The sequence below is a fragment of the Trichechus manatus genome, unplaced genomic scaffold (genome assembly GCF_000243295.1).
Source record: "Trichechus manatus latirostris isolate Lorelei unplaced genomic scaffold, TriManLat1.0 scaffold00041, whole genome shotgun sequence".
NCBI classification, from domain to species: Eukaryota; Metazoa; Chordata; class Mammalia; order Sirenia; family Trichechidae; genus Trichechus; species Trichechus manatus.
The window spans coordinates 7,398,347-7,542,525 of record NW_004443977.1 but is presented as its reverse complement, the minus strand read 5'-3'; the positions used below and the strand labels follow the sequence as shown (position 1 = coordinate 7,542,525).

Genomic DNA, 144,179 nt, shown 5'->3' with positions numbered 1-144,179 from the left:
ATAATTTCTCATTTAATTGTCTGCATCTCTCACTAGACTGTAAGCCCCAAGAGGGCAGGGACTTTGTTTGAATCTCTGTAGTATTCCTAGCACACGACTACAGTGCCTGTCACATAGTCATCAGTCAATAAAAATGTGTTGAAAGAACAAGCTCTCCCTACCTCTTCCTGGGCCAGATGTGTCCCCATGCTCAGGCCAGTGAAATAAAAGCTCCTGGGTGGTGATGGGGTGAGTTGAGTGGTACCCAGCCCTCCTTCTGATTCCCCTGGGGCTAGCCTTTGCTAATTCACTCACATTCCTTGGCAGGCTGTACATGATTCTTTATGGAAGTTTCCTGGGCAGATGATTCCCAATTTTTGATTTGTCAGAAACTGTCCAGAAGACTAAGGCCACAGAAAATTATCAACCTGTGTGTGAAATCAGAGCTTTTAGAGACCCCTACCCCCACCCTAGGGCGTACCCTTGTTTGATCCAATCCAGAGTTTTTCTAGGCAAGGTCAGCCTAGTCTGACCAAGCAATAGAGAGGGAAAAGCAGGATAATTTATGCCATATGCATCAGAAAACTTCAACACTGCACCAGGGACGGATTACCCAGTAAGCAAGGTAGGCATGGGCTTAATTGGGCCTACCTACTAATCTGTAAGCACAATTTCACCTTGTTTCGTCAAAGATATGGTGAAACCAGATGAAACTGTGCACTACAGATTTGTGAGTAAATACAATTAAGACCGTGAGTACCTTGCTTACTGTAAACTGGTGCATACCGTGCTTACTGATTAATCTGCCCCTTCACTGCACACAAAATGGTTAATCCAGAGTGAAACCACAAGCATTTGTTCAAAACTAATTCAACACTTTTCTCAAAGCACCTCAGATTGTTGCAAAACCTCTCTGTGCTATTAAAAAACAAAACAAAACACAAAACAGCAGTTTGGAGTTGAGAACAAAGAGTCCCAGAATAGGTTTATTTCCACACCACAGTCATTGCAAAACAATCCTTTTGAAATGCTTTTTAGTTCACAAACCTATTTATCTTGTCTCATTGGATTCTTGCAATAATGCAAGAGTTCCATGCAGTCTTTTGTACCAAGTCCAAATCCCCTGTCCACTTTTGAATTCATCCTTAATCTCAGTCTCTCCTCCCATCTGTCTCACATTCAACTCACCCATAACCCCCCCAAAAAAAACCCAAACCATTGCCGTTGCGTCAATTCTGACTCATAGTGACCCTGTTAGTCCCTTATTATGCAGGCTCCACCCCTAGGATGCAGATCCTAGGAATACTCAAACTCACACAGTCTTCAGGGCTTTTCCCATGACTTTCTCAGTTGTAATAGATCTCGGTCTTTTCTCTCTAGTTTCTTTTATAAAGCTTCCCTTTGTCTTTGGTGTTGTGCAGTTTCAGGTTGTCTAAAAGAGGATTTGGTTTTATTTATCTAGTTTGGGGTTCATTGTGATTCTTGAATCTAAACTGCTTACCTTTTATCAGTACTCAGCCATTTTCTCCTCAAACATTACCTCATCTCAATCTCTCTATTTTCTGTTCTGGAACTCCTATTGTGTTGTTAGGTGCCATCGAGTCAGTTCCAACTCATAGTGACCCTATGTACAACAGAACCAGACACTTCCCAGTTCTGTGCCATCCTCATCATTGTTGTTATGCTCGAGCCCATTGTTACAGCCACTGTGTCAATCCATCTCATTGAGGGTCTTCCTCTTTTTTCGCTGTCCCTCTACTTTACCAAGCATGATAGCCTTCTCCAAGGACTGATCCCTCCTGATAATGCGTCCAAAGTACATGAGATGTAGTATTGCCATCCTTGCTTCTAAGGAGCATTCTGGCTGTACTTCTTCCAAGTCAGATTTATTTGTTCTTTTGGCAGTCCACGGTATATTCAATACTCTTCACCAACACCACAGTTCATATATGTCAGTTCTTCTTCGGTCTTCCTTATTCATCGTCCAGCTTTCGCATGCACATGAGGCGGCTGAAAACACCACGGCTTGGGTCAGGTGCACCTTAGTCTTCAAGGTGACATCTTTGCTTTTCAACACTTTAAAGAGGTCTTTGCAGCAGATTTGTCCAATGTAATGTGTCGTTTGATTTCTTCACTGCTGCTTCCATGGGTATTGATTGGGGATCCAAGTAAAATGAACTCCTTGACAATGTCAATCTTTTCTCCGTTTATCATGATGTTGCTTGTCGGTCCAGTTGTAAGAATTTTTGTTTTCTTTATGTTGAGGTGGAATCCGTATTGAAGGCTGTGCTCTTTGATCTTCATCAGTAAGTGCTTCAAGTCCTCTTCACTTTCAGCAAGCAAAGTTTTGTCATCTGCGTAACGCAGGTTGTTAATGAGTCTTCCTCCAATCCGAGGCCCCGTTTTTCTTCGTGTAAGAACTCCTATTAGACATATCATATTTTTACACACATATCGTGCACCTTCTTCATTTATTTGCCAACCGTGCCCTCCCCCAGCAAGGTATTTTCATATGCATGCTATGCTAATTTTTTTACAGAAACATGTAAAAAAAAATTGGCACAGCAGCGCCTATGAAGATACCTCACGGGGAGGACACTGTTAGCAGGCAAATGTAGAAGACGTGCTTAAATTTGTGTAAAAATACTTATGTTAGACTTTTCCCTTTTATCCTTCATATCTTCTAACATCTATTTCATAGTTTCAATCTCTGGGCTTTATCTGGACAATTTCTTCAGATTTATCTCCAAATTCACTGAATCTCTCTTCAATTATGCCTAATCTACTATTTAGTCTGTTTGTTTAGTTTCAAATTTTAATGACTTTCTTATTTCTAAGAAAAAAGCACTGTTTGTTTTATCTTTTCAAATCTGACTGATTTCATTTATTGTTCAGATATTTCTTATGTTTTTGAAGCCATAATTTTTGTCATTAATCACTTTAACATACTTAGTTTATGGTCTCTTATGGTAGTTCTGTAATCTAAAGTTCTTGAAGGTCTAGTCCTGTAGTTAAGTGTTCGGACTCTTGCTCATTTCTTTCCCCTTGTGTATTGTGTGATTTCAGATTTGAGCTCATTGTCTGCAGGGCTTTATCTGGAGAAACCAGTGTAACCAATGTATTTGCTTCTAATACAGTGCAATTGGTCTAGACCATACTTTATTTTATTTCTTAGCATAGGAGTTTCTAGATTGTGCAGGAACTATTTATTCAAATCCCAAACCCATTAAAGACTCATGCCAATGCTTTTGAATTCTTGGGGAAGACATTTTCTCTCCAGACCCAGAGTTCAGTTCAAGATAAAGAGGCTGTCTTTTCATTTCTCTATTCAAGAAGAGTGACTTTTTCTGGCTTACAGTTTTTTTAGGATGTTGTCCTTCAAAGGTCCTGGCTTTATGTGGAAGTCTCAGTACCAACATTCCACCTCCCAGATGCTCAAGGTCTTGTTTCCTGTTCTTGCACAGTATTAAAATCCAAACCCCTGGGTTAACAAGGCCAGCTCTAGCACTAACACCACTCCCACATCCCAAGGTAGCTGCAAGGGACAGCCCACATGCTTACTTTTCTAGTTTTAGTTTCCTCTTAGTTTTTGGCTCCTGGGGAATTTTTGTGCATTTAGCTTTGTTAAAAACAGGTAGCATGTCTTGATTATTTATAAGTGCCAGGCACCATACTAAGTGCTTTACACATGTTCATTTGTTTAACCCCTGTAACAACCCTTGATTATTATCTGTCCCATTTTCATATAAGGAAATTGAGTCACAGAGTGAAGCTCAGATTTGAAATTAGGCAAACTGGCTCCAGAGCTTGTGCTCTTAACCAATACTACATACTGCTTTTTTATTTAGAATATTTGGGTTTTTTGTAATGGGCAACTTTTGAGTTATTTAGACCCCCATATTGCAGTTTCACACCATTTCTCCCCAAACATCTGAATCAGGAATAACTGCATGAATATATGTCCTGTCTGTCAAATAGATACACAGCCTATTATTAGCTTGTTCCATAGAGAAAAAGTTAAAGCCTGGCCCCTCAGGGGAGAAGCAAAATCCAGGCTCTATCACGGACACACTTCCTCTGTTAGCTCAACTGAATGACTTACAGTTGGGGGATGTTATAGATTGAATTGCATCCCCCAAAAAGATATGTTGAAATCCTAACCCCTGTGCATGTGAATGTGACCCTGCTTGGAAATAGGGGTTTTCTTTTTGTTATGTTAATGAGATCATAACAGAGTAGGGTGGGTCCTAAACTTAATCCCTTCTGCGTGGTATCTTTTAAAAGGGAGAAACAGATATGGACAATCACACACACACACACACACACACACACACACACACACACACGGAAGACACTATGTGAGGATCTAGCTACAAACCAAGGAATGCCAAGGAACTCCAAGGAACTGTCAGGGCTACAGAAACTAAAAGAGACAAGGATCTTCTCCTAGAGCCAACAGGGACAATGAGCCTACCCTGCCAACAACCTAAATTCGAACTTCTAGACTCCAGAACGGTGAGACAATAAATTTCTGCGCTCTAAAGCTGTTCGCTTGTGGTATTTTTATTACAATAGCACTAGGAAAATAAGACAGGGAAATTTTAGCACACCAGAGTTGTCAGAGACTTTAGAGCCAGACTTTCTCAAAGTGTGGTCCATGGGACATCTGCGTCAGAATATACCAAATCAGAATTCCTGGGTCAGGCCCAGGAATCTATGTGTGTTAATAAGCTTGTGCCAGGTTCTAATTCTAATGTGCAATAAAGTTTGAAAAACAGTACTCAGTGGTTAAGGGCATGTGTTTTGGAGCCTGACCTGGGTCCAACTTCCTCAAGGTAATCATGGACAGGCACATCAAAGCCTCCTTACTTTCTTTTTCTGATCTGGTACCAGGGGCTTAGTGCACAGATGAAGAAGCAATTCCACAGAAGGTGGCCTTCCTCTGAGGTCCACCTACTACCGTATAGTATAATTTGTTGTCTTGAATGTTTGTCTATATCTCCATGGAGTCTGTGGTTTCCTTGAAGGTAGAAAATATTCCTCATTCACTTTGTATCCCCAGTGCATATCACAGTGCCTGACATAGCAATTTAGCTCGCTTGCTTAGGGTTGCTCTTCCGTGAAGAGGAGAAATATCTCACTGAAGTCTTTCAGTTTGTTTCTGTGACAAACACATTTTATTCCAGCTTTTTCTGTGTGCCAGGCACTTTCTGGGTTCTTCTGAGGGTCACTGAGATAAGTAGGACTTGAACCACACCCTGAACATTTAGAAGGGAGGATAGACATTCACATAAACTTAACACAACACTCCCCAGGCCATCCTTCAGGGTACAGTTTCAGGCCTGCCAGGCCCGCCAACGCCTCACCTTCTCCTGCTTGAACAACTTCAAACCCGTGATATTGCTCTGCAGATGCCACATCCTGAATTACGTGACATGGGGCACCAAAGATCAGCTGTTCAGTTGGCTGCACACTTCAGTGGCATAAAATCCCAAGCCTCCCCACAAAGATTTCCCAGATGAGAACGTAGAAACAGCAACAGTGCTCCAAGTTCCCTCACAGGGTCTCGTCCTGCTTTGTCTCTCGCCAATCTCTTTCTCTCCCCTTTTTCCATCTCTGACTCACTTGACTGTTATGTCTAAGTTTCACTAATCTGGAAGCCTCTGGTTAGGCAGTTATAGGGCTGTTGCAGGACAGTGATCGAGAATTCTCGGCAGGTAACAATCATGGCACTGCCCTACACCTCTCTCCTACCCTACAGGGTTTCCCAGGGGACAAATGAAGCTGGTGAGTCCCAGGACACCAGGACACCAAACACCAAAGAGGCCTGCTTAGAAGTTTCCTCTTCTCTGTCCAGTTTGTGTTTGTTTGTTTAAAATGTATTTAAAACAAAAGGCCGTGTGCTAGCTCATGTGTAAGCTGAAAACTCCAGGCATGGAGTTGAGGCACGCTTCAGGGACATTGATTATTTCTCCAGTCCCTGATTTCTCTCTCCTCATCTCTCACCTCTGCTTATGTTGGTTGGCTCCATCTCAGACCGATTCACCCCTTGTGGTGTCAAGATGGCAGGAGGAATCCAAGCTCCCACTCGTCCCATCCCTTGTTCCAATTCCAATGGAAGTGCCAGGACTGACTCTCATTGGGTCTGATTGCTCTGGAGTCGGTCGTATGACCACCCCTGAACCTGTTACTGTTGCCAGTACAATGGGATTCACCTATTGGCTAGACATCAGTTTCCTACTACTCCCTCTTGAGGGTGGACTCAGCTCTACCAGAACCATATGGTCTGGAAAGAAAATCAGGGCCTTAAACAGGAAATTGAGTGGATGCTGGTGACCCAAAATAGAAACCAGTATCTTATTTTTTAATACATTTTTTATTGTGCTTTAAGTGAAAGTTTACAGAGCAAATTAGTTTTCCATTTGATAGTTTGTACATAAACTATTCCATGACATTGGTTTCATTCTCTACAATGTGTCAGCACTCTCCCCATTTCCATCCTTAGTTCCCCGTTTCCTTTTGTCCTGATTTTCTACCCCTTTCTGCCTGCTTATTTTTGCTTTTGGGCAAATGTCGCCCTTTTGATCTCGTATAATTGATTGTTCTAAGGAGCTCGTTCCTCTCAGGTGTTATTGTTTATTTTATGGAACTGCCTATGGTTTGGCTGAAATGTGGTCTCCTGGAATGGCTTCAGTTCCAGTTCAGAAGGGTGTCTTAGGGCCATAGTCTCAGGGGTTCCTCCAGTTTCTGTCAGACCAGTAACTCTGGTCTTTTTTGTGAATTTAATTTTTTGTTCTACAATTCTTCTCCTGCTCTGTCTGGGACCCTATGTCGTGATCCCAGTCAGAGTGGTCAGTAGTGGTAGCCGGGCACCATCTGTTCTTCTGGTCTCGTGGTCCTGTAGGCTGTGGTTCATGTGGTCCATTAGTCCTCTGGACTATTTGCTCACTTGAGCCTTTGGTTTTCTTCTCTCTCCTTTGCTCTGGATGGTTAAGAGGCTAATAGATGTATCTTAGACGGCCACTTGCAAGCTTTTAAGACCCCCAGACGCTACTCATCAAAGTAGGATGCAGTACTTTATGAACTATGTCGTGCCAATTGACACAGATGACCCCCGAGTTTATGGTCCATTGCCTTCAAGCCTAGGAACTTTGTCCTGCGAGGTGTTTGGTTATGTCTAAGAGGTTGCCCTGACTGTGGCCCTTGTGTGCTCTGTTGTCTATATTAATATATAAGCAGCACCTACAGTTATGTATGTAGAAATATCTACCACCAAAGAGTGGCATCTGGGGTCTTAAAAGCTTGCAAGTGGCCATCTAAGATGCATCAATTGGTCCCAACCACCTGGAGTAAAGGAGAATGAAGAACACCAACGACACAAGGAAAGTAGTAGCCCAAGAGACAGAAAGGACCACATAAACCAGAGACTTCATCAGCCTGAGACCAGAAGAACTAGATGATGCCTGGCTACCACCAATGACTGCCCTGACAGGGAACACAACAGAGAGTCCCAGATGGAGCAGGAGAAAGGTGGGATGCAGAACTCAAATTCTAGTAAGAAGACCAGACTTAATGGTCTGATTGAGACTGGAGGAACCCTGGAAAGCACCGCCCCTGGATTCTCTATCAGCCCAGAGCTAAAAAAGTTTCTGAGGCCAACTCTTCAGACAGGGATTGGACTAGACTGTGGGACATAAAGTGATACTCGTGAGGAGTGTGCCTCTTCGCTCAAGTAGATACAAGAGATTAAATGCGAAGCCTCTATCCAGAGGTGAGATAGGAAGGCAGAGAGGGTTAGGAGCTGGTTGAATGGACCTGGGTAGAAAGCAAGAATGTGCTGTCACTGTATGGGGAGAGCGATTAGGGTCACATAACAATGTATTATGTATTTTTGTATGGGAGACTAACTTGAAATGTAAACTTCATTTAAATTACAACAATAAAAAAATTAAAAAAAAAAAAAAAAAAGAAATATCTACCACCAAACCTATATCTGCAGGTTAGTGTGGTCTCTTACTAGCAATGAATATCTTGACCACTATAAACATTTTACATACATTATTTTATTTAGTACCTACCTTATGAGGTTGGTAGTACTATCAACATTTAATGAGAAGAAAACCCAAATTCTACCCCAAATAACAGAGGAAGGGTGAGAGCCCAGGTCTCATTTCAGAGCCATTCGCATTCCATTTTGCCTATAAATCACCCCATCCTATGAAACACTCAGACTTGAAAATCGAGAGTCTTCTTCAACCTCTCTTCCTCCCTTTTCCTCTGCATCCAATGGTCTACCCATAATCACTACTCCATGTGTCCTTGCCCTGCCCCTGACCTAGGTGGCCTTCATTATCTTTCTCTTAAACAATGGCAGTAGTTTCCTAAGGGATCCTGGAGTAGCTACTGCAAGGACTACCCACTGATGGGCTAAGTCTGGACGTAGCTCATAGGCCTGCTTCACTTGGTTTGCTTTTCTTTTTTTTAAATTTGATGCAACATTTTAAAATTGGAAGATTTCTTAAACATGTTTATGTTTCCAGCTTCTCTTGAAAAATTGGAAGATTTGACAATACTGAACCTGCATCTCGCTGTGACAGTAATGGATGAAACCACAGAACTGCTGCCCACCTTAAAAGGGGCATGTACCCCTCAGTTTGCCAAGGTTCCCACCTCTTCCTGCTATTAAATTTAAATTCAAACATTTGAATAAGTACTATATACACAGGTTTAAAAGTCAAAAGGTACAAAAGAGGACACAATGAACATTCTCCTTTCAACTCTTATTCCCCAGCCAAATAGTTTCCCTCACTGGTGTCCTTCTAGGGATATTCTGTACATAAACAAACACACATTCACACTCTTTTTTTCTTTTCTTTACACAAATGGTAAAACACTGAACTCCTTGCTCTTACCTTGCTGTTTTCTCTTACAAATGTCTCTTGGAGATTATCTCCTGTCAGTACACACAGAGTTTTCTCCTTCTTTTTTACAGCTGGAGAGAATTCCATTATATGGATATACCATAATTTATTTATCCAGGATCTGATTGATAGGCTTTTGGTATATTCCTAATAATTTGCTTTCATAAATATGATTGCAACAAATAATCACATAAATGTGCTATTTTACACCTAAGCATGAATAAATTCTTGAAGGGGAATTGCTGGATCAAAGGTATATCTTAAAGTAAAACTCTTAATTTCAAGGGAAAAACAACAACAACAACAACACACACACACACACACACACACACACACACACACACGATACTAGAAAGATTAAAGATGGCTCTTGCTACACTTGGCTACACTACACTGGCTGACCCACACAGATGACTCACATCCATTTCTTCCACTAGAAAATAAGCTCCATCAGGCAAGAACTTTGTCTGTCTTATCACATCCTTGGAACCTAGCACCATGCCTGGAACATAGAAAGTGTCAATAAAAAGTTGCTATAGGGTTGCTATGAGTTGGAATCAACTCCATGGCAACAGGTTTGGTTTTTTTAAAGGAAAGGAGAGAGGAGGGAGGAAGGGTTATCTTGAATAGAAACTAAGCCATGGGTACCAAGACCCCAGGAAGTCCTGCCCACCCAAGGAGTCTAATTCTGTGACCTAACAGAAAAAGAAGTCATCCTCATTTTCACTTAAAGAATCATTTCCAAAGTACACCAGAGGGAAAAAATAAGAGTAACTCAACCCAACCTCAGGCCGTATGCAAGTGAACATGCTTATTTCTGAAATAAGGAGCCTTATTAGATATCACTCTCCTAGAGGGTTAGTGAAAATGAGGAAACCCCTCAATGAGATGGATTGACACAATAGCTTCAACAATGGGCTCAAACATATCAAAGATCATGGAGACAGCTCAGCACCAGGCAACATTTTGTTCTGTTATACATAAGGTCACCATGAGTTGGAGCCAACTGAATGGCAACTGACAACAGCAGCAGCTGGGCTGGGTGAAGACCATGTGATGGAAGCTCATGGGCAAAAGTGGAGCTGGAGGTTGAAAGATGGTCCATCAGGGGAAGACATAATCAACCTTCTGGCCTCATTTTAGTTTTAACTTGATCCACATTTGCCCTCCAACTTGGCAGAACGTTGTTGACAAATGCCTTTCCTTTTCATCCAAACATTCCCCAGATGGCTTCAGAAGTCCCAGAAATATATGTTTTGGCATAAGTCTACATGCAAGATCTCAAGAGGTCTTTTCCCTAAGCAAATTCAATAAAACGAAATGACCAAGTCCTTGGCATTAGCTGGAATTGTTTCCAAACCCAATATTGAGACCTGATGCATGTTTCAAAAATGAGTTGTTCTTAGGTGCCATCGAGTTGGATCCGACTCATAGCAACCCTATGTACAACAGAACAAAACACCCCCTAGTCCTGTGCCATCCTCACAATCGTTATGCTTGAGCCCTTTGTTGCAGCCACTGTGTCAGTCCATCTCATTGAGCCATCAATAAATGGGCCTTCAGTAAAATTTGCTGAATGCATGAAAGCAGAGAGTTGGAAGTGTAGCAAGATTTCCTTAAGGGTTTGTCAACCTCTTCCTTCCGAATCCAAGAAAACCAACCAAGTTTGGGAGGAGAAAGGAGAAGAGGAAGGACACGGGGAAAAGACAGGTGGAGGGAGAGAGGAGAGGAAGGACATAGGGGAGTTGTTCTCGATTGGGGAGAGGTAGTTGAACTTGGGAGAGAGAGAGAGAATTGGGGACTCATGAAGACTTGCAGGGCCACTAGGGCACCTTCACCCAACGCTGGGAGGAGGGCATGCCTCAATCCTGCTGAATCTCCTTCTTGGAAAAGGCAGGGTCTTCCTGGGGGAAGACCACAAGAGAGACTGCCTCTGGAGAGGTTATGGAAACAGGGGCTGTGGGCAGGCCAGCTGAAGAGGCGTTTCGGCGACGGTTTGCCCTGGTATGTGAAAAATTTTTCCTGCTTAGATAGTTGGCAAACCTTTTAGAGGCAAAATGGAATTTATTAACAGAAAATATTTGTCAAGGATTGTTTCCTTCCCCTTTCTCTCTGTTCTTTTCTTTTCTTTTTTTAAATCTTCTTCTTCCCAGGGCGGAGGATTCCATCAACAAGGTTCTTTCATCTTCATTTGTGGTTTGGAGACTTAAGCCCAGCTTACGTAGAAAGGAAAGAAGAGGGACAGGGCTTTCGGGAAACAGGAAATGCTCCCTCCTCCCCACAAGACAGCCGCTTTCTTCTCTAAGTGCAGGTGTCAGCTCTCTGCCCTGAGAACAGTCTGGACTGACCTGGAATTGTCTTTCCAGAGGAACTCATTTTGCCCACTTTGATATGGGCTTTGAAGCCCCACAGACCTGCGATTGAGTCCATAATCCACTTCTTACTAGCGATGTGGTTTTAATCTTTTTGAGCCTCTGTTTTCTTGAGGGGAAAACAAGGGGAGTTAATACATATCTCTTGCCATTGTTGTGAGGATTACATAAGATAGCGTATGTTAAGTTCCTGGTGTAGAGTCTGGCCCAGAGTAAACCCTCAACTGATGTTAGTTCTGCTCCTTCTGATATAGGATAGAGACGCTGGTGTTAACCTGTTTAAAGGGTTACTCAACTAAGGATTAGGACATGGGGTATCACTTAATAAATAACAGAGGCAGCAAAAACAGATGACGTTTACTGAGAGGATACTAAGGACCAAGTGTTCTAAACACTTTCCTGGTATTAACTTTTTTAGCCCTCACAACAATCCTACTATAATCCTCACAGAGAAGTTAAGTAACATGCCCACAGCTAGCAAGAAACTGAACCAGCATTGGAACTCAGACCATCTGGCTCTCCAGCCAACTTTCTTATGCATACTATATTCCCACAGCAAAGAAAGGGAATTAAATCAGTTGAGACATTGAAAGGGCTTGAGAGATAAGCTTTCCCAAACTCTTGTTTTGCAGAGGAGGAAAATAAACCTCAGAGAGGGGAAGTGCTCACGCATGGCCACAGAGCTGCTTACAATGGAGCCAGGACCAGGCACCAGGCTTCCGGAATCTCGGGTCAGCGTCCTGCCTCCATGGAAAAATGGTCAAAGCTGCTGGGGAGAGAGATTGTGCTGGTTGATTGCCCTGCCCGTAAGAACTTAAATTCCCACTTTAAACCAGTCTTTTGTTTCCAACCACCTTTGATTGGTTGTCTGCCATGAGAAAGGCGTCAGGAAGTCCACGTGCTATAGGAAACTGAAGAAGGAGGAGCCCTCAATCATGGACCTGGGAGCAGGCTTTGGGCCATGTTAGCTCATCCCTGATCAGCTGGAACATGGCAGCTGCTAGAACATGACTCCAAAAACCAAAACTGGGCTCTGTGCAGAGATGTGGAGGAAGAGGGGCCTGTGAGTCTCTTGAGGGGTCATGAAAGGCATACATGCAATGATCGATCCTAAGAAACCACGGGCAGGTCTCAAGTCTTTCCTACTGAGTCTTTCCTATGCCTATACCCACTGGTACAGCCATACCATAAGTTTTTTAAAATACTGAAAAATTTCTGCACCACGTGGTAAATAGCCACTACGCTGAGCCCCACTATTGCCACCCTGCCACATCTCCTGGCACCTCCACACCTGCCCCCAGTTCAGCAACTAAAGAGTTAACACCTGACCCAGCAGGGGCCTCCGGAAGTCTGCTCCAGCCTGGAGGATTGGCTGTCAGAATCTGTTTAGGGCTAGGCCCATTCTTACTGCTCTTAAATAGTTTGAATGTCACCCCCAGATGAAGCTACCCAGATGGAGTGAGGCATCTAAACAGAGCCACGTGGGGTCCATCTGGGGTGGCTCCTGGGAAGACAAATCTCACAATGGAAACCTGAAGAGGTAAGAGATGCAATTTATTGGCAAGGAGAGCGAGGTTTGCACAAAAGCTCTGATTAAAGAGCAATCCTCCTGCAGCATGCTGGGGTTTAAACACTGCGCTCCGGGCGGTATGCACACTCCCCACCCTGCCCTCAGCCACCCTCTGTGTCCCTCCCCTGGGACAGGCCTAGCAGCCAGCGGCCCCATTATTAATACTCCTTGATCTGCCTGGCTCCTTGTGGCTCCCCTGCCAGCCGGCCTACCCTCCCCTCATTGCACACACCCGCGGCTTATGCTCCTAGACAACGCATGTTGGAAGAATACATGTTGGGACAGCCAGAGAGGGCTTGCCAGCAACCCCATGAAATCCTCTGCCCTTCAGGGTCCTGCAGAGGTCGTCCAGGCAGGGTTGAGGAGTAGGAGGCTCTTGCACCTGGTTTCAGACATTTTGCAGAGAAAGGAATTCAGTAACTTTGGGGAGGTTGTGCCCCATATCTTGTGACCACTGGGGAAGGGTTCCTTAAGTTTTCAACTCAGTTCCTCCTATTCAAATGGGGAAAGAGTAATGTCAGAAGTATTTCAGCAAATTGGAATAGGAAGGGAGGGAGGCAGGGAGGGTGGGAGGGTAAAGGAGGCCCAAAGCCCATTCACCCTCCCCTATATAGCCATGCGGGAGTTCCTGGGTAGTGTAAACAGTTAATGTGCTCAGCTGCTAACTGAAAGGCTGGCAGTTTGAGTTCACCCAGAGGCATCTCTAAAGAAAGGCCTCATGATCTCCTCCTGAAAAATCAGCCATTGAAAACCCTATGGAGCACAATTCTCCTCTGACACATGGAGTCATCATGAGTAGGATTCTACTCCACAGCAACTAGTTCTATTGCTATGGAAATGGCAAGGCCACATGGGCAGCTCTGTTACATTACTTCCAGAGCCTGACAGTCCTGGGCTCACCCCCTTACCAGTCTTCTGAGCTTGGACAGGTTATTTAACCTCTCGGAGCTCAGTTTCCTCTTCTATAAAATAAGGATATAATAATAATAATAGCAGCAGCATTATGAGGATTAAATGAAGTAATCTATGGAAAGCATCTACCCATGGGACTATTGCTAATTCCTTCTCTTTATCTTATCAACTTGGGCAAAAAAAAGCAAAACAAAAAAACTGTCTTCCAAGCCATTCAGATATTCATAAGGTAAATTTAGGAGTTTATTCTGTCATCTATATACTTTATATCTTCATCTGGTCTTTTCTTCCCCTGAGCTCCCACATCACTGGCCCTTTCCTGGGAGTAGAATGATGGGAGATGCTCAGTGATGAGACAGTTTCTGAACCACACAGACATTTCAGAAGGGATGGTTTCTGCCATTTTGCACAATATATCAAGTGCTCCCAACTGTTCATAGTTCATAGGGTTTAACATGGAACTTTCACTTTTAGGAATCAAAGTGAAAACATTAAAAGATTTAAAGGTTCAAAGATTAAAAATTTATATAAAAAGTTGTGCAATAGATGAATAAATTGATAGATCAACAGATAGATGAGTGGATGTAAATATAGGTATACATCTTACAAACTAAACGTTAAATAAATTAAAGAAACAATCAACTTCATTTGTCAAATCATTTTTATCTAATTCAATGCATTTATGAGCACCCTAAGGAACACTGGTGGGGCAATGATTAAGCGTTCAGCTGCTAACCAAAAGATCAGCGGTTTGAACACATCACCCATGGGAGAAGATGTGGCATTCTGCTTCCATAAAGATTTGCAGCCTTGGAAACCCTATGAGGCAGTTTACTTTGTCCTATAGGATCACTATGAGTAGGAATCCACCCAATGGCAATGGGTTGGGTTGGGTTGGATTGGGTATGAGTACCCTATGCTCCACCTTGGGATACAGACGTGGAGAAGTGAAAGACGCCTTGTTGTCAGACGACCCTGGTTTTGAACCCTGACTCAGCCACTTACCAGCTGTGGGTTCTCTGAGCTATAGTTTCTTCATCAATAAAATGGAGACAAAAAATATCTACCTCGTAGTGTTGAGAGGATTCAATGAGATAATGTCTTAAAGCCCTCAATAAATGTTAATTTCTCCCATTCCCAAATTCTTGCCTCAGGTCCAGTAGAGAGATGATGCAAACAGGTATTACTAGCCCCTTGCTATCAAGAAGATTGCAATGTTGTTGAAAAGACAATGCCTAGCAGGGTATAGTAAACTGCCCAAATGGTGCTAGGTGGGAAATAATCAAGGTACAAACAGCAAGGGCATCAAGGGGATGCCTGATTGGCTTCACAGAGGAGGTGGGTCTTGAAGGCTTGGTAGCTTGGAGCAGAATTGAGGTTGGCATTTCAGGTTCAGGTATGGAGGAAGGAATCAAACTGATTTGGGTGGGAATGCAGGAAGACAAGATGAGACTGACTAGAGAAGAGAAGCCCTGTGGGGACCGGAGGGAAGAGCAGCAGCAGGGAAGGGGCAGGGCATGAGTGGAGAATTTGGAAAGCCAGGTAGAGCCAGGCGGGAATAATATCATAGAAAATTGGGTAATTGGAGGTTCTGGTATCATGAGATCAGTGTTTGATGGAATGGAATGCTGAAGGCCTCCCCTCTCCTCAGAGAGAAACAGGCAGAAGAGTCAGCTGGAGACTTATCAACAAAGGAGGGACCTGTGAGATTTGCCAATGGGTTAGATGTCCGGGATAAAAGGGAGGAAGAATTGGGGATGACACCTTGTTTTGAGCCAGGGTGACAAAGGAGGAATGGAGTCCCTGGGTGGTAGAAACAGTTAACGTGGTCAGCTGCTAACTGAAAGATAGGAGGTTAGAGTCCACCCAGAGGCACCTAGGAAGAAAGGCCTGGTGATCTACTTCTGAAAAATCAGCTATTGGAAACCCTATGGAATACAGTTCTACTCTGACACGTACAGAGTTGCTGTGAGTCAGAATCAACTCAATGGCAACTTGAGGTAGTAAGGGAAAAACACTGATAACCCTGGACACTGAGAAGTGCAAAAGGGCGTTGCCTGAGAAGAAAGTTATGAGGTCACTTTTGGATGAGTTCATGCAAGATGACTGATCAAGGGCCCTCCATGTGGATGTCCTCCAGACAGCACATGCCCCTTTAAGGGCAGGGCTCAGTTCCATCCTATTTCATTCTTACCTCCTCTCCTCACTTTAATCCAGTGTCATGTTCCCTGAGGACTCAACTCAGGTGTTACACAAGCTGTCCAGAGTGGGCCAGAGAGTGTGCTCAACACAGTGCAACTCAACTCGGTCTCAAATGGGTCCCTGAAACAGTCAGCTAGAAGTCACGCAAATGGCTCAGACTCCTCCACATTTTTGCAGAAGAAAAATAAGAGTTTCTGGAAAGGATTTGGCTCCATACCAGGCAGAGTCTCATGTCTTAGGGAGAGGGTCAGTTCCATATGGAATCTTTGCATCCAGAGGTAACTTTAAGATGTTCTTTCTGTGCTCTTGATGATGTCCTTCCTCAAGTATGTGTGTTGCAAATTGCTTGTCACATGCCTTTCACTTTGTTTAAGGTACCTTTTGATGAACAATCAGAGGTCCCTTGGATGGGTCCTCTTGCCCATGAGTTTTGCCTCCAGGTAAGCCCACCCTTATCTGTTGCTGCAGTTGAGCATGGCTTTGGCTGGCAAAGCTGTGTGGGTTTCTGGGCACCAGAATAGCAAGCAGGCCCCAAGGCCGCTAGCATCAGGAATGGAGGAAGGGAGTTCCAGATGGAAGCAGCAGAGTGTGAAGATGCTTGACTACAGGCCAGCTGAGGGGCGGAGGGAGAGGTGCGGGGGCTTGGAATGCCCTAAAAGGTTCCAGACCAGTGGAGAAGCTGCTAGGAAAAAGGCTGAGAGCTTCTGCACGCAGGCCCAAAGGAACGTCTGGTATTTGACCCCTATGTCAATAAGATTTGGGATTTACAGACTCCCCAGGATTAAAATCACACTCACCCCCAAATTATCATGGCCACCTTCCAGTCTCCTGCCAGGATTACCAAAGAAATGTTTCTCGAACAGATATGGACAATTGTCACAACTCTTGTAGGTCATTCATTCAAGATCCCCCTAATACTTCTACTACCTTCTATGCAATGTTCAGAAGGGTAAGAAGTCCAACTACAGATTTCCTGGACAATTTGAAGAAAACAGACAAGCAAACACAGAGGAAATGGTTTCACAGTGAAATGGATAAAAGTTAGAGACCAGAAAGAACTTCTTCTCAGGAGTCTGAGAGGGTGGAAGAGACAACCACATTGGGCCTCAGTTTCCTCATCTGTAAAAGGATGAGACCATTTCATGCCTTGACTTACTCAACATCACAGAGTAAAGCCCATTTGAGATGCTAAAGACCTTGACATGTTGAAAGAAATGTCTGTAGGGATTTATGAACTGTGAAGTTCTCCACCCAAGGAGATGGGAAAATGTGTACTCTTCACCCCTAGATCATCTTTCAGAAGCACTAGGCAGATGAATGAGACCCGAGCCATTTGCTACAGTTCCTCCAGATTCTGCTTATCCTTTTGCCTGCCAACACTCCTCCTGCTCTCAGATGATAAGATTTCTTTCTTCCCGCCTAAGGAACTATGACTTGATTCTTCCCTGGGCTTGGTGATCCCAAGCACTCCAAGACCACCTCCCACCAGTCCCTATTGCAACTCCCAAGTAGCAGGTACAAATGACTCCTGGAGTCACAGGCCCAAAGGGAGGTGAAAAGAAATAACTGAGCAACTGACTTAGAGCCAAAGAGCCCTGAAGCACCATCTCAGGCTGTGGGTTTCTACCAGCTCCCCAGTGAGCCCTGGAGTCCCACTGAGGTTCTCTCAGTGGGGAGCTGGGGGAGGCCAGGACTGGCTTTGGGTCTCCCACCTTTGCCTCAACCAGAGCAGCTCTGATATTATTGATCTTCTATACAGGGGTTCCATATATGCTTTTGTTTGCAAGTATTCATAAAATATCTGTCTGCACTAAAACATTTTATAGATAAAGAAACCAAATCCTAGAGAGGAAAAATTAATTGTACTCAAGCTGTCTTTAGAATCAGATATCAAACAAGATTCTACTGGGAAAGCACCCAAACTTTGACCCCAAGCTAATGTAACATGCACGTAAATCCCATCTTCTTTGTATTCTTACTGTTTTCTTCTTCAACTTTCCCCATTCCTTCAATTCCTAAGTACTTCTAGAGATGCTGATATTTAGGAAAATGTCCTCTGTGTGTTCTCCCTCTAGTATACTGCAGACCCTCCCCTCCCCTCTGTTTTGTGCCTGCTCCAACCTTAACCCTCTGAGCTGTTGGTAGATCTAGACTATGAGCACCTTGAGGGTAGGGATCAGATCTAAGTCCATAAATCTGTGTGGTCTCCATGTTAAGCATAGTACTGGACACTCAGTAGAAGACCAGTAGATGTTTATATGAATGGATGAATGAGTGAATGAATGAACAAAGTCACTTCTTCCACACATACCCCCTGGTTTCTCTTCTTTAAATAAGCCAATCTCCTCCACAATTTTTTTTTTCTGGGTCACAGAGGGCTAATGCTCTAAATTCTCTCTAAGGGGAAAGCTGGACAGATGTACTTGGGAACATCTAAAACTAGGCTGGCACTAGAGAGGAAACAGCCAATATATTTAGCCACCCATGGCATGCCAAGGCCTTATTGAGACAGAAATAGGCACTGTAGGAGGAATCTCAATTAAATATTTTTCTAAGCATTCAGTTCTGGGCTTTGCCTGAACATGGAGATGGAGCTGGGGTAAAGCATAGGACAGGAAACCAGGGGGATTTTGAATGGGGGTTCTGAAACCTCTTGGGACTCAGCTGCTTGTATGTAGAGCTGGTGACCTCAAGTGGGGCTGGCCTACCTCCAGGATCCAGGGAGGAGGATACCTTTTTTTCAGGCACTTTCCAGAATCCTCTACATTTGAGGGACATGTTCTCTCCCCTACACATACTCTTAAATGGCACCATATATCTGAAATATTATTCCTACCAGCTCCACCCAACCATTTCTATCAGTCAACACTCCCCAAGAGTCCTGCCTCATCTAGAAAAAGTTCCTGGAATGACCTGAGGGGAAACAATAACACTTCGGGCATGGAAATCCCTCAGGCATCCTGCTTATCCTTCTATGTTAAAACATGTAGGACTTTAATGCATCAACCACAGTACTTCGTCTGTATGGTTGACTACCCCAAATAGAGTGGGTGTGGGGGTGGGACCACATGCAAGGCAGGGTGAAGAGGAAAGGGGTACCTGGTGGTGACTTTGACAAGCCAGTATACAAGCCAGGTCCGTCTGCCAATACACGCACGTTTGAATGATAGCAAATATCTTTCTTTTTCCATAATTGGGATCATACTGTTTTGAAAACAGCTTTTCTCACTTAAAAATATATCATCAACATTTTCCCATGTCATTAAGTATTCTGTGACAACGTGATTTTTAACATCTACTTTATTTAGCAGATCCCCAGCTGTTCAACATTTAGATTGTTTCCTGTTATTATAACACTAAAATGAACACCCTCATGGGTGCAGCACTGCGATCATTTCTAATCATTTCAAGAGGCAGGATGGTGTGGTGGTTAAGAACAAGGGTTTTGTAGCTGGTCTCCCTGAGTTCCAATCCCAACACCACGATTCACTATTTATTAGATCTTCCTCAAATGATGTAACGTCTCTGTGCCTCTTTTTCTTTATCTGAAAATTAAAAAAAAATTGTTTGTAATAGTACTTACCGCATAAGGTTGCCCTAAGGATTAAGTAAGTGAATAATGTAAAGTGCTTAAAACAATGCCATGCTTAACACTTTGTGTGGTTGGTTGAGAAAGTAGTCAGTCAAGTTTGATTATTATATTTTGGGGGTTGTAGTCCTTGAAGAAGAATTTCCGGATCAGCAATTTCCTGCAATTTTAAGGCCTTTGAAGCATATTGCCCAATTGCCTTTCTGAAGGATTATACGAATTTATATCCTTACAAACAGTTTATGAAGACGTTGAATTTCCCAGTCTTCCCAGTCTCTCGTTTTAAAAGTCACCCTTTGAAAATAACCAAGTTTGCTTACTGTCATCCACCTGGATGTCTCTGCAGTGGTAGGATGTAACGTTATTGACCTCTCCTTAAAACTCTCAACAACACTTGTTCTTTCTCCCTGTCCTCTGTGCTTTCCTTTTATATCTCTGATCTTTCTTCCATTTCTCTCATTGCAGCCCTTTCCTGGGACCATGTAACGCTAAATATTATGCAGGGTCTGGACCTCATCAGTCTCCTGTTCTTTCTCCACATCCTCTTTCTCAGAGGTCCATCCACTTCAACCATCCCCTTGGTGCAAATGGCTTCCAAATTAACCCCACTAGTTCTCACTCATCACTATGTCTCCAGTTGCCCATTGATCTCATTTGGGTGTCTCATCATCTCAAATCTCCAAGTTTAACACCAAATCTACCCTATATCCTCCCTTCCCTCTACCTCCCCCAGGAAAGCCCGACTTCCACCTTCTTGTCACTAAGGTTTAAAACCTCAAAGACATCTTGGACTCCTCCTTTTGTCTGACATGCCCCTCCAACTTCTAAGCAGTCATCAGATGCAGCTCATTGTTTTTTTTCAGTATCTCCTAGAGTGTCTCTTCCTATCCATTTCTAACACTATCACCCTTGTATGGCACCCTAGGGCTGCCATAACAAAGTACCACAAACTTAGTGGCTTAAAACAACTGAAATTTATTGTTCCACAGTTCTGGAGGCCAGAAATCCAAACCAAGGTTTCAGGAGGGCCATGCGCTCTCTCGAGGATATAAGGGAAGATCCTCCCTTTCCTTTTCCTAACTTCTGGTGGTTCCTGGCAATCCTTGATGTTCCTTGGCTTGTAGATGCGTCACTCGAATCTCTGCCTCCGCCTTCACGTGGCCGCCTTTCCTCTGTGTCTGTGTCTCTTGTCCTATTTTTATAAGGATACTTGTTATATTGAATTAGGGACCATTCTACTCCAGTATGACCTCTGTTAACTAAAAATGTCTTCGAAGACTCTTTCCAAACAGGGTCACATTCACATGTACCGGGGATTAGGACTTTCACATATCTTTTGGGGGACACAATTCAACCCATAACAACCCTTATTCAAACTTTTATCATAGAACAAGTCCCCTTGCCAACTAGATCTCCCCCTACCACACTCTTTCCTTGGATCAGCTTTAAGATGGATCTCTCTAAACACCCAGCCACTCTCCTACTCAAGGATCATTTGAGACCTCATTGCCTGAATAAAGCCCATATTCCTGCATTTGGCATTTAAGGACTTCAGGGACCTGATTCCATTCTATATTTCCAGCCTTTTCTTAATTCTCTTAGCCTGGAATGTCCATCTGCTGTATATCCTTTAAAACATTCCACTTCCCTGAAGGCTTTTCCGAAACACTCTAGTCTACAATGATAACCTATTTTAGTTAGAATGATTGGGCTACAAGTAACAGTTTGAGAAATACTCAAACTGGCTTAAGCCATAAGGATATTTGTCATTTCACATCATAGGAAATCTACAGGTAATCAAAGGGATGGACTATAGCAAACACTGTTGCTACACACAACAATGATTTCTCTCTTCCTCTTTCCCAGCAGAACTTCAATTTTGTTCAAATATCCACCTCTCCTTCACACAGCCGTGTGCTTCAATTTTAGCTCTAGTGAGTGCAAAGCCTATACAACTTAGTACTTAAGGACACAGGCCCTGGATCCTGTGTTCAAATCTTAGTTCTACCACTTCCTAGCTGTGTGTTCTCTGGGCAAATTATTTAAACTCTATGCTTCAGTTTCCTCATGTATAAAATTAGGGTACTAATAGTACTTTTTCTGTTGTTGTTGTTAGGTGCCATCAAGTCAGTTCTGACTCACAGCAACCCTGTGTACAACAGAACGAAACACTGCCTTGTCCTGTGCCATCCTCACAATCGTTGCTGTGTTTGAGCCCATTGTTGCAGCCACTGTGTCAATGCATCTCACTGAAGGGTCTTTCTTTTTTTTTTATTTTATATTTTATTGTACTTCAGGTGAAGGCTTACGAACAAATAGTTTCTCATGAAACAGTAGTACACATGTTGTTTTATGACATTGGTTAACAACCCCACAACACAGTAACCCTCTAACTTCTCAACCTTTTTTTTTTTGGTGAAACTACACATAGCCAAAGATACACCGTTTCAAAAATTTCTACTTGCACAGTTCAGTGACATTGACTACGCTCTTCCAATTGTGCTGTTATTCTCACTTAAGATGAAGGCTTACAGAACAAAATAGTTTCTCATTTAACAGTTACTACAAATGTTGCCCTTTGACAATGGTTAACAATCTCACAACCCATCAACAATATCCTTACTCAACCTTGGGTTCCCTATCACCAGCTTCCTTGTCCCCTTCTGCCTTCTGGCCCTTGTCACTGGACTCCTGTACCTCGTTAGTCTCATTTGGTTTTATGGGGCTGTCCACTCCCAGGCTGAACGGTGAACCTCGGAGGTAGCTTCACCACTGAGCTAAAAGGGTGTCTGGGAGCCATACTCTCGAGGTTTCTCCAGTCTCCTTTAGGCCAGTAAATCTGGTCTTTTTTTTGTGAGTTAGAATTATGCTCTACATCCTTCTCCAGCTCTGTCCAGAACCCTCTGTCGTGATCCTGGTCAGAGCAGGGTCTTTCTCTTTTTTGCTGACCCTCTACTTTACCAAGCATGATGCCCGTCCCAGGAACTGGTCCCTCCTGATAACATGTCCAAAGTACATAAGACGAAGTCTCACCATCCTTGCTTCTAAGGAGCATTCTGGCTGTATTTCTTCCAAGACAGATTTCTTCATTCTTCTGGCAGTTCACGGTATATTCAATATTCTTTGCCAACACCATAATTCAAAGGCATCGATTCTTCTTCGGTCTTTCTTATTTATTGTCCAGTTTTCACTTGCATCTGAGGCGATTGAAAATACCATGGCTTGGGTCGGGCACGCCTTAGTCCTCAAGTTGGATATCCTTACTTTTTAACAATTTAAAGAGGTCTTTTGCAGCAGATTTGCCCAATGCAATACCATCTTAGGCTGGTGTCTTAGTCATCTAGTGCCGCTATAACAGAAATGCCACAAGTGGATGGCTTTAACAAACAGAAGTTTATTCTCTCACAGTCTAGTAGACTAGAAGTCTGAATTCAGGGTGCCAGCTCCAGGGGAAGGCTTTCTCTGTCAGCTCTGGAGGAAGGTCCTCGTCATCAATCTTCCCCTTGTTGAGGAGCTTCTCAGCACAGGGTCCCCAGATTCTGAGGACACACTATTCTCCTGGCTTTTGTTTCTTAGTGGTATGAGGTCTACTGTCTCTGTGCTCGCTTCTCTCTTTTATATCCCAAAAGAGACTGATTTAAGATACAACCTAATCTTGTAGATTGAGTCCTGCCTCATTAAAATAACTGCCACTAATCCTATCTCATTAACATCATAGAGTTAGGATTTATAACACGTAGGAAAATCACATCAGATGACATTCACACAATATTGGGAATTACAGACTAGCCAAGTTATTTTTGGGGGATACAATTCAATCCATAACAGCTGGGTTCTCTAGGGAAGCAAAACTAGTAAAGTGTCTAAATATATATAGAGATTTACATCAACAAAATGGCTCACACGGTTGCAGAGGCAGGAACGTCCCAAATCTGTAGGTAGGCTTCTCCTGATTCATCTAGCTGCAGGGGCTGATGAACCCAAGATCAGCAGGTCAGACAGCAAGGATCTGGCTCACAGGCTATAAAGACTGATGAATCCCAAGATTGGCAGGCAAGACGGTAGGTAAGCTGCTAGCTCAAGTCCCAAGAACAGGAGGTCTGAGGAACAGGAGCCAGCTGCAGGGTCCAGAGCGAGCAAAAGCTTGCAAGCCTTAGCAGAAAGTCCACCTATATTAGATGCAGGCCACACTCCCGAGGAAACTCCCTTTCAACTGATTGGTTACCCACAGCAGATCCCATCATAGAGGTGATCATATTATATCAAATCTCATCATGGAGGTGATCATATCATCATACTACTGCCAAACTATATCATAACTGCCAAACCACTGAGAATCATGGCCCAGTCAAGTTGATACACAACCTTAACGATCACAAATATGTCGTCTGATTTCTTGATTTCTGCTTCTATGGGCATTGATTGTGGATCCAAGTGAAATGCAATCCTTGACTACTTCAATATGTTCTCCGTTTATCATGATGTTGGAGCCCTGGTGGTGCAGTTGTTAACAGAGCAGCTGCCAACCAAAAGGTCAGTAGTTCAAATCCATCAACCACTCCTTGGAAACACTACAGGGCATTTCTACTCTGTCCTATAGGGTCACTATGAGTCAGAATTGACTCGAAGGCAACAGGTTTGGGTTTTTTGGTTTAGCATGATGTTGCTTATTGGTTTTAGCATGATGTTGCTTATTGGTCCAGTTGTGAGGATTTTTGTTTTATTTATGCTAAGGTATAATCCATACTGAAGGCTATAGTCTTTGATCTTCATCAGTAAGTGCTTCAAGTCTTCTTCACTTTCAGCAAGCAAGGTTATGTCGTCTGCATATCTCAGGTTTTAATGATTCTTCCTCCAATCCTGATGCCCCAGTCTTCTTCATAGAGTCCAGCTTCCTGTATTATTTCCTCAGCATACAGATTGAATAAGTATGATGAAAAGATACAACCTTAACACACTATTTTCCTGATTTTAAACCACTCAGTATCCCCTTGTTCTGTTTGAACAACTGCCCTTTGTCTATGTACAGGTTCTGCATGAGCAAAATTAAGTGTTTTGGAATTCCCATTCTTTACAATGTTATCCATAATTTGTTATGATCCACAGATGAATGCCTTTATGCAGTCAATAAAACACAGGTAAACATCTTTCTGGTATTCTCTTCTTTAGGCCGACATCCATCTGACATCAGCAATGATGTCCGTTTTTCCATATCCTCTTTTCAATCCAGCTTGAACATCTGGCAGCTCCTTGTCGATTTTGCTGCAGCCATTTTTGAATTATCTTCATCATAATTTTACTTGCATGTGATATTAATGATATTGTTTGATAATTTCTGCATTTCGTTGGATCACCTTTCTTTGGAATAGGCACGTATATGAATCTCTTCCAGTCAGTTGGCCACGTGGCTGTCTTCCAAATTTCTTGGCATAGACAAGTGAGCACTTCCAGCATTGCATGTGTTTTTTAAACATCTCACTTGGTATTCTGTCAATACCTGGAGCTTCGTTTTTTACCAATGCCTTTAGTGCAGCTTGGTTGTCTTCTTTCCATATCATCAGTTCTTGATCATATCCTACCTTCTGAAATGGTTGAATGTTGACCAATTCTTTTTGGTACAGTGACTCTGTGTATTCCTTCTATATTCTTTTGATGCTTCCTGGGTCATTTGATATTTTGCCCATAGAAACCTTCAATATTGCAACTCAAAGCTTAAATTTTTTTCTTCAGTTCTTTCAGCTTGAGAAATGCTGAGGGTGTTCTTCCCTTTTGGTTTTCTATCTCCAGGTCTTTGCACATTTCATTATCTTACTTTGAAGTCTTCTGTTCAGCTCTTTTACTACATCATTTCTTCCATTTGCTTTAGCTACTCTATGTTCAAGGGCAAGTTTCAGAGTCTCTTCTGACATCCATTTTGGTCTTTTTTTTTTCTGTCTTTTTAATGACCTTTTGCTTTTTTCATATATAATATCCTTGATGTCACCTCACAACTCATCTGGTCTTCCGTTATTAGTGTTCAATGAGTCAAATCTATTCTTGAAATGGTCTCTAAATTTTGGTGGGATATGATCAATCTTGTACTTTGGCTCCTGTGGACTTATTTTAATTTTCTTCAGTTTCAACTTGAACTTGCATATGAGCAATTGATAGTCTGTTCCTCAGATGGCCCCTGGCCTTGTTCTGACTGATGATATTGAGCTTCCCCATCGTCTCTTTCCACAGATGTAGTCAATTTGATTCCTGTGTATTCCATCTGGCAAGGTCCATGTGTGTAGTTGCCATTTGTGCTGTTGAAAAACAGGTATTTCCAATGAATAAGTCATTGGTCTTGCAATGAATAAGTCACTGGTCTTGCAAAATTCTATCATAAGATCTCCCGCATAGTTTCTATCACCAAGGCCATATTTTCCAACTAATGACCCTTCTTCTTTGTTTCCAACTTTCACATTTCAAGCATCAATAATTAACAATGCATCTTGATTGCATGTTTGATCAATTTCAGACTGCAGAAGTTGGTAAAAATCTTCAATTTTCATCTTTGGCCTTAGTGGTTGGTGCATAAATTTGAATAATAGTCGTATTAACTAGTCTTCCTTGTAGGCGTATGGATATTATCCTATCACTAACAGCATTGTACTTCACGATAGATCCTGAAATGTTCTTTTTGATGATGAATGTGACACCATTCCTTTTCAATTTGTTATTCCCAGATTAGTAGGTATATGACTGTCCAATTCAAAATGGCCAATACCTGTCCATTTCAGCTCACTAATGCCTTGGATATTGATCTTCAAGCATTCCATTTCATTTTTGACAACTTCTAATTTTCCTAGATTCATACTCTGTACATTCCACGTTCTGATTATTAATGGATGTTTGCAGCTATTTCTTCTCATTTTCAGTCATGCCACCTCAGCGAACGAAGGTCCCAAAAGCTTTACTCCATCCACATCATTAAGGTCGAATCTACTTTGAGGAGGCAGCTCTTCCCCAGTCGTATTTTGAGTGCCTTCTAATCTGAGGGGCTCATCTCACAGCACTATATCAGACAATGTTCTGCTGCTATCCATAAGGTTTTCACTAGCCTATTTTTCTCAGAAGTAGATCACCAAGTCCTTCTTCCCAGTCTGTCTTAGTCTGGAAGCTCCACTGAAACCTGTCCACCATGGGTGACCCTGCTGGTATTTAACTACCAGTGGCATAGCTTCCAGCATCACAGGAACACACAAGCTACCACAGTACGACAAACTGACAGAAGAGTGGTTGAACGCTTCTTCTAAAGAATTATTAAGGGGCTTAAACGTGAGAATACGTGTAGAGCACTTAGAACAGTGTATGGCACATAATAAAGTTATATTTATGGAACACTTGCTGTTTTTCCCCAGATTAGTATAAGACAATCTGGCATTCCCATTCCACTTGCCATTGACTGGTTTGGGGTAGCCACAGGATTCAGAGCTGGCCAAAAAGTCACCACAGGAGTCTACTGAGGACCTTCTAGGGACATTGTCCTAACTCTTAAGAAGAATACACAAGATTATCTGACTATTTTATTTTCTAGACTGTACCATGTCTGAAGTCTGAATGTGTAGCCTGAGATACACAGCTTGAAGGGGTAGGCCTCAGTGTTGGTTGGATGATGTTAGCACTGACCCAGAATTTCTCACTTCTTTGTTCAACCCGCTCCCATGTGCTAGTTTCTTCCAAGAAGCAAGTTGTCAGTAACAATTCTAGTCATCACGTCCCAGGCACAGCAACAACCAGAGGAATAGAGACTGTCTCTTCTTGTGACTCACTAGGAGTGAGAAAAGTTTTCCCATAAGCCACCCAGAAGTCCCCCATTCCTGCCTAATTAGCTAGAATTGTGTCACATGGACTTTCTTGAAGTAACCAATGGTAAAGGAGACAGTATTTTCTTTAGTCCAGTCAGGGCAAGCCTAGAGTTGGGAGTGAGGTCATCAATCCTGAGACTATAATGCAGCTTCCAACAGCATCTCTACTGGCTGCTGTGTCTACAGGAAGTGATGTCAGGATAAAGGATTTTCAAGTAGGACTCAAGAGACCTGTGTTCTAGTCTTGACACTACTGCTAGCAAGCTGGGAGACTTTGAGCAACTCACTTAACGATCTGGACCAGTGCCTTCATTTGTAAAGTGAGGGAATCAAATGAGAAGATATGGGACTGCACTTTGTAAGCTTGAAATTGTTGTATCAGCGTAAAGTGGTATGAATTTTAAGTGGCTGCTCTCCTCCTTTATGAGTCTACTCTCTTATCTTCTCCTCCTTCCCAGGAAATGAGGTCTAAAGCCAGTATCCAGCCAGGGAAGCAAGTCAGGAATCTCTGTCTCCTTGCTCTGTCCTGCTCCATTGGACTACCTCATCTCATAAGCCACTCTCAGATCAGCAGCCCAGGCCACAAAGGGCCATCTGTCGCTCTCCAGCCCCATAACCACAGTGCTATTTTGGATTGAAAGGTCATCGGGGAAGACAAATGACATCTTCTTTCAGATGCCCATGTCCACGTTCCTCGAGCCTTTCTGTCAGGAGGGCAGGGACATGACATGTTCACCTAGAACTTCTGGGCCATCTTCCCTTTGACTCAGTCCCCTGACATTTTTGAAAATAGTTATTAGAAACATGAGCTACAGAATCAATTTCTAGGTTAGAACCCGGGCCTCATTTCAGCAGTTGGTTGACCTAAGGCAAATATCTTCATCTCTGAACCTCAGCTTACGTATATTTAAAATGGAGATAAGAAGATCTACCTCATAGGGCTGCTCTGAGATAATACCTGTAAATCACCTAGCACTGTATCTGGCATGTAGGAAGAACTCGTCAAGCAGAAGCTAGGCTTTTGATTTTATTTATAAAAACTGTTGGAGAAAACTTAAAGAACCTAATTCTAGCTGCCCTCCAACCCTTGAAGCAGTAAGGGCCTTGGAAAGAGAGTAAGGAGACCTGAGTTCCAGTCCTGGTGCTACCATCAATGAACTATATGGTCTTAGAAACCATGCCTGCCCCTCTGAGCTTCCGTTTCCTGCTCTTAAAGTGAGGGGGGTGGTGCACTGGGTGACCTCTGAAGCTCCCCCCCCTCACCCCAGCCACCCTGCTCCGAATGCTCATGAGTTTTTTGTGGCTTCCTAGTTCTTCCATGATAAGACTCTGAGTCTCTCCTTCTGTCTATCTGGTTTCCAGAAGTGGCTCCAGACTGTCTGTGCCCAGGCACTTACTCCAGGGGGTTTCTCACCATTTTCAGTCACGGATGCTGCATTTCTCAGATCGGCGCTGCCTTTGCCCTTTCACTTCATCTGGTGCTCCTTCTTGTTTCCGGTGGCATCCATCCTCCATTCTGACCCCATCCCCCCAGGCCTCTGTGTCCTCTCACTTTCGTCTCTCCTGCCAAAATTCCTGGCTCCCTAAGCCAGGTAGGAAAGCGATTTAGTCTGACCCAAGCTGGCACTTTCTCAGAACCTCCCCTGCCTCTGGCACATTCCTTGTGTTTGGGCAGGACCCAGAGAGCTAGAGAATTCCTCTCCCTCCTTAGCGTGAGTCCCCGTGTTGTCATGCCAACAGCCCCAAATATTTAAAGCAATCATGAAAATGAGCTCAGAGCCCCATGCCAGAGCCTTGAAAGGAATTAGGCTAAAATCAGGGCAAAGGAAGAGGTGAGGCCAAATGGAAAATGCCATGAAAGGCACTGCCCAGCATGGCCAGAGCCCAGAGCCCTCCTCACTGTCTTCATTCATCTGCAGCCAGGCACTATGTCTGCAAAGCTGAATGAATCATCAATCCTGCCCTCAAGGTGCACCCGGTCCAGCTGGGAAGCTACACAAATAGACAATTACAGTAGAGTATGGTAAGTCCAGATGAGATGCTACCAAAGGCACAATGGAGCCACCAAAGAGGGAAGCATCAGCTCTACTGGGGGAGGGCAGTGACACATCCCCAGAGCCTTGGCCAAGGTCTGACTTAGGAATAGGCATTCACCAGGGGACAAGAAGACAGAAGACATGCATGCCAGGCTGAGGGGAACAGCAGACCCAAAGGCACAGAAACATGAAACAAGGTGGAGGAGAGGGAGACGGAGCCCATGTGTGACTGCTTTGCAAAGTGTAAAGACCCAGAGTCTCCAGCCACCATGTTTATGCACATGTAAACAAAAGGTTGGCATTTAAACCTACCCAGTGGCTCCTCGGGAGAAAGACCTGGCGATCTGCTCCGTAAAGACTGCAGCCTAGAGAACCATATGGGGAAGTTCTACAAGATGTGCATTGGCCGGGAATCTAACCCAGGTCTCTGGCACGGAAGGCAAGAATTCTACCAGTGAACCACTAATGCTCCCTCAGTAAATGTTTGAACCATTTAAATAAATAAATATAATGATGACGATGATGATGTATTATTAGCAGATGCCTTGGCTATGATGGATTCTTTTTTATAGTGCCTGGTGATCATTTTGTTCACGTCACTGTCATTTTGCCCATTTTTTTCCAAAGAGGCTTCACTGTGACTACCCAGTACCCCAAGAGGCAGGTCAAAGATACTCTCCACCTCCTGCCATGAGGACTTTGAAGCGCTCTGGCGTGGTGAGGCAATGGGCCAGCCCTACCTCTCCCACCTCCTCCTGGTAACCAGGAGGCCCTGAGGCTCCTTTGATCACAGCTCATTCTGGCATCTGCTTTTGACCTTGGCACCTTCCCCTGTGTTGTACCAGGTGCCTGGGGTACAGCCAGCTCTCTCAGCCTGCCAAAGCTGACTCTCTGTCATCACCCAAATGATTTGGGAAATCCCATCTCCCCTCCAGCAGGGAGTCTCCCTGGGTTGAGCATAGTGAAGGTGCTGCTGTTTGGGCAGGTACCTCCCATCATCCTCCCCAATACACAATGAGGCATGGCTTGTACCCGAAGAACCTTCTAGAAAGGCTTTCTGCTCCAGATGTTCCTTCTGTCTACATGGCATCCAAGTGTCCATCTCTTTTTTTCTTTCTTTTTTTAATCTTAAATTGTAAGGTTGGGTCTTACGATTACGGTCTGGGACACAGATTGCACTTTGTGTCCTGTGCGTTGTTGTTAGGCGCCGTCAAGTTGATTTTTGACTCTTGGCGACCTCCTGGTTACCAGGAGGAGGTGGGAGAGGTAGGGCTGGCCCATTGCCTCACCACGCCAGAGCGCTTCAAAGTCCTCATGGCAGGAGGTGGAGAGTATCTTTGACCTGCCTCTTGGGGTACTGGGTAGTCACAGTGAAGCCTCTTTGGAAAAAAATGGGCAAAATGACAGTGACGTGAACAAAATGATCACCAGGCGCTATAAAAAAGAATCCATCATAGCCAAGGCATCTGCTAATAATACATCATCATCGTCATCATTATATTTATTTATTTAAATGGTTCAAACATTTACTGAGGGAGCATTAGTGGTTCACTGGTAGAATTCTTGCCTTCCGTGCCAGAGACCTGGGTTAGATTCCCGGCCAATGCACATCTTGTGCAGCCGCCACTCATCTGTCAGTGGAGACTTGTGTGTTGCTAAGTTCCTAAACAGGTTTCAGCAGAGCTTCCAGAAGACACACTAGGAAGAAAGGCCTGGAGATCTACTTCTGAAAATTAGCCAGTCAAAATTCTATGGATCACAATGGTCCAGTCCACAACCAATCATGGGGATGGCCCAGGATCGAGCAGCATTTTGTTCTGTTGTGCATGGGGTCACCATGAGTTGGGGGCCAACTCGACGGTGGCTAACAAACAACATTTACTGAGCACTTACTATGATCCAGACTGTGTTAAGCCCTATGGGCATCTCACTTAATCCTCACAACAATCTTAAGAGGTCAGTACTCTTATTAGTCCCATTTTACAGAGAAGGAAGTTCTCCTAGGAAGGCTAAATTAAGGTCCAGGTTGCCCTAAAACCAAGTGTTGCATAGCTAAAACATGAGGAACGATGACCTAGGAGAGGCTTGGAGAAACTAGGAGAATCGAGTCTGCAGGGAACATGTGGTACCCATGCAGGGGTGCTGACTGCACACATGCCTTGCCTTACCCTTGGCTATAGGAAGGTTAAGGACCCTTAGCAGCCTCAGCTGACCTCTGAGAGTGACCAGCCCCGATGATGTGGAGTTGTGTAGCAACAGTGCAATTGATGGGCTCCTTCCTTGACAAGATTGTGGCTTGGAAGCAATGGAAAGCTAGTGTTTACAGAGATTACAACACAAAAACTGAAACAAAGCAAAGCCATCATAATTTTTCCACTCTATGGCCCTTTTAGAAACGAAACCCTCAGGAGAGGCCAGGTCCAGGGGGCAGGCCAGTATTTCCACCTGGCTTGAGAAACAAAACTGGTGCCTAAAAGGAATTCATTTTCTCTTGTGAAATAGACCTGAGTCCTGGGGATGAACCCCCATGAGAGACATCATTAGGATGGATCAGTAACTAGGTCAACAGCGACTTATTTCTGGGCTCTTGGGTTCCTCGAAGCAGGTTAATCATTAAGGGAAAGAAGCAAATATAGAGTCTTGAGGTTTGGTCTAGAAGAGGGTAGGGTGGGGATGGAAGCTTCAGGAGTTCCAATCAGCCCCTGATGCAGGTACTGTGAAGACCTAAACCACCCTGGAATCTTCAGTCAATGTGGAAATCGCTAGAAGTACTGAAGGAGCGAGGCTCCAGGTTGCAGGATGGTGGGGCCTGGAGATGGGGGAAAGGCATCAAGAAACTTTGAGAAAGTTCCAATTCTGTGTTGACATCAGACTTTGAAAACAGGTACAGGCTATTAGGACAAACAGAAGGCTAACCAAAGATGTTTGCTGTTGTTAGCTGCTGTCCAGTTGGCCTCTGACTTGTGACAACTCCATGCACAATAGAACAAAACATTGCCCAGTCCTGCACCATCCCAATGGTGAGTTGGGGAATGGACTGTTGTGATCCATAGAGTTTTTATTGACTGATTTAGCTCCACTGAAACCTGTTCAGCATCATAGCAACACGCAAGCCTCCACTGACAAATGGCTGGTGGCTGCACGTGAGATGCATTGGCTGGGAATCGAATCTGTGTTGCCCGCATGAAAGGCAAGAATTCTACCACTAAACCACCACTGCCCCAAAACAAGGAAGGCTTTCTGGAGGAGGCATTCTGGGAGCTGAGAGCTGAAGGAGGAAAGAGAGAAGGTTCAAAGGACAGAGCAAAGTCCTTTTGTCCCATGGAAAGTGTGAGAGAGAAACTCAAGAAGTTTCCAGATGGCGGGCAGGAAGTCCTCAATGAGGAGTTTAAAGCTAGAAGGGGGGGCTGTGTGCAGCACCTGAAAGGTGTGTGTGTGTGTGTGTGTGTGTGTCCTGGGACTCTAATGGTGAAAATGACTTGGTCAAACATCTGGAGAGGAGAGGTCAGGCTAAAAGAGCCAGAGCTAACAATAGCGGGATTGGGAGAGTGCTGGGGAAATTCAGCAGGCGCCTTCCACCCAGAAGAGAGGAGCTGGACAAAGGGTAATGAAAGAGGCCTGCTGGATTTGTAATCAGACCCGTGGTGTCAAGTTTCAGCTCCAGCGAGACCCAAACGCCTCGTATTTCTATTTTATCATTTCCACACTTACTTCCAGCAAGCGGAGCTTACCATCTGCACAATGTCAGGCCAGAGAAATAAAAACCAAGAGGAAATTGCACTACAGTGCCGCATAATCGGTCCGATATGCCTGGGATATTAGTGGAGACATGTGTGTCTTCACTCATATACATATTAACAGCCAGATTGTTTCTAAGCAGGAAGTTTCCCATTTGGTCTGGCTGAGAGGCAGCTCCAAAATGAGCCATGAACTGGCCGTTCTCCCTCTTCACCGCCTCCCCGAGCTTCTCTGCTCTGCTCCTAAATCACATTGCTCCCAGGCCGCTGCACGATTCTGATTCTCGTGTGTTGACAGGTTACACAGCTCTAGACCAGACACTAGCAGGAGCCCAGGTTTGAGCAAGAACCAAACAGGACCGCAGGGAGGCATCATGAGACGGATGTTAAGTGACCGGGGCAGGAGGTGACTGCCCGCCCTTCCCATTCTCTCCCTTCTTGGCCCTGCTGACGTGTCTTCTGCTTCCCTTGGGGGAAGCAGTGCATCTCGTGTAAGTCACGTAAACACTTCAAGTCCTACTTTCTTCACATGAAAAACAGACTCAGTAATGCCTACCTTGCAGGGCTGTAGGGAAGATTATTGTGTTTCCAAGGAAATGCTCCTAACACAGTGCCTAGCACACAATATCTACTCAAGAAATACTTTTAATAATAATAATATATAATAGTCAACACTTCTATTGGGCTTACTACATGCCAGGAATGGTTTTAAGCACTTTATATATATATTAACTCTGCCCCCCATCTGTCCATTTGTCATACTGTGGTGGCTTGCATGTTGCTATGATTCTGGAAGCTATGCCACCGATATTTCAAATACCAGCAGGGTCATCCATGGTGGACAGGTTTCAGCAGAGTTTCCATACTTAGATAGACTAGGAAGAGAGGCCTGGCGATCTATTTCCTGAAATTAGCCAATGGAAACCTTATGGATCACAACAGAATGTTGCCTAATAAAAGAGCTGAAAGATGAGCCCTAAGTGGAAGGCACTCAAGATGCACAGTGGCTGCAACAATGGACTCGAGCATGCTGGCGATCACAGGGATGGTGCAGGATTGCGCCATGTTTCATTCTGGTGTGCATGGGGTCACCATGAGTCAGAGCCAACTCATCGGCAACTCACAACAACCGCGTTTATTAACTAAGTCAATCCTCACAACCCTCTAAGGTGGGTAATCGTCCCCATTTCACAAAGGAGGAAGCTGAGGCACAGAGAGTTTCCATAACTTGCCCGTAGTAACAGAGATGGTAAGTGGTAGAGCTGAAATTCAAACTCAGGCAGTGTGGCTCCAGAGCTAGGTGTGAATAAAGAAATGAATGAATGAATTTAACAATTGATGAGTTGGTGTGTGGATGGGCAAAGTACATGGATCCCCACAAACTTCAGCAAGGGGCAGGTTATCTAAGCAGCACATTGACAACTTGGAAGCTGGAAGTTAATCACAGCCCACACGATGCCCAGGGATGACAGTCAGTCATTTACTGTGCCTATGCTCCATGCCTCTCCTGCTCTGAGCTAGAGTTGAAGACTGGCTTCCCTACTGAACATGGCAATAATGTCATCGCTTGAGAGGTTAGAACCAGACAGGACACAGACATCACCTAACCCCTCATTTTATGTTTGAGGGAACTGAGGCAAGAGAGGGGAAATGACCAGCACAGGGTCACACAGTGCCACTGGGACACCTCCCACATCTTTGCCCAGGACCCTGTCACTTCACCACACTCACAACCTCTCCTTCACAGCAGGAAAGCTTACCAAGAGTCAGGGGAGGAGTTCGGATGGAAAACAGACCTGAAGAGCTGAATAACGCGTTGCATGACAAATTGCTTTGAAAGGAGAACGCCTTCCTTGGGTAAAGGGGGGTTTCTATTTATATGAGTCTGATGAAGTTATCAGACCTGGCCTCCCCTCCACCCATGCTCAAAGGCACATGGAGATACCTGGAGGGGAGAGGACAGTTGTACAAAATGCACCCTATGCTGGGACCAAACAGGCCATGTGCTGTTCCCCAAACGCGCCTAGACATTGTACATCCCACCAAGGGACGTTTGAGCATGCTGTTTCAGTGCTGAACCCTCCCACACCCACCCCATGCCCCATCAATGCCCGGTGAATGCCTGCCCAGGCTTCAAGAGCAACTGAAAACCTGCTTCCACTGTGAAGGTCCCAATCACCATGTGGTTTCTGATTCATAGTGACCCAATATGACAGAAGAGATCTGCCCCATAGTGTTCCCCAGGCTGTAATCTTTATAGGAGCAGACCACCAGGTCTTTTCTCCCATGGAGCCACTGTATGAGTTTAAACCACTGACCTTTAGGTTAGCAGCCAAGTGCTTAACCATTGCACCACCAGGGCTCCTTCCAATGACCCTAGCCAGAATCAATTTCTGAGCTCCCAAGGGTATGTTAGGCCAGTGGGTTAAAGTTCTGGCTCTGGCTCTGGCTAGGCCTGGGTGTGAATCTCCATCCTGTGCTTACCAAGGGGTGACATCTGGCAAGTACCTTAATAGCTCCCTGTCTCCATTTTCCCACACTCATCAAGTGGGGATGATAATAATCCCAGCCTATGGGATTACTATCCTGTTAAATGACATTAACATATGTAAAGGAAGAATTTAGCATGGGACCTGGCACTTAATAAATGGGAGATGCTATTGCCTCCCTGGGAGGTCTTATTGCTGGTGATGGCTTTGATTTACGGTTGTTTGGGTTTGAACCTTATCTTCCCTCCTGGGGAGATCCCTATCTTGTTGGCAGGAACTGTGTCAGGTTCATCTTCCTACTCCCAGTGCACCCAGACAGAGCCCTGCTGTTGGCACTTAAGGAGTGTGTGTTAAAGTGAACCGGACAGAAAAGAGACAAGTTGATTATAGCCAAGAGCACAGGGCTGTAGCTTGTTTTAACAGCTTATTGTGACTTACTTTATAAATAGACTCAGAGTTCTGGGTGGAAAAGGAGGGTGGGTTGTTAGCTGCCATTGGGTGGGCCCCCACTCATGGCGACCTTATGCACAACGAAAAGAAGTGCTGCCCGGGTCTGCACCATCCCCATGATCAGCTGTGGATCAAACTGTCGGGATCCATAGGGTTTTGGGTTTTTTTTTTTTTAGTGAAAATATACACAGTCATACACCATTTCAAGCATTTCTACATTTACAACTCAGTGACATTGATTACATTCTTCAAGTTGTGCAAGCATTCTCACATCCTTCTCCAAATTCTTCCACCACCATTGACTTAAACTCACTGCCCCCCTAAGCTTCTCCTCTAACCTTTCGAGTTGCTGTTGTCAGTGATCCATAGGATTTTCATTGGCTGACATTTGGAAGTAGATTGTCAGGTCTTTCTTCCTAGTACATCTCCGCTGAAACTTGTTCAGCATTGTAGCAACATGCAAGCCTCTACTGACAGATGGGTGGTGGTTGTGCCTGAGGTGCATTGGCTGGGAATGGAACCCAGGTTCTCCTCATGGAAGGTGAGAATTTTACTACTGAACCACCATTGTCCCCTCAGTTGTCATTCCTACTGTTCTTATAACTGATAAAAGCAATAATAATATCCTCCACCTACTGAGGAACTCATATAGTCCCTGTGAGGTTCTTTGTACTCTTTTCCTCATTTAATGCTTACAAAAACCCTATGAGATAGAGATTATTATCCCTATTTATAGACAGGAAAACTGACGCTCAGAGAAGTTAAGTCACCTACAAAAAGTCATAAAGCCAAGTGTATAGCTGAGCTGGAATCTGACCCCAAGCCTGTCTGACTCTCACGTCCACACCATATGCCAGGGGTCTACAAAACTACCTCCTGTGGTTTGGCCTGACACCTTTTTGTATAGCTAGCAAGGTAAGTATGGCTTTTACATTTTTAAATAGTCGAAAAAGTCAAAAGAAGATTAATATTTTGTGACACATAAAAATAATACAAAATTCAAATTCTAGTGCCCATAAATAAAGTTTTATGAGAACACAGCTACATCCAGTCATTTTCGTATTGTCTGGCTGCTTTGCCCCCCAACACCAGAGTTGAGTAGTTGTAGACTAAACGGCCCGCAAAGCCTAAAATATTCACTGTCTGGCTCCTTACAGAAACAGTTTGCTGACGCCTGCTTTATGCCAGGCTGCCTCTTACAGATAAACTTACTTCCTGAAAGGAAAGGAACCTTGGTGGCGCAATGGTTAAGCGCTTGGCTGCGAATGGAAGGGTTGGCGGTTGGAATTCACCCAGTGGCTCCGTGGGAAAAAAGACCTGGTGATCTGCTTCCGTGAAGATTACAGCCTAGGAAACCCTATGGGGCAGATCTACTCTGTCACATGGGGTCGCTATGAGTCGGAATCGACTGGAAGGCACCCAACAACAACAACTGCAAAGAAGACTTCCCTTTCCATAAAAGTCCTGCTGCAGAATGGGCACCCCACCCAAGGAGTGGTAAGTCTCAGTCTCAGGATTCTTACTTTCCCTGATGCATGCCCAGCTGGCCCTGGCTTTTCCCTGCTCTCACCAGCTCCAAGGACAGATACCAGACTCTGCTAGGCAGGGCGACAGGCTGCAGCAAGCCTGGAAGCAGAGGAAGAGGGATTAAGCCCAGAAGTCAGCTTGACTTCATCAACGCCTTTCTCCCCCTTGATTCATGGTTTCCTGCTGTGTCTTGTTCAGCTGTGAAGGTGCCCAGTCCCCAACCAGTGGCGGGCAGGTGGAAAAGATGAACACGCAGGGGCTGCATGCCCCATCATCCTATATCTGGCCTCCACTCTGGCCAGAGGGCAGAGGCCGGCTCAGCAGGTCCCTCTCTGGGGGGGCCTTAAACAATTCCCTCCCCTTCTTGAGACTTTAGTCTTCTCATTTGGTAAAATGTGAGGTTGGCTCAGCTGTTACAGTCCCAATCTGCCTCAAACAAAATCAAAACCAAACCAGTTGCGCTGAGTCGATTCTGACTCGTGGTGACCCCATGTGTTGCAGAGTAGAACTGCACGCCATACGGTTTTCATGGCTGTGATCTTTCAGAAGCAGATCACCAGGTCTTTCTTCCGAGGTGCTTCTGAGTGGGTTCAAACAGCCAGTCTTTTAATTAATAGCCAAGCACGTAACCGTTTGCACCACAGGGGCTGCCTCAATCTGCCCCCACATACCTGCGTAAAAGAACTTCTTCAGATGGCATAAACACTTCAGAAGATTCTACAGCACCCTGTGCCTCTCCACGGCCCCCCTGTGAGGTGAGTTCCAAAGAGCAGATTTTGTTCTTTGTGGCATTCCTTTATCTGGCCAGGAGTTTTGAGCACCTGCTGATGTCCAGCTCTGTAGAGATATGATATGAAAGTAAAAGTAATCAAGGAACTTTCTATTTGTTTCAGGATACAAGATGTACAGCTGAGAAGTTACAGGAGAACGATCCTAGCAAATTTAGATTTCTTGAACAGATACCGAGCAACTTTATGTGCTTGGCACGCTCTCAATGCTTCCACATCCATGCTTTCACCTGAGCTGCTAAACACACCTGTGGGCCCGGTGTCACATCCATTTTTACAGATACGGGAACTGAGACTCTGAGGGGTTTCCTGAGATCAAATACCTGTTAAGGGGTAGGGCCAGGTTTTCAAAGCAGGTCTTACTGGTTCCAAATCCCGTACACCTTTGAAAAACAAGTCTGCCCCTCCACCAGGGTAGAGTTGGAAGTTTGTGTGGGTGCGGGGCATGTTAAGGCAAACTTGCTTAAAAAATGAAATCTTACCTGGGCCCTTAACACAATAGCAGAAAGAGCACTAGATCAGCCATCAGAAATTCTTCTAGACCCAGCTCTGTCTTTAATGAGCCATATATCCCTGGGCAAAATTTTTCCCTCTCTGAGTCTCAGTTTCCTTGACTATAAAATTGTGGTGGAAAGGCTGGATGAAGTGGTCTCAAAGAACCACCCATCTTCAATGCTTCTCTATACCTGCTTCACAGATGCTGTGCTGTCCCTGAATCACAAAACCCAATCCTGGTACCTAAGTCAGAACCTTAAAAAGAGCAGCCCTAATAAAACTCAGATTGTCAAGCTATGTGGACTCAAACCACAAAACTATATATATTTTTTTAGAGATGTTATATAGATACTGTCTTCCCTTCCTAGTTCCATCCTGCTCATTTTTTGTGGAATTCTGTTTCTGAGAATAACTTGGGCTTCTGTTGCACTTGAGCTTTTGGAGCCTTCTGCAGCAGGAAACAAGAGACAGGGATGTTGAAAAGCTGTAGTGGGGTGTGGTAGCAGAAGGAGAGCTGAGGCACAAAGAATTGGAAGGACTTGGGCAAACTGTGGGCCCAGATAAAAAAGGGAAAAACCCCAAAACCTTTTGAAGAAACTGTAAGGAATTGTTAGGGAGCTAAAAAATTTAAAAGGAGGGACTGGAATAATGGGGCCCTGCATGATTTCAGCGAATTAAAAATGTGACTTGGGAAAAAAAAAAAATGACTTGACACCCTAGTAGCAATGAGCACACTTAGTACGCAGATCTTGGTTACTAAGACCATTTTCCAATAAAAGGAACCAGGGCTTGTTGGAGAAATGGCTGCTTCAAGGACTAGGACAGAAAATATGCAAGATGACTTTGGAGCATCTTGTGCCAGAAAGTGAGAAAGTGCTCAAACCCTTACCTCCACATACCCACTGCCCCCCAAAAAACTTATATGGATGAGAGTATGTCAGAGACACAGGAGCCAATGAAAAGAACTCCCAATGGCGAAAGCTGTAACAATTTTAGCAACAAAATAGATAAAGTAGGATTTTAGATCATAACCCAAAGTATAAAATAAATATCCATGAGTCCATACTGCTACAAATAAATCATTGAATAAATAAATAAATAGGGGGAAAGAGACAAAGTTCCAGTGCAGATGAATTCCAAATAATTTGTGTATATACTCTGCCCTCAATGAGGGGGAGCAAAAATCCTTAAGTATGGGCTGTGCATAGTGACTTCCTTCCAAAGAGCACAGTGTGGAAAGGGGGAAACAGGAGTAACTTTACAGTGAAGAAACCTGACAAACACTACCTCAGCCAGGTGACCAAGATCACTGTCAACGGTGGTAAGTCATCCATAGGTTGATAGTATGCACCCTGAACGTGATGTGATGAAAATGGTGCCAATTTTTAGATTGAGACTGAGAGAGCTTCCAATCAGTGCCCTCACCAAACAAAAGAAGTAGTCAGGCAAAGAAAGTGATTTGTCCAGGCTTGTTGGCAGGACCCGTTAAGACCTTTCTATGCCCTGGGCACTTGTTCTTTTGGAACATGTCCACATCATATCAAACATGTCCAAATGTACCCACGTTAAATACGGTTTGGTCATACAATCGCTAAAGCATATTCCTAATTTTGCTTTTGAAGTGGTTTGCCCATTAATAACATTAAATTTATGGTTGCCTCTGATTCCCGTTGTGTTTATTGGAATTGCTGCAAAATATGAAAACCTCAGCTAAAATTTACCATCATGTGAATTTTTAAACGCTAAGTTTAATAATTAACGAAGCTGACATAAGTTTTAATTAAACGTATATTAGTTTTGACCTCGCAGTTTTCTTTTGCTGTCTTCTTTTTTCAGGACTCCAAGGTTTTCCTAAACTCTGAACAGCTACTAGGTAGCAGGCGCTGCTGGATAGTTCAGCAGAGGTCGGAACACTCATTTCTACCTCCTAAGCCAACGCTTCCTCTGAAGACACCAGGCCTCACATGGGAACAGATTGTGCCCCACCATATTGGCACTGTCACTTCCACCCAGACAGATGTTGTGATGCATCGAGGTGATAGGAGATGAGGGAGTCTAGCCCCTCATCCTGAAATAATGTGCTATGGAAGGGGCTGCCCCTCCCCTCCCAGTACCTCCACCAACTCCATAAATCACCAAGCTCTGCGCAAAACCCCCTTCCAAGGTTTCCCAGAGAGAATCACTATTAAGTAAACTGTGGCATGGGGGACCAGGTGGAGAAGGAGGTGGAAGGAGGGGGAGTGAAGGGAGCTCCTTAAAGGCTATCGCTGTTATGAGGTGCCGTGGAGTCAATTCCGACTCATAGTGACCTCACGAGACAGAGTAGAAATGGCCCATAGGGTTTTCTCAGCTGTAATCTTTACGGAAGCAGATCGTCAGGTCTTTCTCCCGTGGAGCCACTGGGTGGGTTTGAACTGCCAGCCTTTCAGTTAGCAGCCAAATGCTTAACCGCTTGCACCACCATAGCTCCTTTCTTAAAGGCTAGCTAGGCAGAAGTAGAAAGAAATTGAGAATTTAAGTTAGGGTAGGGGCTGCAAGCTGATGCCCATCAGGCCTTTGTTTCAGTAACAGCACAACCCAACTGCTTTCCCAGAAACCTCATTTTCATGTGCGATTGTGGGTTGGAGGAAGGGACTGGAGTGACAGTTCAGTGCTGGGAATATACATGTAGATGGTGAGTGAAGGCTGGCAGCCAGATGGCCAGTAAGCAAAGCTTCGTAGTCATAGAGTCTCACCTTCTCTTTCCCTCTAGAGACCCAAGGGAGGGCTGAAAGGCAAGACAAAGAGTCAGATTGTGGCTGTTTTACAGGATGTGGCCACATATGGCTCACTGGTGACTGCCCCTAGCCTTACACCTCAGAGAGCACATAAGAACCTGGGCCACCCTGTCAGACGTGCGTTCACTGGCCTTGGTGTGTGCAAGTGTCCATGCATTATGCATTGATTGCCTGTGTTTATCTACTTAATTCCTGTACTTGCTGAGTTCTTAGCCTGCATCCCTCAGGCCCATCCAGCCCAGGCCCTGTGAGCTCCAGAAAGCACCGGCCTTAGCTTAGTCCATCCAGTCGAATATAACAGTAATAATAACCAGTTGCCGTCGAGATGACTCCAAATCATGGCGACCCCATGTGTGTCAGAGTAGAACTGTGCTCCGTAGGGTTTTCAGTGACTCATTTTTTCAAAGTAGATTGTCAGGCCTTTCTTTGGAAGTGCCTCTGGTTGGACTTGAACCTTCAACCTTTTGGTTAGCAGCTGAGCATGTTAACCATTTGCACTGCCTAAGGATGCCTTCTTTATAGTTCTGCCAGTGTTGGCCTGGCATACTGCAGACACTCCCTGAGTTTAGGAAAAATGTCTGCCGACCTTTCCTTTGACCTTCTGCTTCTTCTCCCTCACACTCCCCTGGACCTCCTCGTTCTTCCTGATCTATCAGTGTTCAGGGATGCCAGGATTAAAGGGGAGGATAGTGATCAGAGTGGAGTTCATGCCCTTTCCTGAAGGGATGAGTTCTGCCAGAATCAGTCTGGCCATAAGTGCTCACCCAGGATCACTACAAAACCAAAAAACAAACCCATTGCTATCAAGTCAATTGCAATTCATAGCCACCCTATAGGACAGAGTAGAACTGCCCCATATAGTTTCTAAGGAGCGGTTGGTGGATTCAAACTGCCAACCTTTTGGTTAGCAGCAGAGCTCTTAACCACTGTGCCAGCAGGGGTCTAGGATCACTAGAGTCTGACAGTCTCTTCATTTTTCAGCATGGTTAGCTTGCTAGCTACCTTAAGTTACCTTGGGCAGATTGCCTATTCTCTCCAAACTCAGTTTCCTCCACTGCAAAACAAGACTAATAAGAACACCTACCCCCACAGTATTGGGTAAAGATCAAACAGGACAATCTAAGCGTTTGGTAAACTCTAAGCCAACATAGAGATGTCATTATTCCTCATTCACAAATCACCTTTACCCCTAATTGGCTGTTGTATACAAAGCAGGAACTAGGTTTTGCCATTAAATTGTTTTACTGGAAGAGATAAAAGGCAACATAGATTTTAAAAAGTCAAAAAGATCATGTTAGCATAAGAACGCAGGTTTGGAGAGATAATCCTGAAATGAATGCAGCAGTAGCCTTGAAAAAGAAATGCCAAGTTCTCTAACCTTTGTACCACACTTCAAAGGACATTGGCCCCTGACTCATAGGTAACACAAATATTTTTTACTCCAATGTATTTCTTTGTTCAATACACTCCTCCCATCTTTCCTGGTCCCTCGGTCCACATGCGTCAATATTCCGGCTGCCTTTTAAGCCATAACCCTCAAACATCAAGTGATAAAAATATCCTGGGGCATTTGTTTCCAAAGCCAGTTTCTGGGTCCCACACTTCGAGTCTGTGTTGGGAACAAGCTCTCTAGGAGACTCACCTGTGGGCAGAGTTTCTCAAAAGTCCATGGACCTTTGAGAACCTCTGCTTCAGCTTAGTGAAGCCCAGAAGGGTACTGCTGTGTCATTTAACTGCTTGGCTTATTAGCAACACCTAACACCCAGAAAAGATGCTTGCTGATAAATGAGAAATACCAGGAAACCTGAACACTTACTTCTTTTTTGTTGTTGTTTGTTTCTTGTTGTAGTTTAAGTGAAGTTTACATTTCAAGTTAGTCTCCCATACAAAAATTTATACATACATTGTTGTGTGACCCTAATTGCTCTCTCCATACTGTGACAGCACACTCCTCCTTTCCACCCCTGATTCCCCATGTCCCTTCAACCAGCTCCTAACCCTCGCTGCCTTCCCATCTCACCTCTGGACAGAAGCTGCCCGTTTAGTCTCTTGTATCTACTTGAGCTAGGAGGCACACTCCTCACGAGTATCATTTTATCTTCCCTGTCTGAAGAGTTGGCCTCGGAAACTGTTTTGTGAACACTTACTTCTTAAAGGACCTAATTTTTTGTCCCCCAACTTCATTCCACAACCTCATCCAGTTGCATAATTCCCACCCCTGCTTAGGAAGGAAGTTCCAGTGACATCAGCTTTCCCATATGGAGCTTTTCTGACACCTCTAGACTAGATAAGGTGACCCTTCTTTGTGGCTCCACAGCTCCCAGACCATATCAGCACTTACCTTATGTTGTTGACTTTACTGCTTTACTGCCCATTAGAAGGCAGTTTCCCCCTTCCTAAAGGACAGGGACTGTGTCTCTTTCTCCTCCGTTTCTACCATTTAGACAAGCGGTCAGCACTAACTCAACAGTGGTTAATGGAATGAACCACAAAGGATATGGAATGGGATGGGATGGCAGTGTTATGGACTGAATTGTGTCCCTCAAAAAGATACGTTGAAGTCCTAACCCCTGTGCCTGTGAATGTGACCTTGTTTGGAAATAGGGTATTGGAAGATGTTATTGGTTAAGTTAACATGAAGTCATACTGGAGTAGGGTGGGTCCTAATCCTAAATGACCAAAAAAAAAAACACCAAACCTGTTGCTGTCGAGTTGATTCCAACTCATAGCAACCCTATAGGGCAGAGTGGAACCGTTCCATAGGGTTTCCAAGGAGCAGCTGGTGGATTCAAACTGCTGACATTTTGGTTAGCAGCTGAGCTCTTAACCACTGTGACACCAAATGACCAGACCAGTGTCCTTGTAAAAGAGAAGAGACACAGAGACAGAGACACACAGAGGAAGGAGAGCCATGTGAAGATGTGTATCTACAAGCGAAGAACCACCTGGGACTACCAGAAGCTGGGGGAGACAAGAAAGAATCTTCCCCTAGAAACTTCGGAGGGAACATGGCCTGGCCAACATGATGATTTGGATTTCCGGCCTCCAGAACTGTGAGAGAATAAATTTATGTTGTGTAAAGCCACCCACTTTGTGGTACTTTGTTACGGCATCCCTAGGAAACTAATACAGGGGATGGAAGAGGGAAGGTGAGCCATCTGTGATGTTCTAGTACAAGGGGAAACTTCTCATCCAAGGATGAGACAGATGACTGTATGGCTGGTTTCCAAGGAATAAAGGTTTTGATCTTGTCCATAATCTTGGAGTTTTAAGAAATTATTTCAGGGAGTGGGCACCAATTGACACTCTTTAATGTTGTGGGAAAGCCTCATAGTTTTTAATATCGGTTTTGACTTATTGGGGCAGGTGTTTCAACTGATTCATGTCAGAGAATCGCTCACATGAAGACCATTTTTGTTTATGTAGCAGATTGTGATAAATTTTCTCACTCTTCATCGCTATCTTGTTACCTCCCTGTAAGAGGATGATGCTTACCCACACTGTTGGACTCGACTATGGCCATGTGGCTGGCTTTGACCAAGAAATGTGGTCAGACGTAATCTGAGTCCTTCCAGGCTGATGCTGTGGCAGCCAGTATGTGCTCTGTCTGCCCAGGTCCTGGAATGAGGGCAATGATGACAGGAGCATAGTCCTCAGCTCACCCACAGTGAACATGGAGTGTGAGCAAGAAATGAATATTTTCTGCTTTAAGCCCACATCTTTCAGAGTTGTTACTGTAATGGAAGCTAGCCTTACCTGGCTCATGTCCAGATGCCTACATGTCCCTTTTTCTAAATCAATGAAAATGTTTACACACAATGAGGCTGGTTTTGTGACTCTAATAAATAGATAACCTCTGTCAGCCTTAGTTTCCATGTCTGTAAAGTGAGGAAATAATAACATAAGGACAACTATAGAAAACACAAACACTGACTGAGTGTTCCATGTGTGTCAGATTAAGCACTTTATAAAAATGATTTCATTTTATCCTCACAACAACCCTGTGACGTGGGTATTATTGTTATCCTCATTTTACTGAGGAAACAGAGGCCTGGAGAGATTAGGAAAATTGCCCAAAGAAAGAAAGATACCAAGAAGAATTAGTACTGGAATGCAAATAGTCTGATACCTGAGCTCAGCCTCTTAAACTCTGTGGTGCACTGGGCCATCTCCAAGTTCTCGTCCAGCTGGGACACGCTGAGACTTTGTGACAGTTCCAGGTGGTTATAACTGTCCTAGGTCTTCAATTTTGAGACCAGGACCTGTTTTCATCACTGCCCTATTCTTGTAGGGTTAAGAAAGCTATTTGTACTGTGCTCTTAACCTTTGGAGGAAGAAGTGGAAAAGTGGAGCGAATGCCCGGCACACAAAGGAGAAGGTCCCCCAGGGTGCAGGAGGTCTGCTCCAGCTACTTTCCTCTCCAGAGTCCCTATCTCACTGTGTGAGAAATGTGCCACCAAAGCAGAAAGCCTTCCTGCTCTTGCAGGGAGATTTTTATATGTGGATGGAAGTCACCACAGAAGTGGTGGCCAGGGAAGGAGGCCTCTCTTGGGGAAGCCTGCTGGTGGGATGTGGCCTCATCATGTGGCTCTGGACTCAGCTTTGCAGCCCCTGGTCCCAGGGAATTTTGTTCATTTTATCCTACTAATCCTCACAACAGGCCTCCTCAGCCTTCTAATAAAAAAGCAAGGGTCCAGAATGGTTCCAAGAATGGAACCCAGCTCCTTCCATAGAATGGTATTTGTGGGGCACAGGCAGACTTCCCATATCCTTTACCTACTCATACACTGCAGCAGACAGACTCTTCTGCATTCTTCCATACCATTTCCCTTCTTCCATGATGTAGAAATTCAAGACCCTTTCTGAGGGGACATTTTCACTCTCCATGGCCCTCTCTCGATGACCCAGTACTTGGGAATGAAAAAGGCTAGAAAGTTCAGTGGATCTGAAAGGAGACTGATTCCTTTAGAGAAATAGGCATGACAAACCAAGGGCCCCCAGCATCTCTCAGACCCTGGCCAGTAATGAATCTCTTATCCCCAAACCTGTGACCAAAACAACCCTGAACTCCTCCCAAGGCTTGTTCCAAATTTGTTCCTGGGTTCATGTCATGGAAAGAGCTCTGGGTTGGACTCTTAGCTCTGTCATCATCTGGTGGTATGACATTGGACAAGTCACTTCCTTTCTCTGAATCTCTATCTCCTCTTTAAAGTGATGGAACTGGATGAGACAACCTCTAAGGTACACTCCAACAACATGATTCTAGGATGCTGTGAACTCTGTGGTTCATTGCTATTAGCAAAGAAATAGCATCATTGGTTTACCTCCTCCCATTCCCTTCCCCCCTCCCTAAGTCTTATTGGAAGATGGGTTTCTCTTAACTTCTGTCTGTCCTTCTGTCTACCTTCTATCTAACTCTTCTCCTGCACCACTACCAGTATGTACAACCCGTATATATATAGCTTCCTTTGTTTGGATCCTCTGCAGCTCTGGCAAAAGGACATGGCTGAATTGCTGGTGAGGTGTATGAGGTGTCAGGCAGCACTCACCTGCCTTCTCGTCTTCCATTAGCAGAGTTCATGGAGATTTGATTCCATTTTGACATCTCTAAAAGGGCAGAATTTAAGCAGTAAAGGGAAAAGACTGGGATCTTTTAGGGTCTTAAATCAGTTGCCTATCAATTCCAACTCATGGTAACACTTCCAAAATGTCACAGTCTTGAAAACCCTATGGAGCGCAGTTCTACTCTGCACACATGGGGTTGCCATGAATTTTAAAGCCTTAAACAGGGTTTCCAAGGAGCGTCTGGTAGATTCGAACTGCCAACCTTTGGATTAGCAGTTGAGCTCTTAACCACTACACCATGGGGCTCCATGAATTGGGTAACCCCTTGTGTTTTGGTACAAGAAAGTGTCCCACCAACAGCCAATGGCCAATTACATCAGCAGGTCAGAGAGGATCCACTTCGTCACTGGAGCCCCCTGCTCAGCCTCCTATGACCAAATTCCCAAGTGCCCTCCCCTCAGATACTCCTTGCCATGTCTTCCTTTGGGCCACTAGATTCTACTCCCACCCCCACCCCCCGCCCCAATTTCCTACAGTTGTACTCCCACCTTCAGCTGATCTTGGCCCTGACTCATTGGTGCTGACTCAACAAAGAAAAGCAGACCCCTCAGGCACCCGGATGGTGGCCCTGGGCCAGAGCAGGAATGGGAGAGAGGGTGGTAGAGGGTGGGATTCCATCAATCACCCTGTCACCAAGTCTTTGCTAGCCCCGCTGAGGACTTGATCCCATGCTGAGCTGCACTGTGGGGTCCCAGAGGAGGAGGGGGAGAAGACAAGGGCCTTTATTTTGTGGAGCTGGAGCTCCTTTGTTTTGGTCAAATCCACCGTCCATCTCAGAAGGGAGGTCTGAGCTCTACCTGTAAAGACCAGCCTCAGTGTGGTTTACCAAGGTTGGAAGGGGCAGCATGGATAGGTTTTGGAAGTCATCTTTGCAGAGCTTTTGACATGCGTTGAGATAATGCCAGTTGTCCATAAGAAAGATAGGGGACAAATGGAAATGCTAGAGGGGGATGCAAAAGCCCCCAAGTTCACACCCTTGGTCCTGCCACCAGCTCCTGCGTTTTGCTCCCACAGACCTGATGGGCTTGGAGTGTCTCCTGGGAGTTAAAGCATTTATTTCTAAAATGTCCCTGCTAATACAATGCAACTAAACCAAAGCTAAGAAGTTTCCTGAATACAATCAAACACTTTCAGGGACAGAGTAGCAGGGGCGGGGGTCTGGGGACCATGCTTTCAGGGGACATCTAGGTCAATTGGCATAACAAAGTTTACTAAGAAAATGTTCTGCGTCCTACTTTGGTGAGTGGCGTCTGGGGTCTTAAAAGCTAGCAAGTGGCCATCTAAAATACGTTAATTGGTCCCAACCACCTGCAGCAAAGGAGAATGAAGAACACCAAAGACTCAGGGAAAGTATTAGCCCAAGAGACAGACAGGGCCACATAGACCAGAGACTTTATCAGCCTTCGACCAGAAGAACTGGATGGTGCCCGGCTACCACCAATGACTACCCTCACAGAGAACACAACAGAGAGTCCCTAATGGACTGGGGGAAGGGTGGGATGCAGAACTCAAATTCTAGTAAAAAGACCAGACTTAATGGTCTGAGACTGGAGGAATCCCAGAAAGCATGGCCCCCTGACTCTCTGTCAACTCAGAACTAAAACAATTCCCGAGGCCAACTCTTTAGACAAACATTGGACTGGACTGTGGGGCATGGAATGATGTTTGTGAAGAGTGTGCGTCTTAGCTCAGGTAGATACATGGGACTAAATGGGCAGCTTCTGTCCAGAGGTGAGATGAGAAGGCAGAGAGGGTCAGGAGCTGGTTGAATGGACACGAGAGATCAGGGGTGGAAAGGAGGAATGTGCTGTCACAGTATAGGGAGAGCAATTAGGGTCACATAACAATGTATGTGTAAGTTTTTGTATGAGAGACTAACTTGAATTGTAAACTTTCACTTAAACTACAATAAAAAAAAAAAAAAAGAAACCCATAAAATGTCCCTGCTAAAATGAGACTACGATGCTACTCAGAGAGAGTGTCTTCTTAACCCTGTTTGTACCCAGGATGGCATTTGCGGAAAGGGAATAAAGGACTGTTAAAGATGTAGGTGATGACTGTACAACATAATTAATGTCACTGAATTGTACATGTAAAAAATGTTGAAATGGCAACTGTTTATATATATATACAGTGGAGCCCTGGTGGTACAGTGGTTAACAGCTTGGCTGCTAACCAAAAGGTCAGCAGTTCAAATCCACCAGCGACTCCTTGAAAACCCTATGGGGGCAGTTCTACTCTGTCCTGTAGCGTCGTTATAAGTCGGAATCGACTCAACGGCAATGGGTTTGGGTTTATATATATATACACATACACACACACACACACACACACACACACACACACACACACACATATATATTCACCACACACAAAGAGATACTACCCCCACACAAAAGAAATAGCAAAATATCTTACTAAAAAAAAAGATGCAGGGCACAGAACAGTGATTTCGGGATAAGGAGGTTGTATTTTTTAATTTGTGCTTTAGCTGAAAGTTTACAGCTCAAATTAGTTTCTCATTCAAAAATGTACACACATATTGTTTTGTGACATCAGTTGCAATCCCCTCAATGTGACAGCACTCTCCCGCTTTCCACCCCGGGTTCCCTGTGTCCATTCATCCAGTTTTCCTGTCCCTTCCTGCCTTCTCATCTTGCTTTTGGACAGGAGTTGCCCATTTGGTCTCGTATATTTGATTGAACTAAGAAGCACATTCTTCACATGTGTTATTGTTTTATAGGCCCGTTTAATCTTGGTCTGAAAAGCGGACTTTGGGAGTGGCTTCAGTTCTGAGCAGGATGTCCAGGCGCCATAGTCTCAGGGGTTCCTCCAGCCTCTGTCAGACCAGTAAGTCTGTTCTTTTTTGTGTGAATTTGGGTTTTGTTCTACATTTTTCTCTCGCTCCGTCCCGGACTCTATTGTGATCCCTGTCAGAGTGGTTGGTGGTGGTAGCCAGGCACCATCTAGTTCTTCTGGGCTCAGGCTGGTGGAGGCTGTGGTTCATGTGGTCCATTAGTCCTTTGGGCTGGTATTTTCCTTGTGTCTTTGGTTTTCTTCATTCTCCTTTGAGGAGGCTGTATTTTAGAATCCCACAGTCCTAAGAACTAGAATCCTGACTCAACTACCTACCAAGTATGTAATTGAACTTGGGGCAGTTATTCAATTCTTCTGAGCCTTGGTTACCCATCGAGTGGATTCAGGCTTACAGCGACCCTATACGACAGAGTAGAACTGCCCCATAGGGTTTCCAAGGCCATAATCTTTACAGAAGCAGACTGCCATATCTTTCTGCCACAGCGCAGCTGATGAATTTGGAACACCGACCTCTTGGTTAGCAGGTGAGCGCTTTAACCACTGCACCACCGGGGATCCTTTTCCTCATCTAGTGAAGAGGAATGAAGTACCCACCTCACAGGGTGTTGTGAGATGTGTGAAAAGCACCTGGCATGATTGCTAGCACATCATAGGCGCTCAGGAAAGTTTTGCATGCCTTCTGCTAGGGAAGTCGTGTGCTTGCACTGAGGAAAAAAGAGAGTGGGAGAAAGAGACTCATGGTGGGAGCAACACCAGGGAAACTGCCACTGTCTCATTTTTTAAGGATCCAGACTTGATGGGTAAAACTTCGTACCCAGGGCTCCCTCTGCCGGCTGTTACTGCATTCATCTTCCTATAGTCCTCAGTCCGGAGCTCAGAATAGGCAACTGCCGTTATACAATCCTGGAGTCCCGTGTGTACTTTGTTAACAGAATGTCTTGAAAACTTTCTGTCTTTTCCATTCTGTTGTCCTTTCCCTAATTTTATGACTTTGCCCCATGCCTGGATTGGCCTTCCTGTCACCAAAATCCTTCACAATATGCCACTCTGAGCCTCAGTTTCTTTATCTGTAAAAAGGGGAAAACATTTTCTGAAGTTCAAACTAATAAATGACAAAGCTTCAGTCAGACAACATAATGTCTGGGTTCAAAGCTCATCTTTTTCCCACTTTATTATCCCTCTCTGAGTTGTGTGATCCTAGACATAACATTTAACTTCTAGAAGCTTCTTTTTCCTCATCTGTAAACCAGCCCCCTAAGTTTGGTGTGAAGAGAAGAGGAATCGATGCAGGAGAGGACACACACAGAAAGAGCACAATAAATACTAGGTACAATCTTAAAGCACATGGGTTCAAGTAACTGAAAGCAGTTCTTTATGGCTGGTGCATAGAGCGGAAGCGGAGCATGACACGAGATGGGGCTGGAAAGGTAAGCAGGGGCCAAGTCATGAAGAGCCTAGTAAAATATGGTCACACGTTACCCAGTGCAAAGCTGGCGAGAGAATGAAGTGAGTTTATCCTGGTCAGGCCCCTAAACACAGCCTGGCTCACAGCAAGGTGCATGTGTAAGGTATTCCTAATAAAAGTCTCCCACTGCTGATCATGACCTACAGGCTAAAGCAGGGAAGTAGTATGAGCACAACAGCCTTGAATTGATGAGCTAAAAGAATAGTTGCGTAGGGGGAAAAATGTTGTAGAAGACTTAGAAAAAGAGCATCAGGAAAGAGAAGACCTACTCGCTACCCTATATACTGGCTTTGATCTTAACAAATCACACCGTTTTACACACGCGCATGCCCCTCCCACTCGCCATGGAGGAGCCCCTCACCTGCTGGCTCCCTTCCGAGTCACACTTCCAATGAGAATCCCATTGGCTCTGTCCAGCAGCGGCGCCATCAGGGCGTCTCCCTGCAGCACTGTAATCTTTTGACCCACTTTTGAGGAGGTTACGCTCTGACTAAGCTTCCCCCATTGGTTCATGTCTTCATTGCTCTAGTTATTCAGTTGTGAAGCCCAGTGTTTCGGATGGTGTATTTACTACTTTCCTCCTGTACTGACCTATTTAAAGGGGAAAAAAATTCTTGAAGACCCTGAAAGTGTGGTCAAAGACCTGCCCACCCTACTTTGAGAAGCGCTAACTTAATAAATTAAAATCTTATTCAATGAAAATAAATTTTAATGGTGCATTATCATTGCATGAGAGTTTTGTCCTTACAACTGGTAAAAATAATCTTAAGTATTATCAACAAAATAAAAACACTAAATTAAAATTTTTTCTTCAAAGTAGCAGACCCTTGAGATACATCCAAGTTTAGTTATATATTAGTGGATTGCCTTGTCCCAGAAGACCTGTAATTATGAACTTCTTTTGCACTCCTGTTTTCTTCACCTTAGTCGGCTTGGTCACATTATAGCATTACGGAAATTTAAAAATAACTCAGTACTTACTAAACTGTAATTTTACACAAGCTGTTAACCATTTTATATATGCCCTCAAGATGAATCTTCCAAAACTTAATTCTTGTCAGGCTATGTTCCTTTCTTCTGCTTATGCTGTATCGCCACCTAGCGTTACATCTGATGCTTGCAACCAATACATGCTGACAAATTTCTCTGCTTTGTTAAAAGTATGAATAATATCTGTAGATAAGTACCTTTTTTCTGATGAATAGATTCGGTTCCCAACAAATGTATGTAAATTTATGTAAATTAATTTGGTTTACACACATATATATATACCCACGCGTCTATCAGTTTGCCAGAAGAGAATCTGAAACTTGCTCTTGAACATAGAGTAGCTAAAGCAAATGGAAGAAATGATGAAGTAAACGAGCTGAACAGAAGTTTTCAAAGGGTGGCTCAAGAAGACGAAGTAAAGTATTATAACAAAATGTGCAAAGACCTGGAGTTAGAAAACCAAAAGGGAAGATCACGCTCGTCATTTCTCAAGCTGAAAGAACTGAAAAGAAAATTCAAGCCTCGAGTTGCAATAGTGAAGGATTCTTTTGATGCAGGAAGCATCAAAAGAAGATGGAAGGAATACACAGAGTCACCGTACCAGAAAGAATTGGTCGACATTCAACCATTTCAGGAGGTAGCATATGATTAAGAACTGATGGTACTGAAGGAAGAAGTCCAAGCTGCACTGAAGACATTGGTAAAAAACAAGCCTGCAGGAATTGACGGAAAACCAATTGAGGTGTTTCAACAAATGGATGCAGCGCTGGAAGTGCTCACTCTGTCTATGCCAAGAAATTTGGAAGACAGCTAGCTACCTGGCCAACTGACTGGAAGAGATCCATATTTGTGCCCATTCCAAAGAAAGATGATCCAACAGAATGCAGAAATTATTGAACACTATATCATTAATATCACACACAAGTAAATTTTTGTATTGTACTTTAGAAGAAGGTTTACAGAGCAAATTAGTTTCTCATTAAGCAATTAATACACATTGGATTGTGACACTGGTTGCCAACCCCACAACATGTTAACACACTCCCCTTCTCGACTTTGGGTTCCCTACTGCCAGCTTTCCTGTCCCCTCCTGCCTTCTCGTCCTTGCCCCTGGGCTGGTGTGCCCCTTTAGTCTCGTTTTGTTTTATAGGCCTGTCTAATCTTTGGCTGAAGGGTGAACCTCAGGAGTGACTACCGTATGAGTTAAAACGGTGTCTGGGAGCCACGCTCTCAGGATTTCTCCAGTCTCTGTCAGACCAGTAAGCCTGGTCTTTTTTTGTAAGTTAGAATTTTGTTCTACATCTTTCTCCAGCTCTGTCCGGGAACCTCTTTTGTGATCCCTGTCAGAGCAGTTGGTGATGGCAGCCAGGCATCATCTAGTTGTGCTGGACTCAGTCCAGTGTAGGCTGTGCTAGTTGTGGTCCATTAGTCCTTTGGACTAATCTTTTCCTTGTGTCTTTAGTTTTCTTCATTCTCCCTTGCTCTAGATGGGGTGTGACCAATGGAGTATCTTGGATGGCTGCTCACAAGCTTTTAAGATCCCAAACGTTACTCACCAAAGTAGGACATTTTCTTTATAAACTATGCTATGCCAATTGCACTAGATGTCCCCGGACACCATCCCCAGCCCCAGCCCAGTAATTTGGTCCCTCAGGGAGTTTGGATGTGTCTACGAAGCTTCCATGACCTTGCCTTGGTCAAGTTGTGCTGACTTCCTCAGTACTGTGTACTGTCTTACCCTTCACCAAAGTTACCACTTATCTATTGTCTAGTTAGTGTTTTTTCTTCCCCACCCCTCCCTAGTAACCATCAAAGACTGTTTCTTTCTGTGTGTCATCATGAGTTTTTATAATAGTGTTCTGTCTTAGTTATCTAGTGCTGCTACAACAAAAATACCACACAGCTTTAACAAACAAAAGTTTATTCTCTCATAGTCTAGTAGGCTAGAAATCTGAATTCAGGGTGCCAGCTCCAGGGGAAGGTCTTCTCTCTCTGTCGGCTCTGGAGGAAGGTCCTTGTCATCAATCTGTCCCTGGTCTAGGAGCTTTTCGGCATAAGGATCCCAGGTCCAAAGGACACACGCTCTTGGTTCTGCTCTTTTGGAAGTATGAGTTTCCCATGTCTCTCTTTTCACTTCTCTCTTTTGCATCTCAAAAGAAATTGACTTTAGACACAACCAAATCTTGTAGATCGAGTCCTGCCTTATTAACATAACTGCCTGTAATCCTGCCTCATTAACACCATAGAGGCAGGATTTACAACACATAGGAAAATCACATCAGATCACAAAATGGTAGACAATAACACAATACTGGGAATCATGGCCTAGCCAAGTTGACACACATTTTTGGGGGACACAATTCAATTCATGACATGGTCTCATATAGTATTTGTCCTTTTGTGATTGACTTATTTCACTCAGCATAATGCCCTCCAGATTCATCCATGCTGTCAGATGTTACACAGATTCATCATTGTTCTTTATAATTGCATAGTATTCCATTGTGTGTAAGTACCATAGTCTATCCATCCACTGATGGGCACTTAGGTTGTTTCTATCTTTTTGCTACTGTGAATAATGCTGCAGTGAACATGGGTGTGCATACGTCTATTCATGTGACAACTCTTATTTCTCTAGATATATTCCTAGGAGTGAGATTGTTGGATCCTATGGTATTTCTATTTCTAGCTTTTTAAGGAAGTGCCATATTGTTTTCCAAAATGGATGTACCATTTTACATTCCCACCAGCAGTGCTTAAGAGTTCTAACCTCCCTGCAGCCTCTCCAACATTTGTTATTTTCTGTTTTTTGATTCTTGCCAGTAATGTTGGGTGAGATTGTATCTCATTGTAGTTTTGATTTGCATTTCTCTGATGGCTAGTGATAGCAGGCACTTTCTCAGGTGTCTGTTAGCCACCTGAATGTTTTCTTTGGTGAAGTGTCTGTTCATATTTTTTGTCTATTTTTTTATTGGACTCTTTATCTTTTTGTTGTAGAGGTGTTGGATTTTCCTATAGATTTTAGAGATTAGACGTCTGTTGGATTTGTCATAGCCAAATTTTTTTTCCCAGTCTGTAGGATCTCTTTTTACTCTTTTGGTGAAGTCTTTTGGTGAGCTTAAGTGTTTAATTTTTAGAAGATTCCAGTTATCTAGCTTATCTTCTGGTGTTCGCGTATTGTTAGTTATGGTTTGTATCCTATTTCTGCCGTGTATTAGGTCCTCTAGCATTGACCCTATTTTTTCTTCTATGATCTTTATAGTTTTTGGTTTTATATTTAGGTCTTTGATCCACTTTGAATTAGTTTTTGTGTATAGTGTGAGGTATGGGTCCTGTTTCATTTTTTTACAGATGGACATCCAGCTTTGCCAGCACCATTTGTTAAAAAAGACAATTTTTTCCCCATTTAACGGACTTTGGGCCTTTGTTGAAGATCAGGTGACTGTAGGTGGATGGATTTCTATCTGGGTTCTCAATTCTGTTCCATTGGTCAATGTGTCTGTCATTGTACCAGTACCAGGCTGTTTTGACCACCGTAGCTGTATAGTAGGTTCTGAGGTCAGGTAGTTAAGAGTCCTCCTATTTTATTCTTTTTCTTCAATAGTGCTTTACTTATCCGGGGCCTCTTTCTTTTCCATATAAAGTTAATGATTAGTTTTTCCATCTCATTAAAGAATGTTGTTAGCAGTTTGTTCAGGATTGCATTGTATTACACACAAGTAAAATTTTGCTGAAGATCATTCAAAAGTGATTGCAGCAGTACATCGACAGGGAACTGCCAGAAATTCAAGCTGGATTCAGAAGAGGATATGGAGTGAGGGATATCATTGCTGATGTCAGATGGGTCCTGGTGGTCATGGATTGAATTGTGCCCCCAAAAAATATCTGTCAACTTGTATAGGTCATGATTCCCAGTATCATATGATTGTCTACCATTTTGTCATCTGATGTGATTTCCCTATGTGTTGTAAATCCTATTGCTATGATGTAATAAGATGGATTAGTGGCAGTTATACTGATGAGATCTACAAGATTAGATAGTGTCTTAAGCCAATCTCTTTTGAGATATAAAAGAGAAGTGAGCAGAGAGACAGGGGGACCTTATACCACCAAGAAAGTAGTGCCGGGAGCAGAGTGCATCCTTTGGACCTGAGGTTCCTGTGCTGAGATGCTCCCAAACCAAGGGAAGACTGATGCATCACAAGGACCTTCCCAGAGAGATAAAGCCTTCCCCTGGAGCTAATGCCTTGAATTTGGACTTGTAGCTTACTAGACTGTTGAGAGAATGAATTTCTCTTTGTTAAAAGCCATCCACTTGTGGTATTTCTGTTACAGCAGCACTAGATGACTAAGACACTGGCTGAAAGCAAAGAATCCAGAAAGATGTTCGCCTGTGTTTTATTGACTATGCAAAGGCATTCGACTGTGTGGATCATAGCAAATTGTGGATAACATTGCGAAGAATGGGAATTCCAGAACACTTAATTGTGCTCATGAAGAACCTGTACATAGACCAAGACGCAGTCAATCAAACAGAACAAGGGGATACTGCGTGGTTTAAAATCAGGAAAGGTATGCATCAGGGTGGTATCCTTTCACCATATGTAATGGATTGAATTGTGTCCCCCAAAAATGTGTATCAACTTGGCTAGGCTTGACTCCCAGTATTATGTGATTGTCCACCATTTTGTCATCTGATGTGATTTTCCTATGTTGTAAATTCTACCTTTATAATGACAATGAGGTGGGATTAGCTGCAGTTATGTTAATGAGGCAGGACTCAATCTACAAGACTAGGTTGTGTCTTAAATCAATCTCTTTTGAGATACAAAAGACAGAAGTGAGTAGAGAGACATAGGGACCACATATCACCAAGAAACCAGTGCTGAGAGCAGAGTGCGTCCTTTGGACCCAGGGCCTCTGCGCCTGAGAAGCTCCTAGACAAGGACCTTCCAACTGAGCCAAACGAGAAAGCCTTCGCTCAGAGCTGGCACCCTGAATTCGGACTTTTGGCCTCCTAGACTGTGAGAGAATACATTTCTCTTTGTCAAACCACCCACTTGTGGTATTTCTGTTATAGTAGTACTAGATACTAAGACATCATACTTATTCAGTCTGTAGGCTGAGCAAATAATACGAGAAACTGAAGAAGAACGGGGCGTCAGGATGGGAGGAAGACTCATTAACAATCTGCCATATGCAGATGACACAACCTTGCTTGCTGAAAGTGAAGAAGACTCGAAGCACTTACTGAAGAAGATCAAAGACTACAGCCTTCATTATGCATTATACCTCAACATAAAGAAAACAAAAATCTTCACAACTGGACCAATAAGCAACATCATGATAAACAGAGAAAAGATTGAAGTTATAAAGGATTTCATTTTACTTGGATCCACAATCAACACCCATGGAAGCAGCATCAAGAAATCAAAAGATGCACTGATTAGGCAAATCTGCTGCAAAAGATTTCTTTAAAGTGTTAAAAAGCAAAGATGTCTCTTTAAAGACGAAGGTGCGCCTGCCCCAAGCCGTGGTGTTTTCAATTGCCTCATATGCATGCAAAAGCTGGACAGTGAATAAGGAAGACCGAAGAAGAATTGATGACTTTGAATTACGGTGTTGGCGAAGAATATTGAATATACCATGGACTGCCAAAAGAATGAACAAATCTGTCTTGGAAGTACAGCCAGAATGCTCCTTGGAATGTTATCAGGAGGGACCAGTCCCTGGAGAAAGACATCATGCTTGGTAGAGAGTCGGCGAAAAAGAGGAAGACCCTCAACGAGATGGATTGAAACAGTGGCTGCAACAATGGGCTGAAGCATAATAACGATTATGAGGATGGCCAGGACCGGGCAGTGTTTCCATCTGTTGTACACAGGGTCACTGTGTGGGAACTGACTCGATGGCACCTAACAACGACAACATATATATATATATTTATATATATATATATGTACCAAACCCATTGCTGTCAGATCAATTCCAACTCATAGTGACCCTATAGGACAGGGCAGAACTGCCCCATAGGGTTTCCAAGATTGTAATCTTTACAGAAGCAGATTGTCACATCTTTCTCCAACGGAGTGGCTGGTGGGTTTAAACCACCAACCTTTTGGTTAGTAGCTGAGCACTTTAACCACTGCACCACCAGGGAGCATACATACATACATATATATATATATATATATATTTTTTTTTTTTTTTCCCCCCAGTTGTCATTAAGTCGATTTTGACTCATGGTGACCCCCTGCTCCACAAGGTTTTCAATGGCTGATTTTTTGGAAGTAGATCACAGGCCTTTCTTTCAAGGTGCCTCTAGGTGGACTCAAACCTCCAACCTTTTGGTTAGCAGCCAAGCGTGTTAACAATTTGCACCACTCAAGGACTTTGTGCACTAGGTATACACCTTCAAAAATACCTAGAGGAACTAGTGGACATATCATGATACCTCATGAATGTTGTTTTCCAAAGTCAGTACAAAAAACAAATAGTGAATACAGTGATATACACTGTCATGGATTGAATTATGTCCCCCCAAAAATGTGTGTATCAATTTGGCTGGGCCATGATTCCTGGTATTGTGTGATTTTCCTATATGTTGTAAATCCTGCCTCTATGATGTTAATGAGGGAGGATGGGTGGCAGTTGTGTTAGTAAGGCAGGACTCAATCTACAAGACTGGATTGTGTCCTGAGGCAATCTCTTGAGGTATAAGAGAGAGAAGTGAGCAGAGAGACATGCGGACCTCATACCATCAAGAAAGCAATGCCGGAAGCAGAGCCTGTCCTTTGGACCCAGGGTCCCTGTGCGGAGAAGCTCCTAGTCTGGGGGAACATTGATGAGAAGGCCAACAGAGAGAGAAAGCCTTCCCCTGGAGGTGATGCCCTGAATTTGGACTTTCAGCCTACTTTACGGTGAAGAAATAAATTTCTCTTTGTTAAAGCCATCCACTTGTAGTTATTTCTGTTATAGCAGCACTAGATGACTAAGACATATACACAACAATTATTCTGTTTTTCCCTGCTGACATTATAGGGATAAATCAATGTTTAGTGCCAATCCAAGAAACAAAATGTTAACAGGCAGCAAGTCATATACAAAGGGGTTGGCTCTAGTTCAGCTTAAAAAGTTAACTTAAAAAAAATTATCTATTTCTGTTAGTTCTTGAGCTGAAACATTTTTCGGTATTTTAAGTCTTTGTTTCATAGAGATATCTATTATTTAGAAATAAAATAATTTACATGTTTTCTAGCTTATGACAATTCAGACTTGTTGGGTCTTCTTGTTACTGACATCGACGGTAGTTTTTATCACTTCTTGATTTTTCCAAGAAGTGTTTCTCTAAGTTCTTCAGTTTGATACGCAAGAAGAGCTATCAGCATCTACTTATCTTTGTCAATGCCCTGAAATGCTGAAAAAAAATTCATGTATTTTTTATAAATGTTTAACAATATGAATGCCCCACTTTGTCTCTAGTAATGCCCTTTGCCGTAAAGTTCCCTTTGCCAGATATTAATAGAAAATTTTATTAGATTTCATGGATTGTTTGCATATTATATCTTTTTCTTTTTACTTTCAAACTTTCTGTATCCTTATGCTTTTTGTCTGTCTGTAGCATTATACTTTATTATTTATATGTATCAAAAACAAACCAACCAACCCACTGCTTAGTCAAATCTGACTGATAGCAACCCTATAGGGCAGAGTACAACTGCCTTATAGGGTTTCCAAGGCTGCAGTCTTTACAGAAGCAAATTGCCACATCTTTCTCCTTGGAGCAGCTGGTGGATTCAAACCACCAAACTCTCGGTTAGCAGCCACGTGTTTAACCACTGCACCACCAGGGCTCTATTTATATTGACACCTTCATACTTCAGGCCTGCCTTTCTGAAATTCTTATACTTTGCATATGCAATCCAATTTGGCAGTCTTTATGTTCTTTTTTAGGGTAATTAACTGTTTTTGAAGAGTAGTTTTAGGTTTACAGAATAATGGGCAGATAATAGAGTTCCCGTATAACTCCTATCTCCCCCACTCACAGCTTCCTCCCATCTTGTATTACTATGGTACACTTGTTATAATTAATGAACCAATATTGATATATTATTAGCTAAAGTCCATAGTTTATATCAGGGTTCACTATTTTGTCATGTAGAAGTCAATGAATTTTGACAAATGCAGAATGTCATGTATCTACCATTACAGGAAGATACAAGATAGTTTCACTGCCCTAAAAATGCCATGTCCACCTATTCACCTATTCATCCTTCTCCCCTTCCCCACTCCCCGCCTCTTTTTACTGTCACTGGTTTTGCTTTTTCCAGAATGTCATATAGTCCGAGTTATACAGTATGTAGCCTTTTCAGACGGGCTTCTTTCACTAAACAATATGCATTTAAGGTTCCTCCACGTCTTTTTGCGGCTTGGTAGCTCACTTCTTTTTATTACTAAATAATATTTTATTGTATGGACATACTACAATTTCTTCATCCATTCACCTTTCGAAGGACATCTTGGTTGCTTCCATTTTTTTGCCAGTTGTGAATGAAACTGATATAAACATTTGTGTGAAGATCTCTGTGCGGACGTAAGTTTTCAACCCATTTGGGTAAATACCTAGGAGCGTGATTGGGAGATCGTATGCTAAGACTATGTTTAGCTTTGTAAGAAACTGCCAGACTGTACCATTGTACTATACCATTTTGCATTCCCACTGGCAATGAATGAGAGTTCCTGTTGCTCCATAGCCTCATCAATATTTGGTATTTTTTTATTTTTTAGCCATGTAATGTCATTATTAGGAGCCCTGAAGGTGCAGTGGTTAAGTGCTCAGCTGCTAACAAAAAGATCAGTGGTTTGAACCCACCAACTGCTCTGAGGGAGAAAGATGTGACAGTCTGCTTCCGTAAAGATTATAGCCTAGGAAACCCTACGGCACAGTTCTACTCTGTCCTACTGGGTAGCTATGGAGTCAGAATCGACTCGATGGAAACAGGTTTTTTTTTTTTTTTTAATGTCATTATTGTTTTAATTTGCAATCCTCTAATGACATATAATGTTGGCCATCTTTTCATATGCAATCTTTTATCTTTTAATTGAAGCATTTAGTCTATGTATTTACACATAATGTTACTACTGGTATATACATACTTGTATGTTTAAATTTACCCTCAAACGATTATTTTTTGTCCCATCAATTGTTTTTATACCCTTACTGATTGCCTTATTATTCTATTTCCACCGTATTTTTTAGTTTTACATATTTTTCTATTAACGATTGCCATAGAAATCACAACATGCATTTGTTGTTTGATGCCTCCCTGAACAATGCAGTAACCTTAGAACACTTTAGCACCATTTACCCTTCTGACCTATATGCTGTTATTTAAATATATTTTAATATTACCCCCCAAATTATTGCTATTATTTATAGTCTATATTCACTTGATTTACGTATTTCCCCTTCTTGTTGCTTTTTATTCCTTGGTGCATCTTTGAGTCTCCTCCTGGGATTATTTACTTCCTGCCTGATGTGTGGGTCTGCTTGTGATAAATGCCATGTGTTGTTTGAAACTGTCTTTATCTTCGTTTTTGAAGGACATGATCACTAAAATACAGAATTTGAAGCACTTTGAAGATATAAACCTACTGTATTTCAGCTTCCATTGTGGGTAAGAAGTTTGCCATCTGTCCTAACGTTGCTCCTTCCCCCCTAGTCTCCGTTAGCTGATTTTAGTATCTTCCTTATCTTTGGTGTTCAGTAATACTGACATTCTGAGGTGTGATTTTCCTTGTATTTATTTTGCCAAGGATTTACATCACCACTCATCTGTCAGTTTGTCGTACTGTGGTGACTTGCCCGTTGCTGTGATGCTTTCAAGATGTCAAGTAAGTACAGCCAGAACGCTCCTTAGAAGGGAGGATGTTGAGACTTCAGCTCACATACTTCGGACATGTCATCAGGAGGGACCAGTCCCTGGAGAAGGACATCATGCTTGGTAGAGAGTCAGCCAAAAAGAGGAAGATCCACAACACAGCAGGTCCAACAACAGGCTCAAGTACGAGTGAGGATGGCACAGGACCTGGCAGTGTTTCATTCTGTTGTAGATAGGGTCGCTAAGTCGTTAACTACTTGGCGGCACCTAAGGTTTACACGGACTCTTTAATCTGTAGCTTGCTATCTTTCCTCCGGAGGGTTTTCAATGGCTGATTTTTTGGAAGTAGATTGCCAGGCCTTTCTTCTGAGGCAGCCTGAGTGGACTTGAACCACCAACCTTTCCGTTAGCAGCCCAAGCACATTAACCCTATCCATGTATATTCCACGGCAACTATATCAATGAGAATACAAAACACCTGTTAGGGCAGTTTACTTGTACTTTCTCGATGTTCTCTGGTCTCATTTTGTATATACCTTTTCCATTTTAAAACAGAAAGCTGCTGTACAAATCTGATTTCATAGATCAGGTTAACATCAAGATTATGATGGGCAATTTGGGCTGCACAGAAACTTATTTCATGTTCTGGTGTTTGATCTCTATCAGGGCCCAATAGCAAACAAGAGCTACTTTTCAAATGCACAACAGATGCTAGCAGGAGTGGCCATGAACTCCAAACATCTACAGCACTGATTCTTCTTTTGGGACACAGAGTATCTTCCGATGTATTCAAATTGCTAGGTCACATATAAGGTGGCAGAGCAACATGGACAACCTGGACCTGCTGTATTTGTAGTCTTTTATTTCTCCAGGCTTCATTCAAAAATGACAGCCTCCCAGGTTACCCAGTAAAAATGGGACAGAAAAGCACACTAAAGTGTGATTTATTCTGCTTCCTAATTCCTCTCAGTCACAGTTCTTGGCTCCAGAACTTGATCATTAGCCCTCACCTCTAACTGACAATCCTTTAAAACACAGTTCAAGTAACCCCTCTCTTCAACTTTATACCCCAAACTCCTTGCAAGTACACGTTCCTGTGTCTTGGCTCTCTGTACATATTTATCACAGAATTCACAGGAATATTTAGGATACGAGACGGTCTGTGAACTCAGAAGTCTAGTGAGGAACTCATGCATTATCCATCTTTATATCCTGAGGCAATGTCCAATCAACAAGTGATTTAGAAGTGAAGGCTCAGAAAGCCTTTGTGAAAACAAGCCTGGGGATGGGGTTGCTTTTAAGAGTAAAATGAAGGTGGAAATCTGTAGTCTGGAAAGACGCAGAGTAAGATGAAATACACTATAAGCCCATAGTCCAGTTTAAGGGGAAAAAGGGGGACAAGGAGGAAGAAACCTAATTTTTAGTCCTATCTCCATGACCTGCCTCCCTGTAACCTTGGGAAGTCACTATTTCCTTACCTACGAAAACGTTAACCATTTCAACAGCTTTCTAACTGGTTTCCACTACCAATCTGTCCTCCCCTCACAACTTCTCTTCAACTATCATTAAAAAAAAAAAAAAAGTTAAAAGCAGTATAAAATGTCTAGGATTAACATCTCTGGAGCCAAGGTTGGAGGGAGGAGTATGTCTGACCTCCACGTCATAGGAATCAGCTTTGGGCTACTGATGGTGATACTGATTTTCTTTCTTCTCCTTGGTGAACTTAAGCTCAGACTCTCTGCCATGCCATTTTACAGCTGGCACCATCATTCTACCATACAACTTTTAAGCAAAATATTAACTATGATTTAAAAAAAAAAAAACTCTACAGTTTTAATAACATTAAGGCCTGGAGAAGTTTAGGGAGAAGAGTGTAGTCGGGGGATTGGCAGTTTAAAAAAAATGTGATAGCTTCTTTTTATCAACGTACAGCAAGATCAGAGACATCAGAGCTCTGATCCTTAAAAATACTATGTTGACCCGTATGAATTCCATGTTTTTGTAGGTAAAACAAGGTTAACAGTAATTTAACTCACAACATGACACTTTCATATGGTTCACCATAACATTAGCAGAAAAACCTCTAGATGCTAAGAGTTTGGACAATTTATACTGAACGTATCTAAAAGAAGTCGAATTGGCAAGAACGACATAAAATCAATACAATTAACAACAAATCAAGGTAATCGTTACATAAATTAACCCATTTATTACAGGCTAGAGATATTTCAAAATGGTGGAGCTTCTACTGGTCTTTCAATTCCTTCAGTCTTCTGATGGCGGACTTTACTGTGACCGCAGAGGTGGTGCTGCAAAGAAAAGCAATTTGGTTTCCAACATAAGTAGTTATGTAAACATATAAAGCAGTAAATGAGTAAAATTGTCTCATTTTTACATTATAATCTTAACGTTGAGTTCTCCTTTTCAATTTCTCTTCATGAGACTCAGTATTAATACTGGTATTACGTGTTGTCAGTATTTTGCTTCTATTAATCTAAAAGTTCAACCAACACTAGAGATCAATGGCTCCCAAACCACACAACATCATCCTTTAAAACCCATGTCTTACACGCTCTTGCAGATATTGCTGATCTCAAGCATCTGACTGCTCAGAGAGCAAACCATTAAAGATGTAAGAGGGAGGAATGGTTTCCCAAAACCAACCTAAACTTATTAAAAGGGAATAGACATAATATCAGAAAGAAACTAATTGGTATATGAATGCTAATTCATTCCACTATTAAAACCAAGAGATGACCCTAGTCCCCACTGTCCATTTTGTTCTCAAAAAAACAACCTCCCCTCAAAGTGCTTAAATCAACCACGAACTCAGATCAACCAAAAAACCTTTCAGGAGGACTCTCCCAGACCTTAGGGTCAGCAATGAATTCCAAGATTAGAGGCCTTCAAGAGTGCCTTAATTTCCAGAAATGGGTAAGGAGAGTCAAAGCAAGCAATAACCAGCATAGATAGGTTTGTCTCACAGCACTACCGCCCGGCCTGGTCACAAAGTTGAAGTCCAAACAAATACTGTTTACAGGCTAAGTGACCAACCTTTTCTTTTCCTTTAAATTATTAAAAACAAGTTTTAATGCAAACCAAGGTTCAGTACAGATTCAGTCCCACCTAACAGAACTGCACAGTATCATAATATTCATGACAACCCCAGTGGCTCTATAAATTTCTAAAGTAATACATGCATCAGACTTTAACTTTTATTTCGGTCATCTTGCTTCTATTCTTGGAAGAGCTGAAAATTATTATTTTTAACTGTAACTCTCAAGTGCCCTGAAAAACCAAAACCATCCTTACTTTCTCAGCCATGTCAAGTCTGAAGCCAAGAAATGAGAGTTAAAACTAGCCCGTCCAGCGTCAAGCCTAGGATTTGGCACCATGTGGTGGTCCACACACTTCCAAATACCACAAAAAATGGACTCACTTGTAGGTCCAGGCACCACCAGCTACTGTTTTCATGCAGGAACCACAGTGCCAGATCCCCACAGCTCGTCTCTTCATTTTGGTCTGAAAAAGAGAATCAATCTTCCCTGTGAACCAAATAAAAGCCTTTTGTCTTATAAGCATCCAGGAGCCTAAAGCACACAAGAATACTAGAGCTGGTGTATCTCATGAGGTTATATATATATATTTCTAACCCCCTAAGTTCACTAGTGAAAAATGTGCATTCATCATGGTGACACTGCCAGGGGTATGGAAGCATCTCCCCTCCCCCAAAACAAAACACAAGGACTGTTGTATATCCAGTATTTATTACATAAAAATCTCCAGCAACACAAATAGGATGTTAGATGCCAAGACTAGCACTCTTGGGAGTTGGTACATTTAAGTAAAACTGTCCGAACTATTTTCCACAAGGCAAGTTTGACTTAGGTTGGGTCTCTTTGTCACATATTTTTTATCCTTTACCTAAGTGGTTTTCTTTGAATGAAAAACATTTCACAAAGTCTGAAGTTATTATCACATAATTAATAATCAATGGTATGGGCAATTCTAACTGCTCAGCAACTTTGGAACCAGCACTATTTACGAACTCCCTTAAAGAGAACCCTCACTTTGGAAGTGATAATCTTCCCTCCCTGGCCCTCTCCAGAGACCGCCTTACTTTGCCGCAGAAGGAGCAAGTGTACTTGGCATGTTGGCTGATTTCAATTTTCTTCACCATTTTCCTGAGGGAGGCGCCATAACGGGTCCCATATTTACCGACGATCCCGACCTTCTTGGTGCGCTTAGCCTGTTAAGAGTGAAGAGCGAAAAAGAGAAACCAGCCATACTTAGAGATGGGACCAGGAACAGAGACCCCCACCTCCCGGGTCCCGAGACCTCCACACAAAATTGCATTCCCCCTCCCGTGACCTAATTCTTCCCAACTGGCCGGACAAAACCACCCGCCAACCCGGCCAGGATGAGCCAGACGCCGTCAAGCCGCCCTGCCCTCGACTGCTCCCACAGAGAGAATGGTGTCTCAGGATTCAGCGAGGCACGGAGCTCAGGGAGGACATGGGCTGGGGCAGGCGAACAAAGGGGAGCTCGGGCGCAGAAGCCAAGAGAAGGGCAGATGCGGGCAGATTGAGAGCCACGCCGCAGCCAATACTCACCATGGCGCCGCAAACTAGGTCCGAGTCCAGAGAGGAAGAGACACAGCGCGCAGGCGCGGATTTAGGCGGACGAGCGGAAGTGGAGAATGAGAGGCCCATCTAGGAACTGAGCTCTATGTTTTGGAGGTTTCCTTGCAGCTGACTCAACCCGGAGGCTTTCGTGCGGCCTCCTAAGGAACATTTGGGGTGGTATTGAGTCTCTCTACTTGGTTTACCCTGATTCACAAACTATAGCGACAAAAACTACACACCCACATTATCTTATATATATATCTCACAAAATATTGCAAAATAGCTATGGTTTCCCCCATTTTAGGGACAAGGAAACAGAATTAAGGAAACAGCAAAGTGCTTAAATCTTAACCTTTTTTTTTTAGCCCAAATCATATTGCTTTCCCCACTATAGTGTACTTTCTAAAAGTGGCAAATAATGTGCAGGGTGCTGGAGATTTTTTTTTCCGTTGCCGTGGAGTCGATTTCAAGTCATGGTGACCTCATATGTCCAGGTAGAAAGAACTGTGCTCCATAGGGTTTTCAGTGGCTGATTTTTTTGAAAGTAGATAGCCAGGCCTTTCCTCTGAGGCACCTCTGGATGAACTCAAACTTCCAACCTTTAGGTTAGCAGGTAAGCACCACCCAGTGACTCCTTATATATCAATACTGGCTCACTAATTGTAACAAATATACTATACTAATGTGTTGCTGTTGTTGTTGTGTGCCATCCAGTTGATTCCAACTCATAGCAACCCTATAGGACAGAGTACAACTGCCCCATAGGGTTTCCTAGGCTATAATCTTTACAGCAGCAGACTGCCACATCCTCCTTCCACAGAGCAGCTGGTGGTTCAAACTGCCAACCTTTCAGTTAGCAGCCGAGTGCTTAACCAGTGCACCACCAGGGCTCCTTACCATACTAACATGTTAATAATAGAGAAAACTGGGTGCACAATATACACAAACTCTTTACTGTCTCCTAAATTTTTCTGTAAATCTAAAACTATTCTAAAAATAAAGTCTGGTAATAACAACAGAGGGCTCCAAAAGACAGTTCCACCAGGACAGGACCTATGCTGTTCAGCTCTGCATGCCAGTACCTAGCACAGAGCCTGGCACTTTGGTGGTAATAATTTCTGTTTAAAGGGGAAATGTTGATCTTGCAGGATTCCTGGTTGTGCATTGTTTAAGTGCTCAGCTGCTAACAAAAAGGTCAGCCGTTCGAACCCACCAGCAGCTCCGCAGAAGAAAGATGTGGCAGTCTGCTTCCGTAAAAATTCTTGTTAGATGCCGTCGAGTCGGTTCTGACTCATAACAACCCTATGTACAAAAAAACGACACAGTACCTGGTCCTGTGCCATCCTCACAATCATTGCTATGCTTGATCCCATTGTCACAGCCAGTGTCGATCCATCTCATTGGGGATCTTCCTTTTTTTTGCTGACCCTCTATTTTACCAAGCATGATGTCCTTCTCCAGGGACTGGTCCCTCCTGAAAACATGTCCAAAGTATGTGAGACATAGTTTCGCCATCCTTGCTCCTAAGGAGTATTCTGGATGTACTTCTTCCAAGACAGATTTGTTCGTTCTTCTGGCAGTCCATGGTATATTCAGTATTTACCAACACCATGATTCAAAGGCATCAAGTCTTCTTCGGTCTTCCTTATTCATTGTCCAGCTTTCCCATGGCTATGATGCCATTGAAAATACCATGGCTTGGGTCATGGGCACTGTCATGGATTGAATTGTGTTCCCCAAAAATGTCTGTCAACTTGGCTAGGCCATGATTCCCAGTATTGTGTGATTGTCCACCGTTTTGTCATCTGATGTGATTTTCCTATGTGTTGTAAATCCTATCTCTATAATATTAATAAGGTGAGATTAGTGGCAGTTATATTAATGAGGCAGGACTCAATCTACAAGATTAGATTGTGTTTTAAGTCAATCTCTTTTGAGATATAAAAGAGAGAAGTGAGCAGAGAGACAAGGGGACCTCATACTACCAAGAAAGCAGCACCAGGAGCATAGCACATCCTTTGGACCCTGGGTCCCTGTGCTGAGAAGCTCCTAGACCAGGGGACTATCGATAACAAGAACCTTCCTCCAGAGCTGACAGAAATAGAAAGCCTTCCCCTGTTGAAGCCATCGACTTGTGGTATTTCTGTTATAGTAGCACTAGATAACCAAGACAAGCACCTTAGTCCTCAAAGTGACATCTTTGCTTTTTAACATTTCAAAGAGGTCTTTTGTAGCAGATTTGCCCAATGCAATAGGTCGTTTGATTTCTTGACTGCTGCTTCCATGGGCGTTGATTGTGGATCCACGTAAAATTAAATCCTTGACAACTTCAATCTTTTCTCCGTTTATCATGATGTTGCTTATTGGTCCAGTTGTAAAGATTTTTGTTCTCTTTATGTTGAGGTGTAATCCATACTGAAGGCTGTAGTCTTTGATCTTCATCAGTAAGTGCTTCAAGTCCTCTTCGCTTTTCAGCAAGCAAAGTTGTGTCATTTGCATACTGCAGATTGTTAATCAGTCTTCCTTCAATCCTGATGTCGCCTTCTTCTTCATAGAGTCCAGTTTTTCGATTATTTGCTCAGCATACGGATTAATTAAATATGGTGAAAGGATGCAACCCTGATGCACACCTTTCCGAATTTTAAACCATGCAGTATCCCCTTGTTCTATTCGAACAACTGCTTCTTGGTCTACGTACAGGTTCTGCATGAGCACAATTAAGTGTTCTGGAATTCCCTTTCTTCACAATGTTATCAGTAATTTGTTATGATCCACACAGTTGAATGCCTTTGCATAGTCAATAAAATGCAGATGAACATCTTTCTGGTATTCTCTGCTTTCAGCCAAGATCCATCTGACATCAGGAATGATATTGCTTGTTTTATGTACTCTTTTGAATTCGACTTCAATTTCTGGCAGTTCCTTGTCAATGTACTGCTGCAACTATTTTGGAATTACCTTCAGCAAAATTTTACTTGTGTGTGATACTAATGATATTGTTCGATAATTTACGCATTCTGTTGGATCACTTTTCTTTGGAATGGGCAAAAATATGGATCTCTTCCAGTCGGCTGGCCAGGTAGCTGTCTTCCAAATTTCTTGGCACAGACAAGTGAGTGCTTCCAGTGTTGCATCTGTTTGTTTAAACCTCTCAATTGGTATTCTGTCAATTCCTGGAGCCTTGCCAATGCCTTCAGTGCAGCTTGGACTTCTTCCTTCAGTACCATAGGTTCTTGATCATATGCTACCTCCTGAAATGGTTGAATGTTGACCAATTCTTTTTGGTACAGTGACTGTGTATACCTTACATCTTCTTTTGATGCTTCCTGCATCTTTCAATATTTTCCCCGTAGAATCCTTCACTATTGCAACTCGAGGCCTGAATTTTTGTCTTCAGTTCTTTCAGCTTGAGAAATGCTGAGCATGTTCTTTCCTTTTGGTTTTCTAACTTCAGGTCTTTGCACGTCATTATAATGCTTTACTCTGTCTTCTTGAGCTGCCCTTTTAAATCTTCTGTTCAGCTCTTTTACTTCATCATTTCTTCCATTCGTTTTAGCTACTTTATGTTCAAGAGCAAGTTTCAGAGTCTCTTCTGACATCCATTGTGGCCTTTTCTCTCTGTCCTGTCTTTTTAATGACCTTTTGCTTTTTTTGTGTATGATGTCCTTAATGTCATCCCGCAACTCGTCTGGTCTCCAGTCATTAGTGTTCAGTGTGTCAAATCTATTCTTGAGATGGTCTCTAAATTCAGGTGGGATATACTCAAGGCTGTGTTTTGGCTCTTGTAGACTTGTTTTAATTTTCTTCAGCTTCAACTTGAACTTGCATATGAGCAATTGGTAGTCTGTTCCACAGTCGGCCCCTGGCCTTGTTCTGATTGATGATATTGAGCTTCTTCCATCGTCTCTTTCATATTCAGTTTGGTTCCTGTGTTTTCCATCCAGTGAGATCCACATATATAGTTGCCATTTATGTTGCTGAAAAACGATATTTGCAATGAATCAGTCATTGGTCTGGCAAAATTCTATCATGTGATCTCTGGCATCGTTTCTATCACCAAAGCCATATTTTCAACTACTGATCCTTCGTTTCCGACTTTCACATTCCAGTCACCAGTAATTACCAATGCATCTTGACTGTATGTTTGATCAATTCCAGATTGCAGAAGTTGGTAAAAATCTTCAATTTCTTCATCTTTGGCATTAGTGGTTGGTGCATAAATTTGAATAATCGTTGTGTTATCTAGTCTTCCTTGTAGGCTTATGGACATTATCACTGAAAGCACTGTACTTCAGGATAGATCTTGAAATGTTCAACAAACTGACAGATGAGTAGTGGCCATAAAGATTACAGCCTAGGAAACTCAGTGGAGCAGTTCTACTGTGTCCTATAGGGTCGCTTTGAGTCAGTATTGACTTGACGGCAACGGGTTTGGTTTTGATTTGGTTGACCTTGCATGGTATAATGGAAATGGGTTTATAAAGAGCATGTTATGTCTTAGTTTTTCTTTCTAACAAGGTCAGTCCACACTTACGCAAAAACTAGAAAAGGCTTCAGAGATCATTCCACCACCTGCCTGTCAGTATGTTGTACTGTGGTGGCTTGCATGTTGCTGTGATGCTAGAAGCTATGCCACCAGTATTTCAAATACTAGCAGAGTCACTCATGACCGACAGGCTTCATTGAAGCTTCCAGACTAAGGCAGGCTAGGAAGAAAGGCCTGGGGATCTACTTCCAAAAATTAGCCAATAGAAACCTTATGGATCACCACAAACCACATTATCTGGCTCACTTGCTTTGGACATCTCATCAGGAAGAGTCAGTCACTGGAGGAGGACATCATGTTTGGTGAAGTAGAGGGCTAGGGAGGGCGAGGGAGACCCTTGGTGAGATGAATTGGCACAATAGCTGCAACGATGGACTGGAACAGTTGGCGATTGTGAAGATGACGCAGGACCAGGCAACATTTTTTTCTCCAGTGCTTTAGGTTGCTATCCATCAGAGTCGACTCAATGGCAGTTATTTATCTATCTTAGAAATCATCTAGCCCATACTGGAAACTGAGACTTGCCCAAGGCTTCAAGACCACTGTTCTTTCTACAATATAACAAGATTCAAGTCCCCAAGTCAGCTTCCTCAGCTGCAAAATGAGTGTACCAGCCACCTTCTAAGGTTTTTGGGAGGATGAAATAACTTTCATAAAGTGGCACAGGGGCATTTGTAAGTAGTGGTTATTTATATTGTTGAGATGATGATGATGATACCTGATTTCAATGTCTCTTGATGCAGTTTCAATCCTATATCCTCTTTGGTCATACTCAGGGAACTATAGCAGATCTGTTTTCCACTTTCCCTTAAAAATCTGCCCATCTCCCTGCCTTAAGCATTATGCTGTTTTAAAAACTGTCTATATCGGATCAAATTGACAACAGCAACTTGAAAGATAAGATAGGAACCTTAGGGGGCAGTGAGTTGAGTTTATGTTAATGAGGGGGGAACAACTCAGAAAAGGAGGGTGACAATGGTTGCATAATTCAAAGAATGTAATCAGTGTCACTAAATGGTACACGTAGAAACTGCTGAATTGGTGTATGTTTTGTTGTGTATATTCTCAACAACAAAATAAATAAAATGTAGAAGAAAAAAAATCTGCCCATCTCATTTTCTCCTTAATCCCCGTGGCTTAGGCACAGTGAGACTCCTACTGTCATGACTAGTGCTGCAGGACTGTCACCTGAGGCCACCAAGGGAGCAGGATGTGCTCACGGTTCCACCACAGGCTCCAGCGCAAGGGCCCACAGGAAGAGGTCCCTTCTCTCCCAGGAGGGAAATGCATTGTTTTGAGGATGATTTCTAGAAACCTCTCCACTAAGCTATGCACTGTCTCCAGAAAACTATAAATTAAAAGAAAAACATATTCTTATTGGTACAAACAAATAGGATTAATGGGAGGAGCACTGAGGAACAAGGGTTTACTTTGGTCTCCCTGTTCCAGCCTGTGCCTCAAGGCCAAGCAGAAATGTGGTCATTTGATCTGGGTGAGTGGATAAATATGGCCAGCCTGGTGCTGGGGCAGTCCAGGCAGGGCTCTCCTGCTGGCTCAGAAGTCTAATTCAGATCACTATTTAGCAACTCTACCACCTCCCCCACTGCAGTTGCCGCACCTATACCCCAACCCCTGCACCCGTACCATGCCCAGCAGAGCCTTTGTCTCTGGCCTTCAGAGGGTTTGAAAGAGAGACTGCAAGAGAAGACAGAATGCATGAATAAGAATGCAACAGAGTGGCTGGAAACGAGGCGTTCCATAATAGGAGGAAATTGTTCATGTTCAGAGCAATTTTGTCAAAACTGAACAATTCTCTTTAAACAGCAAGCTTGAACTTGTGCAAATAGCACTCTCATGCAATCAGCTCTAAGTGACTTCAGAGAATTGTGCCTCTCATAAAATCTCAATTTGTCATATCTATGGGCTAATAAATCTCCATCCCCATTGGAAGACCATCAGGTGTAGAGAACTGTAATGGGTCCCCATAAAAGTCCCAGTAAAATCTCTGCTGAGTCACCCTGCTCTTCTGAAGCACTCAAAACTCATTTGTTCACCTGTGGAAAAATAAGTAAGTTAAAAGTCGCCCCCAGAGAGGAGCTCTTTTAGCTGTTAAGTCAAAGCAGTTCTCTCAGGGCATATGGAACATTTTACTCTTGAAAGGAATCTGAGGTGGAACCATCATCCTAAGCCCATCTCCTGTAGAGAAAAAGGGTTTATCCCGGTGTCTCAGGCTCTGTGTGGTTCCTTCACTTTGTGCCTGAAGAGCCCGTTAGCCCCAGACTGAAGCAAAATCAGCCCAGCGTTAAGAGCCCTGTGGGCTGAACTCCACAGGAAAGAGCAGACTCGGCAAGAGGAGGGTGAGGCCAGCCAAGTCCTGCAGACCTGCAAAGACCCAGGGTGTCGTGTCTGAATCAATTCAGACGCACGTATGCTTTCCTCCCTCCCTCCTCTCCTCAAATTTACTTTTTAAAAAGTTAAAAAAAAAAAAAAAAAATTAGATATTTCACAGAGTAAACAGGCAATGTGTCCACTGGGATGGGAGTAGTTAGTTTCTTAGTGCTGCTGTAACAGAAATACCACACAAGTGGGTGGTTTTAAAGAACAGAAATTTACTTTCTTACAGTTTGGGAGGCTGTTGTTGTTAGGTGCCATCAAGTCAATTTCAACTCATAGTGACCCCATGTGACAGAGTAGAACTGCCCCATAGGGTTTTCTAGGCTGTAATCTTTATAGGGGCAAACTGCCAGGTCTTTCTTCCCCTAGAAGCAGCTGGGTGGGTTAGCACTGCCAACCTTTCAGTTAGCAGCCAAGTGCTTAACCATTGCACCACCAGGGCTCCTAGACGTCCAAATTCAGGGTATTGGTTCTAGAGAAAGGTTGTGTCTACTTTAGGGGTAAATCCTTGTCTCACCCTAACCCCAATCTTACTTACCTGAGCAATTTCCATGTGGCATCTAGCTTCATCTCATTTGTGCTTGATTCTTCTTTGGGTCTATTCTGCTCTTTTTATATCTCAAAAATCATTAGGTTTAAGACATACCCTACACAGATATGGCCTCATTAACATAACAAAGAAAACCCTATTCCCAAATGGGATTACATCCATAGGTATAGGGGTTAGGATTCCAATACATATTTTCAATCCATTACAAGAGGCAACTCTTAAAGGGGATACGGCAGATCAATACGAAAACACAGCCAAATAGGTTACGTGAAATGAGTCATTGTCAGTGCGAAGAATTTGATACAATTTTTGTGGACAAATTATATGCATATTTACATATATTTTTATGCACAAGGAATCAATTACAAATGGCTACACCCAGTATTGCTTATATTATTATCTCCAGGAAGTAGGGCTAGGAGTGGGAGGGGGGAGAATCAATGGACTTTTTTTTTTTTTTTTAAACTTTATACACTTCTATATTGGCTCATTTTTACATCAGATTTGTAATATATATAAGCAAAACGAAATATAGGCACTGCAGAGCTGTGGGTGAAAAGACAGACTGTCTTTTCAGTAAGTGGCACTGGAATTACTGCATACCCATATGGAAATAATTAACTTGACCCTACCTCACCCCGTGTACAAAAATAAACTCCAGGTGGACTGTAGATCTAAACATTAAAGGCAAAACAATAAAGCTTCTAGAAGATATTATATTCATAACCTCAAGGTCATGGTTACAGGTTTTTTAAAAAAATATTTTGTTAAGCTGCAAATGTGTTTTATGAACTCTTCGGTATATTTCACTCCCCAACAAAAAGGTTAAAAAAATGAGGAAGGAAAAAACAAACAAAACAAAACAAGGAAGAGTCCCTGGTACTCAATCAAATTTGTTGTATGGGGGAAAAATCTGGACAGAGGGTGCTGCAAAATCAAACAACTGTTGGCTGTCCTAATACCCAAAGACTGTGACTCACAGGCTGCTCAAGGCTCTCTGCTATGATTAGAAATCCATTTCCTTTGCTGAGACCCCACAGGAAAACACACATCCACAAAACACAGGGCTGAGAGCTAGCCCCAATTAACCCCCTTGGAACTTTCAAGCCACTTTTGAAGCTGGTAATCCAGAACTTGGTGGGAAGTGAGTGGACAGGGTAAAACGTAAGGTTAGACTTTTTCACCCCTTTGCAGTTTAAATTTCACCTAGAAAGAGCTTCAACAAGCATCAAGGTTCCAATAGACAAGAATACAATACAGACAAGGCAAAAACCAAGAGCAGCCAGCACCTCCTACTTGATTTCTCCACTCTCCCACTGACCTAGAAAAGGCTCATCTGAAGCCTAGAAGGAAAAGCTATGATTAATTCAAGCACGACAGGATGAAGGCTAACAGGATTCCTTGCTGCCTCCCGAAGGAGGCTTTCTGACGCCAGCCCTAGAGGCAGAAATGAACGAAGGTCACTTGGCAAACAAGATACCACCAAATGACCCCGGTAAGGGGAGGCAGAGATAAGCTCCAGGAGACCTGGGAAGACTTTTAGCAAAATCCTTTAACAGCACAACTGGTGGCAGGGACAGGAGTAGGATGAGATGGGCTCGGATTTTTTTTCCAGAAAATATGGTACTGGGAGCTGGACTGAGTTGCAAAGTGAAGGAGAAAATGGAGTTAGTGTGGAAATCCTTCCTCAAGCCTAAAGGTATATTCATTGTCTCTATGAATAAATCCAAGCATCTTTTACTGGATCACACAGAATGGCTGGATGGCTCTCACCAAATTTCAGAGGTACACTGGGAAGGTCTAACTTAAAACCCTATGGATCACAATGGTCCAATCAGCAACAGATCATGTGGATGGTGCAGGACCAGGCAGCATTCTGTTCCATTTGTGCATGGGTTTGCCACGAGTCAGGAGCTGACTTGAGGGCAGCTATCAACTTAAAATATGTGGGTTATGTGGTATAAATAAAACTTCTTTTGGGGACCTCAAGGGCGTATCAAAGAGAAAGTGGATTTTTTCTCCAAAGCAGCTGAAACTCCGGTTCAACCAGAGGCCTCAGATGGAGGTTTGGCAGAACATACCTCCTAAGACCACGAGGTAAGCACGGTGCTTACCTTGCTTACCAGATCATCTGTAGTGAACAATTTCACCTTTTTTCACCACATCAAAGATTCTGCTTCTAGGTATGGCTGGCATCTGTCGGTCTCCCAACCCCACAGCACCTTCCTACAGAATCAAAGCCTCTTTTCAAATTTACAATCCCTGACAGGGGCAGATGACCCAGTAAGCAAGGTAAGCACCGGCTTCCTTGTGCTTACTCACTAATCTGTAGTGAACAATTTCACGTGGGTTTTACCACATCATGTGAAACAGATGATCTATAAGCAAAGTTAGCACCGTGCTTACTTTGCCTGTTGGATAATCCACCCTGAAGACCACAGAGAAACAATGGTTTCAGGTATAAGTGTGAAATGCCAAGGTACAAGGGCAAGCCCTCCAAATGACACTTTGCTCTATCATAAGGGCCACTCTGTGTGGCAGGCACCTAGGTAACTACAGCAGGGATTAATTTAACAATGGTCAGTGATGATCCCAGTGGGCAGCCTAGTGTTTGTGTGTCTCTAAAAATCACTGACACGTTTCACTTTTTCTTTCAAAGCACTTCCACCTGTATAATCATTGTTTCTAACCACATCCTTGGACTACAAGGGAACTGTTAACAGAAGTAGGGAATGAGATCCTAAGAGATGAAAGAACATGACCAAAGCCCAGCAGAGCCCATGGAAAAGCTGCACCCAAACTTCTCTTGCCACCCTGATGGGGGCTGAATGAGCAGCAGGCAAGTCGAAGTCTCTGGAGATGTGCTGGAGTTCCATGGGCTCCCAGTGGGGGCTCATTAAGGTTTTACTGGAAAACAGCCAGGCTCATTGTTTACACATTATCTATGGTTGTTTTCATTCTAAAATGGCAGAGCTGAGTAGTTGCAACAGAAACTGTCCATAAAGCCAAAAATATTTACTATTTGACTATTTACAGAAAAACTTTGGCAACCCCTGCTCTAACGTCTGCCTTACACTTTATTTTTCTCCATAGGACTGATAACTAACTGCCTCTCTCACTGTACAGTAAGCTCCGCAAAGGCAGGCACTTCTCTATTTTGTTCAGTGAATTACCACCAGCACCTAGAACAGTGCCTGGCACACAGTAGGTGCTCTATAAATATTTGTTGAATAAATACATTTTAAAAATCCAGATTTCCGGGGTTGTGTAGCAAGCATTTTGTTATTTAAAAACCAAATCAAACCTGCTGCTGTCGAGTTGATTCTGACTCATAGCAACCCTACAGGACACAGTAATTTCGTTATTTAAAGAACTCGAACTAATACTCCAAGTATTAGTCAGAAAAGCTGAAGTTAACTAAGACCCAAGCAAGCCCACAGAGACACGGGAAATGAACTACTGGCACGTGCCTGTCAACCTGCTGAGCTTGGAGACAGAACAAGGCACTGTCAACAACAAGCAGAACCCAGGCTTGAAAAACAAACTGCCTTATTTTAATGAATTCCATGATTTTCAAAAGTCTTTTTTTGACCTTCTTACATGGGAGAGGTAAAGCTATCCCAGTTATCAAAAAATTCAAATCTCCTTTTCTTAGATGGACTGGCTGTGAATGTGCTCTCGTCCAGGGTGTCTCCCATGTCCTGAGAACTGCTTCCAGATGTTCCTGAAGCACTTCCTGGGTCAAAGGACTCTAGTGCCTCCAGGAGCTCCATATCGCTTCTGTCTTCCTCAAAGGACTTCTGGAATAGGTCATAGATAGTCTGCTGCTTTGGGTCCTTCATCAGAGAAAGAAAAGGAAAGATAAAAGAAAGGACTCAGGTTTAAACACCTTCCCTGACTCTCCTCCACTGTGGCTGATGAGAGAATACAGGGCAAGGGAGGGCACGTTGTACAAGCTCAGGGTTCTGCATGGTGGCAAGTGCAGACCACCTCAGCTAGCCATTTATCACCAAGCAGCTTTACTACTTTAGTCTGACATTTTTTGTTGTTGAAACTGTAAGCAGCAAAACATACACCAATTTAACAATTTCTGCATGTACAATTCAGTGACACTGACTACATTCTTCAAAGTTGTGCAACTATTCTCACCCTCCTTCTCCGAATTATTCCTCCATCATTAACATGAGCTCAATGCCCCCTAAGTTTCTTCTTTAACCTTTTGAGTTGCTGTTGTCAATTTGATCCCATATAGATAGCTCTTTAAAAAAGCACAATGCTCAAGGCTAGAGTCTGACATCTTATCCTCTCTGATGCTCACTGGGTTAGGGAAAAAAGAAACGGTGGTGAGAGCAATGAAGAACCTGCTCTTACGCTATAATTTTTGTTGGAAATGTTCCCTCTCTCCTAGCTTTTCAAATTAATATTTCACTATTGAAATAGCTCTCACGATCTCACTTCCTCCAAAGCCTTTCTCCACCCATGGGTTAAACTGTAATTTGACTCCCAAATTTGTGTGTTGGGACACGGTTTACACTTAATTTACAGAGTGGCTAATAAAACATACACATACTTAACATACTGAGAAGTAGATACCTGTACTTGTTCCTGATTATGTTAAAATGCCCACCACCTGCATTTGCACACTGCTGACAATGGTGTAGTGTTGAAATCATGCCCATAGGAGGAAGATGTGGCAGTCTACTTCCGGAAAGATTTATAGTCTTGGAAACCCTATGGGGCAGTTCTAGTCTATCCTATGAGGTCATTCTGAGTTGGAAGTGACTTGATGGCGGTGGGTTTGGTTTTTGGCTTGGTGTCTACCTCATCAAGTCTAAAGCTGCTTCCCTGGCTTTTCAGGTCCTCTTGCTGTTAAGGGCTTTTGAGTTGATTCTGACTCATAGCAACATAGGACAGAGTAGAACTGCCTCACAGGGTTTTCTAGGCTGTAATCTTTGAGAGCAGATCGCCAGGTCTCTCTCCTGAAGAGTCATTAGGTGGGTTTGAACTGCCAACCTTTCAGTTAGCGCTTAACTGTTGCACCACCAGGGCTCCTTTTTCAGGTCCTAGGTGGCCACTATTTCCTCCCTAATCCTCAACATAATCTCTCCAATTGGTGAAGTGAAATTCCTTGAAAACTGATCACGGAGCACGTCAATGCAAGAACTCCAGATTATTCAATTAACCTAGGCCTTACATTCCTCAGCTTCTCAGGATCCCAGCCTTTTCAAGGAGAAGTGACGTTAAAGATCAAGGTCAGCCCCCACTCATCCACGAGTCCTCCTCTAGGGTATCCTCATCGGATTCCATCTGAACAACAGCAATGTCAAGGAAATGCTGCCCCACAAGGCAGCCTATTCCAACTAGAAATCACTGTTAATGTGAACTTGATTATGGTGATGGCAACAGGGTATGCTAACTCAGAGCACACATAATTAACTGAAAGCAAGCTGAAAGATCAGATTAGTATTTCATTTCCTCTCTCAGAAGGCAGGCTATCTTAATGAGACATAACCGCTTTCGCTTTTATTCCCTGTATAAAAACCAAACCAAATCCACTGCCGTCGAGTCCATTCTGACTCATAGCGACCCTGTAGGACAGAATAGAACTGCCCCATAAGGTTTCCAAGGCTGTATATCTTATTTATTTATTTTATTGTGCTTTGGGTGAAAGTTTACAGAGCAAATTCGTTTCTCATTAAACAATTAATGCACAAAAACTGTTTTGTGACATTGGTTGTCAACCCGGAGATGTGTCAACACTCTCCCCTTCTCGACCTCAGGTTCCCCATTCTCCTTCATCCAGTTTTCCTGTCCCTTCCTGCTGTCTCGTCTTTGCTTTTGGGCTGCTGTGCCCTTTCAGTCTCGTATACATGGTTCAACTACATGTGTTATTGCTAGTTTTATGGGCCTGTCTAATCTTTGGTTGAAGGCTGAACTTCAGGAGTGACTTCAGTACTGAGTTAAAAGGGTGTTGGGGGCCACGCTCTTGGAGTTTCTCCAGTCTCAGTCAGACCAGTAAGTCTGGTCTTTTTTTGTGAGTTGGAATTTTGTTCTACATTTTTCTCCAGCTCTGTCTGGGACCCTCTATTGTGATCCCTGTCAGAGCAATTGGTGCTGGTAGCCAGGCACCATACAGTTCTCCTGGGCTCAGTCTGGTGGAGGCTGAGGTAGTTGTGGTCCATTAGTCCTTTGGACTAATCGTCCTCTTGTGTCTTTGGTTTTCTTCATTCTCCTTTGCTCCAAACAGGGTGGGAGCAGTAGATGTATCTTAGATGGCTGTTCCCAAGCTTTTAAGACCCTGGATGCTACTCACCAAAGTAACAGGTAGAACATTTTCTTTATAAACTATGTTATGCCAATTGAGCTAGATGTCCCCCGAGACCTTGGTCCTCAGCCCTCAGCCCCATAACTCGGTCCCTCAGGGAGTCTGGATGTGTCTATGAAGCTTCTATAACTTTGCCCAAGGCCATATATCTTTAAGGAGGCAGACTGTCACATCTTTTTCTCAAAGAGCAGCTGGTGAGTTTGAACCGCTGACCTTTTGGTTAGCAGCAGAGCACTTTATTTATCTCCTATATAGGAGGCAACATCTTCCTCCTCTAAAAAGCTGATAAAATTTTCAGCCCTATCTTAGTAAAAAAATCAATTCATGTGGTTGTTAATAGAAATACATAATGATGAACCCCATTTATGTTACATTGCACTTGTACTTGAGGCAGAAATTCTTAACTAATTCAGTAAATGAGGGAAAGGCCAGTATGAATAAGTTGAGTGTAAATTAGAGAATCCTTTAAAAATAAAGCTCTTTCTTCTCAAAGGGCATATAACAGCCCAGGAGATGCAAACATATTTACCATTCAACTGGAATTACTGTTCTTTGAAAGCTTAAAAATAAGAATGTCTTAAAATTTGCTAACGTAAATAACAGGTCAACTCAATCCTCAAACTCTTAAGTCTTAGTGTTACCTATAAGGTTTTGTTGGTTTAATTCAACGTCAGATCCTTAGCAACTCCGTGGGGAAGAGAAGGCCCCTTGGTTTCCAGATGAGCTACTGAAGGCCATTGTTTTGTGGGAAGCTCAGAGCTTAGGCCAAGCTCTCTAGTTAAGACACTCACTCATAAGTCTTCCTCCAGGAGATACTGCCTACTGAGTTTTCACTGCCTTTGCCAACCACCTGAGCTAGAAAAAGCCTTTCAGCCTCTTGTTCTTCTCCATCACATTCCTTGAAATGGAGGAGAAAACGGCAGTGGTGGCAATTGGGCTCACATGCTGAGGCCCAGGCAGGCTTGGTGAGCCCAGGACTGTCCTCTTCAGAGAAAACAGGCTTCCTCGCAGCACCTCTGACAAGCCCACCATGTCCTGGAAGGATGCCTACCAGCCTCTCACTGCCCTTTATAATAAGAGGCTGATGTCCCAGAGGAACCCTGGTGGCGCAGTGGTTAAGAGCTCGGCTGCTAACTGTAACTCAGCAGTGTGAATCTACCAGCCACTCCTTGGAAACCCTATGGGGCAGTTCTTCTCTGTCTTATAAGGTCACTATGAGACGGAACTGACTGGACGGCAATGGGTTTGGTTTTGACATCCCAGAAAGACTGTTGGGCTGAGTCAGGAAACCTTCTCCCTGGGGCTGGCTGCACATGACCTATGACTTTGGGCAAGTCTTAATGCTCTGTCATGTCTCAGTTTCAATCTACTCCCCCTATTAAAAAACAAAACAAAAAAAGTTGCCATGGAGTCAACTCTGACTTATAGCGACCCCATATGTGTCCGCATGGAACAGCATTCCACAGGGTTATCAACGGCTGATTTTTCAGAAGTAGATCGCCAAGCCTGTCTTCTGAGGTGCCTCTGGGTAGGCTCAAATCTCCAACCTTTCAGCTAGTAGCCAAGCGCATTAATCATTCACACCACCCAGAGGCTCCTTATCTCAGTGTACCTCTCTATAAAATGGGGGAGATTCTGAAACAAAATGAAACGACACAGGGAAAAACACGTTATACAGAAGCAATACCCTACTTTAAATGCTCTGCATTCTGCGCTGGGGATGTAGCCCTCCATTCGGTGCTGCTCTGTACTTTTCACAATTCAACGGTTACCATGGGGAGTTTTCTGTCAGTTTCTAACGGCCTGATGGGAGAGGCAGCAGCATTCGGAAGCCCTGGTTTTATGAGACTCTGAGGGGATGTCAGAAACAGGATTGCTGATGCCATGGTTTCCACACACAGCAATATACGTGTGGATTGGAGGACTGAGAACCTCAGCAGGCCTGCCTGGTGCTCAGCTCCCAGACTGGGGGAGGCCCCGAGGAGTGAGTCACCCTTCCCACACAGAAACCAAGGGCTTGGCAGACCTCTCACCACCTCCCTCTGCACCATGGCAAGGGAGCTGGATGCTGGTGTTACCTTGTAGAAGTAATCAGCGGCTTCTGTCGTTTCTGAAAAATTGGTCTCAGAAAGCCCGGCTTCACCCAGAACTTTAAGCTTCTCTTGAATCATGGGCCTGTTGGGGAGACATGAGCTGTGATGAGTACAGTCTATGTAGAACCACTGGGCTGATTAAAACAAGGCCACCCTGCTCGTTTTTATGGGGCTGCTATGTAGTTACTGTCCTACATCTTGGCATCTTTCAAGGCCACCCTGAGATGTTGGCCCCCTCTCAATTGTCAAGCAACCCCCAGATTAGGGCTCAAAACTTCATCAGGTTCAAAATTCCTCTATGAAAGACGGGCAGGAAATAAATGCCACCTCATTACAAAAAAATGTGGGACCTGATGATGCTATGAGCTGCCAATGAACACTTCCACTAAACAAAGACAGGAAGTAGGGGTAACCCACACACCTTGCAAAGGTAAGATGCCTCAGTCCCAAGGCTGGAAACAGAGACAAGTAGTGGAAAGGAATGAGATAACCATGGGATTTAATATCATGAAGGGGAAAATGGGGTCTGGTGGGAGCATTTTGGAAATTTTTGCTTAGATGACAGACATGAACCCTCAGGGTTGAACATTTTATCCCAGCTCTGCTCGCGGCCCAGGCAAGCCATGTTCTCTCTGTGGTCCGACACAGCATCGTAAGATGTGACTTCTCAGACCAACACATCTCACCAAGTAGAAAAAGGAGGCTGTCCTCAGTCTCAACAAGCACCTTCAGGGCTGGGAAGAGAGTGTTTTACAAATGAAATCCCACCTACATTTCATCACAATCAGTTCTTCCCTCTTGTCTCAGACCATTGGGAAATGGGGCCACCTCCTTTTACTCCTACAAGATTTCCTCAGCAGGCCACCGGTGAAGGCTGTGAAGTAGCCAAACATGGGCATGGAGAGGTGGGAAGGCGTTGCTAAAGGGTCTTCTGTGTGGATCCCCAGAGATCTTAGCAGCAACAGAAGCACTTAGGGAGCAAAAAAATACACCCTCGGTGTCAACCCTTGCTAAATTTCAACCACCAGGCCATACCAAAGGTAGTCATCCGCTGTGCCTCTTGCCACGAGATAGTGAATGCCCACAGAGTTTGTCTGTCCAATGCGGTGCACCCGGTCCTCAGCCTGGATCAGCACCTGTAGGTCCCAGGGATCAGAGACATATAGGTGGAGGCTTGAGGCAGCTCCAGCCGACTATGGCAAGCTGCTTTGTGCCTCTGAACCCCTAGAACCCCTCCTTAAAGCGTCTCACTGTCGTATCATGTGCTGGGGGGCCTGCAAGCCCCTACCTACAGACAACCTGCCATTTTAACAAACATAAGAACCCAACGAAATACTGGCTAGAGAACTGGAATCAGGAGCTGGGCATTTGTGGATGGGCTTTTTGTGCTGGGCACTGTGCTAGGTGCTGCAACTGGGACAAGTGGAGGCCCCATCAGTCTGGGTGAGGACAGCAGACAAGGGGGAAACCTGCACACTTCCAGGTCTTCTCTCTGTGAAATAAAAACAGCTGTCTACTAAATAAAATAAAAATACCCCACCTAGGGGAGAGGTCAGAGATGAATAGAGGGAAAAAACAAAAACAAAACCAAACCCAGTTGCCATGGAGTGGATTCCAACTCATGGCGACCCCATGTGTGTCAGAGTAGAACTGTGCTCCACAGAGTTTTCAATGGCCGATTTTTTCGGAAGTAGATTGCCAGGCTTTTCTCCCAAGGCACCTCTGGGTGGATGTGAACCTGCAACCTCTTTGTTAGCAGCTGAGCGAGTTAGTTAACTGTTTGCACCACCCAGGGACTCCAGGACTAATCAGAGGGTAGGGTGGTTTTCTTAATATGGTGGTAAGTCTTAAAATAAAAACTAAAACCAACGAGCATTGTCTCTGTTATAAAATGCTTCAAAACCTCGAAGTTCACCATCATTAAAGCAGTCACAGATGTGCAGTCAATGAAAGCCACACCACATCAGAACATCGGAGGGGAATGCCTTCTTTCTGGAGCTCAGGAGAAAATGCCATGAGTTCAAACAAACGTCTTGTATCTGCTGTCACAACCCTCAGATGCACAGGTAAGACCAATGGGCACGATGATGTCCAGGGAACCCCCACTGCAGTCCTCCTACCTGTGGCCCTGTCAGCTAAAGCGGCTCACTGGTGGCTCATAAACGGGCACCAGCTGGAGCATCCGAGACCTGGATGCAGCCTGGTGCTGCCACATGCTGCCTTTAAGTGACAGCCATGTATGTGGTCCCGGGCTCACTGCTCAGCTCACTGGGCCCCAAATTTCTTCACATGAAGATGAATTCTAAGATTCCCTCCAGCCTTCTAAAACCTCACATTTCCCATTATTAAATGGTGTCAGTAATCCCAGTACTTCACAGGTTGTTGTGAGGACCTAATAACTAGCCAGGAGATGTGCCAGTGCTTAAAGGAAGCCAAACCTGCCATATGGAAACCATAAACACGTTTATGAAAACGAAAGTGGCAAAGGGAAAGCCCCTGGAAACCCCGCCCTCTCCAACTGAAAGCAGCATCTTCCTTCCCCAAACCAGGCACATGCCCGGGGGGAATCCAAGCTTTTTGCATCCCTTACCCCTGGGTTCCAGAACAGCTCGGCGAAAACCACCAGGTCAGCAGAGGAGAAGGTAAGGCCCATGTTGGCTGCGGTGACGGACAGCACGGCCACGGCGTGCCTCTCGGATAGCTGGAACTGCTCGCACAGATTGTCTCGGTCTGCGGAGGGGGTGGAGCCGTCGATGCGGATGTGCTGCACATGCTGGGGGACCAGGGAGGCAAAAGCAGGGAGGTGGGCTGGGCTTTGACAGGGCGCTCCCACCCAAGACAAAATATGGTACTGCGGGCCCACCCGGGGTCCAAGCCCACTGCCTTCAGAGCTCCTCGTCCTTCTTTTTACTTAATTGAAATTTGTACTAAGAACACTGCGGATCCACATTCAGTTATAAGAATACACACAGATGTCTCGTCCGCTTTGCCCACCTTCGCCCAATGGTGACATCTTGCAAAACTATCGTACCGTGTCACAACCTACATGCTGACACTGATAAAATCTACCAATCTTCTTCAGAGCTCCCCAGTTCTGTTGCTGTTTTCAGCTGTTGTTGAGTTGATTCCAACTCATATTGATCCCATGTGACAGAGTACAACTGCCTCATTGGGTTTCTAGGCTGGAATCCTCATGGGAGCAGATTGCCAGGTCTTTCTACCATGGTGCTGTTGGGTGAGTATGAATTGCCAACCTTGCAGTTAGCAGCTGAGCGTAGAACCATTATGCCACCAAGGCTCCTTCTCTTCACTTTTACTTGTGCTTATTTGTGTGTGTGTAGGGGCGGGGGTAGGAGTGTATTCTATACAATTTTATCATGTGTGTAAGTTTTTTCTGAAAATTATCCATTTTAATAAAACGAAATGAGTATGTCCAGAAATGATTTTAGAATCTTGATTAACCTTTTGTATAATATCAAATATGACCATTTTCAAACTTGAGTATGACATATGTAATTTTTTTCTGCTGCCTTGACCACGTATTCTGTGAGTCTAAAACAGGTTTCTAGGGAGCTACTTCAATGTATATAAAACTCTTTTTTTAAAAAAAATTTATTGTGCTTTAGGTGAAAGTTTGCAACTCAAGTTAATTTCTCACACAAAAATTTATACATATATTATTATGTGACCCTAGTTGCAATCCCTATAATGTGACGGCACACTCCCCCTTTCCACCCCGGGTTTCCCACGTCCATTCAACCAGCTCCTATCCCTTTCTGCCTTCTCATCCCGCCTCTGGACAGGAGCCACCAATTTAGTCTCGAGTATCTACTTGAACTAAGAAGCACACTCTTCACGAGTATTATTTTATGTTTTATAGTCCAGTCTAATCTTTGTCTGAAGAGTTCACATCAGGAACGGTTTTAGTTCTGGGTTAACAGAGAGTCTGGGGGCCATGTCTTCTGGGGTTCGTCTAGTCTCAGTCAAACCATTAAGTCTGTTCTTTTTACGTGAATTTGAGTTGTGCAACACATTTTTCTCCTGCTCCATCAGAGACTCTCTGTTGTGTTCCCTGTCAGGGGGGTCTACATAGGTTTTCATGTTATCCACCTCCAGGGTCAATGCCAACACCTCAGGAACTCCCTCTTTGTAATCCTTTTATGACACATCCACTTCCCTTCTTCTTCCTCCTTCTCCTCCCCCCAGTCTCTAGTCCCTGGCAACCACTAATCTGTCCTGCATTTCTAAAATTTTATCATTTCAAGAATGCTATATAAATGGAATCATACAATATGTAAACTTCTGGAATTGGCTTTTCTCACTCAGGAAAATCCCCTGGAGAGTTATCCAGGTTGCTGAATATATCAATCGTTCGTTCCTACTTCTTGATGAGTTGTATTCCATGGTACGCACACCCTACATTCACCTATTACCTGTTGAAGGACATCTGGGTTGATTCCAGTTTTTAGACTTCAAATAAAGCTGCTCTGAACAGGTTTTTGCATGAATGTAAGTTTTCATTTCTCTGAGGTGAATGGTCACTATGAGTCAGAGCAGACTAGATAGTAATTGTTTTTTTAAAATGCAGATGAGTCAACTGCTGGATCATTTGGAAGTTAGATGTTTAGATTACCTTGATTTCTTTAAGTGACATTTATTTTTTTCTAATGATAAAGATAAACATTACAAGTAAGATAAAAATATTAGTAACCTTATCAATCTATTTTTTCCTGCCACTATTTTCTCAATGTATCTTTAAAAAAAAAAAAAAAAGTTTTATATCCTGCTTTCCCTCAATAAACATTAAGTTGTAAATAAAATTATTAGTTCTCTAAAACATGGTTTTTAATGGTAGTCTATTTCATTATGTGGTGATACAGTAATTTAACATTCTTCTATTTCTACACACTTAGGGTATTTCTAATTTGCACTGAAAAAAGGACAGGTTGGCAAATGTCTATCAAGAGTGAAGAGATAAATAAAAATTGTGATATGTCCATAGAATGGAATACTACTTAGCACCAGAAAGGAACAAACAATTGATAAATGCAAGAACATGGATGAATCTCAAAAAAATTATACTGCATGAAAGAAATGAAACAAACAAACAAACAAAAGACTATGTAAAAAATGCAAACTAATCTACAGCGATAGATAGTAGATCAGTGGTTGTCTGGGGATAGGAGGGTGGGAAGGGGCAGGAGGGTGGGATCACAAAGGGGCACAAGCAAACTCCTGGGGGAGGTGGATAAGTTCACTGTCTTCATTGTGTACAGTTAGCAAACCGTACACTTCAGGTATATGTAGTTTACTGTCTGGCAATTATACCTCAATAAAGCTATTAAAAGAAAATTTTTTAAAAGGATAGATTGAAATACCCGTTCACGGTTCTTTGTCCACATTTGATTATTACCTTAGACTAGCTGCTAAAGATCACAGTCCTATGACAAAAGGGGAAAACTTAATTTAAGGCTCCTGATATTATCGCCAAATTGCTTTCCAAAAAGGCATGTATGAGCACGTCAATCTCGCCATACCTTCGTCAGCAGTGAGCACCACACATTTGATAGATTAAAAAAAAACAAAAAAAAGAAAAAGTATCTTGTTTTAATTTTTCATTTATTTGACTACTAGTGGAGTTAAATCTTCTCATATCTTACTAGCTACCAGTGTTATTTCTTTGATGAACTATCTATTCATATACTTGGCCAAATTTTTTTCCTACTGGGTATTACTGCCATCTTTGTACAGAAAGGCTATTATTTGTATGTCCTATAGGTTGCTAATAGACTCCCTAGTTTATTTCCTTTAATTCATTTTTATTTGTTTTCTAAATGCTTCTGTATATTTTTATATACCTTTAATTTTTCTGATCATAAAAATAATACATAATCATTATAAAAATACAGGAAGAATAAAGAAGATAATGGGGACTACTTAGAGATAACCATCATTAATGTTTTGGGTATACATGATTCAGGCTTTTTTCTTTTTTCTATGCATCACAATTTTAAAAAAATCACTCGAGTCACTACAAGTCAAAATTGACTCAACAGCAACGGGTTTGGTTTTGTGTTTTTGTATACATATAGCTTTTCAACAGCATATCATGGACAGCCTTCCATACCAATATATACCAACCAGATACCAACAGTTTCAATTTTAAAATTTCCTCAAATTCTTCAAGGGTCTAATGATCTCCAAAAAGTTAAGGACCACTGATCCATATTATCATTTTTTTATGGGTGAATGGACTATAATTTATTTAACAGTACACCTACTGATGAACATTTAAGTTCCTAATTATTCAACATTATAAACGACAACATGACTAATATTCTTGTACACAAATCCTTCTGCACTGGTCTGGTTATTTCCAGTAGAGGGAGTCTAGAAAAATGAGTGAGCACATTAAGTTATTGCCAAGTTATCCTGCAAAAATGCACCAAATGTTCAAAAGTACCATGATTTAACCACTATGCATGTGTGTGACAGACAGATATACATTTTCAGGTAATATAAATTAATTTTTTCCTTTGTGATTTCTTTCATTGTTTTTATGTATAGAAAGTCATTCTCTATCCAGTGATCAGCCATATATTCATCTATAGTTTCTCCTAATATTTTATGCTTTCAAGGATCTTTTATTTATCTGGAATTTAATATCACAAATGGTGAGGTAAAGTTTCATTTAAGTTTTCCCCCTAATTACCCAAATTTCATTTGTTGAACAAATTAAACCTGATTTGTGATGATTCCTTGATCATGTGCTCATTTTTTATTTATACTTAAGAGCCCTTTATTCTATTCTGTTCCATCCATCTGGCTGCCAGTTCTTGGACCAGCATCACTGAGTTTCAATTACTTGTGCTTTATAATAGATTTTCACATCTGGAGGGACAAGTCCTCTGACATTGTTCTTCTTTACCAAGTTGTCTTAGCTATATCTCCTGCTTATTTTTTGAGACACTTTTTAGAATAACAGTATAAAAGTTCCCTTTAAAAATCCAGTTGGAATGTTTATTAGAACTGAACTAAACCTACAAGTTAACCGAGGAAGGACTGGCATGTTTATACTTTTTAGCCTTTGCACAGAGTAGAATGGCACAAGTCTTTCTAATTCTTCATTAGTTTCTGCACTCTCCTTGGTGAGATTCATATTAGGCACTTTATGTTTTTTGTTGCCATTGTGAGCTTAATTTTTTTTCCCCATTACATTTACTCATTAGTTATAGCTGGGACATAAAAAAGCAATTTATTTTAGTGTATTTATTTGGGATCCAGGCACCCTACTGAACTTTTATGCATTCTAATAGTTTTTCTATTAATTATCTTGGGTTTCTTACAAATAGTTACAGCTCTGGTCTTTTATTTTCTAGGGATTACAGCTTTTAAGTCTACCGGCTGGCTTCCTGTATCACATCATATAGAAAAATCGAGCCCCAAGTAGATTAAAGATCCACCTCTAACATTTTCAGACAAAAAATACAGGAGGAAAAGATTTCTTAAATCAGTTATAAAATGCACCAATCACAGAGAACATAAAAGGATACACAGCCCACTGGTAATCAGGGAAATTCAAATTAAAATAAGAACAAGATAACAGTTCATTTTACCAGATGGTCAAAATTAAAAAGTGTGGTAATACCAAGTGGTGATGAACATACAGAGCAGAAGAATTCTTATCTGTTGCTGCTGGGATTATGAATTTAAACAACCATCTTGGAGAGCAGTTTGATAAAGTAATGTGGAAATGAGCCCAACCAGTGACTAAGCAAGATCATGCTTGGAAAAACCAACGCGCATGCGCGCACTTGTAGGTGGGGCAAGCGATACTGCTGGGAAAATATCTTGACCCCATGGTGGGTCTACAAGCAAGAACTCTTCTTCGGAAGTCTTTAGCAATGTTTCTGCCATCTTACTTTTTGCTAGGATCTGAACTAAGCCTGCTAAGCCGACACACAAACAATAAAAGCACTCTTGAATTTCAAAGGGAGCTTACCTTTCTCTCAAGCTCATTAGTAATTGCATCCAAAACCACTTTATGGTGTGCAAACACTAGAAACTTCTCTTTTCCACTTTCCAGTAAGTCCAGGATATATTCACTGCATTTGACAAGGACAACAAAATAATGTAAACACATACTCATCCAGGTGGGGTTAATTACTGAAAAGTGACCATGTCTGTAGTGGACACCTTCAGGGTACCTGACCTCCCCAGCCCATTCACTCCCTTCTCTGGGAGCTGATCACTCCCCTTTCCCTCACACCAGATCATCTGAATAGAAGAAGCGAAATTTGGAGCTACAGGGCAGCCATCTTCTGCCATGTGCATAAAGTGGCAAAGAGAGTTCGTTTATCCTTTTTAGTCAACTCACATTCACAAATAAATTGAAGTATCCTTATGTTTTATGTGTATCTGGTACATTACTGAAACATGATTGTCTGGGATCACAGAAGATAACTAACAGTTTTAACTTCAGTTGCTATTATTGTAATATGTTTTCCATCAAATTAAAGCGTCTTCTGTAGATCTCAAAACTCCTAAGCAGGGGGTTAATGGATTCTTGACAGTAAACAAATTTCTGGAAGCTTAATATTGTGACAAAAGTAATAATACTGAAGAGACCTTCAGGGAATGCCTGGTGTTCAGGCAAAACTCTCTGGTTCCCTCCTACTTCAGACCTCAAATTACAGGGCCAAGAGTTTAGTCAGTGGTAACTGAATTTTTTTCTGAGGCCAAGGAATATGGAGTGCAGGACATCATCCACTTTGTCTTTATTCTCCCTTTAATTTACTTCTCTCCTCCATCCACTGTGTTTTCTCTTACCTTCCTAGCCATAATGTTTAGCCTAGACCTTAAAGGAACTGTAGGGGGGCAGAGAGTCACCCAATTAGCAGACTCTCCCAGTTTTCCCCAAGGTTACTGCCCGGCAGAGGGTCCCAATCCTACAAAAGAGGTAAGCCAGGTACAGGTAACTGCTATCACATGGGCAATGGGGAAGGTGAGCTTCCTGAAGACACACAGTGCTCATTCTGGCCAAGGCCATTGCCAAACTTGGTGTGTCTGGGCAGAGAACAGACATTACTTTCCTTGACGAAAGACAAATTTCAACAGTTTGCTCTCTTATAGGCAGGTCAGGGAAGGTTAGTGGACTGGCCTCTAAAAATCTAAGAATTATTTTTAAGCAACACTACGACTGACTGGGGTACCCACTTTGAGTTCAATTTGTGAACACTAAAAGAATCTGCTTTAATTAGTTTGAGAGACATAAAATTTGCCATGACATAAGCAAAAGAGATTATTGTTACAGCGTCAAAAAGTCACAAGGCCACAAAATCAACTTGGTTGGCTCATAAAAACCACGGGCCCCAATTTTCCTAATGCCGCTCTGTCCTCTGTGTCTCGGATATGGCTGTGCTATTCTACCCTCCCCCAAGGCCCTAAGTGACCAGACTGAAAATATCTGCCACCACAATAACTTTGAATTCTACATCAAAAGATGCTCATTAAAATGAAAACAAATAAACAATAACCAAAAAAAGAAAAAGGAAGAAAAACAACTAGCAGGGGAAATTGAGGTTTTAAGATCTACAATCTAATTTTCACTAAATCTTGGGTAACATTTAGCTCTCCCATTTACTAGCTGTGTGACTCTAAGGGCCAGAGATTATATGGAATTTAATCGAGGAAAATTGGTAGTTGTCAGAAATGGAATGAAACGCTTGAAGATTGATATCCTAGGCATTAGTGAGCTGACATGGACTGGTATTGGCCATTATGAACTGGACAGTCAAATGGTCTACTACGCCAGCAGTGACAAACTGAAGAGGAATGGCATCACATTCATTGTCAAAAGGAACATTTCAAGATTTATCCTGAAGTACAACACTGTCAATGATAGGATAATATCCATATGCCTACAAGGAAGACAGCCTGAGTGCTCCTTAGAAGTGAAGATGGTAAGACTTTGCCTCACATACTTTGGACATGTTATTAGGTGGGGCCAGTCCCTGAAGAAGGACATCATGCTTAGTAAATTAGAGGGTCAGTGAAAGAGAGGAAGACCCTCAATGAGATGGACTGACACAGTGGCTGCAACAATGAGCTCAAACACAACTGTTGTGATGATGGCACAGGACTGGGCAGTGTTTTGTTATGTTGTACATAGGGTCGCTATGAGTTGGAGCCGACTCAATGGCACCTAACAACAACAACTCAGTTTCTGCATCTTAAAAAAATGCATCCATAATACTTATTTTCTTGACCTCACAAGGAGTCCCTGGGTGGTGCAAACGGTTAACATGCTTGGCTGCTAACTGAAAGGCTGGAGGTTTGAGTCCACCCAGAGTTGCCTGGAAAGAAAGGCCTGGTGATCTACTTCTGAAAAATCAGCCACTGAAAACCCTACGGAGCACAGTTCTACTCTGACACACAAGGGGTCACCATGAGTTGGAATCAACAGCACAGCAACTGTTTTTTTTTAATCTCACACAGATGCTAAAAACGTGAAATGAATTAACAGATGCAAAATTTATTTGGAAACTACAAAGCACTATACGGTTTATGGCAGTGTTTTGAAGAAGTATGCACGAGGTGTGGCCAAAGTTTATTGGTGAAGTGGCAAAGTGATTAGATTTCAAAATTTCTAAGGGAAACGGATGGTTCTGGCCCAACTCCTGGAGAGAGAGGCAGCTCCAAGCCCTGCATTTTGTAGGTCACAAGCTCAAGGAGCAAAGGCAAGAACTCACATAACCTGGCATCTGTCACTGAGCAGCACAGGAGAAATGGGTCGGTGGGGGCAACGCAGACTAGTTTCTACAAGAGAAGTTCCCAGGCCATAAAAGCCACATCTGGAGTTCATTAGCCTCACAACAGTATCATAAATGAAAAGAGCAGTACCCAGGGGTGAGGGAAGACGGTAACATCCAGCAGTCTTTTTTGTGAGGAATCTTAGATTTGTAATAATGCAGCAAAATGCGCTCCCTGACTACACAGAAGGGGCAGAGGGTGAGGCCAGTGGAAGGAGGAGACCTGGGGGCTGAGTGGAGAAGGTGGGGCAGGCTGCAGATCTCAGTCCCCACAGCCAATCCGGTGTGCTCAGCCCACACTAAACTCACCTTCATTGTTATTCAATCACTTGGACCATTATTCCGCCGAGACTCACAAGAATGCTAAATGATAAAACATTAAGCCAAGTGCATGTCATTGGAACTACCTCAACTTTCTACACACACTGATATCTGAACATGAGTGGGCTTTTCTTCTTTTAAGAAAGGCAGACAACTGAGGTTTTTAAAAAGTCAGGGAATAACCGTAGAATGGAAATTATTACTTTAGCTTTCGTTTGTAAGATGGAAAGAGGACTAAGTGTGAAATGGCCACTTGACCACATTTTCTGCACAAACTCTAGCAGAAGCCTTTCTGTTCTGGTAACGAAAGTGGAAACTTCGTGTCTTTGGAGAAGACCCGATGACCACCGTGAGGCTGCTTCTCCATCTATCTTCCCTGCAACTCCTGAAAGCAAATGACCACAGTTCTCCTAGCAAGAGGACCCTATCCTTTAGTGTTTGCGGCAGCTCCACCCTCCTTTAAGGGGTGGCACCGTCCACCAAAGTTAAGACAAGGCCTCTTAGGACTCCAAGCACATTCCGGTAGGGGCTCCAGTTACAGGCTGACTTATGCCTTCAGGCAATGATGTCCCCAATTTTTTATTTTCAAGAAAGCTGTAATCTAATCTCACAACAATGATCATTTCTTACACAGCAGCATAAACCATTCTGGCAGCTAAGGTATTAGGGGTTTGTTTTAAAAGAAGACAGACAGAGAGAGGAGTTAAGTTGACACTGCGTGACCACTTACTTACATGACAGATGGGATTTTGGTTTCAGCTGTCCTCCTGAAGAAGAGAAAGAGGGCCTCTTTCTGCTGCTTTTTCTGTTGAAAAGGAAGTTGAGAGTTTAAAGTCCTCCATCTGAGAACTCCGGGATACCCAAAACCACTGCCTTCGAGTCAATTCTGACTCACAGTGACCCCCATGCAGTTTCTAAGGCTATAAATCTTTACGGAAGTTGACTGCCACATCTTTCTCCCACAGAGCGGCTGGTAGGTTCAAACTGCTGACCTTTGGTTAGCACCCGAGCACCTAACCACTGCACCACCAGGGCTCCTTGGAGTCTGGGATAAGCTGACATAATTATTATCACTATGAGCTTTTCAAATCCCAACCACCGGTATCCAGAGTCAGGAACTGCCTGGACTCTATAGTTTTGTCCTTAGAGACATGGTATTATAGCTACCCTGTCACTCCCTGAGAACTCAAATAAGGCAAGAAATATGAAAGCTTTTTGGAAAGCCGTTTTAGGTAGGGATTCACCACACATACCAAGCTCATGTTAATCAGCTTAAATACAGCCTTAGCTAGGCCCACCTGTCTCCTACACCTCGGTGACAACTTACACATGACATTTGCCCAGCTTGTTTTTTGACTCCCCTTTTTGGTGAGGCTCAGTTGTTAAGAGCTACAGCTGCTAACCAAAAGGTCAGCAGTTCAAATCCACCAGCTGCTCCTTGGAAACCCTATGGGGCAGTTCTACTCTGTCCTATAGGATCACTACGAGTCAGAATTGACTTGACAGCAACGGGTTTGGTTTTGATTTTTTCTTCTGCCAAGTTGTGTTCATGCCTCCCTGATGAAGCTTATCTCTAAGACTTGCTGAATCAATTCCAACTAACCCTGACTAATCTCCTCATTCTAGTATCTTCTCAAAACCATTATTCCCATTTTTGGCCTGTTTCCCACATAAGGTCATTAACTTCCCAGGGGAAGAAACCATTTTTTCTATATGTTTTGCTTCTAAATAAATGCTAATAAAGAACATTAACACAGGAGACACTCAAATAGTTTCATAATAACATGAGATATGAGATTATTGTCCTGGGCTCCCAGAGGTGGTGTTCTTGCCATTGCTGGTAGGGTAGCCATCTCCTTCCACTAGTCTGGCCCTGTGAGACAATGGCTGACACCACCACTTCCTCATGAAACAAAGAAATAATGCAAAAGCAATGATATTTATGGCCGTGAGCTCGTAACTCAGGAAAGCAGCTGCAGCCAGACTGTACCTAAAATGACTGACCCCATTATGGTGGAAAAAGCTACCTGGTGAGAAGAGTTTCTTGACTTTGAACAGTGTCTTTCCTCTAGGTCTTGACAGGAAAGAAGAAAGATACCCAGGAACCACAGAAATTTCTGGGGTAGTTGGTAATGGATCCATTCCACTACCTACCTGTCTGTGGCAGTGGCGCCCACCACCCCTCCCATTTTGTGGCAGCAGTCTGAACAACTCAAGCTTCCTGGGGACTCACATTGAAGATCTGACTCCATGGCAATCTGTCTTTGCTTCTTTCTAGGCTATGGGCCCATTTCAGACTCTGATGAGGCTCTGGACAAACATACAACTTTTCACTTGTGGCCACTGAACTCACTGACTTCCTGAGGGTCATTCATAAAGCCCTGGGGGTCCGTGGGAAGGAGCCCTGGTGGCACAGTGGTTAAGCACTCAGCTGCTAACCAAAAGGTTGGCAGTTTGAACCCATCCCCTGGTTCCATGGGAGAAAAGACCTGGCGATCTGCTTCCGTAAAGATTAGAGCCAACAAAACCCTATGGGGTGGTTCTACTCTGTCATCTGGGGTTATTATGAGTTGAAATCAACTTGATGGAACCCAACAACATGAGGAAGGCATTATTATCCCCACTTTATAGATGAGGAAACTGAGGCATAAAAGTCAAGTGATTTGTTAAGGTCACCCCACTAGTAAATGGCAGAACCAGAATTTGTAGCACTTAAAAGTGCAGGCAGGCTCTGGGCTGGAATCTTGACTGTGAGAATTAGATGACCTAATTCACATAAAGCACAGGCCCTGGCACATAGCAAGTGTTCAATAAATGTTACTCATTATAAGCACTTTTATTTTTCAGACTTTATACAATAGACATCTACTGCATTTTTAATGTGGGAGAAATTGATAGTTTTATCTTGAAAAAAAAAAATCCCCCAAATTAAGTCTCACCCCCAAAACTGGGTAGACACAGCACTGGTCCATTAATGACCTCACTACTTTTGCCAGACTCAGGCCAGGAAATTTTAAATAACCTGTCTTCTTTGTTCCTGCCTCCTAGACTTTTATTAAATAAGATCCAGTGGAGGTTTTAAATTTATTTTTCTATGTTGGAATTGTGAATGGATTATCAAACGGCAGACAGGTGAACTGATATTGTCACTAGGAAGTCTGTACGGACTTGTTCCATTGTTCGGCTCCTGGTCTTGCTGATCAAAAAATAGCTTTAGACAAAGGATGATTAGAGTCGGCTTTTCTTAGCCTGTGAAGAGATATCTATTATTTCAGCTGAAAAATGAGAAAAAGCTTTCATTACGCATTGTATCTTATAAATTGGCTGCTTCACCTTGGCTTCTGTGATTTAAACCTTTTTTTTTTTTTTTTTAAATCTTCCTGCAGATGGAAAGGTGTGAGGGAAAAAAGACAGAATCAATTCTTGACAGGTGAGTGGTACTGTGCTGCAGCTACCATGATATGCAAAGTTGCAGGGAAACTTGGGGCTAAAAAGTAACTATCAAAATGGGGGGGGGGGGAACACTACTTTCTGTAGACTCACCGGGCCTCCTATGTGACTGAAACCATCAAATCATGATTCTACATTTTAACTCTTTCAACTCAGGATTTCAGAGCTGGCCAGAATTTGAAAGGGATGTCAATGGCCATTTAGTCCAACTCCCAGCAAACACTGGCGCTGGTTCCCCTTCCTGAATGAAGTCTTTAAACTAGGGCAATGCTCCCCATCTGATCCATGGCTTACAGATCGGTGGTTTTAGAATTACAAACGTCTGACAGCCCAACATACAAAACAAACAAATTCATTTTCTACTTGGACTTTCCATTATAAAAATGAATTTACATTAAAGAACACAATAGGAAATCAAGTTCTCTAGGATTTATCTTATTATCTAAAATAACTGAGTACCTCGCTTCAGCATCATGCTGAAGGTAATTTCTACCAACTCAATTCTTTCAGGGATTAAACTCTTAACTTCCCTAAGACTCCAAGAAATCAGACAGCAACTCTCAAACGCCGCAATGAGAAGAGCACTGAGCTCTTTCTCAGCTGCATTCTTGAGGAACTACACTGCAATTCTGGCCTGTTCCATAATCTCCAAAATAGAGTTAAGGCTGTGGGGTGTTTATGAAACAGAAATGATAATCACACAGCACTATCCTTATATGCTCTTCCAGCACCAAGCCTATGGGGTAAGTCATAGCTCCTTTTTTAGGTTAAAAAAAAAAAAAAAAAAGTAAGAACATGCTAAAGAACTGAAGGGCTTTGCACAGTTATGTGAAGTTATAAAACACCCACGGGTCCCTAGGTGGCGCAAATGGTTTAGAACTCGACTACCAGACACAAGTTTGGTGGTTCAAACCCACTCAGAGGCACCTCGGGAGACAGGCCTGGTGATCTGCTTGCAAAGGATCACAGCCTTGAAAATCCTATGGAGCTTATTTTCATAAGCATACTATGCTGATTTTTTTATAGCAACATGTTAGAAAAAACTGGCATAGCTGCGCTTCTGAAAATACCTCGTGGGGGGAGGGCATGGTTGGCAAACAAATGTTGAAGGCACGCATTATTTGAGTAAAAATACAGCACTTCTAATTTTATTTTTTGGCCATCCTACATAATGCACAAGTGCCTCTTGGCCAGTGAATGTGACTTTCCTCCTCAGTTCAAAAGCCCACTGATTGCTTTTTCGGTTGTCCACACTAGCTGTCTTCAAACTTGTCAGAAGGTAGACCAGGTAGAGGCGAGGGTGCTCTCTAGGGAGTCCCATAAATACCGACAGACTCAACTCCCATTACACACACGAGGAATAGCTATACTAGCAGAAAACAATGTTTTACAAATATTCAGATCTTTGCATCTACAAATATTGCATGTCTGGATTTTTTACGTTAATATTATATTTGCTCTACTTGATCACTGGTTTTCTTGGCTGATAGAGCTCACTAGCAGACAAAAGTTAGTAGTCATATAAGGGCTTAAGAAAAAGTTATAAGGAAAAACTTAAAATGGAGAAAAAAATTTTTCTATTCATTGAATTTTTATCTCTGGAAATCAGAAAAAGACCACCAAGACTGATTTAGCAACCTAACACCCTGGTTCGGCTTATGTTGTTGCATGCTGTTGAACTGATTCCAATTCATAGTGACCCTACCGGACAGAGCAGAGCTACCCCAGAGGGTTCGGCTTGTGGCTCCACTGAAATACAATTTGAGAACCACTGGTCTATGTGTGGCTCTTGGGTGGCGCAGATGGCTAACTGCTCAGCTGCTAACTGAAGGTTGGTCGTTTAAGCCCACCAAGAGGCGTCTTGGAATGAAGACCTGGCGATCTGCTTTTTAAAGGGCACAGCCTTGAAAGCCCTATGGAGTGCAGATCTACTCTGTAACATACAGGGTCGCCATGAGTCAGAGTTGACTTGATAGCAACTAGTCTTTTTTTTTTGGTCTGTATGCTCACATCAACGTTGTTGAACTTTGAAAGATCCTTGGGAAAGAAAGCATACCTGCTTATTTCCTCTGGATCATCCAGATTAGTATATATAATACATCATAAACTAAGTATGGAGGGACAGTTTACCAGTGCCCCCTCTACCCTATCTGTTTCTTAAAGTTACCAGCTAGTCCTGCTCATCACATGATGACATGATAAAATAACATTTAAAAAAATCATGTACTCCTGTCTCATCATCCTGAGTTATTTGTAATCTCCTAGAAGGCTGAGACAACCTCTATATCTAAATTTCTTTATATAGGGTATCATCAAGTCCAGATAATACTTTACAATAATGTCAACACATGCCAATGACTGTTATTTTCTTGGCAATGAAAACTGCAAGGTTTTATCCCAAGAGAATGGAAGCAAAGCTGGTGTAGATTACTATCTAACACTTAGCATGATACGACACTAAGGACAGATATTAAATTAAAGAAATGCTTTGAAAAGATAAAAACACCACAGTGAAAAGAGCCCTAAAATGTAGGGGTAAGAAGTGTGGTTTCAGACTCAGCTCTGCTACCTAGTACCCATGGGACCCTGGGCAAGTCTGGAGCTCAATGGTTTTCCTCAGTTTCCCTCTCCGGAAAATGGAGACACCAGCTTCTGCTAAGCTTAAATGGATGTAATAAGGATTCAAAGGGTTAACGGCTTGAAAATTCTATGCTGTTAAACAAATTACATAACTATACGATACGTTATTATGACCAGAGCAAGGGACATGGTATGGTTAGAGGGCTAACATGTATCAGATACATGTAGGCTCATTTCTAACAACTGTTACTAGACTGAGGCATTCTCAAAATACACTAAGCGTAAGTCCCAACTTTCTTGGAGGAATTCAGAGTGTATATCACCATCCTGCAGCTCCCCTGGGTTTACTTTTAGGACCATCTGTCAACAGTGATTTACACAATTATAAAAACCAACAAACAGCTGCCACAGAGTTGACTCTGACTCATGGGGATCTCATGTGTGTCACGGTAGAACTGTGCTCCATAGGGTTTTCAACGGCTGATTTTCTGGAAGAAGATTGCCAGGCCTTTCTTCTGAGGTGCCTCTGAGTGGACTCGAACCTCCAACCTTTCACAGTTAACAGCTGAGCACATTAACCATTTGCACCACCAAGGGATGCCACACAAGTATAAAACTGCAAATTAGTAAGAGATTTTCTAAGTAGACGAGGCAGGGTAAGAATAAAACAGGCTCCCTGTTCTTGCCCAGGGAAGTGAGAAGACATTCCAGAAAGGCAAGTCCAAGAACTCTGGGTAGTGTGCACAGCGCCCTCACAGGAAGGAACACCTGTGGATATGTCTACCTCTACATACCCATCTCCAGCCCCAACTTACAGTTTTGTCCTTGGTGATCATCTCCTTGGCCACAGCATCCAGGGCGGCTCTGGCCCTGGCACTGATCCGTCCCGGGGCAACAACCACCATCTTGCGCTGTTTGGCAGGGAGCTGGGAAAGGACATCAGATTTGAGGCGCCGCAGCATGATCGCTTCCTCCAGTAGGAGCTTCAGTTCGTTGAGGTTGGAGGAGCCCGAATAGTCCCATCCCCAGGGCTGCTGTGGAGAAGAAGACACAGCCCAGTGAGTGTTCTCACGGGGCCCCGAGTGCCAGGCCACCATCACCACCCCTGTTCAGAGAACTTCACACGGCTTTACAAGGATATATAGCTCCCAAAATAATAAAAATGAGAAATAGGTAAGAAAGGCAAAGGGAAAAAAGAGAGTCAGGAATGAGGTGAACAAAAAACACGGATCAGGGGGTTCTACGATTTGGCACTGAGCTTTCCAGCAGCAAATGCAAAAAGGGAAATTTAATTAGTCAAGCAGTTTGGTGTCCATTACATTAAAAAAAAAAGCGAAAAACTAAGCTTGTCAGATATTCCTTGCATCCTAAACACAGAACTATGTCTTCCCTGGGGTTTGTCCTACAGAGCCTATTGCACAATGCCGTGGATAATGCTGTCAGTAACATCGTTAACTGATGAGTTTTACAGGGATTTTAAAAACTGTTGTTCCTCAGTATGGGTTACACCAACACAACCAAGTATAATGTAGTGAAATCAGTCGAACTGGTGGTGGTGGTGGTTGCGGGTAGGGGACCTAGGACCCAGGCTCTTGCCCATCTGGCTGAATCCAGAGGGAGTTTCTGGATTGCCTAGGCAGTCCCTCACATACACGGTCCCCTCACTTAGCAGCTCTTGAGAGGCAGATTCCCAATTAAAATAAAAACTTTATCCTTCACCGACAGTCTTACTGAAAAAAGGAAGGATACACACATAGAAGATCAAGGACCCACAGTGTCTGCTGCCTTTATTTTCCACTGCTCAACTCCCCTCCTGCCTCACCCTCCTGGACCATGAGTTACCTCAGGGTGGGGGCCAGGTGTGCTCATTTTTGAGGGCCCCGGGACCTAGAGTCATGGAGGAGACATGCTAACCCAAAACAAACCCATTGCCATCAAGTCGATTCCGACTCATAGAGACCCTATAGTACAGAGAAGAACTTCCCCATAGGGTTTCCAAGGCTGTAATCTTTAAGGAAGCAGATTGCTACATCTTTCTCCCTTGGAGCAGCTGGTGCATTTGATCCACCGACCTTTCAGTTAGCAGCTGGAGACATGGTCGGTGTCCTGTAAACCTTCACTGAACTGAGGCTGGTAAGAAAGTCAAAGATGGAGAAATAAAATGATCAAAAGCTGTTTCTTCTTATTAAAAAATACTCTGAAATCAACTGGGAGTTCTCAGCAAACGCCTTTCAATAGCTCTGGGGTCACAAATGAGCTAAGCACGGGGTGCTCTCTTCAGTGGCGTCTCTTAATGCTTGAAGGTAACCAATCAAAAGCAGCTCTGGCTTACAGGCTGCATTAAATAAAAATCATGCCGGGAACAAGTGGATATTATAATTAATTTGGATACCATGCTCCTAACTTCTAATCCTGTCAGCTCTTAATCTTGCAGGCCAAGACCCAACAATACAAAAGATTTTAAATTGGGTTCTGGGATAATCACAATCCAACAAGCATTTATTGAAAACTTAACATGTACAGGCACTGGGCTAGGTGGAAGGACAGATCTAAAGATGTCTATGCCCTTAGTTTGTTGTTGTTAGCCATTGTAGACTCAGCCCCGGCTCATGGCGATCCCGCTCACAATACAACAAAATGTCGTCCGGTCCTGTGCCATCCCCGTGATCAGTTGTAGCTTCAACAGTTGTGGTCCATATAGTTTTCACCAGCTGATTTTTGGAAGTAGACTGCCAAGCATTTCTTCCTAGCCTGTCTTAGTCTGGAAGCTCCATCGAAACTTGTTCAGCATCATAGCAACACACAAGCCACCACTGACACTTGGGTGGTGGCTGGGCATGCGGTGCGTTGGCCACGAATCAAACCCATGCAAGGCAAGCATTCTACACCAAACCACTGATGCCTCGTGCCCTTAGCTTAGGGAATAGCAATACTATTTTATTAACTGCCACATGGTAGGAACATCATTTGCTATGTTTGTTTTATCTGGCAGAAGAGAGGGCACGAAGAGGACAGGAAAGGGAGAATTCACAGATGTCTCCTTGGTTTCTGGCTTGAGGGACTGGGGAAATAGGGGCTTGAGATTGAGAACACAGGAAGGGATAGTCTTTAAGAAGCCCCTTTCACCACTAGTTCATCATTACCCCATGGACCTAGACAGTCATGGGAGAGAAGACCCTTTTCAGAAAGTGAATCATTTGCAATTAGGACAAAGGTAAAAATTACATGCAAAGAGCTTGAGGAATCATGAAAACTATATGCCATCAATCTAATCTGGACTGGTCCATGCGGGAAGTGGGTAAGATTTTGTTAAAGAAGTATATGGCTTTTAAATACATTTGAAAATTGAGACGTTTCCAGTTTCAATAACCACCTAAAAATGGTCTGCAATTAAGTTTGCAAAGCCCTACAATTTACATTATAAGTACTTTGTTTGAATGTAAGTGGATACTTTTTAAGTACTTGAAAAATTTTTTCTTTTAAAAAAGTATTTAAAAATAAGGCAGATAATCTTATTTATATATCACAAACTCGCATAATTGTCTTTTCCATCACAGATGGCATGTGAGTAAACTGCAGCCATTTCTCCAAACTGTCAGTGTCTTAGATGTAAACAGGAGCTCTGTAAATTTGTGATTTAATTACAAAACAGGAATCCCTAAGGTCTGAATTAATAAGGTTTTAGAAAGAGTTTTTTTTTTTGTTTGTTTGTTTAATGATAGTTCTCTTTTTTTTTACTATGGCAAATATAAGCGCTGGCGGCGCAGTGGTTAAGAGCTCGGCTGCTACCAAAAGGTCGGCAGTTCAAATCCTCCAGCTGCTCCTCGGAAACCCTATGGGGCAGTTTTACTCTGTCCTATAGGGTTGCTATGAGTTGGAATCAACTCGATGGCAACAGGTTTTTGGTTTATGGTAAATATATATGTAACCAAACATCTGCCATTTCAATGTTTTTTACATGTACAATTCCGTGACATTAATCCTATTCAGCTTGTTGTTCAACCATGACCACTATCCATTTCCAAATGTTTCCATCCCTCTTAACAGAAGCTCAGTGTCTCCTAAGCCAGTGAATCTCCCCTTCCCCCTCCCTCTTGCCCACGCCTGGTAACCACTGACAAACTTAGGCAGGAAGACAGACTGTGACTGCAATGGCATTTGTGTTAACAGGCTCCCTGGCCATTGCAGAGAACTCACACTGCATAGACTGTAGCTCTACCAGCACCATATTCATGGAACTAATATGTAAGTCAAAGGCTTCTGGCCACTGATCAGGAACAATTCACTATAATGAGCCACCACTTATGAGCAAAGGTTCAGTGACAAAAATCTACCCAAGGCAGCTTGAGATGGTGCTTCCACCTCTGTTGTCCTAGCACAGACAAGATTTTTTCACTTTACTTCATACTCCTCCCCCACCTCACTCACCTTCTCCCCCTGCCGAAGCCTCACCCTTACCTCTAGCTCACCTCAGTACTTCTCTCAGATAAGCACCAATGGCTCTCAGAGCCCCACACATCTAGCATTAGCCACTGGTCCATTTACTGTAGAACACTGGCTGGGAATCACCAAAGACATTAAAGCCAGAGGGGATCGTTCTCATCTTACCCCTGGGGAAACTCTCAGGTCAGAGTTAGGCCAAGCAGAACTAAAACCTCCACCCAGATCCCTGGCCAGTGTTCTTCTGTCCACACCACAGCCAGGGAGAAGGAACAAAAAGGTTAAGTGCCGAGATGAGGATGAGGGATGTGTGGGCAAAAGAGGGAAGAGAGAATGAATACCCGCTTGGCATCACAGTAGCGCAGTCCGAAGGCATGGAACTGAGGAAAGAAAGTTGGCTTGACTGCGATGATCTGAGTGTAGAGCTCCGCAGGCCGGGACATGGCTGGTGTGCCTGACAGCAAGATCACCCTCTTGGCAACCTAGAAAACACACAGCCAAAGGTGTTGTGAAGACACGGGAAAGACACAGGGGAGATCCAGCCTGCCCCAAGGAGGCAAGAGCTGGATGCCACCAAAAACAGCAAAATCCTCTGGGATCTAGCACAAACACCTTTCACTTCCTGGGCACCCGAATGCTTGCAGTTCTCAAGTTTAATCACCTCAGAACTAAGGGGAGATCCCAAAGATGCTAAAGGCTGGCCTCTTTCCAGAACTCCATGTGGCTCATGCGTGGGGCTCAATGAGTGAAGGTACCATGACTAGAAAAAAAGACCACCTGTGACCAGAGAACCTGATGGCACTGCTGGGGGGCACTTAGATGTCACTTCGGTTTCTTTAAGTCCTCACTCACTGTCTTCATGGCGCCCTCTGCTGAGCTTTATCTTGGCACTTAATGCATCACACTGAATTTTATTTTCTTCTCTCTCCCTCACTAGAATGCAAACTACTTTTTTGATGGTGGTAAACACATATGTAACAAAACATGTCATTTTACCATTCTTCACATGTACAATTTAGTAACATGGTGTTTATTATGTTATTCAACTGACACCATTATCTATTTACAAATTTTTCCATCACCCTTAACAGAACTCAGTGTCTTCTAAGCAATGAGTTCCCCCTTCCCCCTCCTTCCTGCCCACCCCTGGTAACCACCAATAATCGTAAGTCTGTGTACATTTGCCTATTCTAGATCTTTCATGTAAGTGGAATCAGACAATATTTGTCCTTCTGACTACAAACTTCTTGTGATCAAAGACCAGGCTCTGTCTGCCCTCATATTCTATAGTATAGTGCCTGGTACAGAGTAAGTAATCAATAAATGCTCACTGTAGGCCGAAAACAACTCAGAAGGCAGCTTATCAGTGTTCTAGGGAACACGGGGTAAATTCAAAGAACCCAGCATTGGAAAAGGAAGTGGAATGGGGTGGACAGCAATAGGTCTGAGCTTCTTCCAGAATGGATTTCTGATGTCCAAGTTGAACTTATGATCAGATGATAACTCTTAAGACCTGAACTCTCTTTCCAGGATGAAGTGTCAGGGATTGTCTATGTAATAAGCCCCTATTTTCTTTAGAGGGGGAAAAAAAGGCCTTCATTAACTCAACCTGACAATGTTTCAGGCCTAGAGATCCCTGACTCAAGCTCATTTTGCAGTTAATAAGGACTTAAAAAGGTGGGCCCAAGTCCATTTACCCGAAACTCACCACCCTGGTCTGCAGCAGCTCAGCAGCAGGCAGGAGGGAAATAAATAGCTGGTCAATTACAATGAGGAACTCCAGGTTCCTCACTACCCTGACACCAAGCTGATTCAAGAAGAGTAGACCCAATATCCTGCCTCTTATTAAGATGGGAAAGAGGGTAGAAATTTTTAAAAAAGAGAGACATTTCTCACTGCATTGGAACATACAATCATCAAAAATCATTGGAGGTAAAATTCGTTTCAGCTCCGGGAAGGGACCCTACCGTGGAGCTCAGTTGTCTAGAAATAGCTTGTTAACCACTGTAACCTTGAGTTAATGGCAGTGGTATAAGGCAATCGTGAGCAGTAAATCACCTGAGGGGGGATTGGGTTTTCAAATAGACATACTGCCTCATAAAAATAAATAAATAAAGGTGTGACAGAGGGAAGGCAAAATGATAAATATACAATGTATGCAATTCTCAAGATGCACTTCTGCCCTCTCAGCAACTGCCACTACCCAATTCCATTACGATGAGAGTGCCAGGAATTTCTCCATCTATAATTTTCCACAGTTCAGTTACCCAGGCCTTCTAATTTCCTGCACGGTTTAATGCATACTCATTAAAATAACAATGAGCTTCTTGAAGGACGTCTGTAGCACTGCTTGCCATGGCTCAAAACCATTTCAATGAAATGGGGAAAAAATGAAAAGTTTTATCAATAGGAAAAATCTGCCCATCATCCAAAGAGCTTGGAGGCGCAGTGGTTGAAGTAGCTGCTAACAGAAAGATCAGTGGTTCGAACCCACCAGGCACTCTGCGGGAGAAAGATGTGGCAGTCTGCTTCCATACAAATTATAACCTTGGAAACACTAATGGGCAGTTCTCCTTTGTCTTATAGGGCCGCGATAGGTAGGAATCGACTTGATAGCAGTGAGTATGGCCCATCATCCCAAACCTATTCCTCCATCTCGCTGTGCTTGCCCAAGGATTGAGCTCCTGGATCAGGTATGGAAATGAATCCAGGGCTCTCTGTAAGATATTTATAGAATGTAGTTAATACTGAGTCAGTTCTCCCATAATCTTCCCAGACTGGAGAGTGATGGGATCACTGCAAATGGATGTTTGTGGGTGTTAAAAAGCAGAGGCAGTATTATGGAAAAAGGCCAGCTTCGTAAAGAAACCAGAAGAATGTCTCAATTGTTACAAAGTGATGTGGCCTGCCCTCTGCCCAGCCCCAACATGTGTGTGGTCATCACTGTCATCTATTTTAATCCATACCCAGCTGCAAATGGTGCATATGATTTATATGTCATTTGCAATCTAGAAAAATATGAATGCATACATCTACGTAAATAAGCACTAACTGAACACTTCACAGTTAACTCACCTGGCTAAGGAAAGAAAGCACCAGACAAGACATATTTAGATTAATTTTCTCAGAGTATCTAGAGCAGTGGTTCTCAACCAGGGGAAGAGAAGTGATCTGCCCTCCAGGGGACATCTGGCAATGTCTGGAGGCATTTTTGGTTGCCACAACTTGGGTGATGCTACTGGCATCTAGTGGGTAGAGGTCAGGGATGCTGCTAAGTATCCTACAATGCATGGGACAGCCACCCCACAACAAAGAATGACACAGCCTAAAATGTCAACAGTGCTGAGGTTGAGAATCTCTGATCTAGATGAAGATACAGCCAAGAAAGGAAGAAGGGCTTGGTTAACAGAATAACAAACAGACCCCCACTCCTACCCCCACCCCAATCCTGCAAACAGTCCAGCGGTAAGTGAAGTCAATGTTACAGAAGAGACTGGTTTCAAGGCACCCTTAGAAGTGGCAGGCGATATTCATGGGTCCTATTTTATTTTTTCATTGTGCTTTAAGTGAAAGTTTATAATTCAAGTTAGTCTCTCATACAAAAATTTATAGTTATGTGACCCTAGTTACTCTCCCTATACTGTGACAGCACACTCCTCCTTTCCACCCGATTTCCCACATCCATTGAATCAGCTCCTGACCCCCTCTGCCTTCTCATCTCGCCTCTGGACAGGAGCTGCCCATTTAGTCTCATGTATCTTCCTAAGCTAAGAAGCACACTCTTCACGAGTATCATTTTATGTCTATGGGTCCTATTTTAAACTACAAATTCATCAGCTCTATAGTAATGCAAAGCAATGTATACTAATTAGCAGTTCAAAGATTTGTTTTAAACATGTCACTCTGAAACACAGCTAAGATATTAAAGATGTAAACGCTGCTTTAAAAGGTCTGGCTCAGAAGCACGTATTTCAGAAACCAATATATAGCTCAGCCTGCATAACCAGATGACAACATTAACAAGGCAGTTGCTAAGAAGCTTTCATATTGTAAGTTTAATAATATAATCTATCTATTGTGCAATTTCTTTCGTCTAAACAATTGGTACAGATTTAATTTTAGTTATGGCTGTAATATTGGAACCACAATGCCAACCACGGTCTATTAACATTCTTCTAAGGAAAACCACACTAAAGCTTCCCAAAGACAGGGTCACTACCCTGGGAAAAATGCTTCAGTTAAATGCGTCCATAAACAGCTATCTATATATGAATATTTATGGGCGATATGAACAGAGGATCAAGTTTTTTAAGTAAAGAGATTTTAAGTTTGGAGCATACGACATAATCCTACTTTAGAAGATGTATCATATTACTTGTTGTCATGGATTGAATTATGTCCCCCGAAAAATGTGTGTATCGATTTGCTGGGCCACGATTCCCGGTATGGTGTGATTTTCCTATATGCTGTAAATCCTGCCTTTATGATGTTAATGAGGGAGGATGGGTGACAGTTGTGTTAGTGAGGCAGGACTCAATCTACAAGACTGGACTGTGTCCTGAGGCAATCTCTTGAGATATAAAAGACAGAAGTGAGCAGAGAGACAGGGGCACCTCATAACATCAAGAAACAGTGCCAGGAGCAGAGCGCATCCTTTGGACTCAGGGTCCCGGTGCGGAGAAGGTCCTAGTCCTGGGGAACACTGATGAGAAGGCCAACAGAGAAAGAAAGCCTTCCCCTGGAGCTAACACCCTGAATTTGGACTTTTAGCCTACTTGACTACGAAGAAACAAATTTCTGTTTGTTAAAGCCATCCACTTGTAGTATTTCTGTTACACCAGCACTAGATGACTAAGACACTTGTTATTTCTAAAAACAAAAACAAAACAAAACAAAGTTTAAAATGAGTAGACATTTGCGTGTTTTTGGGGGGAGTGAAGATTGGTAAGATTACTTTTCAAATGCTGAGCTCAATCAACGTTTAGCATATCTGTTCCCCCGTTTACTTCAGGTAAAACTTCAGCTTCCTTTAAGCATTAAGAACTGCAGCTTTAAAACGCTGGCCCAGCACCAAGGCTGCTTTAGTAGAGCGCCACACAAACACACACTTTTGTTTGCTCAGTCTACACCAACCAAAGTGGATTCCTCCGAAGTCATCTGTGAAAGATTTCTAACTTGTCACAAGAGAAAAATCCACTTTTCTAAATGGACTTTTTTTTTGGCCATATTAGAAATAAGCACACTACAGAAAGATGGAGAAAAATTTTGGGGAGGGGGGGTTTCCCTTGGTCAGGGGTGTGTGTGTGTGGCGGAGGGGCCAGGACACAGGATACAGAGCCCATATTTCATGTTGGGATACTTCAGATTAAGACAGAAACCTACACTGCAGACCCTCCCCTCTTCTCAGAAGCCGGGACTCCTAACAATCAAGCACTCAGGCACAAGTTTACACCGGCACAGTAAGGAAGGTGGAGGCTGGTCCTCCTGTTAACAAAAAGGCTTCGGGTGGCCACAGAAAAACGGCCTTGCCTTAGAAGGTGCATCTCAGCTTTGCCAGCACTTCTTGCTGTCTGCCAACTCCAGCCCGGTTCTGAGTTTGCACCTCTCTCTCATTTCCCAGCACTGGGACAGCTTTGCCACTGCAAATGACTTTGAGGACAAGCAGCTTCCCCTGAGCTGTTCAGAGGATGAGCAGCTAGATCTTCCCCCTTTCCCTCAACTAGGCAGGAGGCCAGAGGATTCTGGATTCCAGCTGACCTAGCCTGTGGCCTTCAACAGGCTACAGAATTCTTCATCTCTGAGGAAAAGACATGACGGCCTCAACTTCTCATGCCTTAGCAAGATGTTAGGAAGGAAAATGAAACTGGCCCCAAAGCTGTGAGCAGAGGTGCCTTAAGTCAATGCAAGGAGTCCCTGGGTGACACACATGATTAACGTGTTCGGCTGCTAACTGAAAGGTTGGAGTTTTGAATCCATGCAGAAGCGAAACAGAAGAAAGTCCTGGGGATCTACTTCCGAAAAATCACAGCCATTGAAAACCCTATGAAGCAGTTCTACTCTGACATTCGTGTGCTCTCCATGAGTTGGAAAAGACTCCACGGCAACTGGTTAATGGTTAAGTCAGTGCTAATGTCCACAGCCCACAGGCCCTGGTTTGCAGCCCCTGCTCTACCCGGACCCCTTTCCGCCCCAGCAAAACACTGTGGGGTCTCATGCTGAGTGGGCTCAGGCTGGAAGTCTGTGCTCAGCAACACTTACCTTTAGAATGGGCATAGCTGCTCGACAGCGGGCAGTCTTACTGTTTTTGAGGAAGTGAGACTCATCCTGAAAAGAAACAGCACGTAGGTGAACAAGGTCAAATCCTGAACGGACAGAGATAGAGCCCCACATTAGCCTTGGCCTGGCCTGGTGTTTCCACTGTGGCTGCCTCCCTCAGCACTTTCTATTCCTGGAGACAGTGCTGTGGCCTAGGCGAGGACCAGGGTTCTGGGGGCACCTCCTCGACTCCGCTCTGGACAAGTTGCTCTGAGGACAGCTGCCCACCTAAAAAGTGGGGCTAGTGAATACCCCACCCTATGAGATTGCAGTGATGAAGAAACCACTGAAAGGCAGGTTGCTGCTTTGTGAGACGCACCTCTCATCTGTATGGCACATAAAGTAATGTGTGCTGAGACCCACCGTGTGCCCTGTACTGGCGAGAGGCACTGGGGGCAGAGCCGACCGGGACAGCCCCTGCCCTTATGGCTCACAGTTCAATATGGACACCAGACACACCAACCACTGATCAGATCACATTACACGTGCCATCAATGAGATGTGAGGTGAACAAAGTATTGTGGGAGCTGAGAGAAGGGAAAACCATTCCTGTCCTCAGGGGCTCACCTGTTATGCTAAGAAAATGGAAGTAGATTATTTATAGCTCTGCATTCTGCGCATAGGCAAATATAAAATTTGTTATATTTTCCGGAGCCATGTGAGTAACTAAGACATTGTTCATATGTGGGGGGAGACTTTCTAGTTTGGCCCATGTTCAAATTACTTGCTATGTGACTTTGGGCAAATACTTGGTGCTACCTTCTCCATCTGTAAAATGGGTATAATAACAGCACCTAATGTATCGGGCTGATGGAAGTCTTAAATGTGCTCTTAGAACAGTCCTGCCCCTTAGTAAGCACTCAATGGTTTCAGCCACCCTTATGGCTGGCCTATATTGATCCTCAAGGATGAACTGCAAGAAACCCTCTGTCCCATTTCAACTACAATGAACCGAAACAGACCTCAAAAGCAAAATGGAAGGGAGCGTAAGATGAACCCCGAAATGTGAAGACAGCACAAGCCTGAGTGTAACATCCATACTCCCACCCGATGATGAGGCCCTTATGAGAGTCAGGAGCAAAAGGTGTTTATGGAGAGAAAAGAGCAGAAAGCACAGAGGATACATGAGGGAATGGACCTGTTCACAGAGTGGGCAGACATGTACACTATTATAACTAATCACAAGAAACAGCTCTGTCTGCAGCTTCCTCTAAGAAGTTTTGCACCTCAGAGTCATCACTTTACTCCTTCCTATGACATTTCTTTGAAGGCAAAAGAGGACAGGGCTCCTACTTAACTGAAGAACAAACTACCACTGGTGGGTAAAGGGCATGCCTAAAACCGCTGGCAAGTTACGTGCTGAACCAGACACAGAAAAACATGAATTCTGAAGCCAGATGCAGCCTAGCTGTAACCCATAGCTCCCCAGCTTCCTGGCATCATGTCTACGGGCAATTTATCTAACCTCTCTCATCCTCAGTTTCACTAACTGAAACGGGGACAATACTTGCCTGCAAAGGCTAACGGGAAGATTAGCAATGACATATGTAAAGTACCTAATAGAAGACAGACAATAAATGGAGGCATTATTCTTCCTGCCCACCCTACAACCATCTCCATCATGCTGGAATAATTCTTTTAATGTTTTCATTTTACATTCATGCTAAATTTTTTTTCCAAGTGATACCTGAATTTGCGCCGAACCAGAAAGTTATGTATTTTTACTTAAATAAAGCATGAGTTCTACATTTTTTTTTGCCAACCGTGCCCACCTCCTGCAAGGTATTTTTGTAAGCGTGCTATGCCAATGTAAAAAAAATTGGCATAATGTGCTTACAAACTATGAGGGTGGGGCTCAGCTGGCAAACAAACATAGAATGCATGCTACCTGCGTAAAAATATGGTACTCCCTCAAAGACTCATTTTTCATACAGCTTTGAAAAAATATAAAAATTTGCATTTGCTTCTGCTCAGAACACAGTATGGTTCTCATGTCTAACACATAACAATAGATTCCCTGAGGTCAGCAATTGTATCTTCTTCTATTCTCTAAGCTCCTATGATACTTTGCTCACAGCTCCATGAAAGCACTCGGAATGTATTCTAATGATCTATTTGCGTGTCCATCTTTCCTACTAGGCTGTGAGCCCATGGAGGACAGGGCTGCCCTTTCTCACCTCTGCACCCTCAGTGCGCAGCTCAGTGATGGGCGCGGGGCTGCTACTCAACATGTTAGATGAACAAGGGTGGATGGGCCTCTCTACAAGTTAGCCCAGTGTGGGAACACCATGGGCAGGCCTCTACTGCTCTCCTGTTGCCTTGGATGATGGAGAGGCTAGATAAGATACATAGACCAATTCTGAGCACTAAGATTTGGGGAGTCATTGTCAATAAAGAATTTTATTTTTAAATGTCCACATATCATGGGCATTAAGCAACACATGACTGTATTCAGTACTCACAGAAGTGGCTGGGTACCAAGTCTCTCTAGACTTTCCTTATGAAGTATGTGAGGAGATAAAAGAGAAAGCCAGCAACTGAAGGACGTGCTATCAAATCTGGGAATAGAACTTTCGTAAAGCCTTCTTCAAAATAAAAAGTGTAAATTTTTTTTTTGGGGGGGGGGCATAGGGGGAGTCTTCCTTTCGGCAGGAAGAAAGCTTACCAACTGAACTGTACACCTGAGGCATTCTGACAAGATGCTATCTAGGTGTAGTTCTCTGAGCCCACATAGTCTGGAGTCACATGCTGGCCTCCAGCCATGACCTCACGATGGGAAGAGATGGGCTAGAACCCCCCAGCACAGGCCTATTAAATTACATTTAAAACAAAACTCCCCAGGAGATTCCAATATGTAGTCAGGGCTGAAAACCACTATTTGAGAGGAATGAAATGTCAGTTCTCCACAAAATAAAGACAATGACTTCTATTCTCCTAGAAACTGAGCGAGGCTAAAAGAGATTACAGACATGAAAGTTCACTGAGCTTTTAAGAATGCTTCCACAGAGATAACGAACTTAAAGCCTGTGCCAAGTCACTTACAACGATGACAACTTTAAAAGGGGTTTTTAGCTGTTTTTCCAACTTGCTAAGAAGGTCAAAACTGACGATGTTGACCAAGCCAGCTCTCAGGTGGTCCTTCCCGGTCACCACGACATTGATGCAGTCGGGGGTCAAAGATGGCAGCCACAGGAGGAAGGCCTGGGAATGACAGGAAGGAGCAGAGCCAAAATGACGACCCAGCTCAGCAGCGGCCACAGTGACTCCCGCCAAATCATCGACAACACTCTCTCCACTTTAACATGTTCTGAAAAATGAACTCAGTGTCTACCCTCCACACCCTCTGGCATGTGCCATAATCCTTGTCCCCACTGATCCCAATCATCTCCATCTTCCTTGTCCCCATCCACTCTCCACTTCCCACTAACAGGACACTTCTTTCCTCGGTGAGTAAGCACTTGTCGGTAGGCACTTTGTGAAGTCTATGGATTTGATTTCTGTGCTCTCTAGCTAGATGGCAAGTATCTGCACAGAAACAATGTGACCCTTTTAAAGAACAATTTTATGTACCACCAGATCCTGGTACACTGCAGGCAAACTATAAATGTTTATTGATGACGATGAAAGTATTTGTCAGTATTTTGTATAAAGCCATCTGCTCTCTCCAGAAATCCTACCATCTCCAGCCAAAGCCAGTACCTGGAGCCAATGGAAGGCCATTGTCGCCTCTGTGTCAGGTGCTGCCCTGCTCACCTGGGCGAACGATTCTGGTATCAGAAGTGCTTTCTCTTCCTCTAGTCTCAGTCCTACCTACAACCATCTGACCGTCAGTCTCTTCCCCAGAATTTCTGGGGTGCACAGGGGATCTAACACACCTGGAACAAATACACATATTGAATTACCAGTCTCCAGAGGCACTGGGAGAATCCAGAACACAAGGACAGGAAAAGAATGAGGTACTGTTCAGATGCATATTTTTTACATTTTGCCTTCCTTCAGTTTGAGTGGCATGTCTGGGCATCAGGCTGACCACAGCAGGCAAGGCTCACTGAGGTTTTAGGAAGAAGCCAAGCTGGGAGGTTGCTGACATTATCAGCACAAAGCAAGGTCAAGTCATGCATGATGAACTAGGTCTTCCTTCCTCACCAGTGGTATGTCACTAAGCTTGGTCTCAAGAATTTTCATTCATTTCACAGACCACTCTGATCCCTGGATTTATGGTAGAAAAAGCTTAAGGCTGGGTGATAATCCACTGTTCGTGTCATGTTCTTTACTGATATAGGTATCTGGTAGTGCACATCCTACCCACACTGCCTCCTGTGGAGTGCAAAAACCCTTAGACAAGAAGTTGGGAGACGTGACCTCAAGTTCCCGCAGTGCTCCTCACTGGCAGTAAGCATGGCAAAACCTCTGGGAGATCCAGTTTTCTCATCTGTAAATGGGGCTAATACCTATCATTTCTAATGCACATGGCTGTTATAGGATTAATGGGGATAAAGGAGGTAAAAATATTTTGAAAATTAAGGCGTACTTAGGAATTCTCTGGTGGCACAGTGGTTAAGCATTTGGCTGCTAAGCAAAAGGTCGGCAGTTCGAATCCACCAGCTGCTCCCTGGAAACCCTATGGGGCAGTTCTACTCTGTCCTATAGGATCACTGTGAGTTGGAATAGACTCAACAGCAAAGGGTTTTTTTTAAGGAATTCTCTAGTTTCTGAGTCATACAAACGGTTAATGCACTTAGCTGCTAACCAAGGGGTTGGAGGTTGGAATCCAACCAGAGGCACCTCGAAAGAAAGGCCTGGTGATCTACTTTTGAAAAATCAGCCACTGAAAACCTTACGGAGCACAATTCTACTCTGACACAAATGGGGTTGCCATGAGTAGGAACTGACTTGAAATACACTGGTTATTTTTAGGAGGTCTTGTCAACAGATGGAAGTAGGTCCCTGAGCTTGACTGTGCTGTTGTTAGTTGCTGTCGAGTCGGTTCTGACTCACGATAACCCCATGTGCTGCAAAGCAGAACTGCTCCATAGGGTTTTCATGGCTGTGATCTTTTAGAGACAGATCACCAAGTCTCTCTCCTGAGACACCGCTGGGTGGGTCTGAACTGCCAACCTTTCGGCTAGTAGTTGAGCTTGATAACCCCTTGGCTTTTCTTCCCTAAAGGTATAACCTGACTCTAAGTCAGAAAACCATCTCCCTGGCCTTAGGAGGCCATCATATCTCTCCTCCTGCCTTTGGCTGAGATAGAGTCCTTAAAGATCCAAGGCCCCGTCCCCAAAGTGTTATTTTATTACTGTAACACTGAGGAAAACTTTTGTTAGCATCACAATACAAAGAGAACTGACCTGCTCCCAGGTGAAGCGCACAGATGACGGCACCACCACCAGGAGTGGCCACTCCTTCCGGTAAAAGGCCGCTATGCAGATGGCTTGGATGGTCTTCCCCAGGCCCATGTCATCAGCAAGCAGCAGGCGGCCTCTTTTTGCTATGGCAAAACTGAGAAGAGACGAGGTCAGGAGAGTACCCGGGACGCTTCCAGGTGCATCAGGTAATGTACTGTCCATAAGGTGGATAAACACTGCTCTCCATGGGCTCTCATACTACGCAGCACAGGCCACAAACAGGGACTTGCTCCCCCAAGAGGAAAGAGCAGGAACCAAGTCAGAATTAAGGGGGCAGAATTAAGGGGGGAAAAAAGTCAAAATAGGGAAAATGTGAAATGGTGGCCCCAAAAGGTAGGAAGAAGATCTAGAAGATAAGCAGGTTGTGGAAGCCAGGGGAGGAAGTTTCCAATAAAAGGAGTCAGTCCCAACCCAACGTGAGCAAGGCCCAAGGAATGTGAACAGAGGAGAGTGACAAACAGTCCATAAAACCAGTTGCCACAGAAGTGATTCCAACTCATGGCAACCCCATGTGTGTCAGAGGAGAACTGTGCTCCACAGGGTTTTCAATGGCTGATTTTTCAGAAGTTGGTTGCCAGGCCTTTCTTCTGAGGTACCTCAGGGTGGACTCAAAAGTTCCAACCTTTTAGTTAGCAGTTCAGTGCATTAACTGTTTGCACAACCCAGGAACTCCAATCACTCCATAGGAGGGACTAAAGCAGGGCCCACTTGTTCATTGAGAAACTGTCCTAGAAAGAAGGACAGAAGAAGCGTTGTTGTCAGAAGAGGCCGTGGGGTGAAAACAAGCTTTCTGGGGATCTGAGAGAGCTATTTATGCATAAAGGCCAAGGGAAGGAACTAGCAAAGATAGAAAATGCTGAAGAAGAGAAGGAGAGAAGGAAGAAAGGATGAGAGCAAGAGTGTCTGTGTACAAGGGAGCACAAACTCCTGCACAAATAAGGTTTTTCATTAAATAGCAGCCTCCAAGATCCTAAAGCCCTTAGGTGCAACAATCCTTGCTAATAGTCTGTGAATAAAGGCTTATTGTGCTATTCTGGAGCCAGACTGGCCCAGGTTGAAATCTCAATCCCACCACTTAGCAGCCCTATACCTTCAGGCAGGTTGTCTAACCTCGCTGTGCCTCAGCTCCTGCGGCTGTAAGATGGGCATATGAGCAGTACCTGCTCCACTGAGTTGCTGTGTGGATAATAAAGTCAATATATAAAGCACTTAAACCAGTGCCTGCACCATCATACGTGCTAGGTAAGTGTTTCCATTATAACTATTATTTCACAAAAAGGAGAAAAAGAATCAGGCACAAACAGTAAAAATGACTTGCTCAAGGTTGCAAGACAGATCTGTGAAAAGCTAAAAGGATGCCGAGTGCCAGATGTCTGGTCCCCTGCTCCAAACACCAGTCCTCTTTCATCTGAATTACTGAAAAATTGGCCATTTGCTCAGGAACCTGATAATAAGCCCTTTGACTAACTCATTTTCCTTCCTACTCACAGAGCGGAAACAGAATGTAATCTCTTCTAATCAGCTTTAGGTGATCATTTAATCATTTTTCTAACGGTCTGCAAGAATTCTAGGCTGCATGTGACCATTCTGAATCACCTGGGATTATTGTTTCTGCCCTTCTAAAGCCAGTATTTAACACCCAGGGCCAAAGACAGAACACTGAACAGCAGATCCCAGGGGGCCTGAGGCCAGCCCGCCTGAGGCTCAGCAGACAGGAGACAAGAGGGGTCATGTCATGACATCTTGGTTCTCCCTGCAGCCACAACAGCCCACCCAACTGGAAGGAAGGGTCTGCCCCTGCAGCCTCCTAGCCTTGGCCACCTCAGTGTGCCACTTCACCCACTCCTGAACAGGCCCAGCCTCCTCTCTGCACACTGACCTCTGTTAAATCTTCTGGATCATTCCTGGGACCAGCCAACAACACAGATGGGGGAGGGCAAGTGTGAAAAGGTTAGCTTTTCCCCTCCTTTCTGATTTACAAAATTGGTAGCCAGGGAGGCCCGGGAGCAGCTGGGGCAGCAGAAGCCATCAGTACCCTAATCCTTTGAGTGTCTTTTGTATCAGGCTCCTCAGCCTCACCACTCACACTTTCCACAGGGTCTGGTCCATCTGGTCATTCTTGAAGCACAACGGACCCACTGAACTTCACTTTCTTTCTGTTTTCCCTGCCTTCTGGTGATCCATTAAGGAACAAAGTGGCCGAAAACGAGAACAAAGAGGAAAAGAAGCCCTGGATGATAGAGAAACAGTAACATAACTGAATGTCATCCTCTACGGGGTAACTGGGTATAACAGGAAAACATCAGAAACACAGATTTAAGCTCCAATTCCATTTCTACAAGCTGAGTGACTTTAGGCAAATAACTGCCTCAATTTACTTATCTGTTGGATGGCATCATTTAGATATTTAAGGAAGCTGACATACATTTAAGGGATCTCAAGGGAGCTTTCACTGTAATTCTTACATAAAAAAAAAAACAAAAAAACACAGCATCATCCTGTGAGCAGCCATCTAAGATACTCCACTGGTCTCATCCCTTCGGGAGCAAGGGACAATGAAGAGAACAGGATACAAGGAAAAGATCAGTCCAAAGGACTAATGGACCACAGCTACCAAGGCCTCCACCAGACTGAGTCCAGTACAGCTAGATGGTGCCCGGCTACCACCGACTGCTCTGACCAGGATCACAACAGAGGGTTCTGGACAGAGCTGGAGAAGGATGCAAAACAAAATTCTAACTCACAAAAAAAAAAACCAGACTTACTGGCCTAAAGGAGACTGGAGAAATCCCGAGAGTACAGCCCCCAGACACCCTTTTAGCTCAGTGGTGAAGTCATTTCTAAGCTTCACCGTTCAGCCTGGGAGTGGACAGCCCCATAAAACCAAATGGGACTAATGAGGTACAGCAGTCCAGGGACAAGGGCCAGACGGCAGAAGGCAACAGGGAAGATGGTGATAGGGAATCCAAGGTTGAGTAAGGATAGTGTTGATGTGTTGTGAGGTTGTTAACCATTGTCATAGGGCAACATGTGTACTAACTGTTAAATGAAAAACTATTTTGTTCTGTAAGCCTTCATCTAAAGTGAGAATAGCAGCACAATTGGAAGAGTGTAGTCGATGTCACTGAACTGTGAGTGTAGAAATTTTTGAAATGGTGTATCTTTGGCTATGTATATTTTCACCAAAAAAAACAGGTCGAGAAGGGAGAGGGTTGACATGTTGTGGGGCTGTTAACCAATGTCATAAAACAATATGTGTACTACTGTTTCATGAGAAACTATTTGTTCTGTAAGCCTTCACCTGAAGTACAATTAAAAAAAAACACAAAAAAAAAACCCACGGCATCAGCAGCCCCCCTTCCTCAATACCAAACTCCCCTCTTTAGAGGATGAAAGTTGAAATCTAGATTTAATTAAAAGGTTTTGAAGAAAAGCTACAAGTGCCATTAGCAGCTTCAGAGCCCTCAAGAGGGACAAAGGTTAACTGCTGGCCATGTTGTAGTTCCCATGCTAACACAGGGATCATTCGCACACCTCGCCTCTCTGTCTCTCTCTCTCTCTTTCTCTGGTGATGAGTTAATCGGCAAGACTGGCACTCACCATGTGGACCCAGGATCGCTAATGGAACCAGGAAGAACTTGATGCCCAGGTGTAGGATGGGGACAGGAAAGAAACACCCTGAGCCTGGTTAAAATGAGGCCCAAAGGCGTCTCAACAGATGGGAGGACTGAAACAGCAAAGCAAGACAAAGTTTTACTACCAAGTGTATAAAATCTAAGAGAGATGGAAGATGGAAGGGAAAGGAAGAAAGGGGTGGTGGACAGAGCTGGAACCACAGGAATGTAGTAAGGTACAACTGTGCCCAAACTGCCTACAAAGAATAATATCCTGTCAAGGACAGTAGCCAAGCTTTAGCCAAAATACTCCAATCAGGCCACAAGCAGGGAGGCTTCTTAGTTTGTCAGTTCCAGGGCTTCAAACCAGTTCATTCTGATTCTCAGCAAGGGTTACAACTGGTTGGAACCCCTGGTCAGTTCAGTTGATCATTTAGGTTCCTTCCTTGCATGGGACTCTATCTCCAGCCACACTGCCTAATAACATAATTAATAATAATAAATAATAATCCTTATTATTAACAGTAATTCTCATTATTTCTGGGCAGACTTTCCAAGACGTCCTCTATTCATTCCTTGGCCTCCCATATTTTCACTAGAAGGCAAGTTTAAACCTGTCATTTTGCTTCTGCCAAGAAACTCTGGAAAAAAGGACAAGTCAGTATACGGATTTATGTTTTTCTATGCTAAGAGCATCCTTTCTTTTGGAGAACCACCCCTTCCCACTCTTAGTCCGAGGAATTTAGGTGGGTAGATTCCAACCTCTGGCTCCAGGGATGGGCCTATCACCAGGTCTAACCAACAAGACTCCAAGCCTCTCATCCACTGTGACTGGTTCTGGGGTCGGCACCAGACCCATTAGGAAACAGGTGCTTCTGCTGGGTTGCTAAGCTGATGGAACGTAAGCCGGAAGCCCCTCGCAGCCTTAGCTGCCACACTTGGGCAGAGCATAGCTGAGAACAAAGTGAACCAAGAAGAAAGCAGAGCCAAGAGCAGGACAGAGTCCTGATATATCTTTTGAGACCCTGCATTTTCTATTTGCTGATAAATCTCTTGGCTTAAACTAGTCTGAACTGGGGTTCTGCACACCTGCAACCCAGAGTCCTGATTCACCCACGGAATTTGAAATCAATGGTTACACTAAAGCTTTAGTAACAGCCCATCTGGCTGTTTCATGCCTAGATGCTTCCAGATATTCATGGAAGATGAGTGTTCATAAAAGAGGAAGCATCTGAAATCAGCTCATGGTGAGTGATCCGATTCGAGTGAGAAAGTGAGAGGAAGATCAAGGACTTACTTGACACCAGCTCTCTGAAAGGGCATCAGACTGGACACAAGCTTGGAATCCACTCCAGAAAGGTCTGCCTCCGGGGCATCTACTGTGAGATGAAGAGACGTCTTCTCGAGCTGAGAAGCAAAAGCCTGGATGATAGTCTTGGGCAGAGGATCCAGTTGAACTTGTGGGAGGCAGCGCACCCTTTCAACTAGAAAGAAGAATAGAGGCATATGATCTGGAGTGTTAATTCCCAAAAGATCTAGGGGAAGAAGGGGCTTCAATAGACTAAGTTCAATAACTGGAATTCTACTATATGTCATCTTCTCAAAAAGGTTAACTGAAGAGGAAATTGAGGCCGACAGTTGTATCCTAGGCAAAGGACACGAATCTAGATAATCAGTTTTCCCTCTGTTCCTTAATTTCTTCAAATAAGAGGGCAATAGTGCAAAATTGATCTGCTGTACTACACAAACGCTGGAAAGAACCATAAGATGTTTCATGACCGATTTTTTTAAACAAAGTAATTTTCAAAAAATTTACCTTAGTATTCTCATATTTTAAAAAATCAGCCCAAAAAGGCCTATAAAAAAGCAAATGGTAAGTTGAGTAAATCTTGTCTTTTTTCTATTCTCCTTGCTTTGTCTTGGTGGTTTCAAAGTTTGAGAAGGCGGAGAACTCTAAGTTTCCTACTGTACACAGGCAAGGAAACACCATGCCCTGGAAGACTGGAAGGATGTTAGGATAGTAGAAATGTAATGCTACTTAAAAAAAAAAAAGAAAAAAAGCCAGAGTAGATACAAAGGTCACAAACTGATAAAAATGCAAGTGGCCCTGCAAATTTTTGTTCCTTTTTATAAGGGCATAATTATCTCCCCTTAAAAGAGATGAGTTTTACAAGTTTTACAGTAGTGATCTGTGTGGCAAAGCAGCTGGAGAATCCGTTAACCTGGAGGTGACTTGATAGCTCCCTACTTACGCTCTAAAGCAGGGATTGGCAAACGAGGGCCTATGGATCAAATCTAGCCTGCTGCCAGTTTTTGTGAATAAAATTTTATTGGAATATAGCCATACCAATTCATTTATGTACAGTCTATGGCTGCTTTCACACCAAGACACAGCAGAGCAGAGTAGCTGCGACAGAGACCCCATGGCCTGCATGCCTGAAATATTTACTAACTGGCCCGTTACAAAAAGTTTGCCTACTCCTGCTAAGCTTAGAGTCTAAGCTATTACTAAGAGTCAACATTATCCTTTCAGTTAAATCTTACATTTGGGGGCCTTTACTTTCCTTCCCAGTGGGCTGGTCCGAGACTCTGTATAGTGGATGGGGAAATTTCTTCTTTTAATCAAGACCATTCACTCAGGTGGGAAAAATAAATTACTTGGGATCTACACAGAAATGAAAGCAAATTAATTTCACTGATTTTGGCTTTTAAAAAAATTTAGCTTCACTTGATTTAAAATTAAAAAAAGAGAAAAAAACTTTATTTATAGGGAGACAGAAAAAAAGAGAGAACCAATGATACAAATCTAACCAGGGAAAAAACACAAGTTAAAAATGAAAAAGTTAGAGAAAAGGTGACAAACCCAGAGATTCTTAGTGGTAGAAGTATCATTTAAACTAGTAATCACACTCTGCCGTACTGTTGATTGTAGTTTTCAAGATGTTCTTCCCTTTAACCATTCTCCTTTGAAAAATCTAATTAGAAGAGCAACCATTGTCTACAGATCTTCAACTGCTCTTTCTCCTTTATCTTTTCAGAGGCACCTTGGCAGAATCACAGTTATCTACCAAGGGTCTAACTATTCTCTGGGATACAATAAAGGGAATAAAAAAAAAAAGAAAGAAACTGAGTATATTTCATATCTACCCAATGTTGTCTGAAATTCTAAAGCTGTTGGTTCTCTCTTCCATATGGTCTTGTGTTTCTTTAGCAACCTCACAAGGTATTCCAAGTCTTTTGCCACAACCATCAAACGGAGGCCTGACCCATCTACTGCTACCTTAAATTGCTTTGTATTTTCAATATATTTAAACCCATTTCTGTCTTTCACTACATATAAGTACCAGTTATTTCTGGAAACAGATTCCGTGAAAACAATCACTGTGACAGGATATTAAGGTAAGGTTGATTGCTTTAACATAAAAGAGACTGTCCATCGTGGTGCAGAAATACATTTTACACCTCCAAATTAAATCTGAGCATGCTGATTTCTGCACACTTCAAGAGACTGAGCACTCCATGGGCTCTTAATTTTCATTTTAATCCTGGTGATCTTCAGAACTGAAATACCCGATGAAAGCTAAGAAAGGGATGATGATCTGGTTGGTGTGAAATGGGATGCTTTGTAAGCATTATATTCTTTCAGCCATTTGAGAGGAAAAAACCAGCCTCCATTCTCTTTCCTATCACTACTGTCTCCAAAATTCTAGGCTGCTAGTTCAGCCAACTGGGTGTGTTTCTGAGAAAGCCAAAGCTGCCTATCATCGACTGTCTCTAGTGTCCTTTCCCTGGTGCTGGGGAGATGACAGCAATGTGCTGCCTCGCGTCGTGAGTCATCTAGATGTTATTTCTGTAAAATAGCTCTCTGGAAGACCGGGACTGAGCCACACAGCAGAGATGTTTTCAAATAGCAGCTGACAAGACAAGATTGTTGAGGGGGATGCAGAACCCTTCTGGACTGTGACAGCCAGGGGTAAATAAAAGGCCTTATGCCAATTTCACTGTGGGCGAAAGGCCTCAAGTCACTTAGAAAAGAGAGGAGGAGAACCCATAGGTTTGCCTTATGTAAAGAAAAGAATTATCACCATGTCACCAATGAGCATGCAAAGACTTAGAAGATCTTACTGTCATTGCTTAATTAGTTTCAAATACACATTCGCTAGCTCAGAGTCAATAATCTAATTTCACACATGAGGAACCGAAACTAAGGGTGAGGAGAGACTGCAAATTCCCCCTGGTTTACAGTGTGTTAATGGTGGAATCAGAACTCAGTCTGCAAGTGTGCTGTATTCTGCGCTGTCTTCTTCCCTGGCTTTTTAGTTCACGTACCTGGCTTCTAAATGCCACCATGGGTCAGGTTACAAACTCAGATGACTATTTAATCTCATTTCTGTCACTGACTTGCGACCCTGAGCTGCTTAAGGAAAGCGAGTTCTTCCTTTCTCTGGGCCTAAGCTTTCAATCTATGAGATGGACAGAAGTCAGTCTTATTTTCCCCAGACACTGTAATGATGAGATGACAAGGGAAAAATCGATCTGAACTCTATACCTAGGATTCTTAACTTGAGATCCAAGCAATGATTAAAATCAGATGCGAAAATTTATGTGTGGCCACCAGGTACATTTGTCTGCATGAAGTCATTATTTTCACCAGATTTTCCCACAAAAGATTAGGAACCGTTAGTCTATAAACGCTATGCGAGTCACGAGTCATCATTTTCAGCATTACATTCATCTGCTAATGTTGTTAGTATACTGCTTTTTGTTGTTCCATAAAAGTCAACACCTTTACAGCTAGCATATTTATATATCTTCCTATGGTTGAGGGACAAAGAGACTAGATAGAGGGAAGAACTCACTCCTTTTTCCTATAAAAAATTCAGCTTTGGTCAAATAATTCCCTCTGAATCATGAGCTACAGCATGTCAGATCAATGCAGACTGTCCTTTCTGTTTCTGCCCATGTTTACCAGTCCAGTTGCCATCGAATTAACTCTGACTCATGGCAACCCCATGTGTGTCTGAGGTAGAACTGTGCTGCTCCGTAGGGTTTTCAATGGCTGATTATTGGGAAGTAAATTGCCAGGATTTTCTTCCAGGGTGCCTCTGTGTGGTCTCGAACCTCCAACCTTTTGGTTAGGAGACCAGTGTGCTAACTGTTTACACCATCCAGGGACTCCCTGCCAGCATTTACTGATACCAAATACCCTAAGTCTCACATCATATTACACTAGCCTGTCCTCACAGAATCAACAGCTCTTCCCTTCTATTTCACTCCTATGTCAGCAAGGCGGAGAGGGATGAAGAACCTCTTTTTTTTGCTGAAGGCACAAATGAAACCCAGAATGTTGAATTACCCAGTTACACAGTAAGTCACACTTGAGAAGGAGATAAAGGAAAGGAATCAGCTTTCCCCTCTTCCTCAAAGCCCTAGCCTGGTGGGCAAGATGGCCAATGACTCAAGAGCCCACTTCTCTTATGGCTTAACTGGTTCTAACAAATGACTCCTCCCACTGGCTCAGGAGCCCACAAGCCCTCTGGGGATCAAGCAGGAGGAACTTAGTTGCACCAGCTGAATCACTACAGCTTTCATTGCAAGAAAGGCTGAACTATGAGCACATCCCCTTTTCTCAGGTATCACTGCCCCATCCAGGTAGGGCACACATAAGAAAAATGCTAAGCCAAAACTGGCTTTCCTTCTTAAACTTAAGAAATTAGTGTACATATCCCTTCCCTGGGTCAGTCCCTTAAAGTGCTTCTTAAGATACTTAAGCCCCTAGCCTGACTTCTGCATCTGGCCCATTATGAAGTCCCAAACCAATAAGACTGGCCCTGAACCTTCCTTGATCATCTAGTTCTAGAAGGCAGCTGGGAGTTTCGATCTAAGCTAAGCAACTCCAGCTCACCTCTGAATCCCAAGTCCTCATACCCTTACTTCTCTGACAGGCAGGAAGTTTTCTCGGGCCTGGGGAATTTTACTCATACCACATCACCCCTCCGGAGGAGGAGGAGGCCCTGCATTGCCTGGGCTGTTGAGAAGTCACCCTCTCAGTGGAAGTGGGCAAGGCTGCTGGAAAACATTTTCAGCTTCAGTGGCCAAGGCTGCTGGAAAACATTTTCAGCTTCAGTGGCCAGGCACCCAAGCATCTCAAGTTACCACAGCAGAGGGCAGGCAGCCTTCTTTTAAAATACATTAAAGTTCAGGCAGATTATTAAAGCTCAACAATAGCATGTTCTAAAACAAGCAAGTGGGCATCTCACTTAGTTTATTGTGGTCTTCCAAGAGAAAGTTCCACTTCCTGGTCTTGACATCTGCAATGAGAAAAAATAAATAAGCAAGCATGACACCCTGCCCTCCTGCTCTGCCACCACTTACTCATTTATTCCCAGGTTTCATTAATCTCCGCTAAGCTCAGGCTGTACGGCCCTGTGCTTGGCACCGGGGATACAGACATGAAAGAGAGTACCTGCCCTTGAGGCTTTTGCAGCAGACAGGGAAGAAAGACAAGAAGAGAGACGGCTGTAAGACTGTAAGAACTGTGATGAAGGGTGCTACGGGGTAAGTGTCCTGGCAGCTCAGGAATACCCTGAATTTCCAAGATAGGGATAATAATCACAGCTTACACTTTAAGCCAGGTGCCAAAAGCTCTATATGCGTCATTTCATCTGCCCTGCACAACCCTGTAAGCGGGCACTGTGATTAGCTCCATTTTATATGGAGGGAAAAGAGCTGCATGTAGTCAGTGTGGCCAAACTACCTGGGTCCACATCCCAGCTCTGCCGCTTACTAGCTGTGTGACCTTGGACAAGTTACTTAACTTCTCTGTGCTTTAGGTTCCACATCTGAAAAATGAGGATACCATAGCCTCTACTTCACAGGGTCATTCTGAGCATTACATGACATTTAAATGTAAAATGCTTATAAAAGTGCACCTGGAAAACAATGAACACTCTAAAAAAATTACAAATTATTATTAGGCCATCTAGTGATTGGTCTAGTGTAGCATAAACTACACCCAATATTAACTGAGAAGGGGGGGTGAGCAAGTCACTACTCAAACACGTCTAATTATTTACATAGAAGGATTTCTCTACCAATCTACCTTCTTAAAAACATCAAGAAAGCTTGGATTCAATAAATGCTATCTGGGGAGCAGAAGTTAACTCTTCCCTGTATGGTCATTCGAAAGCAAGATGTTCAGGAAAAAAAGCATCCTGGACACGGTGAGTCAGTTAAAAAAAAAAGTGAGGTAGCCTAGGTGTAACCTGGCGGAGAGATCAAAAGCAGACAGAAACTCTGGGGGCAGAGCCCAGTGATGTGTGTTTTAACAAGCCTGTTCAAGTTTGAAAACCACTGTCTTGGGCTATAGAAAGGCATTTCTTTTCATGGCAACCATCTGTTTTCCCGCTCGGCTAAGGACAGATGGGTTTAAATGGATGAAGCAGGAGTTTAGGAAATTCTACCAAGAAAACATTGACCAGTTAGACTGGGGAAAATTGTGGCATGTTCTCTTGGCATCTTGTCTTTGAGAGGCCTTTAAGGACAAAACAGCCCCCATAATTTTCCCCAGCCTCCTTGTCCGTGTCTTCTTGGAAGAATCCCCTAAATTTCCTGCTTCAGCCATTTAGACCCATCTGTGTTTATTTTTATCTTAGCAGAGCAGGAAACCAGGTAGTGCAAATGGTTAATGTGCTCGGCTGCTAACCAAAATGCTGGCAGTCTGAGACCACCCAGAGGCACCTAGGAAGAAAGCCTTAGCGATTTACTTCCAAAAAATCAGTTCCTGAAAACCCTATGGAGCACAGTTCTACTCTGACACACATAGGGTCACCAAGAGTCAGACTCAACTGGATGGTAACTGGTCTCTTTGGGAGGCCTTTAAGGAGGAGATAGCCCCCACCAAGTGTTCACAATCTGGAACAATTTAGGCATCATCTATCCATGGTAAGAAGAGCAGACCAGGAAGGCTCTACCAAGAAAGTTATTTTTTGAATATTTTCAAAGAGAAAGAAGAATACCCTAAGTGCCCTCAGAGGCCAATTACTTGCCGTAACTCCTGGAATCCAACTGTTTAAACAGTGCCACCAAGTCTTCGGAATAGCCGATGTCTGCCTCGAAGCGGGCCCGGGAGATGAGCATGCACTGCCCTTTGACAAAGGCAAGGGACCGGGCTGGAGGGAGGCTGGCCTGTGCCCCGCTGTCGGTGCCACTGACCCTTTCCAAAGGCAGCAGGGTGACCTTGGGGAGGCGCTGGGCTGCTTTCACTGCCGAAGGAGAGAAAAAGGATAGAAGTGACAAGGTGGGCAACTTTCACACGGCCCTGGGAGGCTCAGGCAGGGAAGGGAGGAAGGGGAGAAAGCAGATTGGAGGGAGAAAGTGGGGCGGGGCAGGGTCAAGAGGAGTTACACTCAGCAGATAGTTGAGAGAAGCACTGTTAGACTAGGAAGGCTGTGAAAGCGTCCTTTAATTGGGAGCTTTGGGAATTTCAATATTTATTGAACCATATAACTCTACTGCTCCTAAAGTTTTCAAACTAAAAAAAGTAGAATTCAGAAATTAACCAGCGAAGAGGAAATCTTACCAGGATAGGGAAACTTATTAGATAATTTTCTGTTGTTGTGTTGGAGAAATTACTGAAGTCATACCACAAATCACCCCTGAACTTAATTCCCAAATCACTACTCTGCTGCCTGGAGAACAAGGGGATGAAAACTAGGACCATCAGGCTGCTAACGCTTAGCTTTGCACATTATTTTATCTATTACTGATGCATTTGATAGATTAGTAGATTTGGTTACATAAAGCTAAACTGTCAAAACTACAAGCTGAATTTAAAGGCAAAACTACTGAGTAAAGATATTTGCAAGAAATACAACTTAGACTTACATTATTATAAACAGAGAACATACTTGAAAAAAATACTAAGACCACAAAAGATAAGAGGATAGAGATGTAACCAATTCAAAAGAGGAGGAAAAATGGCTAATAGACATTTGCAGAAATGCTCAACCTCACAAATAATTAGAGAAATAAAAAGCCATTTTTCACTTATCAAACTTACAGGCTAAAAAATTCAACTATATATTTACATTGCTAGCTGGGAATAAAACCTTTTGGAAAACAATCTGACAATATGTAGGAAGAGTCCTAGAAAGTGACCATAATGATTTGACTTCTGGGAGGCTATCCCAACTAACAGCTGAAGAAGTACAGACAAAAATTTATGCACTAAGGCGTTCCTCAACAGATTTAAAACTGGGAAAATTAGAAGCAAATTAAACAGTAAGAAAATAAATTATATAATTTATGACACATTCATACAATAAAATATTACGTAGCCATTGATTTTTATAGTGTACATTTTTAGAAAAGCTGAAAGCATAAGAAGAGTATTAAGTTAAACAATATGAAATCACCATTTTTGGAGATCAGTAATGAACATTTACACTTTCATTATCCAGAATTAACCGTTAACCATTAAAATAGAAATGCTTATGCTGGAATACTAAGTGAGAAAGGCAAAATAAAAATTACTTACGTGTAGAGAATTTGAATAGTTTAATGCATAGAAAAAAGATAAGAAGCAAAACCAAAAAGTTAATCATGGTTAATTATGAGAGATACTTTTTCCTCTTTACATGCTGATGTACTTTCCATACGTTCTATCATGAGACTGTGGTAGGGCTAAAAAGCCAAAATCCAGAGATACACCTAAAACAAAATGACTGAAAGACTGACAGAGACAATGTTAATTATGTTGATAAAAAATATGATCTACTAAGGAGACACAACAACGATGGCCCTGTCTGAAAGTGTTAGAAATACAAGGACAAATCTGCAAATCCACAATCATTGCAAGAGATTACCTCTCAGAAGGCAACAGGTCAAGTGTGCAAAACATTGGTCAGGATATTAAAAAAAGACAAAAAACAAACCATTGCTATCGAGTTGATTCCAACTTATAGCAACCCTACAGGACAGAGGACAACTGCCCTATAGGGTTCCCAAGGCTGTAAATCTTTACGGAAGCACCGTCACATCTTTCTCCCTTGGAGCAGCTGGTGGATTCAAATCGCCAACCTTTCAGTTAGCAGCCGAGCACTTAACCACTGTGTCACCAGGGCTTCTGGGTTAAGGATAAAAAAGTCAAAACCTGTTGCCATGGAGTGGATTCCGACCCATAGTGATCCTACAGGACAGAGTAGAACTGCCCCCTAGGGCTTCCAAGGAGTGGCTGGTAGATTTGAACTGCTGACTTCTTGGTTAGCAGCTGAGCTCTTAACCACTGTGCCACCAGGGCCCGGAGTAAGGAAATAAAGGAGCCAAATTACCAATCCATAAAACTCATCAAAGAGCTATCTAGAGAATTTGTGCCAAATATCGTTTTCAAAAATGTGTAGAGCCATTACAGGAAATGACCAATCATAAAAGAAAACAAATAAATTTGCCAAAGCAGAAATCAAGTCACCATGTGTTGTGGTCAGAGGACAGGAGTAAAAAGAGAACAAAACGCAACTGTGACAGTGGAAGTGACTGGTTTAAATGAGCATCAGTGAGAACACCAGGTGTCAAAACCTGCCATCTTAACCCAGAGCTCGGCTCTCCTTCCCACACTAACAAATGGATAAAAAACTAGTAAAAATGAGACCCCAGAAAGGTCACCAGCAGCTACCTGCCAAAGAAATGGACACCAGCTCATGCCATACGTATCAAGTGGAGGCCAAGGACAGAACAGGAAATTCAACAGGGAGCTGCCCATCATCCCCCAGAAACTGTGCTGGGGACACACTCAAGTCCGGAGAATTCTAAGTCAGGCCCACAAATTTGCAAAGAAGTGACATGAGGAGGCATCCTATCTTTTCCTTCTTTGAAACTGTTAGTCCTCCCAGATCGGGGCTGGCACAGCTGTAGGTCACTGCTGGAATCAGTATAGTCTAGTGGCTGGGGACATGCACTGTGAATCAGACTGCCTGGACTTGAATCTCAGTTGCACGATTTATTGGCTGTGTGACCCTGTGTTAGTTTCTCATCCTTTCTGGGCCTTAGTTTCCCTGTCTGCAAAACGGCTGGTATAAGGAATAAAAGTTAGTATATACAAAGGGGCTCAGGACAGCCTGGCACACAGCAAGCAACATTAAGTGCTAACTTTTGTTAATATTACCAGTAACCTTCAATGAGAAGGAAAAAGAGCATAAGGATGGTGCCCTGAAAGCTTTCACCACCAATAACACCACTTATGCCACAAGCTACAGCATGTCTGCTACTCTGGAGAAACTTTGCAATACCAGTATCTCCCTCCATGAGGGACGACAACGTGCACACTTACTCAGGTCACTGTAGTCAGTCATGTTGAAGTTCCACGTCTTGGTGGCAGGATCTGAAGTAAAACACAAGCACTTGGTCTGCCCACAACAGGAACTCAAAAGCTTGTTCTCTACATTCATGCATATATGAATGAATGAATGAATGCCAAGTCCAAAATACCAAAACAACTGACCAACAAGCTCCTAATCATTTACAAAATTCCTGTATAGATACTAAACAAAAACTCCACTGCGGTCAGGTCGATTCCGACTCATAGCGACCTTATAGGATAGAGTAGAAACCCTTAGGGTTTCCAAGGCTGTAATCTTTCTTTATGGTAGCAGACTGCCACATCTTTCACCCGCCAGGGCAGCTGGTGAGTTTGAACCGCTGATCTTTCAGTTAGCAGCTAAGTGCTTAACTACAGTGCCACCAGGGGTCCTACCGTAAACATAGCTAAGAATAGTTCTTTTTTTTTTTTTTTTCAGTAAAAAGAATTCAATTCAGACCCCGGAAATTATGGCTTCACCTAAGAGGCTGAGGGATTTTGGCAGAGTTAGGGCTAAATCCAGTTCTCAGAATCCCAGTGCAGTCACGCAAAGTGGTCTGAGAAGGCACATGAACTCTGAGGTGTTGCAGAGCTAGCCTCATCCCAGCTCTACCCTTCCAAACTAATTAACCTGGGCATTACTTAACCTTGCTGAGCTAGTTCCATCAGCTTTAAAATGGAAATTACATCTCAAAAAAAAATCATTGTTAGGCTTAAGTGATACAATACATATAAAGCACCTGACATTAAATATTCATCCACTCTCCATGTGACCATGTGGCAGCCCCAAGCTTGGCAGCTGTTTGAAGGAGTGTTTATTATAAAGGGAAATACAAGCTAAAAATGAAAATTTTTAAACTGGATGGAATGTGCCAATGCCTCTCTTAAAATCTACGAGAAACTTAGATTAATAGAGACTCCAGAAATAGAAAAAAACACTTGAAAAACAAGACAAATGGCTTATTACCATAACTTCTGCTGGGCAGACTCTTAAACACAGCAAGAAGCTCTGCATTGTACCCAATCTTCACCTGGAAACGATCTCCATTCTGTATGCACATGCCCTTCTGGGAGCTTACTTCTTTGTGGAGTGAGAGTTCCAGATTTTGTTGGCGTTTTCCTTCTGTCCTGGGGGTCACATACCCTGAGCCATAATGGAGGTCAGAAATGGTCTGCCCTGAGGTGGACGGTCTCACTCTCTCAGCTAGTAATTCAGGATCCCCAGGGGGCTGTCCTGGGGAAGAAGCTGGTGTCTCCTGGGAACTCACTGTTACAGCCAAAAGCTCATGAGTTGTATTAGCAAAGGGTGTCAATTTAGTCTTGTGTGAAGCCTGAGCATGACCTCGACCTAATTTATAGCCCAAGTGCTGTTGGTTGGGGACCTCTGGAGAACTTTGTGCCAGGGGAGGGGAGACCCCAGTGACAGTCGTTTGACTTGGTGGCCTGTGGCTTGGGCAGGCTATGGGCTTCTCTTCTTGACTCTTCCATATCCCTTCTGCTGGCTCTGGTGTGCTGAGACGAAATTTGTGGGAATTATGAGATCTTTTGTCACCATTTGATGAATTAGTGGGATTCCATTGCTTGAAAATAACATCACGGGTAACTGGCTTAGAAGAATCCCTTGGAGGATTTTGGGAAGATCCCTGCTTGGACTGGGAAGGGTTGACGGTGATGGAGGAGCCTGAGCCTGTGCTCTGATGCTGTTGTGCTAATTTCTCAGCTCTACGAGCCAGAGCCTTCTGTCGATTTTCTTCTATCTTTTTCCTCTGCTCTTCGGTAAGGGGCAAGGACATTTTAATAGGGAAATACTCATGCAGGAATGTTGATGTTTAATTGGAAATCTAGAAAAAGCTGTGGAAGGAAAAATAAAGATTCAAATAAACATTAAACGTATTTATCTGCCATGCTCCCACCTTGATTTTAATCAGCTTTGGTCCCAGGAAATGCACAAGGAGCACAACCAAAGAACATGTTAAAGTTTCTTTTATAAATACACACACATATACAGGGATAGGTAGTATATGCTAAATTAATGATCTTTTAAAAAAAACAAAAAACAAGGTCAGATCAAATCTAATGCTGCAATATTCTTCTCCCTCCCATCCCCCAATGAACATGAGTTATCATCAGACCCCACCGAAACTGTGCAGTGCAACCCAAATCCATCCACTAATGAGAAAGGCAACATTTCAAACTGGAAAGGATAATGGACAGACTGAAACAGACCAAAATAACCACATACCATGGTGTGACTCTTGCTAAAATAGCCTGTTTCCAACCAGGAAGGAGGGAAAAAGCATTAGCCTCACATGGAATACACACCAAATTCACCCCTCCACATTCAAGCCTCTATTCAATCTGCATGTGGCCCAGTGCAAGCCACAGACTGCTGGTCTCAGTGCCTGCCTTCGAAAACGCACCACCAATGCACCACACCGCCTTGGAGCAACCCAGCAACTCTGGGAAAAATAAGAAAAAGTAATACATGCTCATTATACAAAATTCAGACACTCCATAAAGGTGTAAAGAGTAAAAGTAATCTGTAATATCACTACCCATCAACAACCACCATTAGTATAATTCTGACTTTTTTTCTATCTACAGCCATAGATATATGCTATAGATATATGTAAATGTATTTGTAAGATATATTTATTTATTATAAAATAAGATCATTCTATATATTGTACCCTCATTTTCTTCTTTTCAATTAATTGACCCCGGCCCTTTCCCATGAACTGAACCACTTTTACAATATTCTAGAACCAGGGGGCTGGACACTAAATTTCTTTGGCTTGGTTCAGACTAAATTGCCTCCACCCAATGCAATGGCATGCTATGATGACGTAAGGAGTATTCAATCGCACTGTCTAAGCCTCTGAGAGAAGGGGGTTCAAAGATTACCTTCCCTGTTGGGACTCCCTTTGGCCAGGGCCCCAGACATCATCTATTCCCAGAGACTTCCCACCTCCTCCAACCACGAGCAGTTAAGAGGGGTTAGGGAAAGCCTTTGTCCCTAGGGCTGAGTCGAATTCCTCAATCCCTGGGAAGCACACTCCTGCCTAACTTTCCAACCAGGGCAGTCTTGGTCCAAGGCCTGACGAGCTAACAGCCTTCACTAACCAAGGGGAGGTAGTCCCAGTGATCAGTCCCAACCATAAAGGACGCTCCTCGGCCTCCCTTTGCTGGGACTTCCGTTGCACCCCTTCGGGGGCGCGCCTCACCCCGGCCCCGCAGTGAGGGCACTCCCATCCCTATTATCTCCACTTGGATTCACCCTTCCCCTTGGCCGACTTCCTCCTCCAGACTAGCACTTGGTCTCGTCCGCCTCCACCACCTTCTTCCCGGTCTACCTTCTCACCCGGTGAGGCCTAGAACGCTATCCACATTCGTCGCCGAGCCTGAGCCCAAGCAAGCTCCAGAACTCTCCTGAGCCAGATCACTCTTCCGGTGGGCCGTTAAGACCAAGTATTCGAGCGCTGGTAGTTCTCCTGCCTTAATGGACGAACCCCCAAACTACAATTCCCAGGGGGCAACGCGGCCGCTGCTACGCTTCGGAAAGTGGGAGAGAGGAGCTGGGGGAAGAGCGGTTCCGCCATGTCTTCTGGGATTTGTAGTTTAGGCAAGGAACCTGGCGGGAACTAGGAGCGCCGCCACGTCGGGGGCGGGGCAGGAGTGGTACACTGTGGGAGTTGTAGTTCTCGGTCTCCCAAAGAATTTGCCAAGTGCCTGATCCTGAAAGCTTGGATCTGAAGTTGGTCTGTCAAAGCTGTCACCAGAAGGCACATCAGACAGCCAGACTGATTTGGTAGCTCTTAATAAAAAGTAAGTAAAAAAGAAGTACAGCCAGAATGCTCCTTAGAAATGAGGATGGTGTACTTTGGACATGTAATCTGGAGGGACCAGTCCCTGGAGAAGGACATCATGCTTGGTAAAGTAGAGGGTCAGCGAAAAAGAGGAAAACTCTCAAAGAGCTGGATTGATACAGTGGCTGCAACAGTGAGCTCAAGCATAACAATTATGAGGATGGCACAGGACTGGGCAGAGTTTCATTCTGTTGTACATAGGGTCCCGGTGAGTCGGAACCAACTCCACGGCAGCTAACGACAACAATGAAAATGTACCTCAAGTAGAATAGTTGCACAACTTGAAGAATGTAATCAATGTCACCAAATTGTACGTGAAATGGTTGAATTGGTGTATGTTTTGCTGTGTATAGTCTCACCATCAACAAAAAGTACCTCAAATAGAATTTCATAGCCCCCCAGAGCATCCATTCCTGATATTAATATCCTTGCAGTTCAAACCCACCTGCTTCTCCACCCCCTACTTCCCCCGGAACAAAGGAGAATTAGCATCGTCGTTATCATTCTCATCCTGGTGCTGAACATTTAATATGAGTTATCTCTTTAATCCTCACTACAACCCTATGAAACATACACACCCCCATTTTACAGATGAGGAAACTGAGACTTGGAGCTATCCCATAATAACTTTCTCAAGGTCTTCTTAGGCTAGTTGGTGATTCTGATCCAAAAGCCTGTGCTCTCGAGAGAAAATTAGTAAGCTGACACTCTCAGACTCAGTTTACCTCATTTCTGAGAACCAGCACACTTTCCTCTCCACAATCATCTCTCCCGATTACATTTTTTTTTTTACATTGAAAGACTATTTTTTAGAGAGTCTTAGTTATCTCGTGCTGCTATAACAGAAATACCACAAGTGGCTGACTTTAACAAACAGAGATTTATTCTCTCACAGTTTAGGATGCTAGAAGTCCAAATACAGAACACCAGCTCCAGGGGAAGCCTTTCTCTCTGTGTCGGTTCTGAGGGAAGGTCCTTGTCATCAGTCGTCCCCTGGTCTAGGAGTTTCTCAGCTCAGCAACCCTGGGTTCCAAGGGCATGCTCCACTCTTGGCTCTTCTTGCTTAGTAGTAATGAGGATCCTCCCTTCTCTGCTCGATTCTCTCTTTTATATCTTAAGAGCGATTGACTCAAGATACAAGTTAATCCTGTAGATTGTGTCCTGCCTTATTAACATAACTGCCTCTAACCTTGCCTCATTAACACCATAGAGGTTAGGATTTACAACACATAGGATAATTACATCAGATCACAAAATGGAGGACAACCACACAATACTGGGAAACATGGCCTAGCCAAGTTGACAAGCATTTTGGGGGGACACAATTCAATCCATAACAGAGCGTTTTAGGTTTGTAGAAAATAGAGCAGATAGTACAGAGTTCCCATATACCTTTTTTCTCCTTCACTCACAGCTTCCCTTATTATTAACATCTTGCATTTGTGTAGCGCATTTGTTATAATTGATGAACCAAAACTTATATATTATTAACTAAATTCCATAGTTTACATTATGGCTTACTGTTTGTGTTGTACCAGTTGCTACTAAATCGACTCTGATGCAAGGAGACCCCATGTGTGTCAGACTAGAAGTGTGTGCCATGAGGTTTTTAATGGATGATTTTTTCAGAAGTAGATCACCAGGCCTTTCTTCCTAGACACCTCTGGATGGACTTGAACCTCCAACTTTTCATATAGTGGAAAGTGCTGTTAACCATTTACAGCACTGCCCAGGGGCTCCTTGTGTTGTACAATTCTATGGATTTTGAAAATGTACAATGTCATGTATTCACCATCATAATATCATACAGAATAGTTTCACTGCCCTATTCATCCCTCCTTTCTTCCCCCTGAGCCCCTGGCAAACACTGATCTTTTTATTGTCTCTAGAGTTTTGCCATTTCCAGAATGTCATATATTTGGAATCATATACTATGTAGCTCTTTTAGACTGGTATCTCTAACTAAGCAATATGCATTTAAGGTTCCTCCACATCTTTTTGTGGCTTGATAGCTCATTTCTTTTTATTGCTGAATAATATTCCATTGTATGGATGCACTACAGTTTGTTTATAGGTTCACCTATTAAAGGACATCTTGATTTGTTTCCAGTTTTTGGTAATTATGAATAAAGCTGCTATAAACATTTGTGTGCAGGGTTTTGAGTGCACAGAAGTTTTCAACTCATTTGGGTAAATATCTAGGAATGCAATTGCTGGATTGCATGGTAAGCCTAAGTTTAGCTTTTGCATCCCCACTAGCAATGAATGAGAGTTCCTGTTGTTTCACATCCTCACCAGCATTTGATATTGTCAGTTTTTTGGATTTTAGCTATTCTATTAGGCGGAGTCCCTGGGTGGTGCAAATGGTTAACATGCTCAGCTGCTAGCCTAAAGGATGGAGGTTCTAGCCTACCCAGAGGTGCCTTAGAAGAAAGATTTGGTGGTCTACGTCCAAAATACCAGCCACTGAAAACGCTATAGAGCACTGTTCTGTTCTGACACACATGAGGTCTCCATGAGTTGAGGTCGACTTAACAGCAACAGGTTCCTCTGGGGGAAGCTGTCTTGTTCCAGGGCTCTCTGCAAGCAGAGCATGGGTGGCTTTTTAGCCACTAATTGCCTGACCCCAGCAAGGAAGTCCTAATGGAAGCTCAGAGAGATGACATGATTTGACAAAACCAGTTCCTTTGGTGGAAGGACATCTGTTCTTTATCTTTCTTTGGAGTAACTATCCCTCCCTCATTTCCATGAAGTCTTGGAGGAAGTGTTAATCAAGGTACCTCACTTTCTTTTGGCAAAGAGGTGGGTGCAGGGTACTAGAGGAGAAAATCAGACTCTTTCCATCTGGGAATTTAATCTTAAGGGATGTGATACAAAGAAAGAAAAACAATTGAACTGATTTAGCCTAGTGGTATCTTTCATGAGAGACTGTCCCTTAGTTGCTGCCACTAAGCGCTTCCCAGAGTTAGCTTCCCAGCATTGCTGTGACCCTGTTATTTCTGAGTCCTGAGTCTCCTATTCTGAGCTGGTCTTTAGCCTTCCAGTGAATTCCTTTTTTCGGGATAAGTTAACCAAAGCCATCTCTGTTGCTTGCATCCAAAGAACCCTGACTTCTAACTCTCTCTTTTTCCTTCCTTCCTTTTCTTCCTTCATGTGTCTCTCTTTCTGTCTTGGAATATTTAGTTGAGAGTTTACTGTAAAATACAGACATAAAACAACTGTTTACAACAGGATCTATACTATGTGAGTTTGTCATCTTCTACCTCCCAAGTCCCTTAGGATTCCACAGTATCATCTCTAGGTTGTCCTGGACTCTGGGTTACTCAAGGACAAGGGCTGTATCTAAGACATTCTTTACATTCTGTAACTCTTAATTCTTCCCCTCATATTCTCTGGGGCCCTCAGAGTGTAATAACAAACAAACTCGTTGCCATTGAGTCGATCGCTACTTATAGCGACCCTATCAGACAGAGTAGAACTGCCCTGTAGGGTTTCCTAGGCTGAAATCTTAATGGGAGCAGATCGACAGGTCTTTTCTCCCGCAGGGCGATTGGTGAGTTTGATGCGGTTAGCAGTCAAATACTTAACCACTGCACCACCAGGCCTCTTAGAGAGCGTTAATGTCCTCATTTAGAGATAAGGAAACTGAAGCCCAGAGAAGTTGGCTGTGCCCAATGTCTCAGACCACGCATAGGCCAGGCTGGAAAGTGGAACCTCGGTCCCCGTCTAGGGCTTTTTCTAGACATTAATTAAAACAATCAAATATTTATTGCATGCTTGCCTTGCCTGGCAGCGGATGTTTGGTCGCCTAAAACAGGTTAAAAGTCCCCTTCTCTGGAGCTTACAAGCTAGTGATGTAGGTGCTGGGCTTCCCTCTTCCCTCCATTCTGCTTCCCTAGAGAGGGTTGACAGCCTTTGCGGAGGGATTTTTTGACAGCTCCCTCAAGGGCATGTCACCACCCAGGTTAATTACACCTAGAGCGCTGCAATCAGATACCGGGCGCAGATGCAAGACTTTGGGTGGATACGGAGGCTGTTCCCGCCTGGGTGCTGCCAGTCGTCAAAGGCATTTGCATATCAAAGCACAGAGGAGCAATGCGAAGGTTTATAAGGCAAGAAATTCACCTTCCTTAGCGGTTGTTCCGTTCTGATGGACTTAATTGCTTTGAGTCTAACAGTTCAATTTCTTCCCCTCCTCTTCTCTGCTTTCTCCGATCCCTCCCTCCCCTCAAACCCCCGAAATGTAAGATAAAGACAGAACCTCCAGTATAATTTCTACACCATACGTTCCATGGTTTGGTGTGCGGATTCTCCAAGCATCTTGATTTCTCTGTTTGGTATTCGTGACTGTGATTGCTTTACAAGTCGGTCTCTCAAATCTGGCGCATTTTCTGCTCAGATGGCTTTGTATGTCCTTTGCCAAAACCATCCCCCTCAACGCCCTGCTTCAGTTTTCTCAGACCTGTAAAATTTTACTTTTTCTGTTCCTCCAATATTGTAAATTCCATTTTATTCATTCATTCATGTATTCATTTAACACAAATTTAAGGATCTACTGTTGGCCACACAATGTGTAAAGGCACTGGGGCAGCAACGGTGAATTAGAACTGAAAGACCGCATCTCATTTTTCGTAAAGTTTACAGTCTAGTTGGGAAGGCAGACAACACACACACACACACACACACACACACACACACACAGGGAAACAAACTAAATGAAGTGTTGCGAAGAACCTCAATAGAGGACCCAACTAGAGGATAAAAGGGAAAGATATCAGACAGGAGGCACCAGTGGCCCAGTGGTTGAATTCTTACCTTCCATGTGGGAGACCCAGGTTCAGTTCCCTGTCAAAACACCTCATGCACCCATCTGTCAGTGGAGGCTTGCGTGTTGCTATGATGCTAAGCAGGTTTTAGTGGAGCTTCCAGACTAAGATGGGCTAGGAAGAAAGGCCTGGTGAGTTACTTCTGAAAATCAGCCAATGAAAACCCTGTGGATCCCAAGGGTCTGATCCACAGCAACCAATCATGGAGATGGCCCAGGACCGATCATGGAGATGGCCCAGGACCGGGCAGCTGTTTTGTTCTGTTGTGCATGGGGTCTCCCTGAGTGTCCACAGCCACTAACAACAACACAATTCAGAGAAAGTAGTCAGGAAAGCCCTCTCAGAGGGGAAGCTGAATCTGAGACCTGAAGGAGGAAAAGAGGTGGCATGCAAACGTCGGAGGGAAGAAGGGTCTGCACCATAGGCAAAGGCATGCATAGCTGCACCGAGGCAAGAGAGAGCTCGGCATGTTTGAGGAGCTGCAAGAAGGCTGGCGTGGCTGGAAAAAGGTGAAAGAGAAGGAGGGGGCGCACCACGAGGCTGGAGAGGTATGAAGCATGGATAGTTTTGGGGCCTTGCAGGACATGGAAAGAAGTTTGGATTTTAGTCCTACTGGAAGCAGTGGGAAGCAACTGAAAGCATTACGACTGGAACGGTGTGATCTGATGTGCATTTTAAGATGCTCTTGGTGCAGAGGGGAGAATGCGTTGGAGGAAGGCAAGAGTGCCGACACGGAGACCTGTTAGGAGGCCATCGCTGGAGTCTAGATAAGAGCTGAGGGTGGCTTGGGTCAGATGGCCAAATGGAAACGATGTATGGAGGGAAATTACAGCCCTGATCTCTCCATCTCAGGGAGCCTGACTGACTGAGTCCAGCACACACACATGTTCTGAGATCAGTTGCCCACCTCCCCACCAGCAGCAATGGATATGAACATGGCTTAGAAAGTTGAGGGTATATACTAAACCTTCTTATGGACTTTTTTTTTTTTAAATAAATTTTATTTATTTATTTATTTTGTTGTTGTTGAGAATATACACAGCAAAACATATACCAATTCAACAGTTTCTACATGTACAATTCAGTTGCATTGATTACATTCTTCAAGTTGTACAACCATTCTCACCCTCCTTTTCTGAGTTGTTCCTCCCCCATTAACATAAACTTACTGCCCCCTAACTTCCTATCTAATCTTTTGAGTTGCCGTTGTCACTTTGATGCCATATAGATAGTTCTTAAAAAGCATAATGCTCAAGGCAGACCTTTTTTATTCGTTAAGCTAAATTATTGTTTGATTTTAAGAAGAATTTAGGGGAAAACTTTGGTTTAAGTTTGAAGGATTATCTCAGGCAATAGTTTTGGGTATTCATCTAGCCTCCATGGCTCCAGTAAATCTGGAGTCCATGAAAATTTTAAATTCTGTTCTGCATTTTCCCCCTTTTGATGAGGATTCTTCTGTAGACTCTTTGATCAAAATGTTAAGTAATGGTAACTGGGCACAATCCAGTTCTTCTGGTCTAGTGGCAAAGGAGGCAGTTGTTCATGGAGGCAAGTCTGTTATTTTTTCCATACGCAAGGCAGATACCATACAAAAAGTTTATTAGAAAAATAGAATTATTTCATGATTATTAAGAGAGAAGAGAAGCTAAATATCTTGTTCAAGGTTACAGATAAAATTGCAGTCCAAAGTAGAATTCAGGTGGCCTAGCTTCTACTCCTCACTCAGTATGCTACTATATAGGTCCTACAACAGGGGGAAAATCACCAGCCTTTGTTAATATTCTACTTTTGACATTATCTCGTAAGAAACTGCCCGAATGATAATACCCCATTGGTATATACCAGTACCAGTTGCCATCAAGTCGATTCCGAGTAGAATGTGCTTCAGAGTAGAACTGTGCTCCATAGGCTTTTCAGTGGCTATGACCTTCTGGAAGCAGATTTCCAGGCCTTTCTTCTAGGGTGCCTCTGGGTGGGTTTGAACTTGGATAGCAGATAAGCACTTAACTATCTGAGCCACCGAGAGGTCCCCATTTGTGTCTGTTGTTGTTGTTAGGTGCCATCGAGTCGGTTCCTACTTATAGTGACCCCATGCACAACAGAATGAAACACTGCCCAGTCCTGCGCCATCCTCATAATCGTTGTTATGCTTGAGCCCATTGTTACAGCCACTGTCTACAGGTGTGAAAATTTAACACTGGATTATATTATTAGCTGCAATAACACAAAACGCCACAAGGGGGCAAATAATAGTCCATGAAATCTGGCCTGTGTCACTGTTCCTCGGTCCCTCTGTCTGGATCTTTCTTTACTCCTTGTTTCTCCGTGCTTATGCTTTTGTCTTTTCTTATGTCTTTCATTTCCTTTTTATGTCACATTTGTTTACTTTTTTTTTTCTCCTCTTTTTTCTGTTTCCCTAACCCCACTGGAAAGACTCGGTGGCATACAGCAACAGCATATTCAGCCTGCCCATAGCATGGAACGAAAGCTTATTTTTAGTAGTTTGTTGTATGTGTTGAATTGCTCCCATTTTTCATTTATAAAGGATATAAGTGAAACACTGTATATTTCCATCTCCTAGCCTTTCCTCACCCTAATTTATTTGCTTTTTATTTATATGGCCTTCAATTGCTTTCCCCCTTATAGCAGAGTGATCTTTAACAGAAAAAGATAGAGGGCCCACCCCTAACCCAAATAAAACAACACACAAGCAAACAAAAAGTCATTCATTCATTCAGGAATTGCAAGAGCAAGGGAAAATTAAAGGGGCCGGGGCACCCTGTCTCCCCTGTAACTAAGACCAAAAACAAAAAAACAAAAAACCCAAATCAGTTGCTGTTGAGTTGATTCGAGCTTATGGCAGCCCCGTGTGTGTCAGAGTAGAACTGTGCTCCATAGGATTTTCAATGGCTGATTTTTCAAAAGTAGATTGCCAGGACTTTCTTCTGAGGTGCTTCTGGGTGGATGTGAACCACCAACCTTTCTGTTAGTAGGCAAGCACGGCACCACCCCAGGACTTCATAACTAAGACAGTATATGAATAACTGCCCAATGTGGGAGATTCCTACATGGCTGGGGGAAGGTCAACTCCTTCCTTCTCTTACTTCAGTATTTCACATTGTTCACTGTCAGAAGGTTCTTCTTGGTGTCCAGTCCCCATTCTCTACAAGCGCAGATCTGTTCTGTCCACAGGAGACAGATACATGGAGGGAGCTGCTGGCTATTTTAATGTTCCTGTTGACTTAAGAAGCCAGACTGCTGGCTGCAGGTTCAGGCATTAGGGTAGTGACAGTGGGAGGTTGCTGCAAACAGAATTATTTACATTTGCATTAGATGGTGGCAGGGTCAGACTAAATCAGAGAGAAGGAGCAGCCCCATTTATCATAAGGGTAAATTAGACTAACTGAACAGTTAAGGGAATGAATACTTTCTAGGAAGTTTTCTGTAAGGAACCTCCCAATCCTGGATGCAATAATAGACAACCTCGGCCATCAGACCCATTGGGAAAGAGCATTAGCATCCCATCTGCTCTCCTTCTTGGTCCTCAGTGTAAGAAATCAGCCCGCATTAACAATCAGTTCAGTATTTTTTGTATTTATTTTATTTTTCTCTTGTACATTTCTGAAATAGCAGGGACTCTTTTTCTTAACCCTATTTGTATTGCAAGTTATGTGTGGTCCAGTAAGCAGTACATACTCAAGCCTTTTAGACTTCTGGCACAAGCATCTGCTTCTAAATTATGAAAGCGAATCTCTACCTCTCACCACCCTGATTCCATTAAACAGACAACTCTAGAATTCCTTCTTAGCCCCTGCCCCCAGCTTGCTATAGATACATTCTCCTCTGCTTGTAAGCAAATAAAACAGCTACTTACTTTTTGCATTTTTAAAAATGTTTGTTCCATGCGGTTAGTTGGATAGGTGGCATTTAAAAAAATTAATTTAAAAACTATGTATTTTTGAGTTGTTAACAAATTCACATGATATATACTCCATATACACACAAAAGCGTATGCAATGAAATGACTTGAAGCTATATCATCTTCAGCTTCAGGGCCTCTCATTTGCATGGCCCCCTTCTATGGCCCTATAACTAATTTTGTATTTATAATCTTGAATTCTTTTTTTCTTACAAAGTTCTCCTGCCTGGAAATTATGTGAGCTTCATTCCCTCCAAAATTTGGATCACCCCTGCTCCTACCCCTTTCT

The 144,179-nt window shown here is 43.3% G+C and overlaps 2 protein-coding genes and 1 long non-coding RNA gene across 6 annotated transcripts; 1 reads left to right on the top strand and 2 right to left on the bottom strand.

The window, feature by feature from the left end:
- The first annotated feature begins 37,351 nt into the window (after positions 1–37,351).
- LOC111820554 (uncharacterized) lies at positions 37,352–39,588 on the top strand. Its single transcript, XR_002824081.1, has 3 exons — positions 37,352–37,586; positions 38,261–38,371; positions 38,510–39,588. It is a non-coding gene; the product is annotated as an uncharacterized LOC111820554 (long non-coding RNA).
- A 25,043-nt stretch (positions 39,589–64,631) lies between these two features.
- RPL37A (ribosomal protein L37a) lies at positions 64,632–67,222 on the bottom strand. Its single transcript, XM_004376298.3, has 4 exons — positions 67,068–67,222; positions 66,575–66,703; positions 65,894–65,976; positions 64,632–64,763 (listed from the first exon to the last, which is right to left on the bottom strand). Exons 1-4 carry the CDS (start codon positions 67,164–67,166, stop codon positions 64,700–64,702), a joined length of 375 nt encoding a protein of 124 aa, XP_004376355.2. The 5' UTR covers positions 67,167–67,222; the 3' UTR covers positions 64,632–64,699.
- A 10,907-nt stretch (positions 67,223–78,129) lies between these two features.
- SMARCAL1 (SWI/SNF related, matrix associated, actin dependent regulator of chromatin, subfamily a like 1) lies at positions 78,130–134,777 on the bottom strand. Of its 4 annotated transcripts, none has more exons than XM_023731277.1 (18): positions 134,641–134,777; positions 133,522–133,738; positions 132,247–133,130; positions 131,253–131,303; positions 127,975–128,190; positions 126,187–126,237; positions 121,224–121,410; positions 116,256–116,406; positions 113,947–114,105; positions 110,848–110,913; positions 104,931–105,071; positions 100,965–101,183; positions 94,854–94,924; positions 90,990–91,092; positions 85,578–85,760; positions 84,023–84,123; positions 82,973–83,069; positions 78,130–78,405 (listed from the first exon to the last, which is right to left on the bottom strand). In XM_023731277.1, exons 3-18 carry the CDS (start codon positions 133,070–133,072, stop codon positions 78,166–78,168), a joined length of 2,862 nt encoding a protein of 953 aa, XP_023587045.1. In that variant the 5' UTR covers positions 133,073–133,130; positions 133,522–133,738; positions 134,641–134,777; the 3' UTR covers positions 78,130–78,165. The 4 variants fall into 4 exon arrangements, 3 of the variants coding, with proteins under 3 accessions (XP_023587045.1, XP_004376354.1, XP_023587046.1); XM_004376297.2 differs by having other exon boundaries at positions 133,602–133,738; XR_002824085.1 differs by lacking the exon at positions 78,130–78,405 and having other exon boundaries at positions 83,053–83,069; positions 85,578–85,717; positions 133,602–133,738.
- Between the last annotated feature and the right edge of the window lie 9,402 nt (positions 134,778–144,179).

Bases quoted from the DNA above. Each gene is read 5' to 3' on its own strand.
- RPL37A (XM_004376298.3), bottom strand. From the start codon at position 67,166: ATGGGCCTCTCATTCTCCACTTCCGCTCGTCCGCCTAAATCCGCGCCT. The intron at 66,704-67,067 runs GTGAGTATTGGC...CACTCTTAACAG, and splicing joins ACCTAGTTTGCGGCGCCATG to GCTAAGCGCACCAAGAAGGT. The intron at 65,977-66,574 runs GTAAGGCGGTCT...TCTCTTTTTCAG, and splicing joins CTTGCTCCTTCTGCGGCAAA to ACCAAAATGAAGAGACGAGC.
- SMARCAL1 (XM_023731277.1), bottom strand. From the start codon at position 133,072: ATGTCCTTGCCCCTTACCGAAGAGCAGAGGAAAAAGATAGAAGAAAAT. The intron at 131,304-132,246 runs GTAATAAGCCAT...GTTTTACTTCAG, and splicing joins TCTGCCCAGCAGAAGTTATG to ATCCTGCCACCAAGACGTGG. The intron at 101,184-104,930 runs GTATTCATTCTC...TCTTCTCCACAG, and splicing joins GCTACTGTGATGCCAAGCGG to CAGCCCTGGGGATGGGACTA.